The sequence below is a fragment of the Lagenorhynchus albirostris genome, chromosome 3 (assembly GCF_949774975.1).
Source record: "Lagenorhynchus albirostris chromosome 3, mLagAlb1.1, whole genome shotgun sequence".
Lineage (NCBI taxonomy): Eukaryota > Metazoa > Chordata > Mammalia > Artiodactyla > Delphinidae > Lagenorhynchus > Lagenorhynchus albirostris.
Window position 1 is genome coordinate 126,235,955 of NC_083097.1, and position 142,093 is coordinate 126,378,047.

Here is a 142,093-nt window from a genome sequence, read left to right on the forward strand (position 1 = left end):
AACAACCAAATGCAATTTGTAAATTTTGACAAGATTTTGGTTGGGAAAAAAGCTGTAAGAGATTTTTATTTGGTTTTGTTTTTTGGTTTTTTTTAAAATACTATTTATTTATTTATTTATTTATTTTGGGCTGCATCGGATCTCCCTTGCTGTGCGTGGGCTTTCTCTAGTTGTAGCGAGAGGGGGCTACTCTTTTTTGCGGTGCGCAGACTTACTGCGGTGGTTTCTCTTGTTGCAGAGCACGAGCTCTAGGCGTGCGGGCTTCAATAGTTGTGGCGTGCAGGGCTCAATAGTTGTGGCTCACGGGCTCTAGAGCGCAGGCTCAGTAGTTGTGGCACATGGGCTTAGCTGCTCCGCGGCATGTGAGATCTTCCCGGACCGAGGCTCAAACCCGTGTCCCCTGCATTGGCAGGCAGATTCTTAACCACTGCGCCACCAGGGAAGTCCCTGTTTTTTGGGGGGTTTTGGCCGTGCCGCAGAGCATGTGGGATCTTAGTTCCCCGACCAACGATCGAACCCGCACCCCCTGCACTGGAAGCGCAGAGTCTTAACCATGGGACCGCTGGGGAAGTCCCTGTAAGAAATATTTTTAAGAAGCTGGGGCAATTTGAACATGGACTGAATGTTAGCTGATACTTGGGAATTATTACTGCTTTTCTTAGATGCAATAATGGAACATTAGTCTGCTAGAAAAATATACTTTTAGAGGCCGAAGGCTGAATGAAGTTCTTGGAGGTGACATGACATGAGGTTTGCAAGTTATTTTCAAAATAGGAAAAAAAGAAAGATAATAGATAAAATTAACAATAGGTGAATCTAGGTGGTGGGTATATGTATGAACATTTTCTCTGTATGTTTGAAGTTCTGAATAATAACTGTTTAGAAAAAACGTAAAGGCAATTGTGTACAAATCCAATTTCCTCCTATATAAGAACTGTGCTAGCTGCTAAGACGACACTATATTCCCATCACATTATTGACACATTATTACATTGACAGTGGGCTCTTTCACAGCATGAGCACAAAATGTGTGTTGTAAGCCTCCTTGAAATTTCTCAGAAACTATCAAAAGTTTTGTTTTGATAAGAAAAAAATTCCAGCTCCACCACTACAGGATGTGATTTTGAGCAAATTACTTAACTCCACCATGCCTCAGTTTCCTCACCTGTAAAATGGGCATACTAACAGAACCTAAACCATTAGATTGTTAGGAGTATTGAATGAATTAGTATACATATGCCTGATGTAGAGACTAAGTGTGCAATAAATGTTAGGTAGTTCAGTGATAAATTTTTTTCTGCAAATCTGCTGCATCTGAATCCGGGACCCTGCCTGTACCCAGAGATTTGGAGCTGCTCAACAGAGCCAGAGGGGGCCTCCCCCTCCCACTCTGGATCATCCTGGGAGTCTCCTCCTGTGGTGTCCCCATTAAGCTAGTCTAGGTTGAGATGCCTGTTCTCCCTTGGTCTGGGCACTCCAAGACCCAGAGGTGTGAGTTCCTGCCAGATCACCAGGGTGAGCCAGGAGGTGGAATCCCCCAGGACCTCTGCCATCCTGTTTTCCTCCTTAGTCCCAAAGTCCCTGAGAGGAAAGAGCCACCCCAGGTGGTAGGCAGTGCATGTCCAGCCCTATCTACCACCCCACGATGGCCTGGCCATCCTTTCTGTACGGGGACCCTAGCACACCTTGGCCATGAACAAGGGGTTGGAAAAGGTCCTCTTTGTGGGAAAGGAGCAGGCCTGGGCTACAGTCCTGTACCTGTTATGCCTGGACTGGGCAAGCCACTTACTTCACTTCTTTCACTCACTCATGCATTCAACAATTATTTATTGCACATCTACTTTGTGCCAGGTCCTTGGGCTACATAAATGAACAAAGCAGACAAGTATCCCTGCCCTTATGGAGTTTACATTCTAGTGGGAAACAAACAAGTAAGTTTATTTATTAAAGAGTGATGGCAGGAACTTCCTTGGTGGCGCAGTGGTTAAGACTCCATGCTCCCAGCGCAGGGGGCCCGTGTTCGATCCCTGGTCAAGGAACTAGATCCCACATGCATGCCACAACTAAGAGTTCGCATGCCACAACTAAGGAGCTGGTGAGCCACAACTAAGGAGCCCACGAGCCGCAACTAAGGAGCCCTCCGGCCGCTACTAAGACCTGGCACAACCAAATTAATTAATTAATTAATTAATTTTAAAAAGAGTGATGGCAGACACTAATATATATAAAATGGATAACTAATGAGAACCTGCTGTATAGCACACACTTCGCTGTATAGTAGGGGCTAGCACAGCATTGTGAAACAACTGTACCCCAATAAAAACAAAAAAAAGAGTGGTGCCAGAGATCGGGAAAAGGAAAGGTATCACTGCAGCAGCAGGATAGGGGCAGGTTGTAGTACTTTATAGGGTGTTGGGCTGGGCCTCACTGACAAGGCGAGATTTGGGCACAGGCTTGAGGTGTTTAATCCAGCCCGTGTCTGGCTGAAGGACTCCCTGGACAGAAGGAACAGCCAGAACAAAGATCCCAGAGTGGGGATGCACCCGGCATGGCTGAGGAACAGCAAGGAGGCCAGTGTGGCTAGAGCGGCGCCACTAACGTGGAACATGACAGGACATGAGGTCAGCAAGTTCCGGGGTCAGATCCTGTGGCCATTGTCACAACCTTGGCTTTTACTCTGAGTAAAATCAAGAGCCATGGGAAGGCTTTGAGCAAAGGAGTGTCATTATCTGACTTGCAGTTTAAAAGGGTGGTTCAGGCTGTGTTGAAAATCAGTACAATAGGGGCAGATAATCCCCACTGCCTCATGGCACTGCTGTGAAGGTCCAAGGAGAACTGGGGTGCGGAAACATTTTATACTGGGTATAGTACAGTGTTTCTGGGAGAAAGAAACTAGCTGCTTCACTCCTTCCCATCCTACTGAAGGGACAATTGAGTGAGGAGAGGATTTAATTTGCCCTAGGTCAGATGTTCTACAACCAATTTAGGATCTGGGAATCCCCTACTCTTCTCCCAGCTGCCGTGTGGCAGGTAGGTTAATAGCATGACCTTTGGACATGATCTCAGCTAGCACAGCTGAGTAGGACTGACCGAGCCTTCCCCTAGAATTCATTCATCCAACAAATATGTATCAAGCACCAGTTCTGTGCCTGTCACTAGGACACAGGGGCATTTGGAGACACCTGGCGATGGCTGAGCCCCAGTCTCACTCAGAGACCAGGCTACCAGTGGCTGAGGTTGGGCTTAGCGATCGGGGTCAATCTGTGGCTGGGGTCAGGTCACAACTGAGGCTGGAGGCAGGGAGACCAGTCAGGAGGCTGTGGTGAAAAGTCAAGCTGGAGAGGCAGGCCTGTTGGAGGCTATAGCTAGGAGCACTGGAAGAAAGGTGACGAAGAATAAAAGTGTCAGGAGGAGGTCCACAGGACTCAGGCAAAACTGGATATGGATAGAGGGGTGAGACCAAGATGCTTGGTGAGCTTTTCTGCTTGGGTGATGGAGATGATGTCATTCACAGAAACAAGAAGTCCTTGGCACATTTGAGGAACAGAAAGAAGTACAGTGCGTCTGAGCCTAGTGAGCGAGGAGAAGGGTGGTTTCAGATGATGTTGAGGGGACAGGCTGGGCTGCAGCTTAGGTATTATTCCAAGCACAATGGGAAGCTGGCAAAGGGTGTCAAGCAGGGAGGGGCTGGGGCTGGTTTATGTTTTTAGATGATGTGCAGCATATAGATTTACCAAGGGCAGGAGTGGAAGCCTGGAGATTAGTTAGGAGTAAAGTAGTTTAGGTGAGAGATGGTGGTGGAGACAAGGAAAAGTGGATGGGTTCGATAGCTGTTTTGAAAGTAGAAATGTCAGGACTTGCTGTGGGAGTGAGTTCAAAGACGGTGGCCGGGGCTTCCCTGGTGGCGCAGTGGTTGAGAGTCCGCCTGCCGATGCAGGGGACCACGGGTTCGTGCCCCAGTCTGGGAAGATCCCACGTGCCGCCAAGCGGCTGGGCCCGTGAGCCATGGCCGCTGAGCCTGTGCGTCCGGAGCCTGTGCTCCGCAACGGGAGCGGCCACAACAGTGAGAAGCCCGCATACCGCAAAAAAAAAAAAAAAAAAAAAAAAGACGGTGGCCGGGTTTAGAGCTATACGATGGATGGTGGCATTTGCTGGGGTGGAGAAGATGGGAAACACATTCTGGAATCGGTAGACCCTAGAGTTTGGTTCTGGCTGTATTCTATGTGACACCCACGTGTTGACCTCAGGTAGATGACTGAAACTTGAAGAAGAGTGAGCATACACCTTTGTAAATGACCAAATTACGGGCAGCATTTTCAACCATGGGATCAGGGCTGAGCTCTGGGGACCCTCAATGTGTAGAGATCGGATGAGGAGCAGCTCTGAGCAGTGCAGAGGAGTGGTCAGGGATCAGAAGGAAAACGGGGAGAGGGTGTGATCACAGATCCCAATAAAGGAGTGAAGGAGTGTCAGCTGTGCCAAATATCACTGAGGGAAATGCCCACTGGTCTGGGCCACATGGAGGTCATGGGAGATCTTGACAAAAGCAGTTCTGAGAATTGGGTTGGGAGGCGATTGGGAGGGAAGAAGTGAAGCCAGCATGGGAGGGAGAGCAGAGAGGTGAGGGTAGCCCCTGGAAGAGAACACAGGTCACGGTGTTTGAACATATTTGTCCAGATGGAAACGCCTCAGAAGGGAGGGCGGGAGGGAGGGAGGGACTGATGATGCTGAGGAGGAGGGGTTCTGCTGAGCTCCTGCGCAGTGAGTCCCTGGTACTTCCACAGAGCCGCCCCTGTGTGGCTGACCAGCCTCCTCCCCAGGCAAGAGCAGTCCTGGAGTGCCTCTCTGTGAAGGCACCAGACCAACTCCCTGATGCCTCTCTTTTCCTGCTCTCCGGCTCTCAGACCTGCCTCCTCAGCCTGGCAGCTAATTTCCCAATTGCTGCCACCAACAGCCCATCCACTGGGTTTGGGGAAAAAGTGAAGCTTTCTGAATTACACCAAGGCCTTGGCTCCTGACTTTCCTGACTTGGCGGATATCTGTCTCATCATTTTATTGTCACAATAGCCCTGTGAGCCTCAGGGAGATTAAATGAGATGTACAAACTAGCCAAGTGCCAGCAAGTGGCAAACCCAGGATTTGGACCCAGGTCTGAGCTGTCCGCAGAGCCCATTCTCTTAAGTACCTTGCCTCCCATAGAGCCCTTAACTCACTTTCACCAGTCTTAGTGAAGGCCATGCCGCCTACAGCCCCTATTCCCAAGGGGTTGGATTCAAAAGGCAGATAGGATTCCTTCCCAATCCTTGTGGGCAGTGTCTACCTTCCTTACTCTCTAGAGAAGCTTAATTATCAGTTCACTAGTTCTGTCCTTCTCGGGAATGGTCCTTTTGGAGCATTTCCCAACATCTCTGGCGCTCTGCTTACATGCCTCCAGAGCACAGAGCTCAGTACCTCCACAAGCAGCTCATTCTAGGCAGGATAGTGTGGCAATCCAGAGTGTGGACTCCAGTTGGTTGAATCGCAACTCTGCTTCCTACTAGCATCCTGTGCCTCAGTTTCCTCATCTGTAAAATCGTAGTAATAGTACCTACTTCCTAGTATGATAATGAGGATGAAATAAGATGCTACATTTAAGTTGCTTGGTAAGTGCTTAATAAATTTTAGCTACTGACACTGTCATTATTGCTATTTTTCCTGAGGTAGAGCTACAACTTGCTCTCTATGACTTCTACACTTTGGGCCTAGCCCTGTCCCTTGGAATTCTGCCCTCTTCCGTACTCCCTGTAGGCTATTCCTATTGTCCTGCATTTCTCAATTTTCATTTTCTCCTGACACCAATTTTTTTGTGTGTGCAAGCTCAGTTACTCATCATGCTAACATGATTTTCCTAAGATCATGATTTCTTCTTGACAGAGTCACTGGCTGTTTGCTAGGCAAGCTCAACGCTGTCAAACATTGAGGGGGGTGGGAGAATGGTAGCTTCAAGGTCTCTCTCCTCCTGCCCTCACAGGCCTTCTTGTTGGCTCCTGGGCTTCTGCATTCCCTGACTTTGTAATCCCAATCAGTGGGCCTAACTGACTGCATATCCTAAACGTCTATCAGGGCAGGATTATGTCAAGGTGAAGGGTACACACTCTAGAGCCAGACAGAGCCAAGTTCAAATCCAGAATCTTCTGCTTACCTGCTGTGTGATCTTGGCCAAGAAGCCTCCCTGAACCTGTTTCGTTACCTGCAAAATGAATTTTTAAATTTTTAAATTTTTAATTTTTTTTGGCCACACCGCATGTCACCTGAGATTTTTTTTTTTTTAATTTTATTTATTTTTGGCAGCACTGGGTCTTCATTGCTGCGCATGGGCTTTCTCTAGTGGCGGCGAGCCGGGGTTACTCTTTGTTGTGGTGTGCGGGCTTTGCATTGTGGTGGCTTCTCTTGTTGCGGAGCACAGGCTCTAGGCGCACAGGCTTCAGTAGTTGTGACACGCGGGCTCAGTAGTTGTGGCTCACAGGCTCTAGGGCGCAGACTCAGTAGTTGTGGCGCATGGGCTTAGTTGCTTCACGGCATGTGGGATATTCCCGGACCAGGGATAGAACCCGTGTCCCCTGCAGTGGACGCATTTTTTTGTGTGTGTGCTGCCAGATTCTTTTATTAGCCAAGTAGGACAAAGAACAGGTCACAATGTCACAGGAAGTCAGACAGACAGAGGGATACACGAGACAGAGTGTCATGCTGTACTACACAGGGGGCGGAGCAGGGGAGGGGCATTTGAGTCTTGTTTTTTCAACTAACAGAATAAATAAATACAGTACACAGTGGTTTTGCCACAGGCTGGCATAACCTCTAAGCACAAAAGGTCACAAAACAGCTGGTTTGGAAAGAAGTCTGTACAGCCCGCTGCTACAGAGTCGGGGTGGGGGCCCAGGCCCCTGGATCGTGCTCTGGGGAAGTGAGGAAGCAGGGAAATGGAGACCTCGAACAGGAGGGAGAAGAAAGGAATAAGGCCTTCCTGGAAGGAACAGTCAGAGCCTCTGGCTCTCAGCCTTGAAGTGACCGGGCTGACCTGGGAGAGACTTCAGCCTCAGTCTCAGGTGCAGTGGGCCCGTCCCAAGCTCATAGGAGATGCAGGGTACCGCTTACAAGTGCTCCCCTCTTGCTCTCTGGCTGCTTTCAGTCACTGAGGCTGGTCCCCTAAGCTACATTGAGATCTCCCCGGGGAAGGGGACCACATACACTTTCCTTACCTTCTCTGGGCTGGTGGAATTGGGTCAATTGAATGAGCAAGTATTGTCAAAGCTCTGAGGGAAGCTGGGCTGAGCCGGAGGTGGGCCTGGTTCTGACGTAACAGAACATGACTCCGGGGTGGAATTCCTCCTTGGGAAGTCAGGGGAGGCTTCCTGGAGGAGGTGGTAATGTCTAGAGCTATTGGATTCCAAGGTCCAGTGATAGTTATTTGCCTCCAGAGACGCAAAAAGCTTTAGTCCTCATGCCTGGGCTAGTTGAGATTGCTTTCATTTCAGAAATAGAACTTCCTGGAGCTGATCCCAGAGGATAAACCAGAAATCCCTATTGTCTCCTAGAGTCTCTGCTACCTTCCCGTCTCCCTGCCCAAGTCTCTCCTCTGATCTCCTGTGGCTGTTGGATTCACCTTCCAAATCCCAGATACCTAATCCTGGCTCAACTGATCCCCCTGTTCAGAAACCCTCACCTGCCTGCCTTGGTCCCTGCCGCATCAAAGTGAGATCTTGGATTCAGGACCCTCAGCCCCACCTCTCATGAAGCCAGCCACCAATTCCCCATCATCCACAAAGTCTCACTCCACTGCTTTGTTCAAACAGCTTTCCTGGCCCAAGCTACCATCGCCCTCACTTTTCTCCCATCCAAAGCCTTCTCCATCTGCCCCAGCCCAGACGAACTCCCCAAGGGTCATGGGGTTAGCTGCTGGAGCACCAGGGAAGTCCCTATCTGCAAAATTTGACTGATAATAATCTTGCCTGATTTATAGGGTATTATGGGGACTGATTAAGATAATGTATATAAAACAGTACAGTGCCTATCTCAATAAACATTTGCGATTAATATCCTAGGGCTGTGCTGTCTAACAGGGCAGCCACTAGCCACATGTGGCAGTTGAAGCCTTGAAACATGGCTAGTCTGAATTGAGATGTGCTGTTAAGTGTAAAACACACACCGGGTTTCAAAGATTTAGTAGAGAAAGAAAATGTAAAATATCTTGGTAATAATTTTCTATATCGATTATACATTGAAGTGAAAATATTTTGGATATATTGGGTTAGATAAAATGTATTATTACAATTAATGTCACTTTCTATAGTTTATTAATATAGCTACTAGAGAATTTGAAATTACATGTGGCTCGGTTTTGTGGTTTGCATATTTGTTTTGGACAGTGATAGTACAGTGGAGTGTTATGTCGGGGGGTTTGTTGGTGGTGGGTTTTTTGGGTTTGGGGTTTTTTTTTCAGTGTAGGAGAAGAGAAACAGTATATTTGGTTTGGGGGCATTTGATTTTCAGTAGCTGCACCTGTCTCTTATAGGTGGTATTTGAGCTGCAAGTTTTCTTTATGTATTATAGAGATCCAGTCTTCTGTCTGTGAAGATGGGGAAATTAAAGCCCATAAGAAATGGGATATGCCTAGGGCCACAGAAGTTAATGGTGGCAGAACCCAGACACCTCCCCCCATCCCAGCAGGTGGCTTCCTATCTGTACGATGCTGCCACCTGGTGGCCATCCATATATGACGGCTGCAAACTCAACAGCCACTGGGTTCCCTTCAGGAGGGGCACTCTGCTGCCATCTACTCCCCAATCCTCTGCAAGGACAGGGAGGGTCCTCCTCTTCCTGCTCCTCAACCAGACTGTACTGAGCCCCAGCCTGACAAAGGTATGACAGCACAGTGACTGAGGAAGGCACGCTCCCCGGTTACAGACAAGCGCAGGTTTGAATCTCTACTCTGATCCTTTCTAGCTATGTGCCCCTGGACAACTCACTTACTCTGACCCTCAGTTTCCCCATATGTAAAATGTGGATAACAGTACTTGCCTTAAAGCTACTGAATGAGATAATATCTGCAATTTGAGTCAACAAATATTTAGAGAACACAACTTAACGCACTGTTCCTGGTGCTGGGATACAGTAGTGACCTAAACAGACAAGTCCAGTGGTTCTCAAAGTGTGGTCTCCAGACCACTGACATCAGCACTACCTGGGGACTTGTTAGAAATAGAAATTCTCAGGCCTCCATCCCAGATCTACTGAATCTGATGCACGCTCAAGGTTGAGAACCACTGGACTCAAGAGGCACAGACTCCGGACTATCAGTTGGGGTTAAGTGTTATGAATGTGGCAGGTAAACAGCTTAAGAATGATGGCTAGAGGTGGGGCAGCGGGCAGAAACATTAACTGATCTGTGATGATCAAGGAAGGGCTGTTTGATAAGGTGACAAGTTCCAGCAAAGATCTGAAAGCAATTATCTAGAGGAAAGGGAATGTTCCCTTTTAGATGTTTCCTTTATTTATAAAATAAGTCCATGTAATATACAGCATGGTGACTATAGTTAGGAACTGTAATCTCTATTCTGATCAACTATACATCCAGCTAAAAATTGAGACTGCTATTCATAATGAAAAAAGCAGCACTTTAGGGAACTGTCTCTGCCACACTAAGTGATTCTGATGTAACTAGCCTTTGGGGGTCTGGCTTACACGTGTATGCCTCCAATGATTAGGAGATCCACTCTTCATGAAGCAGTTTTATTTCCTCTTAGCAGCTCTCTTGTAGAAAACTCTTCTTTATCTGATGCTTAAATCTCTCTACAACTCCTACCCACCCACTGGCCAAGTTCTACCACTTAAGAACTACAAGCAACAAGACTGCTTGCTCCCTCTTCCCCAAGACAGAACTTGAAGTCCCTTATACATCTTCTCTTTGGCCCACTTAAGGTCAGCAATGCTCCCCTGAGACCACGTTTGGGGAAAGGTTTTCCAGATCCTTCATTAAGAGACTGAGAATGGCCTTGATAGTATTCTCCTGGGCAAAAGGGAGCCATGACACCATCACCCAGGTCAATGAAGCGAACCGGAAGAAGAAACAACTGGCAAGACCTCAAATATAGATGGTTTTCTCCAGAGGACTTGCTTTTCTACAAAGAGCCCAGACACTCCCACCTGGGACCACATTAGCTCTGAAATCTGAGGATTTCTGGCTTAAATTGAAGGTCAAGTTCAGTTCCCTCACCTTGGGGCTATGGGTGGGGCTGAGGGCAGAGCCTAAACTTAATCTCTGGGCACTAACTCCAGTATGTGCCCAGAGGGCTACCCCAACTTTCTTTGCCTATAGCTCTCTGCTCCCTAACGCATTTCATCTTAATGTCCTTTTCTTTCTCATTTCTTTAACTCCCCTGAGAATAGAGCCCAAGAATGCATGTTTGTTTTAATGTATCCAGGATCTAGAGAAGTCCTTCAACCATCTAATTGACTACAGAAGGTGAAGCCCATTCTTTCAATGATTCAGCAAACAAATCTTTATAGAGCCCCTACTTTTGCAGACTGGGCTGGCAGACACTGAACAAGACATACTCTCTGCCCTCTCAGAGCTCACAGATTAGTGGGGAAATAGGCTATTAGAACAGAGGGAGACTAGTGGTACCACGAGGAGAGTAAGGGTGTTGGGGGAACTGAGTGGAGAAGCATCTTGAGGGGCATCCAGGAAGATAACTTTGCGAGTGATGAAAAGCTGATTCCAACAGGTGAACAGAAGGTAGTGAGGCCAAGCTGGGGAGAGGAGATACTGAAGGAGCCAGGCTGGGAGGGGGAAGCATGAGCAAAAGACTGAAGGCATGGAGAATTGGAAAACTGAAAGGAACTAGGTTTGGCTTGGGCAGAGAGGGTGAAGGGTATGGCAGGGTTAGATAAAACACTGGAGATTCGTGGAGACTGGCTTCTAGACTGAAGAGTGGGGCAGGGATAAAATAGCAGGATAGTGACAGAATCCAATTAATTTTAGATCACACAGCTGCAGTGTGGCCTAGGGATAGGCAGGGGCTTGGGGGAAAACAGGGAGACTTGGAGAGACTGTTGCAGGAGCTCAGGTAAGAGAAAGGATCGAGAAGTAGGGACCATCTCCATGGCCCTGGTTGAGGCTGCACTTACAGCCAGCAGCTGGGCTTCCATGGTCTGCAGTCTCGGTGGGGGGCAACATCTCGAGTCCTGCCCTGTCCACCTCAGTGGCCAGGAGGCTGCTTACGTTCCAACCTGGGCTGCACCAATTAGCTCTCCTTGTAACTTGCAAACAAAACCTAGAAATGAACTGCTTTCAAAGACCTGGCTGACTGCATCCCTTGTTACCAGGAAACAGCAGGACAGGTTGCAAAGTCCCATTACAGGGAATAAAAAGAACGCTCCAGCAAGCGCCAGCATTTTCCCACCAGGATTCCAGCCAGCTGTCATTCATGCTGCTTGGCAGAAGAACTGAACAGGCATAAGAATAGCAGCAGCTTCTTCAGCGCCAGGCACTGTGCTAAACGCTTCAATCTTATTTTTGTGATGCCCTATGAGGCTGCCCTTATCACAGGAATTTTCACTAAAGGGCTGAGGGGTTAAATAATTTGCCTGAGGTTAGAGCCTAAATCTGGGGAACTGGGATTTTCATCCTGGAATGCATACCTGAGGGTCTGTGCACCACGTGCTGCCTTAGAAACCAGAATGACAGTAGAGAAGTACCTTCATTTTTTCCCCTAATGTTTATTTTGGAATCCTTTAAGATTTACCAAAAAGTTGCAAAGGTATGGTGTTTCTGTATAACACTCATTTGGTTTCCTCATGTTAACATCTTACATTATAACAATACATTTGTCACAACTAATGAGCATAGGTACATTACTACTAATTGGACTCCAGATTAGATATTAGCTTTTATACTAATGCCTCTTCTGGTCCAGGATCCAATGCATTATATCACATCTCCTTCAGCTCCTTTGGTCTTTTTTTTTTTAAATAAATTTATTTACTTATTTTTGGCTGCATTGGGTCTTCGTTGCTGCGTGCGGCCTGTCTAATTGCGAAGAGCGGGGGCTACTCTTCGTTGTGGTGCACGGGCTTCTCATTGCAGTGGCTTCCCTTGTCGTGGAGCACGGGCTCTAGGTGCGCGGGCTTCAGTAGTTGTGGCTCGTGGGCTCTAGAGCGCAGGCTCAGTAGTTGTGGTGCACAGGCTTAGCTGCTCCTTGGAATGTGGGATCTTCCGGGACCAGGGCTCGAACCCGTGTCTCCTGCATTGGCAGGTGGATTCTTAACCACTGTGCCACCAGGGAAGTCCCTCCTCTGGTCTTAAGTCCTTGTTTTTCGTAACTTTTGACCATTTAAATGTTGATAACGCAGTAGAACGTCCTCTAACTGGACTATGGGTTTTCAGAGAGAATTCAGAGGTGAAGTGCTCATCTTGTCAAATCAGAGTACTATCAACATGATATATCAGAAGTGTTAAGCAACCTTAATAGTTTGGTTAAGGTCTCTCCAGAACAAAGTTAACATTTTCCCTCTTCCATGTTCGTGAGTCACTAAGTCTAGCCCACAGTAAGTCCCACTTACTGGAAGGGGGAGCATCTACTTTTATTTAGAATCCTTTTTAAGATTTATGGCTTAATTTATTCAAATCACCTGCAGCAGCATGGACTCATTTTATACTTTGGGTTGTAATCACTCATTTTTAAGATGAAGAAACAAAGAGACTCAAAAAAGATGGCTTGTCCATCACACAGGGTAAGTTGGTAGGAGCCATGGCAAGACCCACCTCTCCAAGGTTCTTCCAAGTTGGAAGAGAACTGTGAAGAGATCTGTGTATCAAGGTAATGGAACGTTAATCAGCAATAAAAAGGAATGAAGTCCTGAAACATGCTGTGATGAACCCTGAAAACATTATGCCATTGTCTTGCCTTGGGGCAGCAGTCACTATCACACAGCGCTATGCTAAGCCTCTGCAGAACACTCAGTACCATCTGGTGCCACTGGGTCCTTGGAGCTGGATGCATGCTTCCGGAAAGCAGAAACTTTCTTTTTCATCACCGACGAAAATAGGGCTTGGTGTGTATTTGTGGGTGACCAAATCTTTATGTACTTTATGTACTGATGTGGAACAACCTCCAAGATCTGCCAAGTGAGAAAAAGCAAGATGCAAGAGTGCGATCCCTTTTTTGCACAGAAGGTGTGGGGGGCGAGTACACACCCACACGTGTTTATATATGGCTGTCTGGAAGGCTCTTCTGCTCAGGCTACATACACTTAGCTCAACAGTTTCCACTCCACTCCCGCTCTTTAAGAACTGGTCCGCTTTTGGAATCAACACCTTCACTTTCAAAACAAGGTCTCCAAGGCCTTGGTCGGCTTTAGATGACTGAGGTAACTTAACACCACAACAAGCAGTGTAGAAAAGACCCAACCGCAGCCACCATTATCTCACCTTTCCTTAGGCTCCTCCTCCCAGGAAACCAGTTCCCAGAACACAGGCTCACCCTGTCCCATGGTAGGGGCTGAATCAGTACCTCTTGTGCTCCTCTTTGACAGGCTAGATACATTCTCTGAAGCAATGTATCTATTAAATGGCTGCTGGTTTATCAACGCACCCATGACCTCAAGACAGTCCCACACCCTGGTTAAATACAGAAGGAAGGAATCAAAATATCCCCAAGGGTGGCCCCTACACAAAGGAGAAAAGACTAGAGTCGAAAAGAACTTACATCAAGGCAATTTATTAACAGAAAACAATAATTTGAGGAGTCCTGTTCACAGACGGCGACCACGGCGACCCCCCTTCCTGCGGGTGCTGTCGGAGGGGATGGGGGTGACATCCTCTGTGGGGAGGAAGAGAAAACATCATTGCCTGGAGCTGGATGGGAAGGGGTCCAGGCCTCCCTAGGCCAATTCGTCTAACGGATCAGCAGTGGATCCTGCTGCTTCACAAGTTAAGTCCTCAGTATTTAACAGATAGATGTGGAGCTGCCCCATCTGCTGCTTCCTCAAAATTTCTGATGTGGTTTGAACTCAACTTACCAGAAGGGGAAACTGAGGCTCAGAGTGGGTCACTTGCACAGGATGTCAGAGGCAGGTGATAAATCCAGGTTTCTGACACCTAGCGCACTGACTCTAGTGGAAAAATCCTCATAAACTGAAGAATATCTCCTTTTTAATAGCTAGGAGGCTGAAAATGTTCTGAAAAAATCTTGAGAGGGCTAGACCATTCGACTGAGGGATCAGTACACGTTGCCACAGAAACAATAGGGAAGGGCTAACATCTCCCTCCTAAGAGCTATAAGTGGCCAGATCAGACGTGAGGGGATAAATACTACACAAGTGTAGAGAACTGCTGTGATTCTCAACCATGGGAGCTACTGCCCCCTCCATACACTCTTGTCACAATGCCTGGCCTGCCCTACTGATATTGAGTAGTCAATGATCACACAGGAGACACCCCCCCCAAATACCAACAGCAACCCCCATGAGAACACTGGAAAGGACAATTCATCTCCTGTCAGTTCCACCAGTCACCATCAGGCACAGAAGTTCAGAAATGAGACGGCGCTGTCCCAATGCAGGACATTCACATCAAGGCAATAAGGGTGTTCAGGGAGAGAGTTTATGTCACATGGTGCCTCTTGCACTCCCTATTAACAAACCTAACTGCCAAAAGTTACCAGACTAGGCCCTGTATCCACTGAGCAGACCACATGCTTTCCGGGGTCAGTGCTTCAAAGCAAATCCAAGCATAAGCCAAAGAGGGGCACTCACCAATCCGCCCAATCTTCATTCCTGAGCGGGCGAGGGCTCTAAGGGCTGACTGGGCCCCTGGTCCAGGAGTCTTGGTCCTAGGATATGAATATCTAAATTAAGAAAAGCTTTTGGCCAAGTCATGAGAAGATCCCACAACCCTCTAGTTCAGGGCTCTACAAACTTTCTTTCTGCAAAGGGCCAGACCGTAAATACTTCAGGCTTAGTATGCCACTTACTTTTTGTCACACACTCCCCCCAGCACCATGGGTCACAGTTTGTATCCTGCTCTGCCTGCACCCTGTTTAAAGAAGTGCCCCTTTTGGTCACATGCTGTGATTCTAAGTGTTTCTGGTGATCTGTCCTTTTCCATCCTCCCAAGACCACAACACTATCAACGGTCCACTGGACCACTTTAACAACTTCCTATCTGGTCTGTTCCCAACACAGCAGTCATCTTAAAAGACAAATAACAGAGCTTCCCGGGTGGCGCAGTGGTTGAGAGTCCACCTGCCGATGCAGGGGACACAGGTTCGTGCCCCGGTCCGGGAAGATCCCACATGCCGCGGAGCGGCTGGGCCCGTAAGCCATGGCCGCTGAGCCTGTGCGTCCGGAGCCTGTGCTCCGCAACGGGAGAGGCCACAACAGTGAGAGGCCCGCGTACCACCAAAAAAAAAAAAAAAAAAAAAAAGACAAATAACAACAATAAAATAAATATCATACAACCCAACCTCAACAGGTCATTACTGTTAACAAGTTTTCATGCCCCCCCACCCCCAGCCCAAGTCCAAATCTTAACCAGGTTCTTCAAGACCCAGCAGGACCTCACCCGCTCCTATCTTATCACACCTCATGCCACTTTTCCACAGATGTGCCAAGCTCATTTCCACCCCAAGACCTTTTCCTTCCAGTTGTTCCTGGCTGGAATACTCTCCCCTGTCCTTCCTTCACTGGACTGACTTCTAACCACAACATTAGATCTTAGTTTAAACTTTATTACCAACCTATCCTTGACACATTTTTGCTTCCCAGCACTTGCTGCAAAAAGAAACCACATGCTCCCCTTCTCTATACTGCTTAAAGCCTGTCTCTCCACCAGCCTAAGAGCCACATAAGAGGATGGAGACCATATCTATTTTCCCCCATCACTCTCTTCTAGTACTTAGAACACAGTACCTCGTATGCTGAGTGCTCAATTAACACAGTAAGTTAGCGCAGGGGAGGGTGCAGGAACCAGTTACAGGCATATCTCATTTTACTGCACTTCACAGATAATGCCTTTTTTAAAAAAACAAATTGAAGGCTTATGGCAACCCCTCATTGTCAGATAGTTAGAAATTTTTTTTAGTTGCAAATTATTTTTAACTTACGGTTATGTACACTGGTTTTTTTTTTTTTTTAAAGACATGATGCTACTGCACGCTCAGTAGGCTACATACAGTACAGTGTAAACGTAACTTTTATACATGCTGGGATAACAAAAAATTCACATGACTTGCTTTACTGATATATTTGCTTTAACACAGTGGTCTGGAACCAAACCCACAGCATCTTTGAGGTATGCCTGTATTAATTATGTACACACCTAGGATGTCTTGCCCAAGCCCAGTGACCTCACTGCCCAGTCCCAGCCTTACCTATTTCCTCCTGTGGCCCGGAGTTTGATGTGGAGGGCAGTGATGCCCAGCTCCTTGCACCTCTGGGCTACATCCTGGGCAGCCAACATGGCAGCATATGGAGATGACTCATCTCGGTCAGCCTTCACCTTCATCCCACCAGTTACACGGCAGATGGTTTCCCTGGGGACAAATGCACAGGGTCCTTTCTTTCCTACCCAACAAGGATTCAGAGTGCATACCACATCCTAATGAATAAAAAGCACTACTACTCAGGTAGGGCAGAGAATGAAGGTCAATTGAACATGCATCCTGATCTAACAAGACTGCCATGGGCTCTGCCTTGATGGGGTTCAGATCCTAGATAACTAAGCTCTGTATCGACGATTTACATGTACTTTTACATTTAATCCTCCTATTACTCCATGAGTAATTCCTCCTCATGTTACATACGAGGTCCCCATGCTGTAAGCCCATAAGAGCACAAAATGTCTCCTTCTCTCTCAGAACTCCAGTACCTAGGAGATCACACCATCTGTGGATTCATCAACCAAGCACATATCCTTATTTGAACATTTTACAACATTTATTTCAAGAGATTCCCTTAAACTGCCACCCAGTTCCAGGGTCGTTTCTAACCCCAACCCTGTTAATTGGGTCCTGGGTCTCTCCACCTAGGTACTCACTTGCCAGAAAGATCGGTGACATGGACGAAAGTGTCATTGAAGGATGCAAAAATGTGGCACACACCAAATACATTTTCTCCTTCGGCCACCTGAGGACCAAGGCTGATGACCTGTTCTTCCTTCTTTTCTTTCCCCTTGCGAGGTGCCATTTCTTAAGGAAAGAAAAAAGAATCCCAGTGTTAACGACAGAAAACCCCAAGGTTTACTTCTCTGGGAATAACTGCTCCCCCGAGAAAGGTGCGCGGGACACGCGGGCACTTGCGCTCCCGCCCCACGCCGCGAACACGCCAGCGCTCAGGATTTCCAGGTGTCGCTTGCTGGAGGCTAACCCTGCCCTGCACCTCCCAGCCCACCGTGGCAAGACTTGAACGTCCCTCGTCTCGGCCTTCAGCGGCAATAGGCGCACGGTAGATGCTCAACAAACACTGATGTTAAGAGAAATTAAGCCTTCTCCTAATTTCTGGCTTTGAGAAACCTGCCCTGAGCGCCCAGAAATTAAAACGTGCCCGACTTAGCAGTCACTGAGATTTAGGAAACACCTAACGAAGGGCCATTTTTTCTGCATTCCCCTCTGGAATCCTCACTACATCCCCACGGAATTCCTACGACTACTCTTACTTTCCAGATCGAAAATAAACTAGAAATCAGGGGGCCGGCCTCCGACCGCTCACGAAAAAGCTGGTGGGGTAAAGGTGGGAGGTCACAAAGGACTAAATTTTCCGCTCCTTTCCCAATCAACCATGCTGTGCTGCCTTTTCAGCGCAGGTGTGGTCGTGGCGCAGGGCCTATGCCTTCGAGGCTAGACCTGAACTCACCCCTGCTTTACCGGCTTTTCCCTGAAGCAAGACCGCCGCCTCTCGAGACGGGGCGCGAACCAGAGTCTGGGTCGGCCCGCCGAGCTCCTCTCGCCCAGCACTTGGTTTGTCTTCCACGGAAAGACCCCAGCCCCGCGCCCCCGGCCCCGGCGGGTCCCCGTGCCGCAGGATGCCACCCGATTTTCCTCGCCCAGGGTTCCTACCTACTCGTCTTATCCAGAATCAGCCACCAGAAAGAAAGAGAAGGAGGGGGCGGGGCGACGGGTCACGCACGTGTCCCCGGAAGTGTACGTCTGCGGTCAGGCTCCCGGAAGACGCCGATTTTAGCGTTTCCAAGGAGATTAAAACGCCCTCGAGAATACAGCTTACTTAAAGGAGCGCCTAAAGAGGTAAGAGGCTGGGTGTCTTGGCGAGCGGGTCTGCTTCTAAGACTGCACGAGGCAGCCGCACACGGTGGGTGTGGAAGGCCTGTGTCCTAAGATGGCGGCGACCGCGGCTAGACAGACTTCCCTGACCCTGAGCCTGGTCAGCCTGGGGGCGGCAGCGCCCCTCGTGGTGTGGAGGTGAACAACAACAACAAAACCACGGTGATCGTAGACTTTCAACTTCTGTGTACTTGGCAAAATAAGAATAAATTATTCAATACTTAGCATTGTATACCAGCCTGGGATAAGCGATTCATATGCATTGCCTCATTTAATCCTCACCACATTATCAAATAGATACTGTTTTGACTTCCCTTTTAAAGAAAGCGATTTTATTTTATTTTTTAAAGTTTTATTGGAGTATAGTTGATTTACAATGTTGTGTTAGTTTCAGGTGTACAGCAAAGTCATTCAGTTATACATATACATATACTCATTCTTTTTCAGATTCTTTTCTCATATAGGTTATCACAGAACACTGAGCTCCCTGTGCTATACAGTAGACCTGTGTTGCTTATCCATCTTATATATAGTAGTGTGTGTATGTTAATCCCAAACTCCTGATTTATCCCTACACCACCACGTTTCCCCTTTGGTAACCATAAGTTTGTTTTCGATGTCTGTAAGTCTGTTTCTGTTTTGTAAATAAGTTCATTTGTATCATTTAAAAAAAATAGTTTCCACATATGAGTGATAGCATATGATATTTGTCTTTCTCTGTATGACTTACTTCACTTAGGATGATAATCTCTAGGTCATCCACGTTGATGCAAATGGAATTATTTCGTTCTTTTTTTATGGCTGAGTAACACTCCATTGTATGCACGTACCACTTCTTCTTTATCCATTCCTCTGTCGAAGGTGGCTTCCATGTCTTGGTTATTGTAAATAGTGCTGCTATGAACATAGGGGTTCAGGTATCTTTTCAAATTATGGTTTTCTCCAGATATATATGCCCAGGAGTGGGATTGCTGGATCATATGGTAGTTCTGTTTCTAGTTTTCTTTTTTTTTAAATAAATTTATTTATTTTATTTATTTTTGGCTGTGTTGGGTCTTCGTTGCAGTACGCAGGCTTCTCATTGTGGTGGCTTCTCTCATTGTGGAGCATGGGCTCTAGGCTCACGGGCTTCAGTAGTTGTGGCCTGTGGGCTCAGTAGTTGTGGCACACGGGCCTAGTTGCTCCGCAGCATGTGGGATCTTCCCTGACCAGGGCTCGAACCCGTGTCCCCTGCATTGGCAGGCAGATTCTTAACCACTGCACCACCAGGGAAGTCCGAGGCACTTCCTTTTTTTTTTTTTTTTGCACTTCCTTTTTAAAAGAAAATAACCTTACAATATTTTCCCCTGATAATATTAAAAAAAAAATCCATGCTCATTATAAACAATCCACACAATACAGAAAAGTGTATAGCAAAAAAGTAAAAATCATCTCTAAATTTTTTCTTCTAGAGATACCACTATTATTAAATTGGAGCATCATTCCAGAAATAACTTTCTATACTTATATCTATACCTATATTTTTAGTATATAATATACAATCTCATGTAAATGAATTGTATTCTATATGCCATTTGGTAACTTTTTTTCTCACTCAACATTGTGGACATCCTCCCGTAAAAACTAATAGAGATCTACAATACTTTTTTTACAGATATTTAAATTTTCATTTATTATTTTGAATATTACATGTATTCACACAAATTAAAAATTGCAGTTATCAAAAAGTATGTTTTAAAAAACCCTACTCCAAAAAAACAAGAAAAACCCCAAAAACCCTACTCCTGTCATTTCTGTCCCCAGCAACTCAATCCTCTTCTTTGCAAGCAACCAGGAATACCTGTATTGCGTTACTTTTTATTACTATATGATATTCCTCTCTATAGCTATACCATTGTTTATTTAGTCAGTTCTCTATTGTAGGACATTTATTTCCAGAATTTTCAAATATAAACAAAAGTGTCAGCAACACACTTGTGATAGTCCTTCCTTGGGTAAACTACCAGCAGTCAAAAGGAACATATATTTTAAGTTTTGATATTTGTTGCTAAACTGCCCTCCAGAAAGTTGATATCAATTTTCACTTCTGCTAAACTGAGAAACTAAATCTGTCTCCTTGCTGTATTGTATTTATTCCTTAATTAATAAGGTCAGACACCTCTTTGTGGATTGCTTTGCGCATTTGCGTCTCTCTTGTGAATTGTCTCTTTATATTCTTTGAAAGAAAAACCTTTTTTGTTCTCGAACACTGAGTTCCCCAGTAAAGGAGGTTTGTTGGCTGAGTCTGGAGCAGTGTGGAGTAAGTTCCTGCTTTGGATGAGAGGAGTCTTCTTTGACAGCCCTTTCTCTCATGTCCCATGTTTAATCTACCAGGAAATCCTGTTGGATCTACTTGCAAAATATAACCAAATTTTGAGCACTTCCTTCTCTCCCAACTAATGCCACCTTGGTCTCAGGTACCAGTTATCTTTCACCTCTTAACTGTGACCCCTGCTTCTACTTTAGTCCCTCATGCCTGAGGGACTATCCTCCACAGAGCATCCGTACTAATCCTATTAAAACATGAGTCAGATTCTGTCAGTCCTCTGCTCAAACCCTCCAAATGGCTTCAGTCAAAGCAAAAGCCAAAATCCTCACAATGACCTAAAGGCCTATATAATCTGCCCCCACCACCCGTTTTCTCTCATCATTACATCCCCTTGTCACCCACCTGTCTCCCCTCACTAACTCTACTCCAGTCATACCAGCCTCCTTGCTCTTCCTAGAATATGTCAGTGGTATTTCCACCTTTGGGCCTTTGCACATGCTGTTCCCTCTTCCAGTAATAATCTTCCCTTAGATTATCGCTAATAATGGAAAGGCTTGCTCCCTTTCCTCCTTCATGCCTCTGCTCAAATCTCTCCTCAACAAGGCTACCCTGCCCTCTCTATTTAATTCTGCACCTGCCCCACCCCTTTCCTCACACCCCTATACCCTTTACCTTGCTTGACTTCTTCTTTCATAGTACTGGTCATCTTCTAACATAATAGGACATTTACTTAGGTACTATGCCTGCCTTTCCTGCCAGAATGTAAACTCCAAGTTGGTCGGGATCTTTATCTGTTCTGGTCATCGATGTATCCCAAGTATCTAGAACAGTGCCAGGTACCTACTAGGTGATCAGTAAGTATTTACTAAATGAATGAATCACCTATGAGCGGTGGTGGTAGATATGTTTCCTGTGCTCACAGTACTGATAGCGCGTGGGGTTGGGTGGGATGGGAAAAACAGACAAGGCAACTGCGAAGTAAGAGCCCGCAGAAAGTGGTTCCTGCAATTCCTCCAGCCTGATCTCCCATCCCTCCTCCCTCACATACAACGCCTCAGCTGTTTTTTTGTTTGTTTATTTGTTTGTTTGTTTGTTTTTGCAGTACTCGGGCCTCTCCCGTTGCGGAGCACAGGACGCGCAGGCTCAGCGGCCGTGGCTCACGGGCCCAGCCGCTCCGCGGCATGTGGGATCCTCCCGGACCGGGACACGAACCCGCGTCCCCTGCATCGGCAGGCGGACTCTCAACCACTGCACCACCAGGGAAGCCCCCCCAGCTGTTTTTAATTCCTTCAGCTCTCCAAGTGCCTTCCCACCCCAGGACCTTTGTGTATACATGTTCCCCACCCAGACCATTGGTTTTGCCTTTGTTTAGGTAATTCCTACCCAGTTTTCAAGTCCTAGCTTTGTGCCATTATTATTGTATCTCAGAGCTTGGCACTGAGTAAGTGCCCAATGAAGACATAAGTTTCAACATACATTTAAAAAAAAAATTAACTCCAGAGTCACCATGAGCTGGGGTGGGGAGGCCAAGGGTGGAGTAAATTTGGGGAGGGTGGGGTGGAGATTAGGTGTTCAGTCTTAGGCCTGAGTTTGAGATGTCTATTGTATATCTAAGGTTTTGGGGGTAGGTGAGTTTGGAATTGAGGAGAGGGTCTCGGCTGGAGGTGTAAATTTGGGAGTCTTCAGCATCTAGATGGTATGAGACTGCTTGTGACCACCCAGGGGCTGAGTGCAGATAGAGAAGAGGTACAAGGATGGACCTTTAAAGCGTGGGGACAAGAAGGAGATAGCCAAGGAGAAAGCAGTGGGGAGCAGTGAGATGGGAGGAAAACCCAGAGAGGGGGTGTCCAGGAAGCCAGGTGAAGAAAGGGAATCAAGGAGAAGGGAGCAGGCAGCTGTGTCCGCCTGCTGAGAGGTAAAATAAGATGAGGGCTGAGAATGACCACTTATGTAGCAGCTTGGAGGCCACTGGGGACCTTGGCAAGAGGTCAAGGTGTGTGTGGCAGGGGTCGGGGGAGGGCAGTGCAAAAGCTTGAATGGAGCCGATTCAAGAGAGGAAGGGAGGTGTAGACAGCACTTGAGTTTTGCTGCGAAGGTGTGCAAAAGGGCAGAAGAATGAGGAAGCAGGATCAAGAGGCTCTTTTCTGTTTTCTGTTTTAAGATTGCATCAGTAACAGATATTTGTATACCAATGGGAATGGTCTAGTAGAGACTGAAAAAAGTTGATGATGGTGCCGTGTCCTTGAGCAGGAAGAGGTGACCCACTCTAGTGCACAGATGGAGGTAGCAGCTTTAGATAGGAGCGTGGATAGCACATCTGTGCAAACGGGGAGTAGGGAGATGCTGGAGGGTAAGCACACTTGGGAGTGGGAGCTTGAGAACGTTCTCGTCAGGGAAGTAGGAGGCGAACAGCTGTGAGGCTGGGGGTGGGTGGATATTGAAGATTGAAGGTGGAGAGAAGGTTTGAAACCTCACCAAGAGCTAGGGGACTAGGGGGTGATTCCAGGGCAGCATTAAGGGTCCACTGGACGTTTTCTCCAGCCATGTTCTGCTGCATGGACGCAGGCATGGAGTAGGCAGAGGGCTGGATTTAACCAGGGTTGTGGTTTTTGCCAAGAGAAGACAACTTGAGAGAAGAACAGGGGATTGGAGGCTGAATGTACAGGAATGATTTTCGCCACTGAGCAGGCACTGAAGCTGGGGTAATTGGGGTAGTGAGAGCATCAAGGGGGTGAGGGGGAGCAGAAAGGTGGTGGGAACAATGGATTCGAGGTCCCATTGGGGTAAGGGATGGCTGAAGTCCAGGTACCAGCTGATACTTTGAGCTGGCGATCAGGGACAGGGGGCGTGAGATTGAGATAATGGATTGGGGAGGAGTTTCAGACCATGGCAGTGAGTGGCTGACATGGGCCGGGGGAGGGGGGGACAAGATCAATAGGAACAGGTCAATGTACCAGAGGCCAAGGTGATGGCAGCAGCATCTCTGTGAATATTGGAATGACCAAGAGCTACAACAGGAACAAGCTGATTGAGAGTGACACTGAGGCCAGGGGCAAGCCCTCAAAGACGGGAGGCTGTGCCCCAGAGGCTGGTAGACATCTGCTCCCAGGGGAAGGTGTGGGTGCTGCAGGGTGGAGACGAGATTCAAAACGGGCATCCTTTAGGGAGGTGGGAACACAGACAGCCTGAAAGGGACAGTGAGGGGCAAGGAGGACAACATGCCTGTGGTTTCTCCCTCCACTCTCCCCATTTTTTCTCCTGTCCATGGGCTATGGAAGAGAAAGGAGAAGCCACTGGGAGGTCTGCAGGGGAACGCAGCATCCTCAGGGGAGAGCGGGTTTCCTACGGCAAGACGGAAGCGTTCAGAGAAAAGACTGGGAGAGAGGAGGTTCCACTGCAGGTGTTCTGGAATTCCTGAGGGCATCCGAAGGCCTTAAGGCGGGCGTTGAGGAGGAGTCCGACGGGGAACTGGGGAGGGGCTGCCCAGAGCCCCTAGGGACCGGAGTGCAGGAGACAAGGGAGGCCCTAGGTGTGGCGTGGAGGAGAGATGCAGTGTGAGATCAGTGACCTGACACCGAAGTTGCTCCGTGAATAGTGGTAGCAACAATAGCCCTCACATTGAACCCTTACGACAGACCAGAGCCCGTACTGAGTTGCATATATCCTCTCATTGAATCCTCTCGATAACCCTGTAAGACAGAAATTTTTATCCCCCTCATTTTACAGCTAAGGAAACAAGCAGCCAACAGCCATCAGCAGTGGTGCCAGGATCGGAGCCCAGACAATCTGACTCCAGAGCCCCAGTACTTTTAATCTCGGATCCAGGCATTTTTTACGTATTTGTTGAGTGGATGAAGGGAGAACAGAGAATTGGCTTTGAGAAATCCAGACCTTTTCCTGCACCCTCAAGGACAGCCTGGAAGGCCCCATACTTCCCATTCTTAGCAACAACTCATATTTTAATTTGCCCATGGGCTTCATCCCTTGGAAGGAAGTTCTGCATGAGCGCGCAAGGGGAGAGTGGGGAGAAGAAGCTGTGGCCCAGAGAGGGTGAGTTAGCTCACCAGAGAAACACAGCCAGAGGTCAGAGACTAACGGCAGCTTAGTGGGTTTCTGGGGCTTGAAGATGGGGCCCAGCCTGAAGCAGCACCCTGAATCCTTCCTGAAACCCCTCAGTTTCCATCTTCCACAGGCTGTGACCCGCCTGCTTCAGATTTTTTTTTTTTTTTTTTTTTTTTTGCCACGCTGCAGAGCTTGTGGAATTTTAGTTCCCCAATCAGGGATTGAACCCAGGCCTTCTGCAGTGACAGCCCAGAGTCCTAACCACTGGCCCACCAGGGGATTCCCCTGCTTCGGATTTTTACAGAACTCACCCGCAGTCTGAGCTTATGGGCCCCAGACTCTCTCAGCACTTAGCATGCAGAGGGGAGCGTGACAGGGTCTGCTATCAATGTCTTTGTCTAAGGAGGAATGGGGGCAAGAAACACAGTGTGTGGATCTAGTTTAGCAACATGGGGTGAGGAGGCCCATGGGGCAACCGAGGGCAGATTTAGCTTGGTCAGGGGCCTCTAGGCAGGTGCCATTCAAGTAGAGGTGCAGAGTGGTAGTAGGGGTCAGCCAGGACAGGGAGAAGAGGGTGGGGAGAACTCCCAGGCTGAGGTAAGAGGAAAACTTGGATTATTCAGGATCTTTTGTGGGAAGGTTCTGTATGGCTGGAGGGGAAGGAATGGTGGGAGGTGAGCTCGAAGACTGCGGAGGTGGGCCTTCAGCGGTTCAGGGTTAGGACTTTATGCAGCTGGGGAGAGGCCGAGGGCCCTGCTGGGCAGCGCCTCTGTTCCTAGGCCTGCTTCTGCCTGGTGAGGACGGTCAGGGCAGGGTCCCAGGGAGCTGCCCCACCCACCCTGAGGAGTGGAAGGGAGGGCTGGAATGCCGGCTCTCGCCTAGGTGCCCGCTAGATGGCGCCCGATCACCACGCTCCTGGGGGAAGGACAGGCCTTGGCTGGGGCTGGTATACTGGGGAGAGGAGGGCTGGGGAGTTAGCTTTGTAGTTTCTGAGCCCCAAGGTTGGTTAAGGAATGTAAGTGTAAGTGAGTGAGTGTGTGTGTGTAAATCTTCGCTTCTTTCAGGACGTCCACCTGGGACGTGGTTGTGATGTGGCCTTGGTGTACATTCTCCCTTAGTGCCTCATCACACCCCCAGGAGCTCAGATTATTATACTCATTTTCCAGAGTGGGAAGCTGGGGCAGAAGAAGGTTGGGGATGAGCCCAAGGTCGCTCGGCTGGTGCAGAGTGGAGTAAGTGGACAGAGATCGCCACCAGACCTCCTAGGACGGATCTGGGCCCCTGTGCTCTTTGCCACGTGGCAGGACCTGTTCTGAGTCACCCCAAATGGAAGAACAGGACCCAATGGGCTGGTGGTACCAGGTTACGGATCCTGGACATTTATCCATTTAGCATATTTGTTGAGCACCTACTATGTGCCAGGCACTGTGCTAGGCATTGGTGAGTGATAAGGCAATGAGTAGCGTAGACGTGAAGGTACAGTCTAGTGGGGGAAACAGCCAGACATCATACCAGTAAGCCAGCTGACAACATTACAGATTATGGTAAGTGCTGTGGAAACAGGCAGACCCGAGAAGGTTACAGGGTGGGCTCACACTTAGAGGGGCAGGGACAGGACTTTGAGAAGGTGCAGACATGAGGCCGGCAGAAGAAACAGCATTCGGGCAGAGGCGAAAGCCAGTGCAAAAGCAGCCAAGGTGGAAAAGAGCTGACGGACCGCATGGAGGTGGGGGGCTGGCGAGGAATCATCCAGGAGGCCGGGAGCCTGGCGAATGAGGAGCGTGTGTTATAACCTACATACCGTGAGAAGGGAGAGGAGCTTTAAGCAGGGCGCGGCAGGCATGTTGTGATTTGTGTATTTCAAAGTCCACTGACTTCGTTTAGAGATTCAGGTGAAGATGATCACGCAGGTGAGAGACGTTGATGGCTCGGAGCACGATGGCAGCTGTGAAGGTGAAGGACGATATCTAGATCTGAGAGCGACTTTGGAAGTAGAATTGGTAGGATTTTCAGATGGATTGGATGCAGGGGTGAGGATGATTCCAGGTACCAAGCTTGAGCAATGGGTGGACGGGGGGTCCATTTCCCAAGGTGGGAGAGCCTGGGGAGGTCGTGACGTGGGTGGAGGGAGGGAACCAAGCTCAGGCCCTGTTATTTTTGAAGCCACCAATGTGACATCCTAGTAGAAAGATGGGGCAGGCAGTTGGGGCTCGTTGGAAAGGTCGAAAGCTGCTGATGTAACTTCAGGAGCCTCTAGATTGTATTTAATACCAAGGGATTGGATGAGCTCACTGAGCCCAAAGTCCAGGCAGCTCAGTAACGGGAGGTAGTGAGGGTCCCATTGCTGCAGGTGTGCAGGGGAGCCGGGCTGATGTCTCTCATGACTGCTAGAGAGCAGGGGGGGGCCTCTCTGAGGGAGGTGCAATGAAATGGCCTCTGAAGATACGAGAGACCAGGACTCCGGGTGGCCCTGAGGCCACGTGGAGGAGCTGGACATGCCGACTCTGCCTCTTTGCCTGGTGAGATCTTCCTTCCCAGTAGCACTTCCCCCACTGCCATCTGGCAGGGCCCAGAGACACAGACCCTGGGGTGGGACTGGGGGGAGGGCAGCCTCTGGGATGGGGCTGTAATTTCATCTGGGAGCTCCTGAGTTTCAGTGCCACCTGGTGTGAGGTTCCTCTTTCTAGCACCTCCCCCATGACTGTCTCTGCTGACATCCCCACCCTGCACTCCCCAGCTGCAGCTACTGAGCCTTCCTCAAGGCCCAGGTAGCATTCCCACCTGGACCGACATTGAGTCAGGTGACAGAGCATCCCAGGGGAGGGGGTGTGGGGTGGTAATTGGAAGGGGCTGCCAAGTTTAATTAGTGGTTGTGAAGCCCTGAAACCTGCATCTGAGAGGCGCCCCCAGACTTTCATCTTCAAAACTTCCCCACCAGCCTGGATGAAGGGACGAGGGAGGGGCCAGGTATTAATAGTAATTATTAGTTTCACTAATAAAGAGGAGAAACGGGATTATCACCAAGCCCAACGCGTTCTCCCCTCTTTGTCTACCTCTTCTCTCCTTCCTCTGGCTCCATTTCCTTTCTCTTTCCACTTTTCCTCCTTCTTCCCCTCTCCTCCCTCCCTCTATCTTCTTTTCTTTTTCTCCAGGCCTTGCCTCTTCTGTCTGTCCTCATTTCAAGGCCTCAGGATCCGCCTGCCCGTCTGGATCTCATCAGCTTTCTGTGTTGGGATGTCTGGAGCACCAGGACATTCAGGGAGAACCCCTGTGCTTATCTGGGGTGCACAGGGAGGGTGTGGGGCAATGTTGCGGGGAGAGGGGGGTGGAAGGATATCTATTCATTCATTCACTGTTTTACAAATAGTTATTGAACATCTACTGTGTGCCAAGCACTGGCTTGGGCCTCTGGGATTCAGTGCCGACCAGGACAGACACGACCCTGCGGTGGGGAGCTGACATTCTACCGGGGAAGATGGATAATAGACTGTAAACTGACAAGTACACTTGAGGTCACAGATTGATGCCCACTCGGAAGGGATAAACAGCAGATATGATGAAGAGCTAAGTGGGTGGCCACTTGAGGCTGGAGGACCAGGGGGGCATCCCTGAGGAGGTCGTGTTTGGGCTGAGAGCTGAATAATGAGAAGGACCTCATGAGAGAATGATTGAGAAAAGTGTTCAGGGCAGGGAGGACAGCCTTTGCAAAAGCCCTGAGGTGGAGAAAATCATGGACCTTGTGAGGATGTGAAAGGAGGATGAGGTGGCAGGAAGGGAGGCCCAGAGGAAGAGGCCAAGGTGAGCTGAGGTATGCAGGCCCCCTGTGCACTCACCCAGGCCTCATGCATCATTGAATGCTCTGTTGTTCCTGTCTTTGAATTCTTAAGTTTTGAGCAAGGGGTTCTGCATTTCCATTTTGTACTGGGCCCCATCAATTATGTAGCTGTCCCTACTTGGGGAGGTCAGCAAACGAAGTGAATGTCTAAAACAAAACAGGAATGTCTGTAGAAATATGAAGGTATGAAGACTGGTGCGCTAGCATTTGGTAAATGAATGAAGGAAGGAAGGAATTTGTGTGCACACATGTGCAACCTCATCTGTGAGGGTGTCACAGGGTCACGTAGGCCTAGACCAGGTATGCTGCTCACACACAGACATGGCCCCAACATGTCCCAGAGTCCTGCAGTACCTGCTACATTTCCCAGGGCCCGTTGCCAGAGGGGCTCCCAGGGGCTATGTGCACCAGGCCCAAAGCAGCACCCTAAACAGGGGATGGTGAGGCCAGGCTTGCTCCAGGCCCTGTTTTGGGAAATAAGGTGACTACTCTACCCCAGGTGGAGGTGGCCCTGTCTTACCTGTAAGACCTGAGACTTTGAAGCCAGACAGATTTGAGTTCAGATCTCCTTCACACCCTGATTAGTGGATGCAAATAACTGGACTTTGGGCATGTGATTTGCTTCTCTGATCCTCAAGTTTCCTCATCTGTAAAATGGGGATCACTACTTAGAATTTCTGAGAGGATTAAAAGCGGTAATGAGAGGAAAGTTCTTGGCAGAGTCAGAGCTTGGTAAATATTTGCAATAATAATAATAGTTATTATAATCATACACTCTCTGGAGACTTGGGTAAACATTTGCTCCTGCCCCTAAATGTCTGCATAATCATGAACAAGTCCCTTAAATCCTCCTGGGCCACAGCTTCCTCTTCTGTTAAATTGGGGTGATAATAAACCCACTCATCTCTAACCAGGGTGGTCAGGGTGATCCCACACATTCACTGTGGAGCTGCTTTGAGAACTGATGTGCCCGTGTGAGTTGTTGGCACATTCCCGACCCCCACCTCCCCCATCTTGGGGCAGGTTTTCTCCAAATATGCCCCCTCCACGGAGAGAAAATAGGCTCCGCCTCCCCCATTCTTGGCAGCACATAGAACCCTGTCCCTGGATTCCCAGCCCTGAGTTCTTGTCCTCACACTGGAAAGTCTGCCTGGGAGTGAACCTCAGGGTCAAGGTCTGAAGTTGGGCAAGGAAGAGGAAGGTCCACAGCTGGGGCAGGGGAGGGGGAGGATAAGCTAAAGGAAAACAAAGGAGCTGGAGCCCAAGTACCAGGTGGCCTTACTTCCTGCCTCCCTCTGGGCAGGAAGTAGCCAGAAAGCTGTGAGATTTAATCTCTGACAAAGGACCGGGGTGACAGTCTTGGAGTGGGTAGAGCTCCCACTTCATCTCCCACATACACCCCGAAAGGCTGATTTGCGGGAGCCTCCAAAACCCATGGGAAGCCCTGAACAGCACCAGCACTAGCCCGGGAAGGGGAGCGCCCTCCGTGACGGGAGTCCTGGCCAGAGGAGCCTGGAAGGGAGAGCTAAAGGGGTCCTCGGCCATCCGCAAGTGAAAACCATGGGGTCTGGGGGCAGGAAGGCTGGCTCCACGTCTAGGCGCTACGGCAAACCAGCAATGTGACCACGGGGTTACTTAGCCTCTCTGTGCCTCAGTTTCCTCATCTGAAACATGGGGATAATAGTCACACCTTCTCAGAGTGTTGCTGGGAGAACTAGGTGCTCTTAAGGCTCTTAACGAAGCGTGACACATAGTGAATGCTTCAGAAAGGTTAGTTATTATTAAGGGCTTTAAAAAATGAGGCTACCCTGTGAGCTGTGACAGAATCTGTCAGATCTCCGGAGAGACTAGTTCAAAGCCTTCCCCTATATTTTGCTATATTCTTGGCTGGCAAAAATCATTCATTCATTTGCTTATTCAAAAAATATTTATGGAGCATTTTTATGACAGCGAAGTATGGCAGATGGGGGCCCCCAAAACTGATCAGTTCTTGGAAGGGCATTTGAGCAAGAACTAACTATGGGCTTAGTTGATGTACACTCAGACGCCCACTGCCCTGGAGATGCGTATCAGCCAGTTCCCCCGGAGAGAGCCCAGCTGAAGTCACAGACACGAGATCACAGAGCTACTACGGAGCAGTGCTGGGACTCAACCCAGGTCCACCTCACTCCAAAGCTGATGCCTTTCCAAATCAGGATTCCAGGGCTACCTTCCTGCGGCACGCCCCTACCCCCCACCTCCGCGCCTCCACGTTGGCAGAACCAGATCCCTAGAGGCCAAAGGTCGGACTGTTTTCTGCGGCCCTTTGTAGCAGGATTTTTGTCATTTCCTCTCTGGTTCTCCTGACCACGAAGAACAACCTTGGGGCTTTCCTCCGAGGGGAAACCCAGCCTGGAAGCAGCCCAGTCTGGAAAATATGGCTACGGGTAACTGCTGATCTTTGTCTCCTCAGCTGCAGAGCGTCTGGGTGCCTGGGAGTGGAGCAGGATGGGGGGGCGGGGGTGGGGTGGGTGTACTCCCTGAATGGGTGCTGAGCCAATGATTCCCCAGGGGCCTAGACCCAGCCTCCCTCTGGCTCTATAGTCCGAGACAGGTCATAGCCCCACTCTGGGCCTCAGTTTCCCCACCTGTGAAATGTGGGACAGTAACAAAACTCCAGCACCAGGCCCTCTGCATGGCCTTCGCGCTGGGAGTCGATGGGCTGACGGCACACCCTCCCTCCCACCTTTCCTCTTGGGCTCTCATGAGGATAAATGGGACTGTGGCTGTGAAAGGACTTTGAAATAGAGGACAGAACTGGATACCACCAGATGCAGAAGCCGATTGATGTCAACCGAGACCCTCCCCACCCAGCTCCAGCTTCTGCCTCACCCAGACTCCTGCCTGTGCCCCAGTGCCCATACTCGGGACCCTTTGTAGGGCCTATGGGCCTGCTGCAGCGGGAGCCTGGGAAGAGCCTGGTTGGAAGCAGGACACTCCGGGCCTTGCACAAGCATCCCGAAGCCAAGAAGTCACCCGCCTGGATACAACCCCTGTGGGGCCTTCCAGCAGCCTCGCTAACACCCTGCCATTCCAGGTTTGCATCTTGACTTTCCCCACAGGCAGAGATGGAACCGGAGTTTGAGAGTAGGAAGAGGAGGCCCATGGCTAAGCAGGAGGCATCCTTCTGGCAGATCACAACACTCGACTTATGCCTGGGGGGGAAATCCCTTCTGCTTTCGGGCCTCACTTTCCCCATCTGCATTGTTGAGGCTATATCACAGGACAACTCTGAACCTTCTGAGGTGCAATGGGTGGGTCTCTGGGCCCTAGGCTCGAGCAGATGGAGACCAGATCCATCCTCAGGGGCTTCCATCTGGGATTTGAACCACACTCCCCAGCTCCATCTGCTCCAGCAGCCCCCCCAGATGCTCTCCAGAGTGGACAGAAACCAAGGCTGGGGGGCCGGGTCACGCCCCCTCCCCAGGAGGACTCAAAGGCAGGAGTCCCACTGCCAGGCTTGTGTGCACGGATGGAGAAATGACGAGCCGGAGGGATGGTGGGAGAGGCAGCTCCGCGTGGAGAGACCAGTGCCCTGGTCACACGGGCACGCCCACCCCTCTAACACCAGCTGGGCCAGATGGTGGAGGCAGCTGAGGGGAGGGTTCCTTGCTCCCCTCTCCCCCGACCCAGGGGCTTTGAAGGGGCCTAGATTTCTTTCCACACAAAAGCCATGTGGGGAGAAGCCTTCTCCATACGCAGACTTGGGGCAACATTTTAATCTGGTGGAATCGCAGTTGTAGCATTATAGAACGTGAGTACGCTGCAGAATTCTAGAATCTCAGAGGCACAGCATCCCAGAATTTCAGACAAGTGAGTCATAGATTTTAGGTTTCCAAACTGTGCCATCCAACACTGTAGCCACTAACCACATGTGGTTATTGAGCCTTTGATATGTGACTACTCTGAATGGGATGGGCCGTACATGTAAAATACAGTGGACAGTGGATTTTGAAGACTTGGTATAAAAGAAAGAATTTTAAACATCTCATTAATAATTTCTTTATATTAATTACACAGTGGACAGTGTAAAATACAAAGTGGATTTTGAAGACCTGGTATAAAAGAAAGAATTTTAAACATCTCATTAATAATTTCTTTATATTAATTACATGTCAAAATGATAATATTTTAAATATATTGGGTTAAATACAATGTATTACTAAAATGAATCTCACCTTTTTTTTTTTTTTTTGCTTTTAAAACAAGGCTACTGGAAAATTTTTAATTTCATGTATTTCATTTCAGAATTTTAAATAGAATTTTAGAACCAGATTTCCAGATCTTTATATTGCTAGCTGACTTTGAGTCTTAGACACTAACTCTCAGAGCCTAAAAGAATCTGAGAAGAATCCTGATCCTCCTCCCACCCAGTGCAGGGATGCTCTAGCCCACCATGACCAGCACTGACCAGCCTCTGCCTACCCCTTCCCCCCACCTTCCCAGTGGAGAACTCACTGCCGCCATGGCTGCTGGGCTTTTGGAATGGTTAGAGTTTCTGGGTGTCGGGTGGGATCTGCTTCCTGCAGCTTCTTCCACCCTCATGGTTGGTTCCCAGAGCATCTTCCAGGGCCTCCCAGAACAGGTCTGCATCCTTCTCCCCATGAAAGGTGTGGAGTCTGAGTCCTGCCCCTCCCTCCTCTCCCCCCAGGCCACTGTTCTACAGGCTGCAGGGTCTACCTCGACACCTGTTCCTACAGGTGAGTTTCAGGGAGCCTCTGCTCCAGATGGCCCTCTCTGCTTCCCCATTCCTCAGCAGAACTGTTCCTGGGACGGACCCCAGTGACAGAGTGAGGATCCTTCCAGTCTCTCCCAGTTTGTAGAGTATTCTGTTTGTCTGTCTGGGTAACTGGCCTGCACTGCGTGGTCTCTGAGCCCCACCCTGTTCCCAGCTCTAGGAAGATGTGTGATGGGTGACTCCAGGTGCTAGGATGTGGGGTGACACAGGAATCAGCAGGTTGATTTAGGGTGCTTCAAATCTGCCTGTAGAATGCTGTTTTCAATTTTAAGAGATTGTGGGGAGGAAGAAGGAAGAGGCTTTCTTACTGACAGAGTCAGGAATTCCAAGGCAGTACTAAGTGGCAATGACTCACTCAGAGCACCTCAGCAATTCAGAGGAGGAAGATCAGAGGTCAGTCAGGGAAGGCGTCCTAGAGGAAGTGGGACTGGAGCTGGGACTTGAAGGAAAGGAGAGGGTAGTTAGAGTTGTGAAGAGGTGGAGAGGAGGGCATTTTGGGCAGAAGGAGTGCTGGGCACACGTGGCCGGTACCCAGGCCTTGAGGGTCCCAGGCTGCCTGGAGTAGAGGGGTAAGAGGGCGGGCGGTAGGGCTGTGAGGGTGGGCTCAGCTGGCTGAGGGCAGCCTGGGAGTTGGCCTCTGGAGAGGGGTGTGTATGTACAATAGAGGGGGAACCCCAGTGAGCTATAGGGGAGTGCTGGATAAAACAACAGTAACAACTATAGCTATGCCAGGCATGGTACTAAGTGGCTTCCTAATATTTCCTTTAATCTTCTCAATAACCCTACGATGTAAGTACTATTATCCCCATTCTACAAATAAACAATTGAAGCCACGTTAAGTGACAGTAAGTGAAGGCTGACCTTGGATTTCCACACAGAATAGTCTGGCTCCAGAGCTCTTAAGCACTGGAAGGAGGGCAGGTTGGGGGAAAGGGAGGTGGGTGGGGTGAGTGGTGTGTGCAGTGGATGGGTGAATGCGTGTGACCATGTTGTGTGTGAATGGGGGGCGGTATCCCTGCCATTTCCCTCCTGCCCCCTCCCACAACCCCAGCTCCATCTCAGGACAGACCCAGCCCAGACAGGTCTGTGTGAAGAGGAGGCCTTGGAATGATAAGAATTTCCATGCCTGTTGGAGCAGATAGCCCCAGACAAGAGTCTGGCCACCATGCCAGTTCCAGAGCCAACTTCCCACTGGGGTCAACACTGCCCTTCCCCCCATATGCTGGCACATCTCCAAGGGCCCAGGAATGATGTCTAGACTTGACCCTGGGAGTCCTTGCCTTACTGGTGCCCCCTTCTTCTCAGCTTCTGATGCACACACAGCTGGGCAATGGGGAAGGGTCGTCGTAGCTCGGCTGCCTCACCGGTGATGGGGGCAGACCCCTGTTCCTCTCTGGGCCTCAGTGTCTCCATATCTGTAAAAAGGCAGTTTGGATTAGTTCAGGAATCATAAACAAAGATGACAAGGTAGCCCAGGAGGAGAATGCAAACGAATGAGGGAGGCTGGGTATGTGTAAGGAGTGCAGGGACCCAGGAGAACTGGACAGCAACCTCCAGACCAGGTGGCCTGGCCCAGCCTCCCTGCTTCACTTGCCAGAGGTGCTGGGACCCTGAGCCACACTTTCTTTAACTAGAAAGTGGGGGTTGTGGTGCCCACCCCCTACCCCATGGGAGTGGTGAGAATTAACTGGAATAATTGATGGGAATCTTGAGGAGAAATGTCCCCCCTGCCTTTGATGAATGTAATCTTTTGATCTGAGTCATGTTAAAAGGATTTAGCTCCAAGCTCATACAGCTCAATATCAAAAAAACAAACAATCCAATTTAAAAATGGGCAGAAGACCTAAATAGGCATTTCTCCAAAGATGACATACAGATGGTCGACAGGCACATGAAAAGATGCTCATCATCACTAATTATTAGAGAAATGCAAATCAAAGCCACAGTGAGGGATCACCTCACACCAGTCAGAATGGCCATCATCAAAAAGTCTACAAATAATAAATGCTGCAGAGGGTGTGGAGAAAAGGGAACACTCCTACACTGTTGGTGGGAATGTAAATTGGTGAAGCCACTATGGAAAACAGTATAGAGGTTCCTTAAAAAACTAAAAAAAAAGTTACCATATAATCCAGCAATCTCACTCCTGGGTATATATCTGGAAAAAATGAAAACTCTAAATTAAAAAAGATACATGCACACCAATGTTCATAGCAGCACTATTTACAATAGCCAAGACATGGAAGCAACCTAAGTGTCCATCAACAGATGACTGGATAAAGAAGATGTGGTATATATGCACAATGGAATATTACTCAGCCATAAAAAAGAATGAAATAATGCCATTTGCAGCAACATGTATGGACCTAGAGATTATCATACTAAGAGAAGTAAGTCAGAAAGAGAAAGACAAATGTCATATGATATCACTTATATGTGGAATCTAAAAAAATAATACAAATGAATCTGTATACAAAACAGAAATAGACTCACAGACATAGAAAACAAATTTATGGTTACCAAAGGAGAAGGTGGGGGAAGGATAAATTAGGAGTATAGGATTAACACATACACGCTACTATACATAAAATATATAAGCAACAAGAATTTACTGTATAGCTCAGGGAACCATATTCAATATTATTCTTATAATAACCTACAATGGAATATAATCTGAAAAATAATATATAACGGAATCACTTTGCTATACACCTGAAACTAACACAATATTGTAAATCAACTTTACTTCAATTTTTTAAAAAAGAAGTTAGCTCCTGGTGGTCAAGTGAAGAGAATTGAAGAATGAGGAGGCCAGATAGTGGAGGAGTGGATGAGAAATGACCTGGGGGTGAGGGCAAGGCCAGTGCTGAACCCCTCTGGAGAGGTTTGGGAAGGAACAGTTCCGCCGCCGCCCTTAGCTTCTGCCCTCACATGAAGAGGGTTCTGCTCCCAGATTAGCAGGCTGGAACTGAGCCCCGGACCCTGCCTTGCCCTCAGAGGACTTTGAGCCTATTGTGGTAGCGTCATTTAGAGACCACACACGCTTGTATTTTTCTTTCGCCAGGTTGTAATTAGTGCATCACAATCAACACAGTAAAAAGGGAAATTAACCGATTTACATTTGTTTGCAGAAGCTATTATCTTCTCTGTGTGAGGATTCCGAAGATCTTTCACCCTTCATCTCCGTTCTCTTGGTCAAGCTGAACCTTCCAGGGACTTGGAAGAAGGCGGCGGTAGTCTGAAATGGTGTTTAGCTGCAGCTCGGCTCTCTGATCAGCTGAGGGGATCTCCCACGGTTTGGCCAAACCTCCATTTTCTCACCTTTGGGGGTGGAAAAGGCTCATCATCATCAAATGGGGGTGAAAAAGCCTCCACTGTGAAAAATCCTCAGGACTGCTGTGGAGTCCCCGGGAATTGGTTTACAGAATTGGGAAATGCTTTAGAAAACACAGGAAGAGTGCTGCACGTGCAAGGGATTGTGCTAGCTGAGTCCTTGGCCCAGGCAGCTCCTGGGAGTGAGGAATGGGCTGGGGAAGGCGGGACACACATCCTTGGGTGGGTTCTGCCTGAAACAGGAAACCTGGCCCCAGAGACGGGACTGCTTTGGAAACCAGCTGCAAGTGCTCTTCAGACAGCAGCAGCGTAGATGAAAGTGGGGGTGCAACAGGGAAGGGTGGGCGAACCCTGTGGAAGCGGGGGACTAGGGCACAGAACCCAGGTGGTCCTGCACAGTTTGGAGGCTCCCTGCCCCCGGGCACTGGGAGGTGCGGTAATAGTGCTAAGAACTTAACCTTCGAGTTAGGTGGGGCTGGATTCGAAACCTCCTCTGCCACGCCTGTCTGGGTGACCTTGGGAAAGTTGCTTCACCTCTCTGAGCTACAACTCTCTGGGCTGCTCAATAACAAATGGTGGAAAGCAGGTAGCATGCACCAGAGTAAGCAATTAATTGCTGTTAATTACTCCCATCCCCCACCTCAGACAGTCTTTGGTTGCTTTTCAGAACAGTTTATATCCATTGTCCATCTGAAGCATGGATAACCTGCCCATTTCACAGATTTTTCTCCTTCATTTGCTTAACAGATATCAAGGTCTGCCAGGAAGCAAATAGTCCCTGTCCTTGAAGAACTGCATGTGTGTGTGTGTGTGTGTGTGTGTGTGTGTGAGAGAGAGAGAGAGAGAGAGAGAGGAGAGAGGAGAGAGGAAACTGTTACACCATGTGGTCAATGCTGTAATTACGGTGACCATGTTCTCCAAACCACAAATCAGGTCACATGGTCTGACAGAGGCTATTTTCTGCCTCCACTGAAGTCCAAACCGTGAAATCACATGTAGTTACACATTCATTGAATCACCTTTTACTTTTTTAAGAAGCAAATGACATGAAATTTGGGTTCTCTGTGACAAATCCCACCATAGTCCCAGAAAATCACTAGAGCCGTGACGAAGTCCCATAGAGAGCCCTGGCAGGAACCGGAAGACTTCCCAGAGGAGGTGCTGCTTAAGTGGGGCCTTGAAGGCTGAATAGGAGGTCTCCAGGCAGGGAAAGAGGGGGTAATCTTAATGCCCTTGGGACAGGACCTACCCTTCCTGCTCTGTTATAGACAACCCTGCTAGGACCTGGCGGTAGGGGCTAAAGTAGGCAACAGTGTCTGTTTTCATTTACTTTTCACTTTCCTGTCCCAAAGACCTCCTGGGAAGCAGAATTGTTTCAGGCCAGTATAACAACATGGTTACATTGCGTCATATCTTCTGGTGCATTTACATGTTTGTCTCTGCAGTAGACCATACATTCCTTGAGGACAGGGGCCACATCTGTCATGTTCATCTCTGTGTCCCTCTACTTTTCCTCCCCCACCAGGATGGTGTGAGGAAGACTATAGGAGAGGTACTAATCAATGTCAAATGACTAAATGAATGAAGTACCATGGATGGGCATGTTGTAGGGAGGCAGTGTTCTTCGTTTTGTGATGAATCTGTTGACTTTCATTTTATCTGTTTAGTTAGCAAATATGTGCTGGTTGCCTGCCCTGTGACTATAGCTCTGTGTGGGGTTCCAGAGCTCAGCTGTGTCTGAGACAAATGTGGTCCTGCTCACACACAGCTTACACCCTAGAGAGAGGCAGCCGACAAGTAACTACAAGGATGATGAAGAGGGATTGTGACATGTAGACCAGGAAGTGGTCTGGGTTAGGGACAGAGGAAAAGCCCCAGGAGGAAATGAAATTTAACCTGATACCCCAAAAATAAAAATTAACCATTTAGCTAACATTTTAATAGTGCTTATCATGTGACAGACACCACTCTGAGGGCTTTACATGTTTAACTCATTTAATTCTCACGATTGTCCTAGGAAGTACAGACTGTTATCCCATTTTAGAGATGAACATAGAAAGTTTGAAAAACTGGCCCACTGGGACTTCCCTGGTGGCAAAGAATCCGCCTGCTAATGCAGGGGACATGGGTTCAAGCCCTGGTCCAGGAAGATCCCACATGCCGCGGGGCAACTAAGCCCGTGCGCCACAACTATTGAGCCTGCGTTCTAGAGCCTGCAAGCCACGACTACTGAGCCCCCATGCCACAACTAATGAAGCCTGCACACCTAGAGCCTGTGCTCTGCAACAAGGGAAGCCACCGCAGTGAGAGGCCCACACACCGCAACAAAGAGTAGTCCCCACTCACCACAACTAGAGAAAGCCTGCCTGCAGCAACGAAGACCCAACGAGCCAAAAAAAAAAGATAAATAAATTTATTTTTAAAAAAATAAAAACTGGCCCACGGTCACACAGCTTGTAAGTGGCAGAGCCAGCATTCAAACCCAGGTAGTCCACACTCTGAACGAGGAATTAGTCAGGTAAAGGGGAAGGCCAGGCATACCACTTAGGACAAGAGGTAAGGCTGGACAACAAGGTGGGGAATTTATCCTGAGACCAATGGGAAGGCATTGGTGGCTTTAAGTAAGAAATGGGCATGATTAGGTTGCATTAGAAGAGGCAAAGTTGGGGGGGAGGGAGAGCAGTGAAGGGGCTGTTAACACGGGCTGAGGCAGAGACAAGATGTTGGATTGGACTAGGGTGGTAGTGATGAAGAGGAAGGGATGGGGTTGGGTTAGAGCAGAAAACTGGAGGCGGAACCAGTGGCCCTGGCTCATGGATGGGATGTGGGGACAGGGGCTGGTGACAGATTTCTGGACTGGACACGTGAACTGGACACATAGGAGGAGGGAGAGAAGTGGGTTTGGGTGGATGCAGGTTTGGAAGTTCAGCCTTTGGTTTACAGAGTTGGATAAAGGGGACCTTGGGGCAGCCAAGGAGCATGTCAAGTGGCCAGTGGGGAGGACACTGGACTGAGGAGGGGGTGTGGGCAGGGGAAGTTACCAGCACAAAGAAGGGCCCCAAAGCTCTGGGAGGTGTGGGTGGGTCCTGAGGGGGTGGAGGAGCAGGGCACCTCGACAATCTTCCTCAGAACTTCCCAGGGTATGGTTAGAAATGCGAGTCCTCAGCTTCACCTAGACCCATGGAGGCCAATGCCCAGGGTGGAGCCTGGGCCTTGCCTTTTTGCAGGCTTTCTGGGTAACAGTGAGCTGGAGGGCCTTGGACCCAACTTGGTGAACGGTAACTGAAGATTTGAAAAGAGTAGGAAGAGCTGTCGGTGATGGGGAGTCACCCCAGCTCACAGCTGTCCCCCCTCCCCCCTGCCAATGCTCGGGACCTGCAACTCCATTGGTGAGATACTGGCTTTCACTCAGCTTGGGCAGGAGAATAGCTCCGTGACCTGACTGGCCTCCATCCCTCTCTACCCTCCCATAGCATCGCTCTTATTACCTCCCTCACCTACTTATAGCCTTCTCACTCCACCTGGCCCTCAGGATAATGTCCTTTCCTTTGGGCCCCTCAGAGAAGGTCACCCATAAACTGCTCCTAACCCACCTCTCCAGTTTTCTTGCTCATTCTTTCCTTCCTGCTTCCTCTACCCTTCCCCCCACCCCCCTCCATGCAACACTCAGCTTTTCCTGAACGCTTTCCATGTGGCCTGTAACAGGTTGTTCCTTGTACCAGGAATGTCCGTATCCCCGCCCTGATCCCCTCCGGTCCCTCCAGATCCTGCTCAGAGGCTGCCTCCCCCCAAAGTTCCCTTGTTCTGCTCCCCTCTTATTGTAGGCCATAGCACTTGCCCTGGGTCTCCCCAGCAGGCCCTCAGCTCAGCCAGCCTCCAGACACAGGGAAGGACATGCAGATCACCTCCAAACACACCCCGACACTTCTTGAGAGTGCAGACGCATGTCTCTTTCAACCCTGTTACCAAGAACACAGTGCCTGGCACAGGGAAGATGCTACAGGACCTCATGTGGATGAAAATAAGATTCTAGGGGCTTGTTTAACCTGCCCAAGACCCAGACAGTATTCAAGAACTTTAGATCATTGACCACAGGAACGTAGATTATAAAAGAGAATTTGCTAGTGGATGTTGCTTTCCCTGGCTAAATTGGTGGCATGGCTGGAGTGTGCACTAGGAAGTCACAAGCCTATCTTTGAACATCAGTTTGGGCCTGTGATCACCACCCTTAGGCTTAGTCCTACTGACTACACTCCATGCAAAGCTGTCACATGGGCATGACTGGGAGTCCAGAGCCTGGTCCCATTCCCCAGCATCAACCTTGCTCAGGCCTCAGCGTCTTTCCTCCTCCGAGACATGAATGGGCTGGCTGAAACCCCTTCCCCCCCTCCCCCCAGCACAGGAGGTTACCCTTTAGGGGAATTGGGATGATTCTGTCCTATTTTCGTATGTCAAGCTTGGCTTTTCTACCTCTCTTGGCTCTGCTTTGGTTGCTCATATTTTTTTTTAAGCTTTGCTCCTACAATTAGGTAATCTCGAGCCTCTGAAGGTCCTTCGGAAACCACCGATCCATTGTTTTCCAAATTTGCTAGTCTCACCCCAGGCCCACAGAGTCGGGATCTCTAGGGTGGCCTGGTGATCTACATCATTAGCAAGCTCCTTATGGCTCACTAATCAACCAATCAACTAATGACCCAGTCCCTCATTACAGGCAGGCTCATGGATGGTAAAAAGCCCCACCTGGAACAGTCAGATCTGAGTGCAGGCTGGGGCTCTCAGCCACTTCAGAGACTCCCAGAAATCATTTTGTGTTTCTGGGCCTCGCTGTTCTCATCTGTGTAATGACGATGACCAGTGTAATCTTGCCTAATTTGCAGGGTCCTTGAGATGGTTGCACTGGGGGTGGGAAACTGAGGCGCAGTGGGAGAAGAGATTTGCACAATGTCATCAACCTCTTCATTTGCCTGTTATGTGCCAGGCCCTGGGAATTCAGCTGGGAACAACTTGTTGGGGGAGATGACATTCTAGTAAACAATGCAACCAGTAAGTGAACCAGATAATCACGAAAAAGTAAATAAAGGGGTTTTCGAGAGTAAGGGCAAAGGGGTAGGTGGGGCTGGGAAGGACTGCCCAGAAGGGGTCACTCCAGCAGAGACCTGGCTGTTGGGGAGCCGTCTGAGGAGGCCCTGGAGGGTTGTCATCGGCCCAGTGTTGGTAGAGCCAGGAGGCCCCCTCGGGCCAGCCAGGGCGCTCCCAGGACCCTCGGAGGCACGGCGGGCGCGGGTCTTTGTCTCTCTCGGTCTCTCTGCAGCCTCTCCGACCCCCAGTGCTGTTCCCTCTTTGACCCCCGAATAACTTGTTGGCTTCCCCCGGGCTTTGTTTCCCCAGCGTCAGCGCCTCCCGGACTCCCGGCAGCCGCCTCGGGCCCTCGTGGGTCCCGCATCTGACACCCCCTCCGGCCCCCACCCCCTACCCGCTCTGAGACTGGGGTCAAAGGCAGCCTGCGTCACGTGGTCGCCGAGCAGCACCGAATCGGCCGGGAGAGCCGAGGGAGAATCCGGGTGGAAGCCGAGAAATCCAGCTCCGATAGCAGCGCCCGGTCCCGCCCCGGCCCCCGCCCCGGGGTGCGCGCCGCACGCCAGCCGGCCGCTCGGGCCTGTGGAGCAGATCTCCGGCCGGCACCCACGCTCCATCACGGGATCGAACCCCGCTCCCTCCGCCGACATTCGGGGAGGTAGGCGCCGGGGACGGAGTGGGTAAGGGGAGACAGGCTGGGGGCCCCTTGGCGCGCGGGTTCGCCCCTCTGTGCTCCGCGGGCCCGCGGTGAGCGAGGCGGCGCGCCCCAACTTGCAGTCTAAAGGGAGACCCCCACCTCCCACCGCGGGATGAGGGGGGAGGGTGCGCGCTGCCTCAGCGCAGTGCCGGGGACCGGGACTGGGGGCTGGGCACCGAGAGGGAGGGGGAGGGGGAGGGGGAGGAGAGCGGGCGGGAGGCGGGGCGGGCGGCGGCAACGCCGGCTGCGGCGTGGAGCGTGGGTGGGAGCTGCGGGAGGCGGACGTGAAGGGGTTAAGCCCGGCCCGGGCCACTGCCTGGCAGCGCACACACAGCCCAGGGGACCCAGGCGTCCGGCAGCTCGCCGGGAGTGCCCCCTGCCCCGGGTGGCGCCCCAGCCGTGGCAGGTAAGAGGCTGAGAGGGCCGGGGCGGGCCAGTCCCCTGTCCCCGAGCCTGCGGGGCCCGAGCCGAGCTGGGCGTGCAGGCCGCGCGGGGCCCAAGCGGCCGCCGGCGCAAGTTTGGTGCGGGCGGGCGCCGGGCGGGCTCGTAGAGTCTGCCGGGCCCCGCGCAACCGGGTGGGAGGACAAAGGGGTGGGGGAGCGGGCGGGGGCCGGGGGCAGGCCGGGGTGCCGGTGAGGGCAGCGCGGCAGCTGTAGGTCACGGATAATGTCACTCACGAGGAATGCCCCCTCCCCCTCCTCTACTCCCGAACAGGGGAAACTTTTGTCTGGCGAGGGACGGGGTTAGAGGCTAGGTCCCCGCTTCGGAAAGGGTAAGGCAGCCGGACCGGTTTTCTGTGGGCTGTGATCGGCCTGGTCTCTAACTCCCCTTCTCCCTCAGGTTCTCGGGAGCAACTATACCCCTGCTTTGAACGTTGCCCTTTAACACCCTGGGACGGGGTAGGAGGGGGCGTACGTGGACGCGTGGGCTCTGGGACAGACTGGGAAATTGGCTCTTTCCCAGATTTAAGCACGCGGGTCAGCTAGGAGCCGTGCCAGGCCCAGGGGATACAGAATCCCACCATCACACCCGGGTGCTGTAAAACCGCCCCCACCCCCATCCCCACCCCCACCCCCTGCCCCAGAGCGTTTGGAATGGCCTGCGGCATTACTGTCCCTGGTTTGAGGTTCAGACTGACCTGGATGTCTGTCACTTCCCAGCTCTGTAGCCTTGGGCTGGTTCCTTACCTTCCCCTAGCCTCAGTTTCCTCACCTGTAAAATGGGCAAAGTATAGAATCAGCCAGAATAAGGATGAAATGAGAACCTGTGGTACCTTAGTAAACGGTGGCATGTTTACATTCAACAAGTATTTGTTGCATGTGTACTGTATGTCAGGCCGTGGGCCAATTGCTTTAGATACATTATCTCATTTAATTCTCCCATGTTACTATTAGCAGCATTTTACAGCGGGGCAGAGGCACAGAATCCTAAAGGTCGCACAGCTGTGATGTGGTGGAACTTGGATTTGACTCCCCTCCCCCAGCCTGAGTCTCAACTACAAGGCTTTATAAGATCCTGCTGTGACCGAGCTCATTTTCCATTGAAATCATGAGGACACAGGCCGCTCTTCCCTTTACCCTTACCCTCAGGTGATGCTCCTTCTGTCTGGTACTGGTGTGGGCTGAGGTCTTGTGCCCTGGCTCTTGTTATTGTGGGCAGCTGGAGCCCAGGCCTGGAGCTCCGTTAAGGGTCCAAGTTCTGTTGCTGGCTGGGTCCGTGGTAGGAACGCTTTCATAGTATGGGTGGTGCAGGGAGGAGTGCTCCCTGGCTCTGGCTGGGGACAGCTGGTGGCTTTGTCAACAGGCCTCTCCCCAGCACCCAGGGGACCGAAGAGCCTTTCTACTCCATCCAGACCAGGTCACTTTCAGATCAGCAGGGGGCAGAGGTAGGGCCAGGAGTGGAGCCCGTGGGGTGATGGGATTTATATTGCAGGTGTCCTCTTGTTTGACTCATCAGCAGGGTCCTCACTGCGAAAGTAATGCCCCAGCCCCAAGGGTCCTTGAGAGCAGTAATGAAGGGTGGACTCTGAGCACATGTCTCAATTGCAGAATCCTTATGGAAAATGCATGCGTGTGTGGGTTTCTGAGCCTAGGGCATGCATTTTCCATGTAAATAGCCCAGGAGTGAATGTGGGGTGGCCCAGACTTTCACTCACCTTAGTGCCCTGTGCTGGCCTAGCCTTTTGGTGGGGGTACCATCCCATGACTGTGGGTCAGGCTCTGAGCGGGGGCCTTGAGTAATTTCTAAAAAAATGGAAAACAAATTGCTAGTTAGTGAATGATATCTTAAAACAATGGAGTGGGAGCAGATAGCGAAAAAAAGTCCTGGGGAGAGGAAAGTTTGTGCATTACTCTTCTAACTTCTCCGAGGGCTTCTGGAATTTGCAGTGTCCGTAGGCTTTTCCTGGGCCCTGAGGATAGGGGATCCTCCTGGGCTGACGGTTCACTGCCAGCTGGTAGGAACAAGAGTGGAAATTCCACTACTTAGCTAGACTTTAAGGGGGCCCAGAAGTGTGGGGGATTGAGTGGAGGGGCTGAAAAGATTCCTGAGGGATGGGGATGACCCTAGGCGTGTGGTCAGACTCTCCTTGAGATCAGAGCAAGAGAATCAACAGGTGAAGGGAGGAGGAGCCAGCAAGAATGAAAAGATGGGTAGTGAGTCTCCTATCACAAGGGGTATACAAAGAACAGTTTTACAATCACAAGTTGAGAATGTGGTTAAGAATATGAAATCATAGGCTGGGGGTTGACCTAGGGGCCAACTGAGAGACCTGCACGTGAGACACTTAGAAATGGACTCTGGTCTTAGCAGCCCAGAGCTTTCTCTGCCCTGGGCTTTGGGCCTGCTTGACCCATCTTCTGCACTTTGGTGTCAAAGCCAGGCCTGCGAGTCCCTAGAGACTGGGCAGACTTCTGCTGGCTTGGAATTTGGTTTTGGGTATGGCTTGAAATATCTGGACTGTTTGGAGGACTTGGACATTCTTTACTTGGAACGTTAGGGTAATTTGTTAAATATGTATGGAAAATGTCTGTGGACGGGGGTGACTGGGAAATGAAATGAGGTGAGATGCTCCTGCTTTCTGGCTGGAGAGGCCGCTAATCTGACAGGTGAGGGAAGGCAAGGATCAAGTGATGGCGAAGAGGCAGGATGTGATCAGTGATAGACGGGCTTTGGAAGGTCAGTGGAGGGGAAAAGCTCTTCTGGTAGTTTATGTCGACAGGGCTTCCTGGGGGAGGAAGTGTTTGTGAGGGTGCAGGCAGTGGGAAAGGGGGCTGTGGGAGGCAAGATGGGGTCGTGGGGAGCTTGCAGTGTCCTCCTCGGGGGTTTGGATTTCAGTCTGTGGCTGGTGGAGAGGACAGAGGGTTGTAAGCAGCTCGTTGAGTCGATGCCTGTTACTGTGTCTTGTGCCAGGCTCCTTACAGACGCTCCATTGAGATCTCACAATACCCCGCAAAGTAGCTGCTGCTGGCCACCCCCAGCCCCACCCCATTTTCAGATGAGGAAGTGGAGGCTCCGAGGGGTCGAGTCACTTACAAAACTGTAAGTGAACAGGCTTGAACAGTTTCTGCCCTGTCGTGCTGCTCCTCTCAGGGGTCATTTGGCCAAAGGTGGTGCCAAGACTGGCAGGGTTGAGACCAGCTCAGAGATGATGCTAATTGTGGTCTTGCAGAAAGTTGACCAAAGGTCTGACTCAGGCCATGGGACTGAGAGGGAAGGAGAGGGAGGCTGCAGGACTTTGTAGGTATCTTGGGGATAGGGTCATCACAGGTGGTCTAGGGTTTGGGGAAGGACCCTTAAGTGGCAGTGTCACTGCTTTCAATTCCCTGCAGGGCTGTCTACTGGCAGAGGGCATAGTCTTGTCCTGTGTGGCTCTCAAGGGCAGAGACAGCACCAAGGGTGACAATGAAGCTAACGGGAATTAAGTGCCTGGGGAGGCAGCAAGGTCCCCATTGCTGACAGTATATGCAAAGAGGCCAGAGAGTTAGGGTGCCGGAGGCATGTACCGGAGGGTCATGCCTGGGTGACCTCTCTCAGTTCCCTTTTCGCCCGAGAATCTCAGGGTGGTGCTCGGCCCACTTCTACTCCGTTTTTCTCATAGCTTTTCATAGCTGCCCCTTCTAGAAGTTCCCCTGCGGCGCTCTGCCTGGGAGAGCCCTTGCCCCATGGAAAACACTCAGCCCAGCTGACCTTTGAGGGGCCCCTCAGAATTTCTGGATCAGCCACCAAAGTCTGGGTTGCCAGGGACTGTGGTTTCACAGAGGACTGGAACCTTCTGCTTTCGTTTCTCAGTCTGTGAAATGGGTTCAGTCTCTCGTTCCTCAAATGTGAGGAAACAAGGCTGAATCACGGGTCAGGCTGAATCAGTAGGGGCTGGAGGAAAGGGCTGATGGATTTGAAAGTGAGGAGTGGGAGGGGTGGGGTGCGTGGGCTGGGGGGCAGGGCTGTCCCCCTCCTTCCCCTCATTAGAGGGTAAAGCCGGGCCTCCCGGCCTGAGGGGTCACAAGCCAAGGTGCTTTCTCCTGCGTGTGGGGCTGGCACAAAGCTCTGTCCATCAGCTTCAGCTTGGAGGTTGGGAACTTCGAGGAAGGGCTGGATGTGGATGTCTTGGACTGTGTGGCCTCAGGGCTAAAGCCAGTCTGTCACCCAAGGAGTTACAGAGGGGCCTGAAGCTCTTATCTTGATGGAGGGTTTGTGTCAAGTTGCCTCCTGGCCCTTTTTATTCCTACCTGTTTTATTTGTTGATACAGATTGGATTAGTCTAATTTTAAAATGTGCATTGCAAATGAGCATTTATTTATTTGAGGCCAAGGCGTGGGAGGTGGCCTGCTCTGTGACCACAGTGACTCACCTCCCAGTGCCCCTCACCCACTGCCACTTTTCCCTCCCTGTGTGCGCCTACCCCCTCCTGCCTCCACATTTCTGCTCACAGTGAGGGTGCTGCCCCCCAGTCACTTCCCCTCACCCACCCCAAAATCCCCCCCAGCCCAGCTCCAGTGTGACCTCTTCCTAATTCCGCAGAGCTCACGCTGCCTGCTCCCTGCTTTCCATGTGCACAGTCTGTTATCTGGGCCTCTTCAGGGCCCTTCACACACCTGGTCTTGAATTCCGGTTCTCATCTCCTCCAGGCTCTGTGCTCTGGAGGCAGTGGCTGTGGGCAGCCCATTCCTGCCCCACTGGGTGTGGGCAGCATTGCAGAGCGGAGTCAGAAGTCCTGGCTTCACATCCCAGCTCTGCCACCATTAACTGTGGGATCCTGATCAAAGTACCTAAATCTCTCTGGGCATCGTTTTCCTCAGCTGCAGAGTGAGGATAGTAACAGTCCTGTTTTGCTGGGGAGATTGAGCAGATCAGTGCCTGACCCACTGTAAGAACCCAGTAAGTGGGAGCTTTTCAAAGCTAACAATGGTTGTCATAATTACTGTTTATACCTAGGAGATGATCTATCCTTTTAGAGATAGAGGGAAGAATCTCTGGAGTCTGAGTTTCTAAACTTTCTGTCTAATGACTTGAGGCTTGTATGGATGAGGAAACTGAGGCCTGGAGAGAAAGGGCAATTTGCCTAGGGTGTGGGACCTGCCCGTCTTATCCTGGAAGCCTGGCAGGATTTCCTCTCTCGGTTACACCTGTTTTTCCTCTTCTCTTCTTTCATCAAGGTTAAGGTGCTCAAGTTCTGTAGTGCCAGCCTCCTCCCTGGTGGCCACGTTGAGTGGTGTCTAAAACTTGGGCCAGTTAAGTTGGCCTGGCTGGCAGGCCTTGTGACTGCCCTCGAGACCAGGGACCCATACCCTAGACTGTGGACACTGTGGAGGCTGCAGCCTCCAGAGACCTCCTGCTCAGCCTCCCTGGGCCCCAGGAAGGGGGAGAGGACGGTGGCAGGGAGAGGTGCCCTGGGCTAGATCTCACTCAAGGTGGGTGACTAGGACACAGATAGAGAAGAGGCTGGGAACTAGGCTCTGGGGCTGGATGATCTGGGTTCAAATCTCTGATGGGCCACTTCGTACTTATGGGACCTTGGGCAAGCTGTTTTTAGTTTCTTCATCTGTACAAGGGGGATAATAATTGTCCCCATCTCACAGCATTTAGAAAGAAAATGCAGGGAAGGTGCTTAACTACAAGCCCAGTCCATGTTAGTTATGGTTATTGTTGTAGTTGATGATGTAGTTAATGACTAAGAAGCTTATTTTAATCCTCCCAACAGCAGTAGGGAGACGGGCAGTGTTACCACCCCCTTTTAGCAGATACGGTGACTAAGTCCCGGCAAGGCGGACGGCTCGGCCTGGAGAGGTTCAGACTCGGGGGACTGCCATCGGGGTCTGGTGATTTCGAGGGTCTGCTCTGGTCGGATGAAACTGACTTGTGTGAGGCACTGGGAACGAGGAAACAGAGCTGGCCAGGATGGAAGGGATTGTGTCTGGAGGTGTGGGGCAGAATCCTGGTGCTCACGCGGTTGAGCAGTGGTGGGGAGCCGAGGTCTGGTCCGCGAGGCGTAGCTTGGATTCTCCTCACCTGTGGGCTGACCGAGGACCGGCCTGTCCGGGCAGGTCCGGGCTGTCGGTCGCTGGAGGTTTGCTGTGGTTATTGCTCAGCCACTGCTGGTTTATGCTGCGTGCCCAGGCAGAGGCCAGGTGAGTAGAAATGAGTGTCATTGCAGGGCCTTCACTCAGGCTGCACCCTCTGCCCAGGTCCCCGCCCTCCTCTCCTCACACCTGGCAGCTCCTGCTTGTGCGTTTACAGGACTGTTAGCATCACCTGTTCACAGAAGCACTCCCTGATTCACCTGCAGATTAAGTCAGTGGTTCTCAAGGTTGGTCTCTGGATTAGTAACGTCGGCATTACCTGGGAACTTATTAGAAACGCAGATTATCTAGCCCCACCCCAGACCTACTAAATCAGAAACTGGGCGGGGTGGCGGGGGTGAGGAGGAGGACCCAACAAGCTGTTGAAGTTCTTCAGGTGATTCCAGTGCATGCTAAACATCCACAAACACTTGGTTAGGTAATAAAAAAAAAAAAAATTGATGCTTCTTTCTTTGGGCTCTTAACGTATTCAGACACCAGCAAAGGTCGGGGACCCAAAGGAAAGCCCAGTTTCTCTCTACCTTGTCTTCAAAGAGCCACCATCTTATAACAGCTTCTCCTGCCCAGGAAACGATCTTGTGCCACAGTGATGGGGTTCCGTTGAACAGAACCCCAACATGGTTACAGGAGACAGTGCTGGGGCCACTTAAAGAAGGTGGGATTGGGGGACTCGAAGGTGGGAGGCTTTGTGGGTGGCAAGGATGGGTGCCGGGAACAAGCTGGCTGTGTTCTAGGGTTGGGGCCAGGGCTGGGGTCAGAGAGTGGGTCCTGCCTCAGAGAAGGGTGTGTGCTGGGGCCGGGGGTATGTGCATGCATGTGTGATTACAGTGTCCAGATGTGGTCCAAGAGGGCCAAGGGGCCTTAGCTGTCACCAGCCCAGTGGTTTTAAGCATCTCAGTAATTTAATAATGGTGATCATATAATTGCTGCTCAATTTGTGGAGAGCTTGTCCGTGCTGGATAAGCACTTCCATGTAATCTTATCTGGAGTAATCCCCAAAGTAATCTTACGAGGTCAACATCATTATTGGCCCCATTTTATAGATGAAAATACTGAGGGCACACAGGCATAAGGAGGTAGAATCTAGGAATCCTTTAGGGGTGCTTGGAAACATGATCCCATTGGAAGAAGGGCGGTGGAGGGTTGTCTTGGAGTGTTTGGGTAGCAGGCTTTATAAAGCTGCAGAAATATATATTCTATCAAATGAGTAAATTGGGCCTTACCGTGGGGGGGTGATGGGATTGTGTTGGGATGGTTAGGGCTCAGGCCTCCAAGTTGGGGCCTCCACTGCAGACACTGTCATTCTCCTCTTATGGATGGACCATTTGAGGCACAAAGAGGCACAGTGCTGACTTCAGGGTCCCACAGCTAGGGCAAGAGATAGAATCGGAGAGAAAAAACCAGGGTCTTCTCTGGTTCTCACAGGAGAGGTGGGGTGTCAAGATCAGTGCCCAGTGTCCACCCTGCACTTCTCTTCTGCCTCAGTGTCTCCAGGGTACGGTCCAGGAGCCCAAGGGCTTTCCTGACACAGTGCAGGAGCCCCTTCATCTCTCAGCGGGGAACAGAGGCCAGAGAGGAGCAGGGACTCGCACAGGGCCACATACCGTGTCACGATTGGGACCAGACAGAGAGCTGTCTCTGTTCTGACCAGGGAAGGGTTTGTTTCCTGAAAACTGTCCCTGTCCCCCACCCCTCCTTTGGCAGGCTGGGTAGCTGTAGCCCTCAGAGTGGCCCAGACCAGTGCTGGGGGTAGAGATGGGTGTGTCCGGGGGAGAGAGCTGCCGAGGAGGGTGGGGCAGCATCCAGGAGAAAGAACACCAAGAAGCCCAGACCCCAGACGGAAACCAAATGTATTTTCTAGGTCCTGAGAGGATATCTGGAACAATGGAAGTAGAATGGGGGAAGTCAGACTATAAAAAGGGCTTCTCGATATCCTTACAAAAAAAGAAAGTAGAGTCTTTAGGTTTGACTTTTGTTTCTCTGAAGGATGTTTATGTAACTTCCTGAAAGCAGGATCCCAGGGCTCTGTGAAGTTTCTCAGATGCTGTTGTTTATAGACTCAGGGCTGTGGAGCTGGGAAAGACTTGATAGGGTAGTCTTCCCACTTTACAGTTGGTGAAACTGAGGCTCTGAGAGGTGCGGTGAGGAGGCTGCTGCCTGAGGCTGCACAGTGAGGCACAGAAGACTTGGGATGGGAGCCTGGGTATTGCGGTGCCTTTTAAGGGGCGGTTGTCTCGACTTACTGTTCCCGTGGCCTTGGCTGGCCTGGAGGCTCGCGGGGACCGTGGAGGGTCCCCTCTTGGAAACACTCAGAGCTGCTAGAGTCAGGACAAGGCCAGGTCCAGTCTGCGGTGAGGTGTGCCCATTGGATGGTGACCTGCATGGTGGGGAAGCATGGTGGTATGCTTGGTGATGCCACCCCCGTCCAGATGCTGGGGCCCAGCTGTGCACTGTCTGCCCAGCAGCTGGGAGCTGAGAGTCACACCCAGTGGGTGCAGAGGCGGGGACTATTGTATATCGTGATTCATTCTGTCCTCCTAGCCCTGAAGGGATGACTAGGCCCTGAGCCCTGATAAGTGCCCACGCCTGTGGACTAAAGTGGCCAACCGTTTGGGCTCCAAGTTCAGACATGAGGAGACCAGAGAACCTGGGGGAGTGCTCTTCCTCTGCTACCTCCTATCTCTGGAGTATTCCACGATCTGGACCCATCTGTTCTCACTAGTGCAGGGGTATGTAAGCCCCTAAAATCTTCTGCAACATTTTGTGGGCATTTCCGTGGATTCTTTTTCTGCAGAGAAAATCTGTAGGTCTCATCAGGTTGTCGGAGGGCTGGGTGTCACCCAAAGTGCTGATGGGAGGGCAGGGGGCCGAATGCATGCTCTACAGCCTTGAGAGAAGGCTGCTGGAGAGGCAGTATGGTTCTAGTCGAAAGTGGCGTGGTGGCAGTGTAGTGTCTTGGTTCAGAGTATGGTCTTGGAGGCCACTGTTGGCTTCTCTAAACTGGCTCTTCCTCTAAGCCAGCTCCTGTGTGACCTTGGATAAGTTACTGTGTCTGTGCATCAATTTCCCCATCTGTAAAATGGGAAAAATAAGAATAGTTATCTCACAGTGTTATAGGCTTTCAAATAAGATAACGTGTTTAAAGAATTTATCCTGGTGCCTGGTACAAAGTAACCACTTGGTTAAAGTTTGCTATTATTATCAGTTTCAGCTTTGCTGCTAATTTGCTGTGTGATCCTGTTAAGTGCCTTATCTTGGGGTCTTAGTCTCCACCTGCAGCTCTGTTGGGCTTTTCAGGAGCTGCAGGGCGAGGTTGGAGAATAGGGGAGGGAGGAGGAACCTTCCTCATCCCCCGGCTCCCCAGCCCAGGCCCTCACTGGTGCCTTGAACATAGCTTTGTCCTAAGGCAAGATTATGTAACCAGTGGGGCCTGGCCAGGCAGGACATGATTCTCAACCTCGTTTTGTCCTCCATTGTCTCTTCCTCTCCCTTCCCCCCACAGGGCTATTGCATTAGCTGACCTGTTCCCCAAGCTCCAGGGATGAAATTGAACCCGTGCTATTCTGCCACCAATTGATTTAGTCTGGAGGTTTGCTGGGCAAGCGGCCCCTCCCCTGGCTACCTGGGGACAGACAGAGCTGATGCCTCTGTGCCTGCTTTGGGGGTGGAGACCGGACCCCCTTTTTAGGGGGATAGGCAGGCTATAAGCTGGGGGGTGGCACCCTTGACCCATGGCCCCTATGGCTTGAACGGGTACACTCCCCCACCATGACTCCCTCCCCACGAGTGACCTACGCATCCTTGCAGCCCAGCGCCAAGCCTCCTCTCCCAGAAAGCCTTCCCTGGTACCCTGGCTGCAGGGAAGTCTCATCTCCTGAGCTTTGCATTCTATTCTCTTTAAGAAAACAAAGGCCACAGACTGGCAGGCCACATCCGCCCCACGGGCAGCTTTTACTTGACCCATGCCCAATCTTGAGCTAGTTGCTAACGGGAGATTTTACGTAAGAATCCCAACTTCTGGCTTCAAAAATGAGAAGATCATACAACTTTGAGTGTAGTGCTCCAGTGGCCACTACTGGAGATGAAGCACGTAAGCTCCTCTTTGCCCCACTCCCCCGCCCGCACACTTATACAGTCTTTCTAGCCCCCAGGTGTCTGAATTTTGACCCCATCCTGTAGGCACGGCCAGCTTTCTCTCCTGCGCCGTGGTGTGGTCCCCCGTCTGTCTGCTCTGTGGGCTCTTTGGTGGTGGTGGTGGGGGTCTGACTCATCTCTGTGTCCCTCGAAGCCTTGTGCTCAGGCTCAGGACTGTGTACACAGCAGGAGCACAATAAGTGCTTCCTTTATGAATGAAGGCGGGGCATTGCTACTCCTCACCAGCTGTGAAGATTCCATTTAATGGAAGCCTCTGGATCAGCCTGTCCCATGGCCAGAGAGTCCTCCTCCCAGATAAGCTGTGGCTGCTTAGCCACTGACCCAGGCAGCTTCTTAAGCTGCGGATAAACAGTCACTCAGAGGGTTGTCCCCGCGGTGCGGTATAAGCAAGGAGAGGGACGTTTCTCCTGAAGCTGTCCCCACGTTTCACTCTCCCAGGGGGCTTGGAGGAGCTTGCGGGGAGAGGGAGGCTGGGATCAGCAGCCTTCAGGTGGCATCGAGTGCAGACCTCGGCATCCTGGGGAGACAGCGGGATGGGGGGAAGGATCAGTTCAGGTGTTTCGTGGACTAGGCTTCCCCTCCTTCAGGCCTTTCTCTGCTGTATTCTGCTCCTAGAGTGTGCGCTTGAGCCACCAGCTTCTTTGTCCAGCTATCTGTCTGTCCAAGGCGTATTTCACTCTTTTAATTGAAATCCGACCCTTCCCTAGAGGCCGGCTAAGCTATCTCCTCCTTGAAGAGGTCTTAGCTGAGAGGTCACAATTGTGCTGGGGACAAGAAAACCCTGGGAAGCTTGTAGAAAGAAAAAAAGCATGCAGGTTTCTGGCCCCCATCTTTGATTCCTTCAGGGTGCAGTGTCCCCCTCCCTAGAAGATTCAGACGCAAGGGTCTGTGGACACGCTTTGAGGACCCTGCCTTAGCTCAGGGAGGCCAGGGCTGGTAGGGAGGACCCCTGAATGGCAGCTGTGTGACATCGCCTACCCCTTTCCCTCTGCGGGCTTCTCTCTTACCCTGGGTGCACTCATACGCTGGGCTCCTCCTGTTGGTTGTGGCTGAAAGCGTCTGGTGAGCCATCCTTGGACGGGATGACGGGGGATCCGGGCAGGTGCCAGTGTCTGGGCAGGGCCCACAGAGATTTCACATTGTTCAGCTAACAGCTCAGAAGAGGAATGCCCTGATGTCAGGGCAGGAGGCAGGCTGGAAGCCCCGGTCTGAGTGGGCAGGGTCTGTGCCCAACGAGGTTGGAGGACTGGCCCGGGCTGCCCAGTGACCTGGCCACAGGCTGAGGGGCACCTTGATATGTGATCCTGTGGCAGGCAGGCTGAGGCTTCAAGCACAAGCCTTTACAAGCCATTTACAGAAGGGTAAACTAAGGTACATGGAGGGAGGGACTCCCCCCGTGTCACACGTGAGTGTGTGGAAAGCCGGGCTTGGACCCCAGATCTTCTGACTCCCGGGCAAGAACCCACTCCTCTGTCCTCACCTCACTCTGCAGGGTTGCTGCCAGATCTCCCAGCTGGGACAGTCTGCTTGTCTGTGACAGCCTTGAGGCTTGGGCCTGGAAAAGTGAAGCCACCATCGTCACAGCCACCCTGGAGGCATGAAACCGGTTGGGTGTGCAAATTACCTCTCAAACATCCTCCATCCCATTTTTTTTTTTTTTTTCCTTAAACTGTCTCTGATGGGCCGGCTGCCTCTGTGCCCGTTTCCGCCTGGCACTGGGCTTCACGCTCTTTATTCTGAGAACAAAGCTTCCTTCTGACAGTCCTCCTGCCGACAACGGGAAAAGGGCAGGCATGGCACTGGGCCTCCTTCCTCCGCCTCCTCTAGCTGGGAGCATGGGGCAGCCTTTGTCAGATGCTGGACCCCAGCAGCACTGGTGGGCTGGGAGGGAGCCCAGCTGCAGCCCAGTCCATGTTCCCGCTGGGGCTGGAGCCGCCCTGTGGGCCCAGCTGTCAGACCCAAAAGTGGCCAAAGTGGTGGGCAAAGGTATCGGACAGGGACCGGCGTAAGTCCTCTTCTGGTCCAAGCAGTTACTTGTCCCAGGACTGTTCTTGTGACAGCCATCAAGATTCCAGCTGGCACAGGTGGAGTTTCATTTCCGCCTCCAGGCAACCCTGGTCTCCTAGGGGACTGCAGAAACTAAAAGGTGCTCAGATGAGGGCAGCCATAGTCCCTCATCCAACACATTTTTATTGAGCATCTACTTTGTTCCAGGCACTTTTCTGGGCACTGGGACACAGCAGTGAACAAAACAGCCCAGTCCCTGTTTTGGACTTGGGGGTGACACTCTGGCAGTGGGAGAGAGTCAACAAACCAAAGAATACTAGCTACCTGTCAACTGGCAAGAAGTACCTGCCACAAAAATAAAGCTGGGTTGGGGGTGGACAGTGTGACTTAAGGGAGTGGCTCTGCTGTGTTGGGGGTCATGGAAAGTCTCTGGTAAGGGGACAGGAGACTCCAGGAGGGGAGCTAGGGAGCCACGGGGTATGTGGGGAAGAGCATTCCAGGCAGAGGGAACAGCAACGCAAGGCTTTGAGGCAAGAGGGTGCAGGGTGTGCTCGAGGAGCAGCAGCAAGGAGGCTGGTGTGGCAGGGGCGGAAGAATAAGAGCCGTCCTGGGAGGAGATGTGGCCAGAGGGAGTCGGCGGAGGGGATTGCCTAGGGCCTCCTGCCCTTCGAGAGGACTTCGCCGTTTGGTCTGAGTAAAGGGTAAAGTAAAGAAAAGCTGCTGAGCGGCTGGGGCTGAGGGCTGCCTTGTTTTGACACATGTTTGAGAGGGATCCTGTGGGCTGCTGCGTGGAGAGAAGCCTGGAGGCTGGAAGCGGGCTGCCCGCCAGCCAGTGGGTGCCACAGGTGAGGGAGGACGGCTCAGCGTGGAGAGTGGGAGGCAGCCCGGGGTCAGATTCTGAATTGGTATCACTGGATGTGCCGATGGATTAGGTGTGGGCTGTGAGAGGAAGAAGGTGTCAATGGCAAGGTTTCTGGCCTGAGGGACTGGAAGGCTGCAGGACAGCAGGTTTGGGGAGAGAAATGGAGATTTCAGGTCAGATGTTTTAGGTTGGAGCATACCTGGTGGGAGGGGAGACACATGGGTAGAGGTTGGTCCTGGGCCTGCACGTTCCTGTCGTTGAAGGGGTGTGAGGGGTGCCCTGTAGGACCTCCCGAACTCTGAGAATCTGTCTGTAAGAATAAGTATTTCCTGGGCCTCTCGTGTTCTTTTTCTTTCTTTGTAAACCTCCCCCTGCTTTTCCCTTCCTCCTGGACAGAGGAAAAAGGCCGATTCTGAGGACTCACTGTCTTGGCGGTGGCCCTGGCCTTTCCGCCTGCCGTGCTTCTTGGGTGGGGGGCTAGGGGGAGCCCTGGAAGGGGAGGCCAGAGGCCTCAGGCCTTGCCCTGGCTCGGCTGCCAACAGAGAGAGGTTCCTCTCTGTGCCTTGGCTTCCTCTCCTGCACCCTGACGTGCTAAGCTGGCCCCCCGGGTTCTGAGGGTGGCAGGGAGCCCTTGAGGAGGCTGCATGCACAGAGGTGAAGAACCTGGCTTGAAGTCCAGTGTGGGTGCGAATCCTTGCTTGGCCGCCTGGCTGTGAGACTCTGGGCCAGTGACATAACCTCTCCGAGCCTCAGTTTTCTCATCTGTGAAAATGGGCCAACCATAGTACGTGCATCCCAGAGTTGCTGTGAGGGTTAAATGAGAAAATGCACACGAAGCACTTAGCCAAGGCCCTGGTATACACCACACCCAGCTATCAGGGGCTGTTAGTGACTGTGCAGTCGGTCAGGTTAAGGGGTTTTGCCTGGTAGGTGGTGGGGGCCATGGAAGGCTATCGAGTAGAAACCTGGTACTCATGTGGTCTGAGGAGGCTGCTGTGAGTTTGGAGACTTGGGCTGAGCCCCTTCCACCTGCCGGAGTGAGAACTTAGGGCCGGCCCTGATGGACTCTCCTGCCCTTCCTTTAATTGTGGGTCTTCACTGACTTGGCATGGGCAACCTCTGTCTTTTTTTTTTTTTTTTTTTTTTTGCGGTACGCGGGCCTCTCACTGTTGTGGCCTCTCCCGTTGCGGAGCACAGGCTCCGGACGCGCAGGCTTAGCGGCCATGGCTCACAGGCCCAGCCGCTCCGCGGCATGTGGGATCTTCCCGGACCGGGGCAAGAACCCGTGTCCGCTGCATCGGCAGGCGGACTCTCAACCACTGCGCCACCAGGGAAGCCCTGGCAACCTCTGTCTTGAACAGGTCCCTTGGGGATGGGGGTGGTCATTTTCCCGAAGATCTCCTACAGAACCCTTTGTCTCTGCGTCCCAATGGCTGACCTTAGGGAATGTGAGTGTGGGGCTCTGAGGGTGGGTGATGTTGAATGTACTCGAGTTGTCTGGACAGGATCAGCGGGGGCAGGGCAGGCCTGGAGTGACATTCCACTGGGCACTTGGATGTGACCTCGGTTGCTGGTCTGGGTCCCGGCTGGGTGGTGCTTGCTCCACTGGGACCATGGAGAGGTTGACAATGGGCGGAATGTGGCCCCCTTAGGACCCACACTTCAGTGGTGCCCAGGCATGCTGGCCGAGCCCTGTGCTTTTGCAAGCCTGTTACCCAGCAGTTGAATCGTGTCAGGACGGCCAAGGACATTTCAGATTCCCCCAGGGCTGGCAGCCAGGCTGTCACCAGGCATTGCTTGTTTTCCCAGGGTCCAAGGGCTTTTCGGGATGGAGAGGGCTCTGGAGATATTCCAGGAACTTTTCTTAACAGCTGGGTAAATTGAGATCCAGAGAGAGCAAGGCACTTGACCAAGGTCTCACAAGGCCGCCTCCCTCCTATCTGTCACCTCCCTCTGTTCCCGTGTCCCTCGCTCAGGCTCCTGGCCTCCTGCCCGGACGTTTGAAACAACCTCCATCTTCTGGGCTCTCTAAGAGCTTTGTTTGTCTTCCTATTATCCTAATCTTGCCATAACCTGCCAGGCACACATGCTGTTCGAGTGTGTCTGCCCTCCTTTCCCCTCTGGTCCCAGACAAAGCACGGAGGCTCTGAGCGCAGGCCCCAGAGCCAGACTGACCTCAGTTTGAATCCCAGCTCTGCCCCTTCCCAACACGGCGAACTGGGGCAAGATACTCCACATTTCTGAGCCTCAGTGGCTCTGTCTACGAAATGAAAACAGTAGCAGTACGTAGTTTATGAGGTTGTCTTCATGACTAAATGAGATAATACGTGAAGTGCTGGGTATAATACCTGCCCAGAATGAGCTCTCAAAAATGGTCATTGTTGGGAGTTCCCTGGTGGTCTAGTGGTTAGGATTTGACACTTTCACTGCCGTGGCCTGTGTTCAATCCCTGGTCAGGGAACTGAGATCACGCAGCCAAAAAAAAAAAAAAAAGGTCATTGTTACAAAGACCCATCAGTGCTGGTTGAACTGAAAAGTCAAGGGAGGGCATGGTAGAGTAGACAAAGCTCTGGACCTGGAGGAAGAAGATGTGGGCTCCAGGTTCATTGCCAAACGTTGCCTCACTGTGTACTTTTGGGAAGTCACTCTTCCTCCAGGAACCCCACTTTCCTCATTTGAGAAAGAGGGAAGAAATCCCTGCCATGATCTTAGAAGCTTGTCATGTGATGCCAGAGCAGCATCTGTGAAAAAGCTTTGCATCTGTGCAGTGATTTAAAAATGGCACAGTGGTGGCTGTGGTGTGCCGATGGTGACGAGGACGTTGTAGCCACAGCAGTGGACAACTGGCTGGGATGGAGGCTGGTCAGTCTGCAAATGCTCAGCACCCACACAGGCTTCCCGTTCCTGCCTGCCTGCTCCCGCCTCCAGCAGCCCGCCTTTAGCATTAGCCTCAGCATCGCACACTCGAAGATGTAGGAGGTGCAAAGACCCGATGGCATCTTCTGAGCCACAGTGAGTTTTGGGTTATCTGTGGCAGATCCCATGGAATGTAGGATTACAGCCAGGCACTGGTTCAAATCTCAGCTCCGCACTTCCCAACTGGAAGCTCGAGCCAGCTGCTTAACTTCCCTGAGCCTGTTTCCACATTTGTAAAATGAGGCCTTGATGAAGCAGAGGCCAAGCGTTTAGCAAAGGGCATAGCACACGGTTATAGGGAGAGGTTGTATCGTGGTGGAGCATGGTGCCTGATGGGCTTACAGGTGGCGGGAGTGGGGGCCATTGTGCCCATTTCTGGGGATGAGCAGTGGAGGTCACTTACACTCCAGAATTGCCCAGCTTCGAGTTAGAAGGGCCCCTGGAGTCGCCTGGCACCATTCCACTTTACTGGTGAACAGAGCAAGGCCTGACAGGAGCGGGTGCTTGGTGGGGTCACTGGCAGGTTAGTGCAAGGCTGGGCCTAGGGCGAGGCGAGGGAGGCCCTTAGAGGCAGACTGTGAGGGGCACTCAGGGGCCGCGGTGCGACTCTGACCAGTGTCATGCAGGTGCATGGCAGCGCCTGGGAGTGGGCGCCTCCTTCGTGTTTGTGCCTGCTGTCTGGATGCCTCACCCTAGCCCAGTCTAGGGCTAGAGTGCCAGTCTCCCGACCCAGGAACTGGTCCCCGAACCTTGGGGGTCTGGGGACACCTGTCAGCTACCTTGTAGAGGCTCACCAAGGTCCCCTGGCCCCTTTAAAAAGGACCTTCGATAAATAGGTCACCTGCCCGGTGCTTTTTACTCTGTCTCTGCTCTCTAGCGGTCTGTGATGCAGAGAAAGCGAGGTCCTCCCGCCCCCTCTCCCCACCTGCTGCCCCTTCCCCTGCCAGCTGCGCCTCCATGTAAGCATTTGAGCCCCTCACCCTGGAGGGGAGGCATGTTAGCGGCGGGCTTCTGTCACGGGACAAGCCCCAGTGAGTCTGGAGGGACGAGGCTGCTTTCATGCGGGCCCTGATGAAGCTTCCCTGGCCTTAGCAGGCCTGGGTTGTGCCCACCAGGCCTCCAGGAGATTAGGGGGCTTCTGTGGCTCCAAGTGCCTCAAGGCTTTCCCTTCGTCTTTGTTGCCCCCAGTGCACCTGGCTTCCCTCCACTCTGGCCACAGGGCCTGGAGCCTTTTCAGTTTCCCCAAGGCTTCTGGGAAGCCTGGTCTTGGGGTGTCCATCTGGGCCAGTCTCCCCATCACCACCTCCGGGCCTGCAGGCTGGGCCTCAGGTGGCCTGTGAAGAGGTGGCCACAGCTGCTAATCCCTGCAGGAGTTCCTGGGATCACCCTGCGCGGGCAGGAGCCTAGGCCACCCTTGTGGTTTGATGTGAGGGGCCTTGGACAGTCAGCAGTTTCCATCCCCAGGCCCTACATGTACAGACATGCCATTATTTTCCCCACTGCTGCTCTTGGGACCTGAAATTCTGCTACTTAGCAAGTTTCCTGGTGCTCTCCTTGGTGTCCTCTAAAAAGGCAAATACCAGGGCTTCCCTGGTGATGCAGTGGTTAAGAATCCACCTGCCAATGCAAGGGACATGGGTTCGAGCCCTGGTCCAGGAAGATCCCACATGCGGCAGAGCAACTAAGCCCGTGTTCCACAACTACTGAGCCTGCGCTCTAGAGGCCGTGAGCCACAACTGCTGAGCCCGTGAGCCACAACTACTGAAGCCCACGCGCCTAGAGCCCGTGCTCCGCAACAAGAGAAGCCACCGCGGTGAGAAGCCCACACACCACAACTGTGTGATCATGGCCGAGTTGCTTCTCCTCTCTGGGCTTTGTAAGGCCCTCTTCAGCCCTAGCACCTCGGCACTCTGGCAGTTACCCTTCTTTCTTTGTGGGGGTTAGGGGACGGGGCAGGGAGGGCAATGGAAGGGCCTGGCCACTGAGCGGGGTTGGGTCAGGGACCAAAAGCCAACATCACAGGCGCTTTGACCACCTGCTGGCCTGATAGGAGATATCAGTCCTTCTTCCTCTTCTCAGGACAGGCAGGGAAACAGGCCTGGGGTGGGGGAAGGGCCCTGCTTGGATCACATAGGCAGTCAGGCAGGGCTGCAGCCAGAGCCCGGTTACCCTTGCTGACAGTGAGGGCTCAGCTGCTCCTGGCTGCCACCTTTCTTGAGAGGAAGCCTAGGGCCCATTGGCATCAGGGTCAGGGACATGCTTTCTCCTCTTCCATGGAAGGCACCTCTGGCAGGGCAGGGGTGAGCGAGCGGGATCCCTGCCTGCTGAGGGGTCCCCCGGGCATGGGGCAGAGTCAGACAAGACATCCTCTTCCTGAGGTTCGGGAGGTAGGGGTCGGTGGCCTCTGGCAAGGGACATACATGGTGGTGAGGAGGCCTGGAGGCTTCTGGGAACGTGGTTGGTGGCTCAGGGTGCCCTAGGGCCACCCGCTCCCTCCCAGAGAGGGAATTGGGTGGACAGTCATGCTATTTGTCCTGGCTCTGGGATTAGTTGTGACTGTGTTACGTGAGGAGCGTGGAGCCATTAAGAGGATGCGGTGACGCGAAGCGGAGTGGAGCTGAGCGGCTACTGCCTGGAGCTCGGGTGGGTCCTGTCATTTTCTCCCCGGCCTCCCTGTACCCTCTGACCACAGCCCCGTGTCCCCTTCCTCCCGTCCAGTCCTCCCAGGTCTGTCTGATGTGTGTGTACCCACAGTGTGTACGTGTTCATACCAATGCAGGAGGGGGCCAGGGGGTGCAGGGGTTAGGGCGAGCTGGCCCCTAAGCCTGGCACCGGGTCCTGTCTGCATTCAGGACCAGAAGTGGGTTCCTCAAGTGTCCCAGCCCCCAGTACTGCACAAGGGAGATGGGCCAGGGCTGACCTGGCAGATTCCTGATGGAAAAGGAGACCATGGCTGAGGGGTGGGAAGGAAGGACTTAGCTTCTCTTTGAGCTTCTCCTGACAGCTCAGCAAGTTCACAAATCCACCTGAAGCCAGCAGGTCTGCGAGTTAAAGATTTACTGCAAGGCCATGGGGGGAGCTGGAATGACGAGGTCCCCGGGGCTCAGATGTTACATTCATGGCTTCAGTCCTATCTTGACGGTGAGGCTATGGCTTGTTTAAGTCAGAGGGGCTGCTGCAGAGTTTCCATTTGGCTTTTTCCACTTGGCTTTTGGAGAGGGGTGCGGTCACAACCTCCCTGAATTTGTATGGAGTATGGCATCTGTCTGGGGAGAGTTCACTAACAGCCTTCATGATACTCTCAAAGGGTTCTTGTTTTTAATTTAATTTAATTTAATTTTTATTTCTTTGGTTTTTTTGCGTTGGGTCTTCTTTGCTGCGCATGGGCTTTAGTTGTGGCAAGTGGGGGCTACTCTTCGTTGTGGTGTGCGGGTTTCTCATCGCGGTGGCTTCTCTCGTTGCGGAGCACGGACTCTTGGTGCGTGGACTTCAGTAGTTGTGGCTCGTGGGCTCTAGAGCGCAGGCTCAGTAGTTGTGGCGCACAGGCTTACTTGCTCCGCGGCATGTGAGATCTTCCCGGACCAGGGCTTGAATTCACGTCCCCTGCGTTGGCAGGCGGATTCTTAACCACTGCGCTAGTTAGGGAAGTCCTCTCAAAGGGTTCTGTAACCCCAGGAGGTCACAAACTTCTGATCTAATCTCTACTCCTTGCTGTCCAGGTAAGGAAACAGGCTCAGAGAAGGGAAGGGTATTGCCCAGAGGGAGCCAATGGAAGCACTGGAATGCTGATGTGGACTCCAGGCCCACGCGGAGTTTGCTTCCACATCCTAGAGATGGAGGGCTCCCCCACCCCCCATACACCTGTTTCTCAGAATCTGTCAGGGATCATGTGGCAACCTGGAGTGGGCAAGTGGGAGGGCAGGGGCCGGGGCTGACCAGCATTTCCCGGCTCCTCTGCAGGGGTGGCAGACGGGGGAATGAATAATGGTAAACTTGTTTGTACTTCTTTGAGAGAAGATGACAAATAACTGAGGTCGTGATTGGGAAGTGCTTGTACCTGGCGTTCAGCAGACCTGTGAGGCTGTCCAGTCACCGTTGTCCTTTGAGTTGTGGCCCCTTTAGCTGAGATCTCCTGCGTCTGAGCCTCACCACCTCTCTCTCCCGTTCCTCAGCATGAGGCCTCTGCCTGGGGCATAGAGGCAGCCTCCCTTTCTCATGTGGGGTCTCTGCCTATCTGGGGATGACACAGGCCCCCGGGGCGGGGGAAGGTGAAGACCCTCTGGCTGAGGTCCTGCCTCTGGGGATCTGTGGTGCCCCTGTCTGCCCGTGAAGGAAGGCTTTCCCATTGCCAGAGGAGCCGATCAGCCTGCGCTGAGGCAGCTGGGGCTGGTTACCTGCAGGAAGCCTGTCTCTGGGTACGTTCTGGGCCACCGACCTGGTTCAAGGATGGTGTGGAATGCTGGGCAGCTGCCCGGAGGTTACAAGCAGGGACTCCGAGGTGGGCCGGCTTGGGGTTGTCCTGGTTCTCCCCCTGCCCAGCTGTGTGACCTTGAGTCAGTTGCTTCGTACCCTCTCTGAGCCTAGGTTTCCTGCCTGTGAGAGCGCGTATGTCGGCGACACCAGCTCTCAGCGTGAGGATTGGGTGTGATAAATCAGGGAAAGCTGGTGTGGGGCTGGCAGGTTACCAGGACCTCAGTCAGTGCTGGCTGCTGTCAGCGAGGGAGGTTATGATATTTGCAAAGAAATATCTTTATGTTTTTTTCAAGTGCCTGTGATCTGAGCCTAAGAAAAATAGCTAGGAATGGATTTGACTCTGCGTAGATGGATTTGGGGGTTGGGTGGAGAGAGTCCTATTTTGGGGAGTTCCGTGGGCTAACGAAGAGCTTGCCTTGTGAGGGTCCTGCCCACCTTGGTCTGCCCTAGAGCGTCAGTGGCACCAGAGGGCAGCTGGTCCTGACCTGTCTTGTTCCCCACTCTGCAAACCCCCTTGCCCCCAGCTGTCTTGTTTGTTTGCTCAGTAAACTCTTTTCTTCAGAGCTGGTGCAAAGATAAACTCTCAACTCAGGGCTTGTTGGAAGAAACACAAATTCTCAACAAGTGGCGGGTATAAGTTCTTGAGGTTTTTGTTGGGCATCCCCCTCCGGGGGAACCCAGAACAAACGCCAGGTTGAGAACTGGGGAGTGAACCGGCGCTTTATGCTTTGTTTGCCTGTCAACCGATGCGTGATTTGTGGGTCTGCTTCCAAGAAGGATCGTTAGAGGCTGCTTTTGATGTTAAAACACACGTAAAATGCATGAAAATGAAAACGGAAAGTGGTATTCAAAGGGAGTGGAGCATGGGGTGTATGGGCGCTGGCTTATGTCAGCTGTCCTAGGTGAACACGGAGGGCGTGTGTTGCTGAAGGATGATGAGCTGGCGCCTCTGTGCTGAGATTCCCAGTTACCCGCTTGTTAGCTCTGTGGCTGGGCAAGTCATGGGCCCCCTCTGGGCCTCGGTTTCCTCATCTGTAAAATGAAGGGAACGTAGGTCATGGTACTCTTGTAAGGATTAATAGTAGCATGTAGTGCAGGCATATCATGTCTAATAAATGGAAGTTCATGTTTTAATGCATTTAGCTTGGCGATTCCTCATCGCACATTCAAAAAGGGAAAGGTCGTCGGCAAGGGCACTTTGCTCTTAAGTACCTGCTGGGGGTGGGAGACCGCTTCCGCCTTGGAAGGCTTTAGGTGAAGTTGGGGACCAGTGTTCTAGTTGTAATTGCAGCCGACATCTGGCAGCATAAATCCACTGCATGGTGGGGTGTGGAGCCGGAGAGCTCATCTAGGACTTCTGAAATCCACAGCTGGCAGAGTCCAGCTCGCGGCTGAGGCTGGCCTTGGAGGAGGACGTGCAGGGTTTCAGTGGGTAAGAAAATGGGCCAAGGCAGGTGGGGGTGGGGCAGGCCTGGCAACGCCACCCGGAGGGGGGGTCCTTTTCTCTCTCTGGACCTCAGTGTCCCCATGTGTTCGCTGCAAGATGGACTGTATACTCTGTCACCCTGAGACCCTTGAGCCAGACTCCTGCCAGTCCCTTGGTGGCAACCGTGGACTCCGGGGTGACTGATGGGCGGCACCTTAGCCCACAGCCAGGCGGTACTGCGGGGCTATGGGGGAGGGTGTGTGCAGCAGATTACAGCAGAGGAAGGGATTTGCTTCTGGTCTCCGCCTCCCAAGGGTGTAATTGCGCTGGAGAAACTCCTGCACAGCTGGGAAGCAAATGTGGAGGATTTTCTTTGCTGTACGGGGTGGGTGGGGCAGGCTAGGGCGGGGTAGCTGGTGGAGCAGCATGGCTGTGGGGTATGGCGGGGTAATGGGTGGTGGCGTGACTGTGCTGGGGGTGTGACAGGATGGGAGGGGCCCAGTCAGCTCTGGGGAGTGGCCCTGGGATTGCATGTGGGGCTACCAGTGCCCGGCTGGCAGCCACTCCTCCTCCCCGAGGCCAGGTGCCCATTCAGATAATTTTGAGCCTGCTTGTGGGGCTCTCCCTGAACTCCTCTCAGCTCCCCACCCCATACTCATGCCTGTGACCCAGATGCCCGTGATGACACCATTTGAACATCTCGGCACGATGTGAGTTTGCCTGTCCATTCGTGTGCCTGTGAGAGGGGAGGGAGTAGGGGGCATGGTCAGGAGTGACCCAGGCAGGGTGAGCATGGGCTGGGTGAGCATGCGGGGCTCTGGGGACCTGCTCCATTCACCCGGCAGCAGCGTCACACCAGATAAAACCTTGGCGCCCAAAGGCCTGCATCTTCAGTGCCCAGTGCCAGGCTTGGTACCTGGCGGTGCTCAGGTACAGAATGAGGGAGCAGGGAATGGATCCTCTGCTTGTTCCCAACTTCCAGTGTGCTCCCAAGCCTGACGTCTCTTCCTCTTTCTGGATCCACTATCAATTTGATATGTGGCCTTGGGTCAGTTCCTTCCTGAGCCTCAGTTTCCAACTCCATTAAATGGATAATCATTTTGTTAGCCTGTATCACTATGTTCCAGGCACTGAGCAGCTTTACACATATCATCTCTCTTACTCTTGGCAACAGCCTTGCAAGATAGATTAGTATAAACCCTATTTTATACTTGGGGAAATGGAGACTCAGAGAGGTCGAGAGATTTGTGCAAAGGTCACAGGCTGGTAAATAATGGAGGCAAGGTTCAAGACCACGTAAGCTGGCTCCAGTCTGAGCCTTTAACAGAGATGCTAGCAGCCATTGCATCACTGCCCCTCAGACGGTTGGGGTGAAACAGCATGATGCATTCGGCCCGTCACAAGAGGCCTGCTGCACATGGCAGGCAGCAAGTACATGGGAGTTGGGTTGTTAAGTGCATTTTACCATAAAAGGCACAGGGAGCTCTTGGTCTCATTCCTGGAGCCCACCTGTCTATCCATGGCAGAGCTGGACCTCCTCCCCAGTCCTGCTCTCTAGACAGCTTGGTCTCCGAGAAGTCCCTTGTACCTCTGCCTCCTTTTCCTTTGGGTCCTAGAGAGGATTGTGGGGGCACCAGAGCATTTTGGAGTGACGGGTGGGGTTGTGAATGACTTTCAACTCCAGAGCAGTGGCCACATTTACCGTGGTATTTCCCGAAAGTGCAGTGTTGCCATGGCATCTCCATGACAACCAGAGCATCTCATTCATTATCCCCAGCACCTTGGCAGGGAAAGCTAGGCCTAGGGCTGGGAGAGCACAGTGGAAGCCTGGCCGAGGGCTGGAGGCCTTGGTAGCTGAGGCCCCCTCATGCTCTCCCCTGTCCCTGCCAAGATTCCCCTATGGGCTCTGGATCCATCACCATTTCTTGGGGTCTGGGTTCAAATTTCAGCTCTGTCACTGACTAGCTATATGGTTTTGGGCAAGTGACTTAGCATCTCTGAGCCTTATTTTCTGCCACTGTAAGTGTGAATAATGACAGTACTAGTTGTAAGGATTAATTGAGAGAAAGTATGTAAAAGTGCTTAGCACAGTGCCTGGCTCAGGGTAAATGCAGTTAAAAATAACAATGATGATAATTATAATGGTATTATTGCTATTATTTTTATTATAGAAACACCTGGGCTTCATGGAGGACTGAAAGTCACTTCACCTTGGGCCTCAGTCTCCTTATCTGTAAACTGGGAATAATAACAGCTGCTCATCATTTATATCCTGAGTATTCAGTAAGGACCATTGCTGGGAAAAGTGATGGGAGCTTCCACAATGAATCAGACTTGTCCCTGCCCTTTGGGGCACCCAGGCATGTGGGGAAGCCCTCTGTGTGCCAGGTACCAGGCAGGGCCTGCCCATGCACAGGTCAGTATATCCTGGTTCTGCCCCGTGATCTGCAGGTTCCAGGGCACAGAGCCGTGTGTAGAAATGCCCCCAAGTCTGCTCTGCATGGACCACACACTCAGATGTGCTCGGGCTGGGCAGGAAGCCACATGAGAGAGGGAGGTTGGTTATGGGACTGTGTTAACCCATCTGAGGCGGGCGCTTTATAGTGTCAGCTGATGGTGGCCAGTGGGCGTGTGTCACCAAAATGTGCTTTTTATATTTCTTTTTTTAATTTTATGTATTTATTTTATTTTTATTTTTTTGGCCATGCTGTGCTGCATGCGGGAGCTCTGTTCCCTGAACGGGGATCGAACCCGTGCCCCTGCAGTGGAAGCTCGGAGTCTTAACCACTGGACTGCCAGGGAAGTCCCTAAAATGTACTCTTTTTAAAGAAGTCAGAAGTTCTGACTTTTATATGAAATCTCCTGATTTTAAGATGTTGATAGCTAATCTCCAAGAAAAATGCTGTCAAGGAACAAGAATGCTGCATCCTGTTTTAGCTTGAGGGTCCTGGTTTTCAGCTTCCATGCTATAGCTTAGGGATGGGGTGGGAGCCTAAGGAATGGGACATGGGGGCGGGAAATGGGGTGATGGGTGGAGATGACTTCAGAGAGGTGATGACATTGGAACTAGGGTCTTGAAGGATGAGTAAGTGTCCCAAGGGGTAGGGGGAGGCGTTCCAAGCAATGGGAACTTCATTAGCAAAGGCTTAGATGCATGACCAAGATTGGTGACTGGTTGGGCGAGGCTGGAGTTGAGGAAAACGGCTGGTGATGTCGGCAAGGCCCAGGCAGGCCCAGGGCGGTAGGGAGGTGTTGAGGCCTCAGCCCCCCAGCTGTCCTTGAGGCCTGGGTGGCTGCAGAGGGGTTAGAAACCCCCAGTTTGCCATCCCTTGAGCTACAGGGGTACAGGAATTCAGGCGGGCACGGAGGGCCTTGAATGGCTGGTGCCCGGCCTTTGAGGGGTCACAGTGGGGCCAGTGCTGGAGGCCCCCGTTGCCAGCTCACTGGTGGTCAGCACTTTGCCAGGGTATTCGGCCTTCTCTGGGGACGGGGGCTAGTTGGCCCACTCTCTTTCTCCCTTTACCCTCTCTCGGGCCTGGGCTTTGCATGGCCTTCTCCCTAGCCTGCTGGCCTCTCTCTGGCCTCTGCTCGTCCATCCAGCTCCCGAGCAAGACACGGCTTCTCAGAATGGGGATTTGGGATTCCAAGGGCTGTTAGAGACTTGAGAGAGAGAGAGCACGGAACTTGATGGTGCTTTGTGCGCTCAGGTGTTACCCACATCGTGAGTATGTTAAATAGGCAACAGGAGTGCATGAAAACAGCGGCTGGCCCTTGCTCAGCACTGTGTGCCAGGCACGGCACCTCCTAGGTATCCACTCATTTAATTTTCACAACTTTGGGAAGTATGTCAAGTTTTCCCATTTTACAGATTAGGAAGCTGGGGGCACTGAGAAGTTAAATAACTTGCCCAAGATTACAAAATTACTGGGTGGTAGGGCTTGGGTTTGAACGCAGCTGCCTGGCTCTAGTCTGCCCACGTAATCCTTAGGCTCTACTAACTAGGGCTTTAGGTCCATGGATGGGGTAGGGGACACGGGGTTTGGACTCTGAAATTGTTAAAACATTTTCTAGCATGTGTGCATATTTTTTATGGAGAAGTGTTGTCAGATTCACACAGGGGTCTGTGCCCCCGAGACGCCTGAGACTGCTGGTTGTGTCATCATTAGCACACATGTGGAAAGGCTGTTAATGCAATAGACCAAAGGCCGGAGACCCGCAGTGCCCAGGCCTGCAGGGGATGTGGGGCTAGTTGGCCCGAGTAGGCAGGTGCCCCCAGGCAGCAGGCAGGGCACCTTCGAGGCAGCTCTGCCTCCCCACCCACTGTGTTCCTGCCCTGGCCCCGGGCCAAGGGGTGGGGCTCGCTGTGGCTGCAGGGCAGAGGGCTGCCCTTATCAATGGGAAGTGGGACATGGGTGCCCTTTGGGAATAATTGCAGGGCCAGTCACCTCAGCTCTTGTGGCTCCACCCAGGAAGCCTGCCCCTTCTGGTCCTGCTCTCAGGTGGAATTGCAGGGACTCCCTGGAAAGCTCTGCCTACTGCCTTAGCTCCAAGCTGTGTATGTGTCCCTCACTGTTCCTACCCCTGGTCAACCCTTTCTTGGTCTTCTGGCCAGTTCAGCTACCACTTCCTCCAAGAAGCCTTCTGTTGTCCTCCCCCTTCCTCCTGCAGGGGGATTAAGTGCCCCTCAGTTCTCTCAAATACCCTCCCTTCCCCTGTCACACTCCCCGCATTGTAGGTGCTTGCTTTCTTGGCTGCCCCAGCTTCCCTGTGACGCTGGCACATAGTAGAGACTGAACTGTAGAAAATCAGAGGTGGAAGAGCCCCCAGACGCCATCTGGCCCAGGCCCCTCTCTAACAGGCAAGAAGCCCAGAAAGGGGCAGGGTGTGCCTGGGGTCACACAGCACGTTATGGCAGAACTGGGAGCAGACCCGATGTCCAAGACATGTCCTCATTTCACACCCCTGCCTCTTGCTTCTGAGCACATCTTTTAAAAACATTTGTTTTCCTATATTCACAAAAATAATAAATGATTATTGTAGAAAATTTAGGAAACAAAGGCAAATAAAAACCAGAGATAATTGTTACCATTTTTGTTTTGTTTTTTGGATTCGTACCAGTTTCTGGCTTATGCATAAAATTTTTCACAAAAATATGACCATGCATACGGTCTTATAAATGTTTTCCACTTTAACAATATATATGGTAATTATATTTCTTTCTTTCTTTTTTTTTTTTTTTTTTAAATTTTTGGCTGCATTGGGTCTTCGTTGCTCCGTGCAGGCTTCCTCTGGTTGCGGTGAGTGGGGGCTACTCTTCTTTGCGGTGCGCGGGCTTCTCATTGCAGTGACTTCTCGTTGCGGAGCGTGGGCTCTAGGCGCGCAGGCTTCAGTAGTTGTGGCGCATGGGCTCGGTAGCTGTGGCTCACGGGCTTAGTTGCTTTGCGCGGCATGTGGGATCTTCCTGGACCAGGGCTCGAACCCATGTCCCCTGCATTGGCAGGCAGCTTCTTAACCACTGCGCCACCAGGGAAGTCCTGGTAATTATATTTCTATGTCAGTAAATGTCCTCCTTCAACATATTGTAAATGGCTGCCTGGGATTTCATCACATGCTTGCATTATAATTGCTAAAGACAATCCCCTATGGTTGGGCATTTGCTATTATAACCATCCGTTGCTGTTATAAACAGCACTGGGAGTCGTATTCTTGTGGGGAAATCTTGACACACTTCTGCAATTACTCCCTGTAGGATAAATTCCTAGAAGTACAATTGTAGGGTCTCTAGTATACTGTATCCACGCTAAGCATATCATATAGTCTTGGGCTGGGAGGGATTTTGAAGATCTTCCCTGCAACCCCGATTCTGGGTCTGAGGCTCACATTCCCTCCCTGGCAGCAGCCCAGTCCCTCACACCTTCTGTCCTTGTCCCCGTCTCCCATCTCCAGGGGAGCTCTTCTGCCAGCTTTCAGCAGCTGCCTCCACTCATGTTAAAGGGAGACTGGAGGACCGTGGTATGGGGGGGCGCTGTTTGGGTGAGGATGTTGGGCAACTTGGGATCCTCAGGTTGGGGGGCTCAGTCGCCTGCTGTCCTTGTGCCACTGTGGGCACGTACCCTGAGGATGAGAGATGCCTGTTGCGTTAAGGGGCAGATAGCGACAGCTGCGATTTCTTGAGTGTTGCTTATGCCGGGCTCCTCTGACAGGTTCACTCACTTGTCCCTTGGCCCCACCCCGATGCTGCAGGGGTGGTGCTTTCCAGATGAGACCACTGGTGTTTGAGAGGGGCTCCTAGCATAGCCAAGCTGCTGATGCCTCACAGCCCTGAGTTTTTTTTTTTTTTTTAACATCTTTATTGGAGTATAATTGCTTTACAATGGTATGTTAGTTTCAGCTTCACAACAAAATGAATCAGTTATATATATACATATGTTCCCATATCTCTTCCCGCTTGCGTCTCCCTCCCTCCCACCCTCCCTATCCCACCCCTCCAGGCGGTCACAAAGCACCAAGCTGATCTCCCTGTGCTATGCGGCTGCTTCCCACTAGCTATCTACCTTACGTTTGGTAGTGTATATATGTCCATGCCTCTCTCTCGCTTTGTCACCGTTTACCCTTCCCCCTCCCCATAGCCTCAAGTCCATTCTCTAGTAAGTCTGTGTCTTTATTCCTGTTTCACCCCTAGGTTTTTCATGACATTTTTTTTTTCTTCAATTCCATATATATGTGTTAGCATACGGTATTTGTCTTTTTCTTTCTGACTTACTTCACTCTGTATGACAGACTCTAGGTCTATCCACCTCATTACAAATAGCTCAATTTCGTTTCTTTTTATGGCTGAGTAATATTCCATTGTATATATGTGCCACATCTTCTTTATCCATTCATCCGATGATGGACACGTAGGTTGTTTCCATCTCTGGGCTATTGTAGATAGAGCTGCAATGAACATTTTGGTACATGACTCTTTTTGAATTATGGTTTTCTCAGGGTATATGCCCAGTAGTGGGATTGCTGGGTCATATGGTAGTTCTATTTGTAGTTTTTTAAGGAACCTCCATACTGTTCTCCACAGTGGCTGTATCAATTTACATTCCCACCAACAGTGCAAGAGTGTTCCCTTTTCTCCACACCCTCCCCAGTATTTATTGTTTCTAGATTTTTTGATGATGGCCATTCTGACTGGTGTGAGATGATATCTCATTGTAGTTTTATTTGCATTTCTCTAATGATTAGTGATGTTGAGCATTCTTTCATGTGTTTGTTGGCACTCTGTATATCTTCTTTGGAGAAATGTCTATTTAGGTCTTCTGCCCATTTTTGGATTGGGTTGTTTGTTTTTTTGTTATTAAGCTGCATGAGCTGCTTATAAACTTTGGAGATTAATCCTTTGTCAGTTGCTTCATTTGCAAATATTTTCTCCCATTCTGAGGACAGCCCTGAGTTTGAATCCTAGCCTGAGCCTTAGTCTTTTCGTCTGTCAGATGGGGCTGCTGGGTGCATTCAGAGAAATGGGTGGGGAAGCATGTGGGGAAGTGAGGGGAAGATGGTGAGAACGCGGTGTTGGGTCGTGATTTAGAATTCCACCTCTAGCTCCTAGGCCTTGCAAATGTTTATTGTCTCACTTTGTCCTTCCTGCTTCTGGAGTTTTCTTGGTTTAGTCTTGGACTGATCATTATGGTAAATAGCAACTATCATTGTAGACATCATATGCTAGGTACTGCCCAGTGTGATTTATACACATTAGTGGATGTAATCTCCCAGCCTCTTGTGAGGCAGGTACTGTTGTCAACAAACGGGGAGGCTGAGGCTCAGAGAGATTGACAAGCTTGCCCCAAATCATGAACTCAGGTTGGGTAGCGGTCATTGAATCTGGGCCCACCGCGAGGTCAGGACCTGTGAGGGTCCACAGTCAGCGGACCCCTGGAGCCCACACTCTGACTTTCCGCCTTCTGACTCTCCTCCTCTCTCCACAGCCTTAGCCCCGGGGGCCCCACCGAGCGAGCGGCATGCGGCACCCCCAGGCATGCCCAGCATCCTTCAGCCCACTGCCCAGCCCCCCCAGGAGGCCCTAACGCCCTGGGGCACTTCTGCTGTGCACAGGACCACGTGGGGGTTTGCCATGGTGACATAAAGGGGCGCGGAGGAAGGAAGGAGCGCAACCAGCCGCGGACTGCACCCCTGGCTGGGAGGAAGGGCTGGGGCCCGGATCCTCCACTGCCACTGCCACTGCCCACTTCGGGCCTTGCTCGCTGAGTCTCTGTGAACTTGTTGGTCGGTGGACAACTTGGGAGTCTTCTCCTGCGTGGGGCCTTGGGGCAGCCGGGGCGGCCGGGCCCCCGGTGGCCGAGGTCTCGGGGGCCAGGATGCCCGCCCTGGCGCGCCTCCGCAGGCTGTGTCGGCACATGTCCCCGCAGGCTGTACTTTTCCTGCTGTTCGCCTTCTGCCTGTTCAGCGTTTTTGTCTCGGCCTACTACCTATATGGCTGGAAGCGGGGCCTGGAGCCCTCGGTGGACGCCCCCGAGCCTGACTGTGGGGACCCGCCACCCGTGGCCCCCAGCCGCCTGCTGCCACTCAAGCCCATACAGGCGGCTGCCCCTTCCCGCACGGACCCGTTGGTGCTGGTGTTCGTGGAGAGCCTCTACTCCCAGCTGGGCCAGGAGGTGGTGGCCATCCTGGAGTCTAGCCGCTTCAAGTACCGCACAGAGATTGCACCGGGCAAGGGTGACATGCCCACACTCACCGACAAGGGCCGCGGCCGCTTCGCCCTCATCATCTATGAGAACATCCTCAAGTACGTCAACCTGGATGCCTGGAACAGGGAGCTGCTGGACAAGTATTGCGTGGCCTACGGCGTGGGCATCATCGGCTTCTTCAAGGTATGTGGGGAGCGGGTCCCCGAGCTGTGGAGAGCTCCAGCTGAGTTTGATTCTTATCCCCACACTTGCTAACTGGGTGTCTGACTCTCCTCACCTGAAAAATGGGTGTAATGGTAACGCCTCCTCCTAGGTTGTCATGAAAGGTAAGTGGGTGAGTGTAGGTAAGGCACTTGGAGCGCCTGGTGCCTGGCGTCTAGTAGGTACTTTTTAAGTATTAGCTTTCATTGGGAGCACACGACAGGGGCATTGCCTTCCATGCATGGGGCCGGGCACACAGCAGGCTCGTGCCTAAGGGAGGCCCCAGGGATGGGTGCAAGGGAGGAGAGCATATGCCCTGCTGGGTCCCTCAAAACCTTTCATGTCGGTCCTCCCAATGGATGAGGTGTGTCCCTGTTTTGCAGATGGGCAAACCAAGGCTCAGGAGGATTAAGTTAGGTCACAGGAGGCCATGTAGCCAGTAAGTGGGAGAGCCAGGGTCTGAACCCAGACTTAGACAGTTGGGGGCTCTGGGTCCCGCACCCTTTCCTCTTGGCTGTGGAGGGGTGTGGAGTTTATGTACCTCTTGAACCAGAGCCATTTTGCGTTGGAGGAAAGAAATCCCAGTGGACCGGTGAGCTGCTCTGGGCTCCGCGGGGTACCCAGAGCAACTGCTAGGCCCACAGCCCTTGCTGAAGGTGTCGTGGAGGAGCTGTCCTTGGGGAGGAGGTTGTGAACAGCTGGATGGGGGATCCAGAGGCTCTGGTCAGAGAACTCTGACGCGCAAGCTGGGTGGTTGGGACTGTAGTTGGGTGCTCGGGGGTGTTTGTTCCATCATTCAGCAAATACTGAGTGCTTGCCATGTTCCAGGTCCTTTGCTAGGCACTGGGGACACAGTGGTTATCGAAGTGTGCAAAGTCCCGGCTGTGGTGCTGCGGACATTTCAGTGCAGTGGGTGACTAGACAGTGAACAGATAAACATACCATGTGACAGGTGGTGATAAGTACAAAAAAAAAAAGAAAGCGGGGAAGGGCACTGGGTGATGGATATGGGCAGTTGGTGCTGGTTTTGATAGAATGCATTACCAGTGATGTCATCTTTGATAAAGTGACCAGAAGGGAGTGAGAGGAGCCCGCGGCTCTCTGTGCAAAGGGCCTTCCAGGCAGAGGGGACAGTAAACACACGGGTCCCAAGGCCGGCTCTTGCTTGGTGTGAGTGGGGAGAGGAGCAGGAGATGGGTCAGAAGTGGGCCGTGTCCACCGATGGCTGCTCATTCGTCCCCAGGCGTTGGCGGCACAGCCTCGCCCTGGACCCGTGCTCCGTGCTGGGAGGAGCCTGGTCTCGCTGAGGGTTTCTCACGGCTGTGTTCTTTCATGCACTAATGGATCCGGTTGCTCTGCCACTAAAACAGGTTTTGTGGGCCAAGAAATTGAAGGCCCTTAGAAGTCCTGCAGTAGAGCAACCTGGTGAGGTTTGTTCCCCGGCTGGCTTAATGACAAACCCTTTATTTCATGGCTCACTGTCTGGGAAACGCTGGCCCGGGTTATGGCTGGGTAGTGGCATAGCGTCAGACAGCTTCATTGTCTGTTTCCCTTTGCTCCTGGACTCTGTTCCCTTTCCTGCCATGAACTTCATTAGGCTTGATTCAGAGCCCCAGGCCTGAAACACATCACAATGGCCGACACTTGCCGAGTGCTCACCCAGTGCCACGCACGTCCTACGTGCTTTATGTGAATTAACACGTTTGACCCTCATAAACCATCCTCCAAGCCAGGTGGATGTCATCTGATTTAAGAGAGAAGGAAACTGAGGCAAGGAGGGGTGAAGCAATGTGGCCACACTCACACCTCTAATAAGCACAGACCTAGGATTTGAACCCAGGTGGTCTGGCTCCAGAGGCTTTATTCCTGCACGGTGGGATGAGTCCAGGAACTTCAAATACCATTTATTCTATTTAGTAGAATTTGCATCAGAGGCCACAACTGGTGCACAGAGCTCCCACGGTCTGTGGGGACCAAGCAGTGGGCTGTGGTCATTGGGCACAGTCGGTACAACATAGCTTGGATCCTATCAGGCCCCAGTTCCTTGCTCTACAGAAGGTGAACACGAGGCCCAAGGAGGGGCAGGGAGGTGCTCAGAGTCTCCCTGTGGGGTCAGTGGCAATTCCAGGTCTCCGTGCTCTTCCTACCCTGCTGTGTAAGACGAGACCCCTCCTTGGTTTTGATCAGGGGCCTGTGACTTTCTGCTCTAACGGGAGCCATCTGGTGGTCAAGCTGCATCCTTCTGCTCTTCTGCAAGGCCTGCTTCAATGCTGTGCATCGGGCTTGGGACTCCAGGGATCTGGAGTCACTCACTTTCCAATGCCCGCTGGCACTGGATTCCCAGGTCAGTGGGAGAGCAGGGGCTGAAAAGTCCAGACTCTGGTTCAACTCGTTCTGTCACTTCTAGGCAGAGTGACCTTGGGCAGGATATTCAACCCATCTGTGAAGTGGGGGCCAATCCCAGCACCACCTCACTGTGCCATGTTGAAGACGGGACAGTGGATGGGAAGCATTAGCCCAGTGCCTGGTACCCAGAGCCACCCAATAAATGGCAGCTGGCATGCCTTGTCGTCTCACCTCAGCACACACAGCTGGTGGTAGCTCTTTATCCGTCTTGTGGCTTGGCCAGCATGTGCCCCTCAGGACCCTGAGGGTGGGAGCGGCTCTTCATCAGTAGCCCCACTTCCCGGCTCAGCCTTGCAGCTCCAGGTGCCCCGGGGTTGAGCACATCCCGGTGGAGGCCTGACAAGGGCCACTGATGCTTGATCGCACACGTGCTACATGCCAGACCCTGAGCTCATGGCTTTGCAGACCTTATCGTATGTAATTCTCACAGCTACCCTGTGAAGTGGGCACTTTATCTTCAGGTGAGGACTCAAGGCTCAGAAAGTTGCGTGGCTCTCTAGACCGACACAGCTCATCAGTCAGAGCCAGGACTCGCCCACCACGCTCAGCCCTTGTGAGCCAACCACGGGTGAGCGCGTCGGAGCAAACTGACCGACGGATGTGGGACGTGAGGCCCTGAGAGGTAGCACCTTGGGGACCCCGAGGTTCCCAAGGTCATGCAGCCAGATACTACCTAAGTCTGTACTAGGTCTCCCATTCCCTGATCAGGGCTCTTCCTTCCTCTGCCTGATGACCCCACTGGAAGATTTGGTGTCTCCTGCGTGGGTCCCCAGCGCCGAACAATAGGAGGGATTCCCCTCCCGTGGGGCGAGGCCCGCAGTGGGGGTCAGTCTCTGCGATGCTTAGGCTTACTCTCCATTCCCTTCCCCAGATGGTTGCTTTCACTGCGGACTGGGGTGGACAGTCGGCAACTTGGCTTTCTCCCTTCCTTCATGCCTCCCAGCTGGGCAGCTGGCTGAGCTGCCAGTGCCTGGCAGTCAGCTCAGAGTCGGGGCTTTGAAATGGGATCCCTCAGTGCCTGTGATCCAGTGTGGCCTCCCAGGCCACAGCAGGTGATGGACAGGGCCTGAAATGTCACTGGCCCCCCCTGCCTTTGTCCCCAGTGCTGGCTTAGTGGTCTTGGGGAGCTGGGGGCTGAGGGAGGGGCCTCTCAGTTTGGGGCTGTCAACACCAGACAGAGGCTGGCTCAGGACAGGGTGGGAGTTGGCAGGTACTCCTGGTGTGTGGAGAGTCAAATGCAGGCCCTTTATCTCAGTTTACGAGGCAAGGGCCCTGCAGAGCCTTCGTGGGAATTAGAAAAAAGCACTTCTGCATGAAGGTTATTACTAAAAGGCACCCTGGGCAGATGTCGCTCTACTTGAGGCCCAGGGCTCAGCCCTCAGCTGAGTGTCCTTGTTCAGTGCTCACGTGGTGAGCTCTCCAGGGTGGCCCTGTGTACCACTGTGCCTGCCTCTCCAACCTCATTTGCTGCCCTTTGTCCACTCTTGATTCATCCCACCCCACTCATTCTTCACACAGTGGCCAGATGGACCTTTTTAACATGCAAATTGGAACCTGTCATCCCTCTGTTCAAAACCTTTTGATGGAGTCTTTGATGGCTTCCCACTGCCACTTCAAGCCTCTAGGGTCCTGCAGGTCTGGTCCCAGCTGACCTTTCTGCCTCATCTCCTCTCCTCCCTCTTGATCATTCTGCTGGCCTCTTGATATTCCTTGACTGTGCTGAGCTCTCTCCAACCTCAGGGCCTTTGCACTTGCTGTTCTTTGAACTTGGCTCCCACCTCTCCCCTAGTTGATGCTTACTCAGTCCCTTTCTCCAGGAAGCCTCTCTTGAGCCAGCTGACTATGCCCAGTTATCTACTCTTCTAGGACTATGAACCTCCTCTGTGTAGCATGTGTCACATTGAAGTTTACGTATATTTCTGCTATATTGACTACTCTCTCTCTTCTCTGCTCGCCTTTACAGTTCACGAGGGCAGGAGCCATGTCTGTTTTTCTCACTGTATCCCTGTTACTTAACACAGTGCCTGGCATAGTGAACAATTGTGGGATAAACAAATGAAACCCGTAATGAAAAGCTGTCATGTGCCAGGTATTTGGGATCTGTCTGTTCTTCTTTCCTTTTAAAAATCCAGTTACTCATCCGATATGCGTTTGCTCCCACTGGGTGTCAAGCCTGTGCTGGCACCAGGGATCCAAGGTGGAAGTGACATAGTACTTGCCCTTGAGAGGGTGCAGACTGGTGGGGAGACTCTGAACAGATAATGCCGCAGCCAAGGTGAGAAGTGCTACAGCTGAGGCTTTAATGCCCCAGGGAGGCCAATGAAGAGAAGAGGGTAGATGCATGTTTCCATCCTTCCTTCCTTCCTTCCTTCCTTCCTTCCTTCCTTCCTTCCTTCCTTCCTTCCTTCCTTCCTTCCTTCCTTCCCTCCCTCCCTCCCTCCCTCCCTCCCTCCTTCCCTTCTTCCTTCCTTCCTTCCTTCCTTTTTTGCTGCGTTGGGTCTTCGTTGCTGCATGTGGGCTTGGGTGGGGGCTAATCTGCGTTGCGATGCGCGGGCTTCTCATTGCTGTGGCTTCTCTTTTTGCAGAGCATAGGCTCTAGGTGCTCGAGCTTCAGTAGTTGTGGCATGCGGGCTCTAGAGCGCAGGCTCGGTAGTTGTGGCGCACGGGCTTAGTTGCTCCGTGGCATGTGGGATCTTCCCGGACCAGGGCTCAAACCTGTGTCCCCTGCATTGGCAGGTGGGTTCTTAACCACTGTGCCACCAGGGAAGTCCTGATGCATGGGGTTTTGAAGGATGAGCAGTTTGTCAGGCCAAGAAGACCAAAAGGAGTTGGCACAGGGACAAGGACAAATTGTACTGTATCCAGAGGCAGGTGGCTGGGAGGGTGAGGGATAAGGAGCAGGGGCTGTGAGTCTAGGGAGGAGGAAAAGGGGGTGCTGTGGGTACTGCCTGCAGGTTCCCAGGGAGCTGACAGCAGCGGGCCCTGGGAGGAGAGGGAGGCACAGGGAGCTGGGCTCCTCTGGGACATAGCCTTGGGAGTGTTGGGGGCACATGGGGGTTGGGAGCACAGTGGGCAGAGTGTCTGCTCCTGCACTCCCAGAAGATACCTCGTCTTTGATCTCTTCTCTGTTGGCATCCGCCCAGGATTTCTCCTGAAGAAAGGATCGTGACAAAAGCCAGCTTGGAAACCCCAGGCAGGGGAGCCCGGTGGTCAGGTGTGTGGGCTCAGGGGTCAGCCATCTGGCTGTGAGGTGTGGCTCGTCCTGACCACGGTGCAACTCAGGGCAGCACCGCCCTCAGAGCCTGGGTATCCTCGTCTGTGAAGCGGGGATGACAGAGGAACCCTCCTCCTGAGGCTGATGTGAGGACTGAACGAGCAATGGGCGATGCCGCTGGCCCTGTTCTAAGCGCTTTGCGGGAGTCAACGCTCAGCCTCCTCCATCACCCCTTGAGGCAGTTACCATTCTTGGCCATGTTTTACAGCAGAGGAAACTGAGGCGCGGGGAGGTTACCTGACTTGCCCAAGGCCACGCAGTCTGGTGGCAGAATCCATGCTCTCCACTGCTAGACTTTCCTGTGTGTGATTTTGGACAAGTTACTTAGCCTTTCTGGGCCTAGTCTCCTTGTCTGTATAATGGGAATGGCAGTGATCCCTCCATCGTGGGGTCACTGTGAGGATTACGGCACCCCTTCATGTAAAGTGCACGAGCTTGGTTCCTGGCTTTGGTGAGCACGGCATGTGTGTTAGCTGGTATATTACGATGACAGGCAGAGCGGGGTTTGCACCGCTAGGTCAGCACAGGATCAGGAATGTGACGAGCCCTCTGTGAATGTTAGTGAGTACTGTTGACATGACTGTTATGAGTCCACAACTGATACTCCGTGGTCCCTTGGGGCTGTGGTTCTGACGGCTCTCTTTCCCCCGCCCCCCGCCCTGCCCCACCCCACCCGGCTGCAGGCCAATGAGAACAGCCTGCTGAGCGCGCAGCTCAAAGGTTTCCCCCTGTTCCTGCACTCCAACCTGGGCCTGAAGGACTGCAGCATCAACCCCAAGTCCCCGCTGCTGTACGTGACGCGGCCCAGCGAGGTGGAGAAGGGCGTGCTGCCCGGCGAGGACTGGACCGTATTCCAGTCGAACCACTCCACCTACGAACCTGTGCTCCTGGCCAAGACGCGGTCGTCCGAGTCCATCCCGCACCTGGGCGCGGATGCCGGCCTTCACGCCGCGCTGCATGCCACTGTGGTCCAGGACCTGGGCCTCCACGACGGAATCCAGCGCGTGCTGTTCGGCAACAACCTCAACTTCTGGCTGCACAAGCTCATCTTCGTCGACGCCGTGGCCTTCCTCACAGGCAAGCGCCTCTCGCTGCCTCTGGACCGCTACATCCTGGTGGACATTGACGACATCTTTGTGGGCAAGGAGGGCACGCGCATGAAGGTGGAGGACGTGAAGGTATGGCTGGGGGCGCCAGACCGTGTAGGGTGGGCCTCGCCACCTTCAGACCTTACTGTCCCCATCGTGACTTTGCCGTCTGCACCTCCTCTGTGCTGTCAGTCTCCCTCCCTTGGCCACTTGGTTTTATTGTCTTATTAGGAGCAAGTGCCATTTAAAATTATTTGAAGTATTGAATATACAGGAATTTTGCATCTGGTTATATGGAGCTCAAGAATGTAACTATGGAGAGATGGTAGCTGTGCAGAGAGTACCTACCTCTTAATCCAGACATGATTTTTAACTCTCAAAAATGTTTGTGTCAGTACCAAAGCTCCTACAAAACTCATGAAACAAGAATTAGAGTGTGAATCATACACAAGGCATACTTTACCTGCGGTCTGTATAGATAGTGAAAGGCGTGTGTTTAATTCAAAAAATGTTGACCAAACTAAACTAACTGTATGTAAAAGCATTTTGCAAACCATGAAATTTTACACATGTAGCACTATAAAAGAGAAGCCTGCAAATTAAGACCATTTTCATCTACTCACTACTTTACTCAGAGTTGGATGCAAAAGGAACAACATCACTAGTGTAAATGGGGAAATCAGTATTAGTTGCCATAAATAGAGGGCAACCATAACAATAGATCCAATGAAAGCGAAACAGAGGATTAAATTCTAGCGAAGTACTGCTGCCTACCGATGACCTGTCCTCTCTTATACGAGATTAGTGAGGGTTAGAAACGTATTAGCACCAAACCAAGACTTCTTTTTGACGATAGGAGGAGGATGGAAAAGGAGACTTAATTAAGAGGAATGCTTTCCTCCGTGTGGGTGCTGTGTTGGGATTGGCCGTGGGTCCTGGAAGGAAGGCCCTGGGCTGGGGCAGGGGGCGGGGTCCATCATTCTCCTGCCTTGGTCTAGAGTGAACTCTCTGCTCCTCCGTACAACTCCGGGGGAGAGCAGAGTAGATGCTGCTGAGGGGCAGGCACTGTCTGGGGAGTCAAGACCTGGGTTCCAGTCCCAATCTGCCCCTAACTGACTGGGTGACTTGGGCAAGTCCCTTCCACCGTCTGAGCTTCAGCGGTGAAATGACAAGATGGGGTGGATGGGAAGGACCTGGCTGGCTGGGGTGAGGGGGCATGTGCAGATGCCAGGCTCTGAGCCCTTCCGGATCTACCTCTGGGACAGAGCAGTGTTGCTTTGATCTGCTTTACCCATTGGGTTTGCTCCTGAGATTTCGCTTCCTCAGGGGCTCCCCTACTGAAAGAAAGTTTTGAGACGACTCCTGTTGAGCCTTCCAGCTCTGAGGCGTCATGCAATGCCCCGACCCACCTCTAGCAAAGTAGATTACTCTGTTTTCTCCTTAGGACGTTCTTCAGGTGGCCCAACCTTGCTCTCTCCTGCTGTAACCTAGGTCTTTGCTTCCTGTCCAGGATGAGTCCTTGAGACTGGTCCAGGGTCGACCCCATGAGGAAATCAGGCTGCCAGGCTCACTGTGTCTCCTGTGAACCCTGGGCTTGCCCTTCTTGGTTCTTATTTTCCCCATTATTGGAATGAGAGGAATGCTAGCAGTTTGGAGCCTTTTCTGTAGAAGAATACCAAAAGAGATGCCCTCTTCAGTGTACTCAGCTCAGTGCAGACTGTAGAGCTCTATGCCAGCCAGGTCCCATTTGCTTTAAACATCCTTTTGAGTCAGAAAGGGCAGGTTTTTTTTTTTTCTTTAATCCCAAGGACTGGCTACAACTGAGCTTTCCTTGCAGAGACATGAATGTTGCCTCATTAACTTGTACAGTACGGGCTGTACAGTGCAACTTAAATGATACCAACAGCAGTGCTTATTCAAGGCTTGGCAAGTGCCAGGCTCTGTGCTCAGCCCTTTCTGTGCATTGCATCATCTGATCCTCACAGCAGCTCTGTGAGGTGGGTATTGTTTTAAAGCCCATTTTACAGACACTAAGACTCAGAGAGGTGAAGTAACTGGCCCAAGGCCACACAGCTAGAGCATGGGCGTCCACCAGGTAGTGCATGGCCTTGGTAAGGTGCCGGTGGTGGCCCCAAGGAGGGCCAGGACTTTTTGTTTGCAAAGTGTTCTGATAGCGGGCTCTTCTTACAGGTTTCCTAGCAGGCTTGTGCATCATACTTGGTAGGGATTTTTTTGAGTCCTGACTCCAGAGGACAACTGTATGTTTGTTTCACAAGTGGCAGCATCCCTTCATTGACTTGCAAAGCAGTGGGTGAGCTGTGCATGGAAACACTGCATTGCTGGGCACACAGTACGTCTCTGGAAAAGTCGTGGTCCTTTGACATCAGCCTTGCAGTCACCAACGAGGTGAAATCCCCCACATTTGACAGATGAAGACATGAGGCTCACAGTGGCAGTGACCACAGACATGATAATGGCACTGTTTTTCATCACTTACCAAAATGCCAGGCTGTTTTACATGCAGTATCTCATTTAATCCTCCCAAGAGCCCCATAAGGGAGCTATTATTATCCCTATTTCACACCTGGGGAAACTGGGGCCTGGAGAATTTGCATAGCTTTCTCAAGGGCATGGCAGAACCAGGCTAGAGTCTATGTCTTGTCTTGCCAGAGGCCTGGTGGAGGTGGCAGCACAGGGCTGGCTTCGTGGGTATGGGACCTGTATAGTCACACAGGGCCCCATGCTTGGAAGGGGCCCATATTCAAGATAATGCTCTGCTATTTCCTTCTTGACATTTTCAACAATCTTTGAGCAAGGGTCCCTATTTTCATTTTTCTATGGGCCCTGCCAACTTTATAGTTGGTCCTGCAGGAGCTGAACCCTTCTGGGAGTAGCGGGGTACTTCTGGCTTCCCCTCACCCCTTTCTCCCCACTCTGCCTATCCTAGGCCCTATTTGATACGCAGAACGAACTACGGACACACATCCCAAACTTCACTTTCAACCTGGGCTACTCAGGGAAATTCTTCCACACAGGTAAGTGGGCCTGGCTCTGCCCCCACTAGCAACTTCCAGGGGCCCTCAACATCCAGACCCTCGGAGTGCTATGCCGTGGGGTCAGCAGGTGGGCGGATGGGCCCACTTAGGGCCACATTTGACCTCTGTGGCCTCTCCCAGAGCCAGACAGCCCACAGAGCAGTCGCAGCCCCAGGCAGAGGGCATTTGGAGACAGCGGTAACACACGACGGCCCCCACTCATCTGTCCCTGGGCCTCAGGCTCTGCTGTTCAGGGGGGTGGGCATCTTCTCCCTCTTGTCTCCCTCTCACCACAACCTTTTAATATTCTTTGTACTACTTAAGCCTTAGAAAGGAATTGGTTGAATTTTAAGAATTTTACAGAAATATGTAGCAGAGAAAATGAAAATGCCCTATAACTGTACCCACCCCAGAGATGAGCACTGTCACGAGTTTTTCTTTTTTTTTAATTTTATTGGAGTATAGTTAATTTACAATGTTGTGTTAGTTTCAGGTGTACAGCAGAGTCATTCAGTTATACATATATTTATTCTTCTTTAGATTCTTTCCTCACATAGGTTATCACAGATTTTTTTTTGTTTTTTGGCTGTGCTGCCTGGCTTGTGGGATCTTAGTTCCCTGACCAGGGATTGAACCCAGGCCCTCAGCAGTGAAAGTGTGGAGTTCCAAACACTGCACCACCAGGGAATTCCCTCATCACAGACTATTGAGTATAGTTCCCTGTGCTATTCAGTAGGTCCTTGTTGGTTATCTATTTTATACATGGTAGTGTATGTTAATCCCAAGCTCCTGATTTATCCTTCCCCACCATGTTTCTCCTTAGGTAACCATAAGTTAGGTAACCATTTTTGATATCTGTAAGTCTGTTTCTGTTTTGTAAATAAGTTCATTTGTATCATTTTTTTAAAAATTAGCTTCCACATATGAGTGATATGATATTTGCCTTTCTCTGTATGGCTTAGTTAGTATGATAATCTCTAGGTCCATCCATGTTGCTGCAAATGGCATTATTTCATTCTTTTTTATGGCTGTGTAATATTCCATTGTATATATGTACCACATCTTTTTAATCCATTTGTCTGTTGATGGACATTTAGGTGGCTTCCGTGTCTTGGCTGTTGTAAATAGTGCTGCAGCGAACATTGGGGTGCGTGTATCTTTTCAAATTATGGTTTTCTCTGGATATATGCCCAGGACTGGGATTGCTGGATCATATGGTAGTTCTATTTTTAGTTTTTTAAGGAACCTACATACTGATTTCCATAGTGGTTGTACTAATTTACATTCCCACCAACAGTACAGGAGGGTTCCCTTTTCTCTGCACCCTCTCCAGCATTTATTATTTGTAGACTTTTTTTTGGTTGCACTGCGTGGCATGTGGGACCTTAGTTCCCTGATCAGAGATTGAATCCACATCCCCTGCATTGGAAGCACGGAGTCTTAACCACTGGACCCCCAGGGAAGTCCCTGTTTGTAGACTTTTTGATGATAGCCATATTGACCAGTGTGAGGTGATACCTCATTGTAGTTTTGATTTGCATTTCTCCACTAATTAGTGATGTTGAGCATCTTTTCAAGTGCTTTTTGGCTTTCTGTATATCTTCTTTGGAAAAATGTCTATTTAAATCTTCTGCCCTTTTTTTTTTTTTTTCCGGTACACGGGCCTCTCACTGTTGTGGCCTCTCCCGTAGCGGAGCACAGGCTCTGGACGCGCAGGCTCAGGGGCCATGGCTTATGGGCCCAGCCGCTCCGCGGCATGTGGTATCTTCCCGGACCGGGACATGAACCCGCGTCCCCTGCATCGGCAGGCAGACTCTTAACCACTGTGCCACCAGGGAAGCCCTCTGTCCATTTTTGATTGAGTGGTTTGTTTTTTTGACATAGAGCTGCCTGAGCTGTTTTGTATATTTTGGAGATTAACCCTTGTCAATCACTTCCTTTGCAAATATTTTCTCCCATTCTGTGGGTTTTCTTTTCATTTTGTTTATGGTTTCTTTTGCTGTGCAGAGCTTTTAAGTTTAATTAGGTCACATTTGTTTATTTTTGTTTTTATTTTCATTACTCTAGGAGGTGGATCAGAAAAGATATTGCTGTGATTTATGTCAAAGAGTGTTCTGCCTTTGTTTTCCTCTAAGAGTTCTATAGTGTCTGGCCTTACATTATTTGATCCATTTTGAGTTTATTTTTGTGTATGGTGTTAAGGAATGTTCTAATTTCGTTCTTTAACATGTAGCTGTCCAGTTTTCCCAGCACCACTTATTGAAGAGACTGTCTTTTCTCCATTGTATATTCTTGTCTCTTTTGTTATAGGTTAATTGACCATAGGTGCATGAGTTTACTTCTGGGCTTTCTGTCCTGTTCCATTGATCTATATTTCTGTTTTTGCACCAGTAGCATACTGTTTTGATTACTGTAGCTTTGTAGTATAGCCTGAAGTCAGGGAGCTTGATGCCTCCAGCTCCGTTTTTCTTTCTGAGGATTGCTTTGGCTATTTAGGGTCTTCTGTTTTTCCATACAAATTTTAAAATATTTTTGTTGTAGTTCTGTGAAAAATGCCATTGGTAGTTTGATAGGGATTGCATTGAATCTGTAGATTGCCTTGGGTAGTATAGTCCTTTTGACAATATTGATTCTTCCAATCCAAGAACATGGTATATCTTTCCATCTGTTTGTGTCATTTTCAGTTTCTTTCATCAGCATCTTATAGTTTTCAGAGTACAGGTCTTTTGCCTCGTTAGGTACTTTTATTCCTAGGTATTTTATTCTTTTTGATGCAATGGTAAATGGGATTGTTTCCTTAATATCTCTTTCTTTTTGGCCGTGCCATGCGGCATGTGGGATCTTAGTTCCCCGACCAGTGATCGAACCTGTGCCCCCTGCATTGGAAGCATGGAGTCTTAACCACTGCACTGCCAGGGAAGTCCCATTAATTTCTCTTTCTCATCTTTTGTTGTTAGTGTGTAGTAATGTAAGAGATTTCTCTGTATTCATTTTGTATCCTGCAACTTTACCAAATTCATTGATGAGCTCTAGTAGTTTTCTTGTATCATCTTTAGGATATTCTATGTATAGTATAATGTCATCTTCAAACAGTGACAGGTTTACTTCTTCATTTCCAATTTGGATTCCTTTTATTTCTTTTTCTTCTCTGATTGCCATAGCTAGGACTTCAAAAGCATGTTGAATAACAGTGGTGATGGTGGACATCCTTGCCTTGTTCCTGATCTTACAGGGAATGCTTTCAGCTTTCCACCATTGAGAATGATGTTAGCTGTGGGTTTGTCATATATGGCCTTTATTATGTTGGGGTAAGTTCCCTCTATGCCTACTTTCTTGAGAGTTTTTATCATAAATAGGTGTTGAATTTTGTCAAAAGCTTTTTCTGCATCTATTGAGATGATCGTATGATTTTTATTCTTCAGTTTATTAATGTGGTGTATCACATTGATTGATTTGCAGATACTGAAGAATCCTTGCATCCTTGGGATAAATCCCCTTGATCATGGTGTGTGATCCTTTTAATCTGTTGCCAGATTCGATTTGCTAGTATTCTGTTGAGTATTTTTGCATCTATGTTCATCAGTGATATTGGCCTTTAATTTTCTTTTTTTGTGGTATCTTTGCCAGGTGTTGGTATCAGGGTGATGGTGACCTCATAGAATGAGCTTGGGAGTATTCCTTCCTGTGTAATTTTTTGGAAGAGTTTCAGAAGGATAGGTGTTAACTCTTCTCTAAATGTTTGATAGAATTCACCTGTGAAGCCATCTGGTCATGGACTTTGGTTGGGAGTTTTTTAATCACTGTTTCAATTTCAGTACTTGTGATTGGTATGTTCATATTTTCTATTTCTTCCTGGTTCAGTCTTGGAAAGTTGTAGCTTTTTAAGAATTTTTCCATTTCTTCTAGGTTGTCCATTTTATTGGCCCATAGTTACCTGTAGCATTGTCTATGATCCTTTGTATTTCTGTCGTGTCCACTGTAACTTCTCCTTTTTCATTTCTAATTTTATTGATTTGAATTCTCCCTTTTTTTCCTGATGAGTATGGCAAAAGGTTTATCAATTTTGTTTATCTTTTTAAAGAACCAGCTTTTAGTTTCATTGATCTTTTCTATTGTTTTCTTTGTCTCTATTTCATTTATTTCTGCTCTGATCTTTATGGTTTCTTTTCTTCTACTAATTTTGGGTTTTCTTTGTTCTTCTTTCTCTAGTTGCTCTAGGTGTAAGGTTAGGTTGTTTATTAGCCTATTAATCTCTGAATAACCTTTATTCAGAGATTCTTCTTGTTTCCCGAGGTAAGATTGTATTGCTGAAAACGTCCCTCTTAGAACAGCTTTTGCTGCATCCCATAGGTTTTGGACTGTTGTATTTTCATTGTCACTTGTCTCTAGGTATTTTTTGATTTCCTCTTTGACTTCTTCAGAGATCCGTTGGTTGTTTAGTAACATATTGTTTAGCCTCCATGTGTTTGTGTTTTTTAAAGTTTTTTTTCCTGTTATGAATTTCTACTCTCATAGTGTTGTGGTCAGAAAAGATGCTTGATGTGATTTCAATTTTCTTAAATTTACCAAGGCTTGATTTGTGGCCCAACATGTGATCTATCCTGGAGAATGTTCCATGTGCACTTGAGAAGAAAGTGTATTCTGCTGCTTTCAGATGGAATGTCCTATAAATATCAGTTAAGTTCATCTGGTCTAAGGCTTGTGTTTCCTTGTAGATTTTCTGTCTGGATCATCTGTCCATTGGTGTGGGTTGTAAAGTCCCCTACTATTATTGTGTTACTGTTCATTTCCCCTTTTATGGCTGTTAGCATTTGCCTTATGTATTGAGGTGCTCCTTTGTTGGGTGCATATATATTTACAATTGTTGTATCTTCTTCTTGGATTGATCCCTTGATCATTATGTAGTGTCCTTCCTTGTCTCTTGTAAGAGTCTTTATTTTTTTTATTTTTATTTTTTTTTATTTTTTATTTTTGCAGTAGGCGGGGCCTCTCACTGTTGTGGCCTCTCCCGTTGCGGAGCACAGGCTCCAGACGCGCAGGCTCAGCGGCCATGGCTCACGGGCCCAGCCGCTCCGCGGGCATGCGGGATCTTCCCGGACCGGGGCACGAACCCGTGTCCCTTGCATCGGCAGGCGGACTCTCAACCACTGCGCCACCAGGGAAGCCCAAGAGTCTTTATTTTAAAGTCTATTTTGTTTGATATGAGTATTGCTACTCCAGCTTTCTTTTGATTTTCATTTGCATGGAATATCTTTCTGTCCCCTCACTTTCAGTCTGTCTGTGTCCCTGTGTCTGAAGTGGGTCTCTTGTAGACAACATATATATGGGTCTTGTTTTTGTATCCATTCAGCGAGCCCATGTCTTTTGGTTGAAGCATTTAATCCATTTAATTTAAGGTAATTATTGAAATGTATGTTCCTATTGCCATTTTGTTAATTGTTTTGGACTTGTTTTGGGAGGTCTTTTTTCTTCCCTTCCTCTTTTGTCCTCTTCTCTTGTGATTTGATGTCTATCTTTAGTGTTGTGTTTGGATTGCTTTTTCTTTTTTTGTGTGTGTGTCTGTTGTAGACTTTTGGTTTGCAGTTCCCATGAGGTTTTGATATAGCAGACTATATATGTACAAGATTGTTTTAAGTTGCTGGTCTCTTAATTTCCAGTGCATTTCCAATATCCTGCATTGGTACTCTCCTCTTCTCATGATTGCTGGTTTTGATATATTTGTGTGTGGATGATTTCCTACCTTTACATTATGTTGCCTTTACTGGTGAGCTTTCCTATTTGTAATTCTCCTGATTCTAGTTGTGGCCTTTTCTTTTCTGCCTAGAGAAGTTCCTTTAGGATTTGTTCTAAGGCTGGTTTGGTGGTGCTGAATTCACTTTGCTTTTACTTGTCTGTAAAGCTTTGATTTCTCCATCAAATCTGAACGAGAGCCTTGCTGGGTATTCTTGGTTGTAGGTTTTTCCCTTTTATCACTTTAAATATATCGTGCCACTCCCTTTTGGCCTGCAGAGTTTCTGCTGAAAAATCAGCTGATGACCTTTTGGGGATTCCCTTGTATGTTATTTGTTGCTTTTAATAATTTTTCTTTGTTTTTAATTTTTGTCAGTTTGATTAATATGTGTCTCGGCATGCTCCTCCTTGGGTTTATCTTGTATTGGACTCTGCATTTCCTGGACTTGAGTGACTGTTTCCTTCTCCTGTTAGGGAAGTTTTCTGCTATAATATCTTCATATATTTCCTCAGGCCCTTTCTCTCTCTCTTCTCCTTCTGGGACCCCTATAATGCAAATGTTGGTGCATTTAATGTTGTTCCAGAAGTCTCTGAGACTGTCCTCATTTCTTTTCATTCTTCTTTCCTTATTCTTTTCTGTGGCAGTGATTTCCACCATTCTGTCTTCCAGCTCACTGATTCATTCTTCTGCTTCAGTTATTCTGCTGTTGATTCCTTCTAGTGTATTTTTCATTCCAGTTATTGTATTCTTCATCTCTGCTTGTTCTTTAAATCTCTAGCTCTTTGTTAAACATCTTGTTTATCTTCACAATCTGTGCTTCTATTCTTTTTCCGAGATCTTGGATCATCTTTACTATCATTACTCTAAATTCTTCTTCAGGTAGGTTGCCTGTCTCCATTTCATTTAATTGTTCTTGTGGGTTTTTATCTTGTTCCTTCATCTGGAATGAGTTTATTTTTTATTTTTGAGCCTTAAGGGTTGAGGTTGAAGGCTCAGGGTTGCCTGGTTCATACTTGCCCTCCTCTTGGGGGCTTTCCCAAGGTCCTCACAAGCTGCCCCTTGGGACTGGGCAGAAGGGAACAGCCTCTGAGTAGTCATCTGTAGTGAGCATTCCCTCGAGTTGCCTTTTGCGTGGGCCACAGTGAGGACAGCCTCTCTTGAGTTCTAGGCAAACCCTATTAGTCTGCAGTTCTGGGAGGAAAGTCTGCAGCATAGCTCCAAAGCCAAATAAGAGCAACACTTGGTTGTCTGTGTGTATTTTTATATTCTTAACCCTTAGCATATCAAATGTAGTTGTAGTGATATACACAAGACAGGGTTAAACATCTTGTACATATACAAAGAGCATCTACAAGTCAATAAGTAAAAGACAAATGACCCAGTAGAAAAATAGGAATAGGATCACAGCAGGCAAGTCAGAGCTAGAAGAAACCATTAGAATCATTGCCTCTGAACTGCATATTGCATAGACAGGCCCCAAGGGCCAGAGATGGGGAGTACTTAGCCAAAGTCACCCACTGAGTCAAGGCCATACTCAAATCCAGGGCCCTGGACTGGGGCTCTATCTGCCCCACACTGTAGCTCACGGAACCGCTCTAAGCAGCTCTCAGGTGGGCTGTGGCCGTGCACACCCGTCACCGGGCCTCATGGCAGGTGGGCCGGGCTGAGCTGCCTGTGCTCGGGCTGTAGGTACTGATGCTGAGGACGCGGGGGACGACCTGCTGCTGTCGTACGTGAAGGAGTTTTGGTGGTTCCCCCACATGTGGAGCCACATGCAGCCCCACCTTTTCCACAACCAGTCCGTACTGGCTGAGCAGATGGCCCTGAACAAGAAGTTCGCTGTCGTGAGTAAGATTCCCTACAGGGCAGAGCCGGGAGGGCTCGGGGCGGGGTTGGGGGTCAGAACTACTGGCCTTGTGCTGCTTCTGCAGTTCGTCTGACAGCTGTTTATTAACATCTTTATAGCTGCTGTCTCGTTGAAGCCTCACAGGGATCCCAAGAGGCTGGTATCTCAATAGCCTCATTTTAAACAAGAAACTGGAGCTCTGGGAGGCCATACCAGCTAATAAGAGGTCCGTGCAGGACTTAAACCCAGGCCTGTTTGCTTCCTGAGCCCAAGCTCTCATCTTCAGGCTAGAGTGGGTACCCCAGAAGGCTGGAGGAGATGCCCAGCAAGGAGGGGATGAAGCCTGCTTGCTGGCTCAGCCTGAGCCACCAGCCAGTCAGAGGCCAAGAGAGGCAGGAACAGCACCCGTCCTTGTTCCTCACTCCTGGTGCTGGAGGAAGTGAATGCTGGGCCGAACTGGAGTCCCGGCTCGGCTGGTGCCTCTTTCCGAGACTCTGGGCCCTGAGCCTCAGCTTCCCCATCTGCACCTCAAGGGCTCAGACCCGCTGCTCTGCCGTTCTAGCCTCTGATTTTTCTCTGCAAAGGGGAGATAAAGCCCAGAGGGGAAGAAATCCTCTGCTCACCCTGCCCTGGCCCTCCTCTCCCCAGGAGCACGGCATTCCCACAGACATGGGGTACGCAGTGGCGCCCCACCACTCGGGCGTGTACCCTGTGCACGTGCAGCTGTACGAGGCCTGGAAGCAGGTGTGGAACATCCGCGTGACCAGCACGGAGGAGTACCCCCACCTGAAGCCAGCCCGCTACCGCCGCGGCTTCATCCACAACGGCATCATGGTGAGTGTGGCCCAGAGCCTGGGAGGCGGGTATGCACATGCTATCCTGGGAAGCATGAGTCTGGGGAGCTGGTTAGGGGTTTCAGGCCACTTTGTACTGTCCCCTCTGTCACCTGAGGCCCTCTATCCCAGGGAAGGAGGACTACCAGTCTGCCTCTTTCGTGAGCTACTCCTATGCTTTTGTGACAGGGGATCAGGAGATGAGCATTCTTTAATGGGCCTCTAGTGAGGCCCTGGGAAAGGCCTCTGTCTCATCCGTTTGTTGGCTTATGTAAAATGTGTGTCTGTCGCTTTTCTACACACTGGGAATACTGAAGTGCACAAAATCAAAAGTCCTCACCTTTGTAGACCTGACATTCTAGTGGCAGGAGACAGTGCATTCATAACTGTGTAAAGTATGCAATGGTCAGATGGCATAAATGCTGTGGAGAAAAATCAAGCAGGGAATGGAGACAGGGAGTACTGAGGAGAGGAGAAGCTTAAACAGGATGGTTAGGGAGAGCCTTCCTGGGAATGAGCCATGCTGCTACATGAGGAAGAGCATGCGTGGCAGAGAAAACAAGTGCAAAGGCCCTGAGGCAGGCTTGTGCTGCGTGGTTTTGAGGACCAACTAAGAGACAAGTATGGCTGGAAGGGAGCAAGTTGGGAGGAGGTGGTAGAAGATGAGGTCAGAGGGGTGATTGATGGACCAGATCATGCAGGGCAACATAAGGCCACTGGATGGACTTTAGCTTTTAGTCTGTGATGGGAGGGTTTTGAATGGAGTGCTCTTATGATCTAACTCATATTTTAAGAGGATTTCCATCATTCTGGCTGCTATGAGTTGCAAAGCCTGTAGGGGGCCAAGTGGGGAGCAGGGAGACCAGTTAGGAGGCCGCTGCAGTCTTCCCGTTGAGGCATAGTGGCTTGGACCAGGGTGCAATGCTGGGTCGTGATCACATTCTGGACATACTTAGAAGTTACAGCCAACAGGAATTGCTGATGACTTGGATATAGAGTATGGGAGAGAGAGGTAAGGCAAGGATGACTCCAGGTTTTTGGCCTCAGCCACTGGAGTGGCTAGACGGTTCTCATCAGTCCAGATGGGCAGTCATGGGAAGGCCAGATTCATGCCTGCATCCATCTATCCTCTGACCTCCCAGGCGTTCCTACTGACTCTGGGGATGAGGCGGTGACGAGACGGGTGAGTTCTCTGCCCTCCTGGATCGCATACTAAACAGCTAAACCAATGTACAACCGAGAGTGCTACGAGGCAGGTTGTAAAGCCAGGAGAGAAGTCACCGAGTGTGCTTGGGAGAGCTGCTCTAGAGAGGGGCAGGGACCCTCGCTGGGCACACAGTCCAAGTTTCCAGAAACATTCTCACTTGACTGTCCCTGTTAGTTTGGAGTCTGCTCATTTTGTACAGAGAAATATGAAAAGTGTTTACATATGTAAAATGGCAAGGGCCCCTGGGCTTACGTGGGGAGTGTCACAGGCTGCAGGTCTTTGGTGGAGAAGACCCCCAGGGGTTGGGGTGTGTGTGGTCACACAAGAGGCTGCCTTTCTGAGGTCCCCTTTCTGGTGACCCTGCTCGTCACCATCCGTGCCTGGAGAAGCCATAGCTCCTCTCTCCCGCCCCATCCTCAGGTCCTCCCGCGGCAGACCTGCGGCCTCTTCACACACACGATCTTCTACAACGAGTACCCAGGCGGCTCCAGCGAGCTGGACAAGATCATCAACGGGGGCGAGCTCTTCCTCACAGTGCTCCTCAACCCTGTGAGTGCGCCACAGCCCTTGGCTGGCGGTGAGGAGGGGCTGCCGGACAGTCGGACAGTCGGCTGCAGCCGAGGCAGGCCTTCCCAGGCCTGGGGGGAGGGGCAGGAGCAAGTGTGCAGCCAGGAGTTGGGAAACCTGCACTCTAGCCCTGGCTGTGTCCCCGCTCCTCTGCATGACCTTGGTGGAGAATCTGAGCAGTCTTTTGGTCCCTTTTATAATCTTGCACTTCCATACAATAGTGTTGGCACTTTTTTTAAATACATTTATTTATTTGTTTATTTATTTTTGGCTGCATTGGGTCTTTGTTGTTGCGCACGGGTTTTCTCTGATTGCAGTGAGCGGGGGCTACTCTTCGTTGCGGAGCATGGGCTCTAGGCACACGGGCTTCAGTAGTTGCAGCATGCAGGCTCAGTAGTTGTGGCTCACGGGCTCTAGAGCGCAGGCTCGGTAGTTGTGGCACACGGGCTTAGTTGCTCCGCGGCATGTGGGATCTTCCCGGACCAGGGATTGAACCCGTGTCCCCTGCATCGGCAGGCGGACTCTCAACCACTGCGCCACCAGGGAAGCCCCCCCTTTTTTTTTTAACTTGTTATTTTGTTTTTTTTTTAATTTTTGAATTTAATGAATTGATTTTTTTTATACAGCAGGTACTTATTAGTCTGCACCACCAGGGAAGTCCATTAGTGTTGGCATTTTTGTCTGTTCTTTTTCCAATCTTTGTGTTTGTGTATAAATATATAAATATTGTATAAATATACGTAGTAAACTGAATCTGTTAAGCTATATATCAAACTACATATCTACATAGATGGATAGTTTAAAATGCACTATATATATAGTTCAGCTGAAAGTTCAGCTGAACTTTCTGGGTCTCTCTTTCCTTATCTGTGAAATGGAAATAATCATCCATGCTTTAATAATATTAGAGAGATATCAAGTGGTGGTGTTATCAGCTTTATGGGGTAACCGTGTACCCCTTATCTTCCATGTACCCCCTCACCCTCCTGCCAAAAAAGTAGAAAAGAGCACCCATATGACTGCACAGGAGGTCAGCTTCCCCCTTCAGGTGTCAGACCAGATTCACCTGGCTGTACCTAGCCCAAGCTCACACGGTGAGTTTATTGACGGCCCCGGTGAACCTTGGACTGGTCATTGAGCGCGGCCCTACAAGCTCAAGCAAGACCAGAGGGTCAGAAGTGGGGGTGAAGGTAGTGAAAGGGGCTCAGAGGCTGACTGGCCCCGCCTCGCATCTTCCCTCCCTGGAGCAGATTAGCATCTTCATGACGCACCTGTCCAACTACGGGAACGACCGCCTGGGCCTGTACACCTTCAAGCACCTGGTGCGTTTCCTGCACTCTTGGACCAACCTCCGGCTGCAGACACTGCCCCCGGTGCAGCTGGCCCAGAAGTACTTCCAGATCTTCTCTGAGGAGAAGGACCCGCTCTGGCAGGTGGGTGGGATGGGTGGCCTGGGTGCCTCATTGCAGGGATGGAAGGCCTACCACCCACGGGCATGCACCCCAGGTATGGTCTCAGGGACTCAGTCCTCAGGCCCTCATGCTCTCTCAAGTGTAAACTCAGGGGCACACTTGCTCACCAGCGTGGGCATGCTTGCTTGTTCTTGTGCACACTAGACCTTCCATGCAGACCTGTGTGCATGCATACTCACCTCTGAAAAACAGCACCACAGAACTGTAGGTGAACACAGTGTACACAAGTGTGGAAAGCAGCTGCCCTGCCTGGCATGTACCTTCTCACTCCAGCAGGCTCTGAGCATGGGAAAGGGGACTGATCAGAGGGCTTGGGGGACAGTTCTTGGGGAAGTTGCCCCAGGGCGCTGTAAAAAACTGGAAGCAGAAGCTGGAATTGATGGTCTCAGGGGTCCACAAACCATGGCTTGTGAGCCAGTCTGGCCTGCAGTCTGTTTTTGTAAATAAAGTTTTATTGGAACATGGCCACACTCATTCTTGTACGTACCATCTGTGGCTGCTTTCAAGCTACAACAGCAGAGCTGAGTAGTTGCAACAGACCGGATAGTACCCAAGCCTAAAATACAATATTTACTAAACATTTCAAAAGATTTACTAAACTTTATAGAGAAAGTTTGCTGACCTCTTGCTGAACTTTTAAATTCAACAATAGGAGCTCGTGAGCCAAGTGTTGTGCTGTGCATTTTACTAGGCTATGTCTGGGAGCGTGAGACTGACTAGAAATGGTCGCTGCCTGCCAGCCGTTCAGTGTCCCGAGATGGGGATGTGACAAGGGCACATGCAGTTACACTTGTCATTCAGGGCTGTAAGAGCCACATATCCATGTGCAGTGGGAGTCCAGTGTCCATTCTTGGGCACCCCTGACATCTCTTCCCCTGTTGTTTTAGGATCCCTGTGAAGACAAACGCCATAAAGACATCTGGTCCAAGGAGAAGACGTGTGACCGCTTCCCAAAGCTCCTCATCATTGGCCCCCAGAAAACAGGCAGGTCTCTCCATTCTTGACCAGCCTCCCCCAGTGCCTGCTCTCTCAGCCACAGGATTCTGGGGGCCACCATGCCCTAGTCCCACTCCCCAGTAATCTGCCCCCTCTTTCCCAGGAAGTGAGAGTGAAGCTGGGGTGAACATGAATTGCCCATCAGTGTGGAGGTGGGAAGAGGATAGAGGATGGGCATTGGATTCTCCTATCTGTCCTGAACCACAGCCTCAGGGAGCTCTCCCTGTGTCCTGCTGGGAGTCTCAGAGTAAAATCAGAGAAGCCCAGATCGGCTACTCTGCATGTTGGAGCAGTGCCAGGCAAAACTGGTTCAGAGCAAAGAAGACTGTGATCAATTAGTCACGTCTGCCAGAGGTACAGGAGGGAGCAGAGAAGAGATGGTTGCTAAGTATTTACCATGTGCACTATATGGCATGGACGGGTACTCCCATGTTACAGACAAAACACTCAAGGCTCAGAGAAGTTAAGTGATTTCCCTAACACATTTAGTTAGGAAATGGCAGATCCAGGTCTGGAACCCTGGTCTCTGTGACCCCAAAACTTATACTCTTGATCACCAAACTCTGTAGTCTCCACCTCTTCTGGAACCTCTCATTATAGCATATTAACTGTAGACTCACATGTAGGAAAGGAATGAACTCTCTAAAGGAGGGGGTCGGTCCTGTACTGTCAATTAGGGGAGGGAGTATGAGTGAAGGAAGGGTACCCAAAGAGGAGGCATCTGAGCCAGATTTCTTAGCCCTTCAAGAATTTCATATCAGCACACTGGAGAGTCTGGAACTCCCTTGTCCTTGAGTTCCTCCCAAGTGCCAGAGAGCACAGAGGCCCAGAGCCAGAGGGACCAGCAGAAACCGTCTAATTCCTGGATTATGAGGAGACAGTAATCCAGTGGACATGACTGCTGGAGTACAGTGGTGAGAGGATTCTGAGGCCAAGTCTTTGTTTAGTGATGAAGAATGCTGTGATGGTTTAGTGATGTCTGCAGTGGATGCAGGCGTTGGCGCGCCCACGTTCAAGCCATGTATTTGTCCATCCTGAGTTTAGTATGATTCCTTCATGGTAGAGATGAGGAAACTAAACCCAGAGAAGGGAAGGGACTTTTCCAGTATCTCCCAGTGAGTAATGGAGAGCCAGGACCAGAACCCAGAATTTCAGACTCCATCTTTGTGTTGGCGTGCTGGGCCCAGGTCTCACCTACCTTCCCCCCCCGCAGGCACCACGGCCCTCTACCTGTTCCTGGGCATGCACCCCGACCTCAGCAGCAACTACCCCAGCTCTGAGACCTTTGAGGAGATCCAGTTTTTTAATGGCCACAACTATCACAAAGGCATCGACTGGTGAGTGGGCCTTTCTGTCAACAGTGGGATGGGATGGTCACCATGGAGTTTGCCCAGGAGGAGGCCTGCTGTGACCACAGCAGGAAGCAGCTGGCGCTCGCTTACACACAGCTAGTTCCTGTAAACAGGGACAAAACACGGTGACCCTTGAGTCATGATGCTGGGGCCTGGCCACAGATGGGATAGTTGATGAGGAAGCCCTTTGCCCCTTTACATTATTGCCTGGGCTCTGAGAATACTAGAAATCAAAGTCCAGCCCCTCCCTCGCCTGCACAGAAACACCCTGAGTCCCAGAGGAGAAGAGGAACATGCCCGAGGTCCCGAGAGCTGGGGCTGAAATCCAAGGGTTCTGACCCGAAGGCTGGCCCTTCCCACTGTGGATGGCTGACTGTGGAGCAGGAGGTGTTCTTGTGAGCCCTCCCGAGGTGGCTTTCTAGCCTTCAGGGAGTCTCCTGGGGAGGTGGTTGAAATTGCAGATTCTCACCAGAACCTGTCACCAGCGGTTGTAACACATGTATTACTCTTGTTTATTATTTTTATGTCAGTGATTTACCTGAGTAGAGAGATCATGGGCATTCTTCTGTTTGTGTTGTGGTATTTTTCTGTGTGTATTTCCATCAGTCTCTTTCTAGCTGTCTTTCAATTAACCAATCATCTGTCTGTCAATCTACCTATTTCTCGCTCCAATATTGCCACAATCTCTTATCTAAAACCCACTGTAGCCAGATGCATTATTGAAAGTCATCTCTTTCCGGATTTAGAGAGACACAGTATATTTAACAGCACCTTCACCAAGGTCTGGGGCAGTGCCCATTAGCAAATACATTAATATATCTGTAGCAAAGTATGTCAATATTTATGCCAAGTAAGATTCATAAGTCCGGTTTTGCTGCCAAATGTCTTTGCTACAAACTTAGGAAAAAAGCTTCTTTCTCAGAGCTTTCTCCATTTAGATATAACAAACGATGGATCGTGGACGTAAAAATGCTATTTTGTAGAGAAAATTCAGAAATGTGAGAGAGCTAGCAGTTTCTCGGCTCCATTCTCAAGATTTTGATTTTGTTTGTAGGGGTGCAGAAATCTCACAAGCCCCCAGGTGATTCTGATTTCTGATAAAGGGGTCCCTGGGACCACCTAAGAGAAACCCTATCTCACAGGATAGAGTAGGGATCCTACGTCCTTAACTGGGGTAGGCTTTGTGGGGTTTGGTTCCCTCAAACCTCTGAAGTTGTACCTCTATTTTGCCTCAGTAGGTGCTCCTGGGAGGGTCTGGAGTGTTCACTTAGTTTTCTGAGGGCCCCTCAACCTACAGGTGATCTCAAAGGACTGGTGTGGACAGTCACTCTGGGTGTGATGTGGGAGGTTCATCTGGGAAGCTATCAGGTTCACCCGTATGAGGCCGGGGAGGGGGTATGGGTGGCAGGAGGTGAACCCCGTCCCCGCCTTGTCTCCTGGTCCACAGTAGCAGCTTAGAAAGCACCATCAGAGGTCAGTCTGGAGGCAGCAGAGGGCGTCCCTCCCCTCAGTGTTGGCGTCCCCGGCTCAGAGGCATCCCCGCTTGCCCCCTAGCGGCAGTGAGAGTTAGGGCCCTGCCAGTTTCACTCTGGGACCATCCCATTTAGGATGGAAAGATGCAGCCCTCTTCCCATACCCTGCCACCCATACCACACCCACAAGTCTTCACATCCTCCTGACCCCAGAGTCTCCCCGAAAAAGGAATGAATTCATAAAAGGGAGACTGCCAAGTGACCACTCCGTCTAGGACCCCTGCCAGAAGTGAGTCCTTGTTTGACTGAGAGCCATGTGCCTGCTTGCTTTCTCAAGTTCCACCCCCGGCCACCGCGGCCCTCCCAGCTGCATCCCTCAGGCCCCTTCATCCTGGGTCTTGCCTGCGAGCCCTGCTCTCTGGGCTTCCTGCAGGTACATGGAGTTCTTCCCTATCCCCTCCAACACCACCTCTGACTTCTACTTTGAGAAAAGCGCCAACTACTTTGATTCGGAAGTGGCTCCCCGGCGGGCGGCTGCCCTGTTACCCAAGGCCAAGGTCTTGACCATCCTCATCAACCCAGCAGACCGAGCCTATTCCTGGTACCAGGTGAGCCGGGGTGGGGCCCTGGGTGGGGGTACGGGCTCTGTCTACCGCTCAGCCACCAATAAATACCAGCAAATATTTATTTATTTAAATTTTATTTATTTATTTTTGGCTGTGTTGGGTCTTCATTGCGGTGCATGGGCTTCTCACTGCAGTGGCTTCTCTTGTTGCGGAGCACGGGCTCTAGGCGCTTGGGCTTCAGTAGTTGTGGCTCACGGGCTCTAGAGCACAGGCTCAGTAGTTGTGTCGCATGGGCCTAGTTGCTCTGCAGCATGTGGGATCTTCCCGGACCAGGGCTCGAACCCGTGTCCCCTGCATTGGCAGGCGGATTCTTAACCCCTGGGCCACCAGGGAAGCCCCTCAGCAAATATTTATTCTGCGCCTCCTTTGTGCCAGCCCTCAGTAGGCTCCTGGAATGCCGTGGTGGGTAAGAATGGTCCCGCCTCCACTGCACTTCTAGCCCGGAGGAGAAGCCAGGCAGAAATCCATGTTGAATACCAGCCGAGTTACCTGCTCACCCTCCCAGCTTCGTCTGGGGACCTGCCTCTGACTCTGACACCAACAAGAGGTGGAGGCTGATTCCATCTTGATGAAGCCTAGATTCGGTGAACAGTGATCTGGGCTCATACTAACTGTGGCCTCCTTGCTGGGCACGGGGTGGAAGGGGGGGTGGGAAATCAGAGAAGGAGAAGACACAGGACCTGCCATTCTTAGTGGAGAATGCAAATGCTCGATCAGGTAAGGAAGTTACGTGGAATGCGGTTTGTGCTAGAGAGTGTGACTCCTAGTTCCTACTTGACTATGTAAGAACTAGAATTTTCTTTAATTTCAATGACCTGACTTAATTTTTTTCTGAACATCATTCCACTGGGCTTACAGGAAAGCTTAGGCTCTGGTCGTTTGGGGGTTTTCCTCCCCTGCCTGCCAGTCTTCCTAGGATTATGCCACAGTGCCAGGGTGTGGGGCTTCCTCGTCTAGAGCCGATCAAGGAAGGCCCCTCTAGGTCTGGCCACCCTCTGAGCCTCCTCTCTGGGGCCTCATTGTGGCCACAGGCTGGTAGGAGGCAGGTGCAGACCCTCTTTACTCCCTGTTCCCACAGACCTTTCTCTCTCTTCTCACTCCCCAAGCCTGGGGACCCTCCTCGTCTGGTGGGCAATCTCTCTCCTCCACTTGCTTCTCTAGGACTTTCTGTCTATACCTCAGTATTCTCCTTCCCTCTGGGCTTTGTCTTTGGGGGAATAAAGGCCATTTCTCTTTTCTGCTCTGCCAAGTGTTCCCCACCTCCTGGCAATGAGCAGAGATTGGCTGTCTGCTCTTATCGGGGGAAGGAAAGAGGAAGGAGAAGGCTGTAGAGGGAAAGCGGCCCTGGCTGAAGTCCGTCCCCATTCTGTTCTAATGCTCCTGCTCTACCTCTTCACCTCATTGGAGCGTCACGGCAGTTTTCTAGAGGGCAGAGGGCTTTGTGCATGTCCCCTCGCACAGATGAGAAGACCAAGGTTCAGCAAGCCAGGTGACTAGCTCAAGTTCATGTGCTGCCATTTTGAACCCAGCTCCTCGAGGTCTAAGACCCTGTTCTTTCTTCTGTCCATGGTCGAGGCGGGATAAGGAGAAGGGGGACTAATTCCTACCAGGAGGATCCAGGAAGGTGCTGGAGGGAGAGGTAGGACAGTGGCCTGCCTCAGAGGGGAGGTCAGGAGGGGGAGCTGTTATGCACCATTATTGCACCTCCCCCACCCAAGCTCTGTGATCCTCAGTGGAGGTGTAGGGGCTCTTGAGGGTTACCCCTGGTGGACAGGTTCCTGATCTCTGGACTTGGGAATTATGCAGATGCCGACTGCCCGTGGCATTATTTTAGGTGGTTCAAACCTGGTGTTTTCCCCTTTCCAATTCTTTCCCAATCCTTCTGTCTTAGACTGCTTGGGTTGCCATAGCAAAATATTATAGGTTGGGTGGATTAAACAACAGAATTTTTTTCTCACGGTTCTGGAGCCTAGAAGTCTAAGTCCAAGATCAAGGTGACAGTCGGTTTGGTTCCTGGTGAGAGCTCTCTTCCTGGCTTTTAGACAGCCACCTTCTGTGTCCTCACATGGCAGAGCAAGCAAGCAAACTTTGGTGCCTCTTCTTACAAGGGCACCAATCCCATCACAGGGGCCCCACCCTCATGACTGTATCAGGGCCTGTAGCAGACATTTGTATCTGCCTGGTGTTTGAGAACATTGCTTTATTTTTATTGTATTTATGAATGATTACCTTTATATATGACAACTGATTCTAATTTTCTATTTATGGAGACTTATTTTGAAATACATTTACGTGAATAAGAAAGATGATTCAATGCAAAGAAACTTACGTTGACTTGTCACGTACAGGTGGTTTATGCATATGGCAGAAATCACAGAGGTGGTGTGAAGCAACCAGCATTTGGAAGCTCTGATCTAGTCCAACTCCCATCTCTCAAAGATGGGGAAACTAGGGCTCCCAGGGGCTATGACTTCCCTGAAGTCACAGGGTAATGACAGGTAGAACCAGAACTTGAACCCAGGGCTCCTGGTTCCAGCTCAGGGTCTTCTGGCTGCCTCCTGGTTTCTGTCCCACAAAAGCCTCTTCCTTTGGTCCCTCCACGTGACATGCTGACCCTCTCTCTCCCCTTGTCTGCAGCACCAGCGAGCCCATGATGACCCAGTAGCCCTGAAGTACACCTTCCATGAGGTGATCACAGCTGCGCCCGATGCATCCTTGAAACTGCGCGCCCTCCAGAACCGCTGCCTGGTCCCCGGCTGGTATGCCACCCACATTGAGCGCTGGCTCAGCGCCTTTCACGCCAACCAGGTAGCTGCCTGTCCCTGACCCTCGGGAGGGCAATCACAGCCCTGGCTCTGGGCGGTTAGCAGAGAGCCTCAAAATCTCTTTCATGAGTTACAGGGCCAGACATGGTGTCATTGGAGAGTTAGGTCTTTGGGGCCTTCAAAGGTTTCAGTCTTGTTTATCCCAAGCCCTTGTCCCATCACAACAGGCTCTTTATCCCTAAGGGGACCCAAAAAGCTCTGGGATAGGCCCCTGGGAGTGAGGGAGACAGGCGTGTGTGACGGAGGGAGAGCCTGGTTGCAGAGGTAGATGGGGCCAGATTGCTGAGGCATTTTAGGGAAACCCTTGGAGGATTTAGGCAGGAGAGTGACATGTGGTCCAAAAACTTGGAGAGAGGCAGAGAGGGGGTGTCATAGGGATATGAGGGGCAGGCAGGGTTTTGCCAATAGCCTAAACCCTAGGAGAGGATGGCATCGGTCAGAGGAAGCTGGCAGAAAGCAGGGAGTTAGTTAGACTGCCCAGGACTGAGGCATGGGGGCACCTCCTGTCCACAGGTGGAGGAAGAAGCAGTCTACAGAGTGTGGGGTCCCCAATTTATAACCATGGCTGCTGACCCAGAAGACTGGGGGCCTGTTTGCCACTGGAGTGAAAACAGGTTCAGATCACACTCTCCTTTTGCTTTTTTTCCAGATTCTGGTCTTGGATGGCAAACTGCTGCGAACGGAACCTGCCAAAGTGATGGACACAGTGCAAAAGTTCCTTGGGGTGACGAACACCATTGACTACCACAAAACCTTGGCGTGAGTGTTACCCTGGCCTTTCAATGGGGGGATGTCCTGAGCAGGCACCTGGGCCCAAAAGCCAAAGGCTTGAATGATTAGGAGAAAAACACAGATGAGTCAGCAAATGTGAGGAAGTATGCATGTCCCTGATGGCAGTCTAGCAGGAAAGTTAACATGACTTGAGCCATATTAATAAAGATATTGACTCAGGAAAAAGGGAGGTGATGACTCTGTTCTGCCCTGGTCAGTCCTACACCTGGGGTGTTCTTTTCACTCTGGGCTGAACATTTTCAGTGTTTTACCTAAGTAAGTTAGACCAGCAATGAGCAATTCCAGTTCTCACAAGGGTTTCTTATCATTAGATTATGACTTCAATATAATTTAAGGAAAAAGATACTATAAATATTGTCATTGACTAATCATTCCCATCACTCAAAACCCAGTGCAAGTGCACTGAGAACGCTGTCCCAAGATGGGTAAGTGCCAGCCTGTGTTGAGGGGGCACAGGGCTGGGGAGAGGCTGTCTCCTAGGGTATATCACAGACAGGTGACACACTCATCTGAATGAGAGAGTCTCAAGAGAAGGAGAAACAGTCACCTTCCCCAGCTACCTTCTTAGGAAAGCCCTTCAGCAAGAATATTCCCTTCTCCTTACTTTGGAAGTTGAAAACGGTAGTCAGTCCTTCCCTTTGAGGGTAGAAAGGAGCAGCAGCTGCGGGTATGGCTGTGGCAGTAGAGATGCCTGGGTTAGGATCCCAGACATCTTCTTTAACTGCGGACCTTGGACATGTGTCTTAGTTCCTTCAAGCCTCACTTTCCTTCTCCGTAAGTTGGGGATAAAGGTAATAATTCCTACCTCCGGAGGGTCACTGTCTTGAATGAAAGCTTGTGGGTGGGGCTCTTGGCTCAGTGCCCGGGATGTACTAATCTCAGTAAATGCTAGCTACTCTCATCATCATCACCACCACCATTACCATCACATGTGCCTACCCTGGGACCCATTCAAAAATCCCTATCTCCCTCTCCTGCCAAATGTGAACTGTGTTTTCCTTCTGTCCTCATGCCCAAGAACCTCCTAATGGTTCCTTATCTGGGACTGAATTCTGATGCCATTATGCCTCTCCTCCCCATGACAGCATCAGATCTCCTCTCCCCAAAATACCTTTGAAGGTCCAGCATGACTTCAATTCTGAAGGCAGTCTTGCTCTATCATTTCTGAAATTCATTAGAAAAAAACCACAACTTTCCAGTGATGCACATGCTTAAAGGCAACTGTAGATACAGCATTTCTTGATAAAGATTGAATTTATTAAAAAGCAAAAGAACCTCCACTAAACTTTTTTCCCCCTACTGGGTTCTCACCCCTGAGCTGGAGAGTGCTAAGAGGATCCCCAGAATAAGGAAGGATGGGAAGTGTTCATGTTAGGGACTTGCTGCAGCAACTGAGCCTGCCCAGTCAGGAGAAGAGAGATCTCGGAGCGTGCGGCCTGCCTTCTGCTGGGAAGACGGGGCAGGTGTGTTTAGTGGAGCCCAGAGCCAGAGCTTGGGCAAACAGATGCAAGTATCAGTCCCACAGACCAGAGTTTGCCTATGGGAGTGGATCCTGTGATTTTCTAGGAGGCTCTGCCATTCCTGAGGTCTGTGAACATTGCCTGAAGTGGGAAGGGGCTGGGCTCGGCCGGGCCAGCTCCCACCCACAGGCTTTCCCCACCTTCACAGGTTTGATCCAAAGAAAGGATTTTGGTGCCAGCTGCTCGAAGGAGGAAAAACCAAGTGTCTAGGCAAAAGCAAGGGCCGGAAATACCCAGAGATGGACTTGGATGTAAGTAGCAGACCTGCTGCCTGCGGCAGGGGAATAAATGTTGGGGGTCCCTGTACTGGAGGGAGTCTTCTCTTTACCTGACACCCAGCACTCAGTGGCCTCGGCATTTCTTGGGTGGTGTTCTTAACAGGAGGAAATGTGGGCTAGGGGATATAGTGGATCAGAATTGATTTAGTCAAATGAGTATTTCTTCTACAAGGGCTTTGAGATGCTATGGGGCTTTGAGAATGAATCACACCTGCCCTTTGCCTTCAAGGAGCTCCTAGTCTAGGAGGGAAATGAGTCACATGTGCCAATAAGTAGAATACAAGGGAGGAAGTGTTTTGTGTAGTTAGGTATGAACAAGTGCTGTGAGACTTCAGAACAAGGACATGCCACTTGAAGTTGGATGGGTAAGAAGGCTTCTCAGACGAGGTGGGGGCTGGGGGGGTGTCTCTCGAGTTGGGCCTGGAAGGATGGGGTGGTATTTGGACCTATGGCATGGAAGGATAAGGCATTCTTGTAGGAGAGGATGGCATGTATAAGGATATAGGGGAAAGGGCACACACTGTGACTCTGGTTACATTTCCCTTTTTTTTCCATTACCCCTTGATAATTTTTTAAAAACTGAAGTATAGTTGATTTATAATATTGTGGTAGTTTCTGGTTCCCTGTGGTATACAGTAAATTCTTGTTGCTTATCTGTTTTATATATAGCAGTATACCTGTTAATCCCATACTCCTAATTTGTCCCTCCCCCTTCCCTTTCCCCTTTGGTAACCATAAGTTTGTTTTCTGGGTCTGTTTTGTAAATAGATTTATTCTTTAGATTCCACATATAAGTGATATCATACGGTATTTGTCTTTCTCTGTCTGACTTACTTAGTATGATATTCTCTAGGTCCATCCGCATTGCTGCAAATGGCAATATTTCATTCTTTTTAATGGCTGAGTATTTTATTGTGTGTGTGTGTGTGTGTATATATATATATATATATATATATATATATACACACATACCACATCTTCTTTATCCGTTCATCTGTTGATGGACACTTAGGTTGCTTCCACATCTTGACTATTGTAAATAGTGCTGCTATTAAATTGGGGTGCATGTATCTTTTCAAATTAGAGTTTTTGTCTTTTCTGGATATATGCCCAGGAGGAGGATTGTTGGATCATAGTGTATAGATCTAGTTTTAGTTTTTTAAGGAACTTCCATACTGTTCTCCATAGTGGCTGCACCAATTTACATTCCCACCAACAGTGTAGGAAGGTTCCCTTTTCTCCACACCCTCTCCAGCATTTGTCATTTGTAGATATTTTAATGATGGCCATTTTGACTGGTGTGAGGGGCTGTCTCATTGTAGTTTTGATTTGCATTTCTCTAATAATTAGCAATGTTGAGCATCTTTTCATGTGCCTCTGGCCATCTGTATGTCTTCTTTGGAGAAACGTCTATTTATGGCTTCTGCCCAGTTTTTGATTGGGTTGTTTTGATATTGAGCCGCATGGGCTGTTTATATATTTTGGAGATTAATCCCTTGTTGGTTGCTTCATTTGCAAATATTTTCTCCCATTCTGAGGGTTGTCTTTTTGTTTTGTTCATGGTTTCATTTGCTGTGCAAAAGCTTTTAATTAGTTCCCATTTGTTTATTTTTGGTTTTATTTTCATTACTCTAGGAGGTGGGTCAAAAAAGATCTTGCCGCGATTTATGTCAGAGAGAGAGTGTTCTGCCTATGTTTTCCTCTAAGAGTTTTATAGTATCCGGCCTTACATCTAGGTATTTCATTCTTTTTGATGCGATGGTAAATGGGATTGTTTCCTTAATTTCTCTTTCTGATCTTTCATTGTTTGTTAGTGTATAGGAATGCAAGAGATTTCTGTGTATTAATTTTGTATCCTGCAACTTTATCGAATTCATTGATGAGGTCTAGTAGTTTTCTGGTAGCATCTTTAGCATTTTCTGTGTATAGTATCATGTCATCTGCAAACAGTGACAGTTGTACTTCTTCTTTTCCAATTTGGATTCCTTTTATTTCTTCTTTTTCTCTAATTGCGTGGCTAGGACTTCTAAAAACTATGTTGAATAAAAATGGTGAGAGTGGACATCACTGTCTTGTTCCTGATCTTAGAGGAAATGCTTTCAGCTTTTCACCATTGAGAATGATGTTAGCTGTAGGTTTTTCATATATGGACTTTATTATGTTAAGGTAGGTTCCTTCTATGCCCACTTTCTGGAGAGTTTTTAATCATAAATGGGTGTTGCATTTTGTCAAAAGCTTTTTCTGCATCTATTGAGATGATCATATGGTTTTTATTCTTCATGTTGTTAATATGGTGTATCACATTGATTGATTTGCAGATATTGAAAAATCCTTGCATCCCTGGGATAAAGCCCACTTGATCGTGCTCCTTTAAATGTATTGTTGGATTCAGTTTGCTAGTATTTTGTTGAGGATAAAGATCAGAGCAGAAATAAATGAAATAGAGATGAAAACAATAGCAAAGATCAGTAAAACTAAAAGCTGGTTCTTTGAGAAGATACACAAAATTGATAAACCTTTAGCTAGACTCACCAAGAAATAAAGGAGGGCTTCCCTGGTGGCGCAGTGGTTAAGAATCCACCTGCCAATGCAGGGGACATGGGTTCAAGCCCTGGTCCGGGAAGATCCCACATGCTGTGGACCAACGAAGCCCGTGCTCCGCAACTACTGAAGCCCAGGCACCTAGAGCTAGTGCTCCGCAACAAGAGAAGCCACCGCAGTGAGAAGCCTGCGCACCACAATGAAGAGTAGCCCTGGCTCGCCGCAACTAGAGAAAGCCCACGCGCACAGCAGCGAAGACCCGACACAGCCAAAAATAAAAAATAAAAGTTTTTTTAAAAAAGAGAGGACTCAAATCAATAAAATTAGAAATGAAAAAGGAGACGTAACAACTGGCACCACAGAAATACAAAGGATCCTAAGAGACTACGACAAGCACCTATATGCCAATAAAATGGACAACCTAGAAAAAATGGACAAACTCTTAGCAAGGTACAATCTTCCAAGACTGAACCAGAAAGAAATAGAAAATATGATCAGACCAATCACAAGTAATGAAATTGAAACTGTGATTAAAAAATCTTCCAACAAACAAAAGTCCAGGACCAGATGGCTTCACAGGTGAATTCTATCAAACATTTAGAGAAGAGTTAACACCTATCCTTCTGAAACTCTTCCAAAAAATTACACAGGAAGCAACACTCCCAAACTCATTCTACGAGGCCACCATTACTCTGATACCAAAACCAGACAAAGATACCACAAAATAAGGAAATTACAGGCCAGTATCACTAGTGAACATAGATGCAAAAATCCTCAACAAAATACTATGTTTCCCTTTTCTTGTTTGCCCCTGGTTTTAATTCTCTCTCTTCTCCCTAGCAGTCACAAGAATTTTGATCTTGTGTGCTGTATTTTGGTGCTCCTACTATATGAGTTTTCTCTTGAAGGTTGTGATTTTGAAGAAGATTGTGACTAAATAATGGGAGTGTGGGATGATGCCAACAGAATGGTGGTTTTTAAAGAAGAGGGGGGTCACTCTTGAGTCAGCACATGACCAAGATCTGAGCTTTCCTTCCTGTTACAGTCCCGCGCCTTCCTGAAGGACTATTACCGGGACCACAACATCGAGCTTTCCAAGCTGCTGTACAAGATGGGCCAGACACTGCCCACCTGGCTACGGGAGGAGCTCCAGAACACCAGGTAGCCACGGCCACCACAGCCAGACTGAATGTGACGGCAGGGACGTCCCGCCACACGCTGAGCCAGACTGACCTGCAGAGTGGGGAGCTGGGCCCGGGCTGGCCAAGTACTTACAAGCAATACTCTGCTGCAGCCCAGGTAGGGCCAGGAGAAGAGCCCAGGCAGGTCCACACGCGCCTCAGAGCGTCCAGTGCTGGGTTGGTGGCCTCTAGGACCTCCTTCGCCAACCAGGGTCCATTCTGCTCATAGTTTTTCATGGGGAGGCCACTTCCTGTTGGTGGAAGACCACAAGCTGGTAGGAGGCAGTCCACAGGACTCTGTTTTCCGTCCCTGTGTTCCACCCACCCTACCCTCTCCATCCCATCACTCCCTGCTCCAGTAGGGTGTCCACTCAGTAGTATTTTCCCTGTCCTCCAGACAACGAGGAGAAGAGCCCAGCTGGGGCTTTTGCCAAACCAGGGAGAGAGATTGGACGTTTCCGTGATGGTTCAAGCCAGGCTCTTGAGAGGGGTCAGCTGGGAACCCAGAGGTGGTCCCTAGGCTGGGTGTGAGCGTGTCCAGCTCCAGAGAACGCTGGACCTCCACACCCATTCTGCTTCATACCTTCCCATCTCACCTTCCCTCTTTAGAGAAAGAATCGCTGGTTCCTACAGTACCCACCCAGTCCTAAAGGCCTCCTTCAGGGCCCTGGGGCACTGCCATGCATTTGGACCCAGAGACCCAGGCCTCAACCCTACCCCGGTTCTTCCCCCTGGGATATGACATGTGTGGTGTTTCCTGTGGTAAAGGACTGAGGTGGTCGTGGAGTCGGCCGTATACATGTCCCAGTGTACATATGATGTCCCTAGGCCCCCCCGGCCTTGGCCCCTGGCAGATGCTGGGCAGACTTGCTGAGACTGCCATCCCTGCTCTGCGCCAGCTGCCTGTGGCCAAGGGTTTCTAGAGCGCCCCTTAACCTCCCAAATACTAAGAAGCTAAAGTATTTTAATATTTGTTTTTCTTGGTGCCAGAGTTTATACCCTGGGTGCTGGGGTCGCACTGTGTTACATATATATATATAACGTGTATATATATATATATATATTATATTTTTTTTGGTTGGGTTTGTTTTTAATTCAGTCGTACAAAATGGTGGCAGGCCCCAGTCCCAAAGGGCGTCGTATCTCAGTGCTAGAGAATGGGATGGAAGGGGGGGGGGGCGTGTTCATGTGCAGAGGCCTCAAGGACACAGCATGGAAGTGCCCTGGGAGAGGGCAAGTGCCATGGCCGCCCCGGGGCTGCCCCAGGTGAACAGGTGGCGGGATGCATAAGGAAGACCTACTCTTTCCAGGAGATCTGGCTTCATGAAGCGCGGTGACCCTGGGGCACTTTTGGCCAAAGGAAACAGCCAGGCTGGGGTAGGAGACCCCGGGGCTTAAAGGCTGGCCTGTTCCCCTTCCCCTCACATGGTGCTAGGTTGGGAGCTGCCCTGGGAGCCACAGAACTGTCTCCAGGCCCCCTGCCGACAAGGGGGGGGGGTCTCTGGGCTATTTTCTGGTTGGGGCCTGCTCCTACCCACCCCTCCCGCCCCCATCTTTTAACAATGTGAAGTGACTAAGGCTGGGGTGCCTTTCCCCAGCTCCTCCCACTGCCAGTTCAGCTTTGAACTGACACCTGGGAAATCCTTTCTGGAGAGCCTTGTCTTGTTCAGAAGACTCTACCATGTTGGGGCTGAAGGGTCCTTCAATGGGTGTGGACACAGGTCCAGAAATGGGAGGTGGCCTCTGGGGCTGATGTCACAGAACCGATTGGGAGCAGGGCCAAGAACTGAACTCGAGGCTCCCGCTGCCGAGCCCAGGGCTCTTCTTCCAGTGCCACACTGCCTCTGAGCCCGTCCTTGGGACCCTACTCTGTGCCAGGTTGCTGTCCCTCCTTTAGTCACGCCCTTGGTCATTCCAGGATATGGGGACAAACCACTCCTTCCCAGCCAGGGTGCCTTTGAGCCTTCTCAGTTCCAGATCTGCATTTGCATCCCTGCATTTGCATCCCTGCCGTGCTCTCCCCACCTCAAAAGGTTCTTTCCCAGCCTGGGAGCCTGGATCTTAGTTCCCAGGGTCTCCACTGGGATGGAGAAGTGGAATGTCCTACGGGGCCAGCTGCATCTGACTCTACTGCCTCCTGAGTGAAGCGTTTCCATCATGCTTCTCATTGGGGCCTTAGAACCTGGGAACCCTGGTTGCTGCTAACCCTGCAGGGGATGAGAAGCAGAGTGTCTGAGGACAGGGTGGCATGTCTGCGTGTACGCTTGTGAAGACTTACCTGCACCAGGAACTAGACTCCCAGAGCGGGCAGCGGCTTCCATAGTGCAAAACCTGGGCCCCACTTCCCGTCTGTCAGCGCGGGGCTCTGCTGCATGACCCGTGAGGAGGTCACAGCTCCCACCATCTGAGATCTTCCCTCTGGGCCTGGACACCTGGGCAGGCTGCCCAGAGCCTGTCCTCGTGGGGCGGGCAGGTCCGCTCCCCTCGTCCTCTGGCCTGAGGAAGAAACAGGCAGGTTTGAGGCCCTGTGGTAGCAGAGGAAATGCTGGAGACTTTTGTCCAGGCCCTTCTGGGAGGCTGGGGACTTGACCTGTCACATGTTCTCAGTCTGTCTTGTCACTGCTACTTTTTCCCTTCCCACTAACGAATCTCTCTCGAGAACCCACTTCCAGGACCGGTAGGTACTGGGGAGGGGAGAGAAGTCCCTCTAGGTTCTCTCAGCTGCTGAGCACACAGATCCCCCCCCCACCACCACCACGGGAGGAGAAAACCAGAGGTCAGGGGGTGCAGTATCCTCAGCATCTTCCATGTTTACTAAGTCACTGGCCAAAAACAGGAAAAAAACCTCTACCATCCCTTCTGCCATCTCCTCCACACACCTGTGCCTCAAGCTCGGCGCAGGTGGGATGTGCAGCTGCCTCCGTCACTCGGGGCTCTAGAGCTGCCCACAGTGCGGGCATCTTGCACCTGGAGAAGGAGTCTGAGGTTTAAAGACTGGTCTCTTTCGAGCCCCTACGTAGGAGCAGCCGGTGCCTCTGGGGCCCAGCTGAGGGAGCAGTGGTCTGTTCCCAGTAGAAGAATACTACTAGGTTGACTCGCAGAGATTGCTGGTCCCAACATCGAGCCGTCCCCACAGGTTTGTTAGGAGAAAGAGCAAGTAAGTAAGTAAGTGTTGTACCAAATATTTTATCATGAGCTCCGACTGCCCACCATTCAGACTTAAAATTAGTGTTTTGCCACATTTTAATCTTTCCTTCCGTACAAGCATATTTTCTCTGAACTAGTTTAAAAGTTGCAAATAGGAGATTCCACCCCAAATGCTTCAGCCTGCATCTCCTAAGAGCTAGGACATTCTCCTACAATTGGCCCAGTATCACACCAGTAATTTCCCAGCAACATCTGCTAATCAACCCATATTCACAGTTCTCCCAAATAACTTACACCTCGTTTTGGAATCGGGAACTAGTTAAGGTACACATGTTGCATCGAACTGTGTTTTCTAAAATCTCTTTCAAGTCAGTAAACTTTCCCTTCTGCTCTCTCCGGTTGTTTGAGTGACATTATTTCGGAGGCTAGCAGGCTGCTGTCCTATAGAAGTCCCACATGCTGGATTTGTCTGTTTCTTCACGGTGTCACAGAACAAGTTCCTCTAACCCCTGTATTGGCAAGGGTGATTTAGGCTATGGGGATTGGTACCTTTTGTGCTGACTTGAAAACTTCAGTCCATCCTAAGATGCCCCTCTGCTGTCACCTGTACCAAGTGCCAAGTCAGCAGAGGGGCCTGCCAGAGCTGGAGAGGGCGAGGGAGGAGGCATCACAGCCGCGCCTGGGAGGGTCTAGAGAGAAGAGGCTGGACCACGCAGTGTGGGCCTGTCGGGAATGAGACATCCCGGACTCAGAAGATCCTGTGCTGCCCCCTTTGCTCCTGGTGATGGAGCACAGGGCACCAAAGAGCATCTCTCTTTCTCTCTGTTTTGTGGTCTCTGGGTTTTCATTTCCTGGAGGCCCATGGTCTGTGTGCACTGGAGCAGAGCCAGCCCCTGGGATGCACCAACGAAGGGCTCCGCGGGGGGCGCTGCCCCACCCAAACTGCAGTTGCAGAGAAGAGCACTGGGCTGGAGGCAGGAGATGTGAAATTTTGTCCCAGTTGAGTACACTGAGTAGCTGAGTGACAGTTTTCCTCCCAGGGACTCAATTTCCCCATCTAGAATGAGCAGATGGGCCTACAGCATGGATTTTCAGACATCAAAGAAGGAAGCAGGTCTGCTGTAGTTGAAGTGAGGATGGAGGTCCCAGGCCCCCCGCACCGCTGCCCACGAGGCACTGCTGGGTCCCCAGGCTGCTCGCCCAGGGCTGCCTGCCCCCAGAGGCTTTCCCTCGCCAGCTCAGACAGCCAGAGACATTTTTTAGTTCCCACAAGGGAGAGGCATGGGCTTTGTGTGGGGTCAATGTCAAGGGCCTATGGGGGGACTCTGGCTGTGTTTTATCCTAATAAGTTCACCCCTCCCTCTCTCCTTCCTCTCTGTGGCCCTTGAGGAGAATGAGGGCCGAGAGGGTTTTCTATGACTGTGCTAGCTTTTATTATCAGCAAGAGGGCTCCTTTTGTAATTTGTGCATGAAATTCATGTCATTTCCTGGGGAGAGGAGAGGGGTGACTGGAGAGGGTGCGGGGCACATTAGGGGAGCAGGCAGAGGTTTCCTTCCCTCGTGGGAGTGCGGAGAGGAGTAGAGAGGGGGGCGCTACCCCGCTCACCTGGTCAGGGCTCTCAAACCAGCCGTTTTGGGTTGTGTTAAAAGTGGGAACCTTCCCTCCATTAATGTACAATCTTGAACTAACTGCTAATAAAGTGGGGTTCTGTTTGTACACATTGGTCCTGTCTGTCCGTCTGTCTGACGTTTTTGCAAGGCCCGCAGGGGAGGGTGGAAAGGATGTTCACATGCACGGCCAGTCTGGCCACCCCCGTACACACAAGGTGACTGTGAAAGATCAATTCAATGGATTGTAAACTGAAGCTTTTCTAGATAGCAGAGGCCTGTCCCAGGACAGCCAGTGGGGTGTCTCAGGTGACAAAGAGCCCTCAGCCACGCTAGATGGTTGAGAAGTGCTGGGGCTGGAGCACTGCACTGAGAAGAGCCTCGGTCTAGAATTAGTTCTGCTATCAGTGTGTGAGGTGACCGGGCCAAGTCACTCTTATGCTTTGATCCTCGGTTTCCCTCATCTCTTAGGGGTGTGGAAGGAGTTGGACTCAGTGGCTACTCTGGCGAACTTGCTTAAAATGCAGATTCTCCGGCTGTGCCCCTAGAGATTCCTCTCTGGCAGATGTGGGGTGCGGCCCGAGCACCTGCATTTTAACAACCTCTCCAGCACTCTGGGAAACCCTGGCTCAGATAGAGGGCTTCTACGGGTTCTAATTAATTCAGAGTCCCACTGCCCGAGGAATGAAAACTTTGGGTAAAAACCAATGACTTCCTAGCCCTCCCAGCCTGGTTGAGTTTGAGATTTGCGGGGGAGGGGCAGAGGCAGGGAGCAGAGAGGCAGGAGCCTCTGTGGAACTTTACGAAATGCACGTTCCCAGGCTCCCCCAGTCCCGTCCACTCAGTCAGAACCTCTGGCAGGGAGACCCAGAAATGTGGCTTTTAAACAAACTCCCTGCCGCACAGGAAAGTGTGGGAACACTGAATCAAGCCACAAAGGATGAGCCAGAGACGCTCCACAGAATTGTGGACAGCTGCCCTGGGGCATGCTGGGACACAGCTGGGAGCACATCAAAACACCAACCCCAGTGGTACAAGGGCAGCACTTGCAGACACCTGTTTGGGGTTTGTCAGCTGGGAGCTTGGTATGGGTCGTGGGGCAACAAGAACATGGGTGGAGGCTGCATTAATGGGAGCAGTGGATCTGCATGATACAGGTGGGCTTCGGTGCTGGGTAGGTGGTCAGGCTACATCAGAGATTTTTGAATTTTAAAACAGCCTTTTGTTTTTTAAAGAGAAACTTAATTGAAAACCAGGCAGAGGCAGGAAGGGTGTTTCTGGTTGGATTTGGGGTGAGTATCTGGACTGTCATCAGTTCAACTGCTCTCTGTCACCATACTATCTTGGAACCCTAGGAATCCTTGAAACATATTGTGAAAGCCCAGCCCAGGTGCTCTCAGAGGTCCCAAGAGTCCTGCAATTCTAATAAGTTGAGTGAACAAAGACACATCGAACCCTCCTCACCCCCTAAGTGAGGAGACCACTCAGGGGACATGGTGCCCCAGGAGCAGTGCTGGATCCTGGAAGTGGGCATTTCCCTCAGAGAAGCCCTGGATCAGGTGCACAGGGCAGTGTGTTCCATAATAGCAAAGCCCAAGAAACAACTTAGATGTCCATCTAGAGGGGATCAGCTAAATAGCCACTCGTGTGGCCACATGCTGAAACATGACGATGGAGGAGAGAATAATCAGCTCAGTCTCCAGGTCCCACCAGGAAATATCTTTGAGACTGACCTAAGTGTGACCATTTGTGGAAAGAGAGTGCTCCATAACTAAGTACACATACATACTCTGCTGGCTCGTACTGCTTATGCTATTCTGCATTATTTTTCCTGGCAATGTAGCTAGCTAGCTCTCTCTCACGCCAAACTGGTAACTGGTTAGTTCTGGAAGAGGGGGCAGGGAAAGGGGAGAAGATTTCAAAGGGGACTTTAGCTTTGGCTGAAATACTTTACTAAACACAATGAAAATGCATGTATCAGTTGTGGAATGAAAAAGTCTTAAAAGTAATTAGAAATGGGTGAAGCAGAAAGGGGGTCCAGGCAGCTGGACTGTTGTGGGATGCTACCGTGAAAGCAGCCCTGCTGTTCCCCCAGCCCACAGGCACCCAAAGTGCGGGGCCTGAGGAGGCCCTGGCTGTTGGGGGGAAGTTCTTGCCTTGCTGCAGGTACCCTGAGCACTTGTCAAGCCCCTGAGCTGAGGATTCCGACTCGCTGTGTGACTATAGGTGACTCTCAGCTCCCACATGCTCACAAATGGGGGAGTTAGAGTGAACACCAGTGTTGGGACAAACCGACATTGCTTGCCTGAGAAGGACACAGCCTAACGCCTGTGAAATTCCTGACAAACACATCAACATGAATCTACCCAAGGAGAAACACTGGCTCATCCACGTTGAGGGACATTATGCAAAATAACTGGCCTGAACTCTTAAAATTGTCAGGGTCATGGAAGTTAAAGAGAGGCGGAGAAATGGTTCAAGATTAAAGGATACTGAAGAGACCTGGCAATCAAATGTCACTTATGATCCTGGAGGGGTCCTAGACCAGGAAAGAGTTACCTATAAAGAGCACCATATTGACAACCGGCAAAATGTGAATATGGACTGTGTACATTGGGTAATAGTACTTTATCAATGTTAAGTTACGTGATTTTGACTACTGTTCTGTTAGAGTATGTCATTGCTCTTAAGTCGTACATGCTGAAATACTGATGGGTAAAAGGGAAAAATAAAGCTGAATTTTAACTGATGTTCTTTTTCCAATGGGTCAGACTTATCTGGTGCAGTTCACAACATGTCCACCAGGGGTCACTGTCATCCCAGTCTCTGACGGGCTAGAGTCGGCCTGAGCCTCCCCGGGAAAGACTGGGCTGGTAGTTAATGGTGTTGAGGTGATGATATCATAAAGAATTCAATGACATGAATAATAAAAACTATTTCTCACTGTTGGGAAGGCCTTCTGCTTGTCAAGTGCTGTCTCTCTTCATCCTTGCCACAACTCTGAGGTAGGGATTGTCATCATTCCCATTATGTAGATGAGGAGTCTGAGATTCAGAGAGGTTAAGTGATTCTGCCAGGGTCACAGAGCTGCGAGTCCTTGGTCTGTGAGACTCCACCGCCTTAAGCCCCCTGGGTAGTCCTGCCTCCTGTCATGAGGCAAAGTGGGGAGAACTCACTGAGCCTGACCCTGTCCCTCTCCAGGCTGGACATTTAAAAGTATGTATGTATGTATGTATGTGTGTGTGTGTGTGTGTGTGTGTATGTGTATATATATATCCACAAAGATAAAGCAAACACTGCCTACAGTGAGATCTAAGTCTCCCTCTAAACAGCTCACCCCACCCCCGACCCTCACCTCTAACCCACCCCCCCTGACTCTCACCTCTTCAGGGGAAACCACTACCACCAGTTTCTGTGGATCTTTCCAGAAGTTTTTTTTTACAAATATGAGTAGCTAAGTACACATACATCCTCTGCTGGCTCGTACTCCTCATGCTATTCTGCGCTTCACTTCTTCACTGGTACTGGGGACTGGGTAGAGGGGTATTTGCTGCTTTGTGTAGTAACAGATGGAGGTTCTCCTCCGCTAGAGGCACCTGGGGAGGCTCCACTCTGTCAAACCTTTAGGGAGGGAGGGAGGGATAGGCTGGAGCTTAAATTCTCTAGCCTTTGCCCCATTCTAGGGTGTTGTCCCTCGGGAAGGGAGGAGGCTGCATAGCATAGTTGTCGAAATATGCACAGATAGGCAGACCTGATGTCAAATAGGTTCATATTGGTTATCTGATCTTGAGCAAGTACCTCATGTCTCTGAGGCTGCCTTCTCATTGGTGAAATGGGAATAGTAATGGGTGGCAGGTGCCAGGGCTATTGTGAAGAGTAAGGGGTGCCTTACTTTTCCAGTGCTTGGAAAGCCCTCACCTGAACCTGCTTCATGCTGAGCGCTCAGTAAAGCCTGATCCAGTTCTTGTCATCAGACTCATGCAGCTCCCATGACTCAGCCTGGGGGTGGCACTGCCACCTTTGTCCTGAGGCTGATGAAGATGGGGCTGAAGGGCCAAGAGGCACACCCAAAGTGGAAACTCATCGCATATGATTGTTCTTTCTGGGACCCTTGAAATCAAATTGGTTAGGTGATCTAGGACACTGAGAATGACCCCTCAAAATATACAACTACCAACTTCACAGAAATACAAAGGATCATCAAAGACCACTATGAACTGCATGTCAACAAATAGGATAACTTAGATGAAATGGGCAAATTCCTAGAAATACAAACAAAAGTGACTAACAAAAGTGACTCAAGAAGAAATAGAAAATCTGAATAGACCTACAACAAGTCAGGAGATTGAATCACTAATCAAAAAACTCCCAGCAAAGAAAAGCCTAGGATCAAATGGCCTTGCTGATTAATTTAACCATGTATTTAAAGGGGAATTAACAACAATCCTTCTCAAACTCTTTCCAAAAAAACTGAAGTGGTGGGAACACTTCCTAACTCATTCTGTAAGTCTAGCATTACCCTGATACTGAACTAGACACAGACTCTACAAGAAAATAAAACTACAACATCCCTTATCAAAACATATGCAAAAAATTCTTAACAAAATAATAATAAACAAAACTCAGCAGCTAACTAGAAGGATTATATGCCAGTATCAAGTGGGATTTATCTCAGGAATGCAAAGGTGGTTCAATATAAAAATCAAGGTAATATACCACATTAATAGAATGAAGGTGGAAAAACCACATGATCATCTCAATTGATGCAGAAAAAAAAAAAAACATTTGGAAAAATCCAACACCCTTTCATGATAAAAACACTCAAACTAGGAATGGAATGGAACTTTCTCAACAAAGGCCATATATGAGAAACACAGCTTGCATCATTCTCGATGGTTATAAAACAGAAAACTTTTCCCCTTGGATCGGGCAAAGACAAGACTGACTGCTTTTTTCCCCCTTCTATTTAAGATCAGGAATTTCTATTCAGTGTACTGGAATTTCTAGCCAGAGCAAGTAGGCAAGAAAAAGAAATAAAAGACACCTAAACTGGAAAGGAAGTAAAACGATCTTTACTTGGAAATGACGTGATCTTATATCTATAACACCCTAAGGAATCTACACACAAACACCCTTAGAACTAATCAATTCAGTAAAGTTGCAGGTGACAAAAGCAACACACAGAAATCAATTTTACTTCTGTACACTATCAATAACCCAAAGGAAATTAAAAAGAATTCAGTTTATAATACTATCAAAAAATAAAATACGTCAAGTAGGAAATCATCCACACACAAATATGATATCAAAACCAGCAACCATGAGAAGAGGAGAGTACAAATGTGAGAAATGGGAATTGCATTTGAAATTAAGAGACCAGCAACTTAAAACAACCTTGTATATATATATATAGACTGCTATATCAAAACCTCATGGGAACTGCAAACTAAAAAACTACAATAGATACACACACACAAAAGAAAAAGCAATCCAAACACAACACTAAAGATACTCATCAAGCCAAAAGAGAGGAGAACAAGAGGAAGGGAAGAAAAAAGACCTAAAAAAATAAATCCAAAACAAGAAAATGGCAATAGGAACATACATATAGATAATTACCTTAAATGTAAATGGATTAAATGTTCCAACCAAAAGACATAGACTGGCTGAATGGGTACAAAAACAAGACCTGTATATATGCTGTCTACAAGAGACCCACTTCAGGCCTAGGGACACATACATACTAAAAGTGAGGGAATGGAAAAAGATATTACATTCAAATGGAAATCAAAAGAAAGCTGAAGTAGCAATGCGTAGACAAAATAGACTTTAAAATAAAAATTCTTAAAAGACACAAGGAAGGACACAACATAATGATCAAGGGTTCAGTCCAAGAAGAAGATATAACAATTGTAAATATATATGCAACCACCATAGGAGAATCTCAGTATATAAGGCAAATGCTAACAGCCATAAAAGGGGAAATCAACAGTAACACAATAATATTGGGGGACTTTAACACCCCACTAACACCAATGGACAGATCATCCAGACAGAAAATCAATAAGGAAACACAAGCTTTAAATAACAGACCAGATGGACTTAATTGATATTTATAGGGCATTCCATCCAAAAGCAGCAGAATACACTTTCTTCTCAAGTGCACATGGAAGATTCTCCAGGGTAGATCACGTCATGGGCCACAAATCAAGCCTCAGTCAGTTTAATAAAAATTGAAATCATATCAGGCATCTTTTCTGACCACAAAGCTATGAGATTAGAAATCAACTACAGGGGGAAAAAATGTAAAAAACACAAACACGTGGAGGCTAAACAATATGCTTCTAAACAACCAATGGATCACTGAAGAAATCAAAGAGGAAGTCAAAAAATACCTAGAGACAAATGACAATGAAAACATGATGATCCAAAACCTATGGGATGCAGCAAAAGCAGTTCTAAGAGGGAAGTTTATAGCAATACAATTTTACCTTAGGAAACAAGAAAAATCTCAAATAAACAACCTAACCTTACACCTAAAGCAACCAGAGAAAGAACAAATAAAACCCAAAGTTAGTAGAAAGAAAGAAATTGTAAAGATCAGAGCAGAAATAAATGAAAGAGAGATGAAGAAAACAATAGAAAAGATCAATGAAACTAAAACCTGGTTCTTTGAAAAGATAATAAAAATTGATAACCCTTTAGCCAGACTATCAGGAAAAAAAGGAAGAGGGCTCAAATCAATAAAATTAGAAATGAAAAAGGAGAAGTTACAATGGACACCGCAGAAATACACAGATCATAAGACATTACTACAGGATGGTTCAAGGTGGCGGAGTAGAAGGATGTGTGCTCACTCCCTCTTGCGAGAGCACCAGAATCACAACTAACTGCTGAACAGTCATTGACAGGAAGATGCTGGAACTCACCAAAAAAGATACCCCACATCCAAAGACAAAGGAGAAGCCCCAGTGAGATGGTAGGAGGGGCGCAATCACAATAAAATCAAATCCCATAAATGCTGGGTGGGTGACTCACAAACTGGAGAACACTTATACCACACAAGTCCACCCACTGGAGTGAAGGTTCTGAGGCCCACGTCAGGCTTCCCGACCTAGGGGTCTGGCAATGGGAGGAGGAATTCCTAAAGAATCAGACTTTGAAGGCTAGCAGGATTTGATTGCAGGACTTTGGCAGGACTGGGGGAAACAGAGACTCCACTCTTGGAGGGCACACACAAAGTAGTGCACACATCAGGACCCAGGGGAAGGAGCAGTGACCCCATAGGAGACTGAACCAGACCTACCTGCTAGTGTTGGAGGGTCTCCTGCAGAGGTGGGGGTGGCTCACCATGAGGACAAGGATGCTGGCAGCAGAAATTCTGGGAAGTACTCCTTGGCGTGAGCCCTCCCAGAGTCCACCATTAGCCCCACCAAAGAGCTGCGTAGGTTCCAGTGCTGGGTCGCCTCAGGCCAAACAACCAACAGGGAGGGAACCCAGCCCCACCCATCAGTAGACAAGCAGATTAAAGTTTTACACAGCTCTGCCCATGACAGCAACAACCAGCTCTACCTACCACCAGCCCCTCCCATCAAGAAACTTGCATAAGCCTCTTAGATAGCCTCATCCACCAGAGGGCAGACAACAGAAGCAAGAACTACAATCCTGCAGCCTGTGGAACAAAAACCACATTCACAGAAAGACAGACAAGATGAAAAGGCAGAGGGCTATGTACCAGATGAAGGAACAAGATAAAACCCCAGAAAAACAACTAAATGAAGTGGAGATAGGCAACCTTCCAGAAAAAGAATTCAGAATAATGATAGTGAAGATGATCCAGGACCTCGGAAAAAGAGTGGAGGCAAAGATCGAGAAGATGCAAGAAATGTTTAATAAAGACCTAGAAGAATTAAAGAACAAACAAACAGAGATGAAAACTACAATAGGGCTTCCCTGGTGGCACAGTGGTTGAGGGTCCGCCTGCCGATGCAGGGGACACGGGTTCGTGCCCCGGTCCGGGAGGATCCCACGTGCTGCGGAGTGGCTGGGCCTGTGGGCTGTGGCTGCTGAGCCTGCTCGTCCAGAGCCTGTGCTCCGTAACGGGAGAGGCCACAGCAGTGAGAGGCCCGCGTACTGCAAAAAAAAAAAAAAAAAAAAAAAAAAAAACTACAATAACTGAAAGGAAAAATACACTAGAAGGAATGAATAGCAGAATAACTGAGGCAGAAGAACAGATAAGTGACCTGGAAGACAGAAAAGTGGAATTCACTGTCACAGAACATAATAAAGAATGAAAAGAAATGAAGACAGCCTAAGAGACCTCTGGGACAACATTAAACGCAACAACATTCGCATTACAGGGGTCCCAGAAGGAGAAGAGAGAGAGAAAGAACCCAAGAAAATATTTGAAGAGATTATAGTCGAAAACTTCCCCAACATGGGAAAGGAAATAGCCACCCAAGTCCAGGAAGCACAGAGAGTCCCATATAGGATAAACCCAAGGAGAAACATGCTGAGACACATAGTAATCAAATGGACAAAAATTAAAGACAAAGAAAAATTATTGAAAGCAACAAGGGAAAAACGAGAAATAACATAAAAGGGAACTCCCATAAGGTTAATAGCTGATTTCTCAGCACAGACTCTACAAGCCAGAAGGGAGTGGCATGATATATTTAACGTGATGAAAGGGAAGACCGTACAACCAAGATTACTCTACCCAGCAAAGATCTCATTCAGATTTGAAGGAGAAATCAAAAGCTTTACAGACAAGCAAAAGCTAAGAGAATTCAGCACCACCAAACCAGCTCTACAACAAATGCTAAAGGAACTTCTCTAAGTGGGAAACACAAGAGAAGAAAAGGACCTACAAAAACAAACCCATAACAATTAAGAAAATGGTAATAGGAACATATTTATCGATAATTACCTTAAACGTGAATGGATTAAATGCTCCAACCAAAAGACACAGGCTTGCTGAATGGATACAAAACAAGACCCATCTATATGCTGTCTACAAGAGACCCACTTCAGACCTAGGGACACATACAGACTGAAAGTGAGGGGATGGAAAAAGATATTCCATGCAAATGGAAATCAGAAGAAACCTGGAGTAGCAATACTCATATCAGATAAAATAGACTTTAAAATAAAGAATGTTACAAGAGAAAGAAACAACATAATGATCAAGGGATCAATCCAAGAAGAAGATATAACAATTGTAAATATATATGCACCCAACATAGGAGCACCTCAATACATAAGGCAACTGCTAACAGCTATAAAAGAGGAAATCAACAGTAACACAATAAAAGTACAGGACTTTAACTCCTCACTTACACCAATGGACAGATCATCCAAACAGAAAATTAATAACGAAACACAAGCTTTAAATGACACAACAGACCAGATAGATTTAATTGCTATTTATAGGACATTCCATCCAAAAATTGAAGATTACACTTTCTTCTCAAGTGCGCATGGAACATTCTCCAGGATAGATCACATCTTGGGTCACAAATCAAGCCTCAGTAAATTTAAGAAAATTGAAATCATATCAAGCCTATTTTCTGACCACAACACTATAAGATTAGAAATCAATTACAGGGAAAAAAACGTAAAAAACACAAACACATGGAGGCTAAACAATACATTACTAAATAACCAAGAGATCAGTGAAGAAATCAAAAAATACCTAGAGACAAATTACAATGAAAACATGACGATCCAAAACCTATGGGATGCAGCAAAAGCAGTTCTAAGAGGGAAGTTTATAGCAATACAAGCCTACCTCAAGAAACAAGAAAAATCTCAAATAAACAATTTAAACTTACACCTAAAGCAACTAGAGAAAAGAAGAGCAAACAAAACCCAAAGTAAGTAGAAGGAAAGAAATCATAAAGACCAGAGCGGAAATAAATGAAATAGAAACAAAGAAAACAACAGCAAAGACCAATAAAACTAAAAGCTGGTTCTTTGACAAGATAAACAATATTGATAACCATTAGCCACACTCATCAAGAAAAAGAGGGAGAGGACTCAAATCAATAAAACTAGAAATGAAAAAGGAGAAGTTACAACAGACACCACAGGAAAAAAAAAACATCCTAAGAGACTACTACAAGCAACTCTATGCCAATAAAATGGACAACCTGGAAGAAATGGACAAATTCTTAGCAAGCTATAACCTTCCAAGACTGAAGCAGGAAAAAATAGAAAATATGAACAGACCAATCACAAGTAATGAAATTGAAACTGTGATTAAAAATCTTCCAACAAACAAAAGTCCAGGGCCAGATGGCTTCACAGATGAATTCTATGAAATATTTAGAGAAGAGCTAATACCCATCCTTCTCAAACTCTTCCAAAAAATTGCAGAGGAAGGAACACTCTCAAACTCATTCTATGACGCCACCATCACCCTGATACCAAAACCAGACAAAGATACTACAAAAAAAGAAAATTACAGACCAGTATCACTGATGAATATAGATATAAAAATCCTCAACAAAATACTAGCAAACAGAATCTGACAACAGATTTAAAGGATCATACACTATGATCAAGTGGGATTTATCCCAGGGATGCAAGGATTCTTCAATATATGCAAATCAATCAATGTGATACACCATATTAACAAATTGAAGAAGAAAAACCATATGATCATCTCAACAGATGCAGAAAAATCTGTTGACAAAATTCAACTCCCATTTATGATAAAAACTCTCCAGAAAGTGAGCGAAGAGGGAACCTACCTCAACGTAATAAAGGCCATGTACGACAAACCCACAGCAAACATCATTCTCAATGGTAAAAAACTGAAAGCATTTCCTCTAAGATCAGGAACAAGACCAGGATGTCCACTCTAGTCACTATTATTCAACATAGTTTTGGAAGTCCTAGCCACGGCAAAAGGAATACAAATTGAAAAAGAAGAAATAAAACTGTCACTGTTTGCAGATGACATGATACTATACATAGAGAATCCTAAAGATGCCACCAGAAAACTACTAGAGCCAATTAATCAATTTGGTAAAGTTGCAGGACACAAAATTAATGCACAGAAATCTCTTGCATTCCTATACACTAATGATGAAAAATCTGAAAGAGAAATTAAAGAAACACTCCCATTTACCATTGCAACAAAAAGAATAAAATACCCAGGAATAAACCTACCTAGGGAGACAAAAGACCTGTATGCAGAAAACTATAAGACACTGATGAAAGAAATTAAAGATGATACACACAGATGGAGTGATATACCATGTTCTTGGACTGGAAGGATCAACATTGTGAAAGTGAATATACAACTCAAAGCAATCTACAGATTCAATGCAATCCCTATCAAATTACCAATGGCATTTTTTACAGAACTAGAACAAAAAATCTTAAAATTTGTATGAAGTCACAAAAGACCCCGAATAGCCAAAGCAGAATTGAGGCGAAAAAACGGAGCTGGAGGAATCAGACTCCCTGACTTCAGACTGTACTACAAAGCTACAGTAATCAAGACAGTATGGTACTGGCACAAAAACAGAAATATAGATCAATGGAACAGGATTGAAAGCCCAGAGATAAACCCACGCACCTATGGTCAACTAATCTATGACAAAGGAGGCAAGGATATACAATGGAGAAAAGACAGTCTCTTCAATAAGTGGTGCTGGGAAGACTGGACAGCTACATGTAAAAGAATGAAATTAGAACACTCCCTAACACCACACACAAAAATAAACTCAAAATGGATTAGAGACCTAAATGTAAGACTGGACACCATAAAACTCAGAGGAAAACATAAGAAGAACACTCTTTGACATAAATCACAGCAAGTTCTTTTTTGATCCACCTCCTAGAGTAATGGGAATAAAAACAAAAATAAACAAACGGGACCTAATGAAATGTACAAGCTTTTGCAAAGCAAAGGAAACTACAAACAAGATGAAAAGACAACCCTCAGAATGGGAGAAAATATTTGCAAACGAATCAACAAAGGATTCATCTCCAAAATAAATAAACAGGTCATGCAGCTCAATATTAAAAAAACAAACAACCCAATCAAAAAATGGGCAGAAGACCTAAAGAGACATTTCTCCAAAGAAGACATACAGATGGCTAAGAAGCACATGAAAAGCTGCTCAACATCACTAATTATTAGAGAAATGCAAATCAAAAGCACAATGAGGTATCACCTCACAACAGTTAGAATGGGCATCATCAGAAAATCTACAAACAACAAATGCTGGAGAGGGTGTGGAGAAAAGGCAACCCTCTTGCACTGTTGGTGGGAATGTAAATTGATACAGCCACTAAGGAGAACAGTATGGAGGTTCCTTAAAGAATTAAAAATAGAATTAACATATGACCCAGCAATCCCACTACTGGGCACATACCCAGAGAAAACCATAATTCAAAAAGACACATGCATCCCAATGTTCATTGCAGCACTATTTACAATAGCTAGGTCATGGAAGCAACCTAAATGCCCATTGACAGATGAATGGATAAAGAAGGTATGGTATATATATACAATGGGCTATTACTCAGCCATAAAAAGGAAGGAAATTGGGTCATTTGTAAGGATGTGGATGGATCTAGAGACTGTCATACAGAGTGAAGTAAGTCAGAAAGAGAAAAACAAATATCGTATATTAACGCATATATGTGGAACCTAGAAAAATGGTACAGATGAACTGGTTTGCAGGGCAGAAATAGAGACACAGATGTAGAGAACAAATGTATGAACACCAAGGGGGGAAAGTGGTGGGGGTGTGTGTGTGCTGGTGGTGTGATAAATGGGGACATTGGGATTGACACATATACACTAATATGTATAAAATGGATAACTAATAAGAACTTGTTTAAAAAAAATAAATTTTTTTAAAAAAGACATTACTACAAACAACTATACACCAATAAAATGGACAACCTAGAAGAAATGGAGAAATTCTTAGCAAGATACAACCTTCCAAGACTGAACCAGGAAGAAATAGAAAATATGATCAGACCAATCACAAGTACTGAAATTGAAACTGCGGTTTAAAAACTTCCAACAAACAGAAGTCCAGGACCAGATGGTTTCACAGGTAAATTCTATCAAACATTTATAGCAGAGTTACTACCTATACTTCTGAAACTCTTCCAAAAAATTAGAGGAAAAACCACTCCGAAGCTCATTCTACAAGGCCACCATTAACCTGATACGAAAACCAGACAAAGATACCACAAAACAGAAAATTACAGGCCAATATCACTGATGAACACAGCCACAAAAATCCTCAACAAAATACTAGCAAACCAAATCCAACAGTACATTAAAATGATCATACACCATGGTCAAGTGGGAATTATCCCAGGGATGCAAGGATTCTTCAATATACGCAAATCAATCAGTGTGATACACCACATCAACAAATTGAATAAAAACCAAACGATCATCTCAACAGATGCAGAAAAAGCTCTTGACAAAATGCAACACCCATTTATGATAAAAACTCTCCAGAAAGTGGGCATAGAGGGAACGTACCTCAACATGATAAAGGCCATATATGACAAATCCACAGCTAACATCATTCTCAATGGTGAAAAGCTGAAAGTATTTTCTCTAAGATCAGGAACAAGAAAAGGACATCCACTCTTGCCACTTTCATTCAGCATAGTTTTGGAAGTCCTAGCCTCAGCAGTCAGAGAAAAGAAAGAAATAAAAGGAATCCAGGGCTTCCCTCATGGTGCAGTGGTTGAGAGTCCACCTGCTGATGCAGGGGACGTGGGTTCGTGCCCCAGTCCGGGAAGATCCCACATGCCGCGGAGCGGCTGGGCCCGTGAGCCATGGCTGCTGAGCCTGCGCATCTGGAGCCTGTGCCCCGCAACGGGAGAGGCCACAACAGTGAGAGGCCCGCGTACCGCAAAAAAAAAAAAAAAAAAAAAAAAAGGAATCCAAACTGGAAAAGAAGTAAAATTGTCAAGGTTTGCAGATGACATGATACTACACATAAAAAAATCATAAAGATGCTACCAGAAAACTACTAGAGCTCAATGAATTCGGTAAAGTTGCATGATACAAAATTAATACACAGAAATCTCTTACATTCCTATACACTAACAATGAAGGATCAGAAGGAGGAATTAAGGAAACCATCCCATTTACCATCACATCAAAAAGAATACCTAGGAATAAACCCACCTAAGAAGGCAAAAGACCTGTACTGAGAAAACTATAAGTTCCTGATGAAAGTAATCAAAGATGACACAAACAGATGGAAGGATATACCATGATTTTGGACTGTAAGAATCTATATTGTCAAAATGACTCTACTACCCAAAGCAAAATACAGGTACAATGCAATGCCTATCAAATTATCAACAGCATTTTTCACAGAATCAGAACAAAAATTTTTACAATTTGTATGGAAACAAAAAAGACCCCGAACAGCTAAAGCAAACTTGAGAAAGAAAAACAAAGCTGGAGGAATCAGGCTCCCTGACTTCAGACTATAGTACAAAGCTACAGTCATCAAAACAGTATGCTACTGGTACAAAAACAGATATAGAGATCAATGGAACAGGATAGAATGTCCAGAGATAAACGTACACACCAATGGTCAACTAACCTATGAAAAAGGAGGCAAGAATATACAATGGAGAAATGACAGTCTCTTCAATAAGTGGTGCTGGGAAACTGGACAGCTACATGTAAAGAATGAAATTAGAACACTATCTAACACCATACACAAAAATAAACTCAAAACAGATTGAAGACCTAAATGTAAGGCCAGATACTATAAAACTCTTAGAGGAAAACAAAGGCAGAACACTCTCTGACATAAATTGCAGAAATATCTGCTTTGATGCACCTGCTAGGGTAATGAAAATCAAAACAGAAATAAACAAATGGGACCTAATTAAAAGCTTTTGCACAGCAAAGGAAACCATAAACAAAATGAAAAGACAACCCACAGAATGGGAGAAAATATTTGCAAATGAAGTGACCAACAAGGGATTAATCTCCAAAATATACAAACAGCTCATGCAGCTCAACATCAAAAAAAAAACCCAAACAAACAACCCAGTCATAATGAGCAGAAGATCTAAACATTTCTCCAAAGAACATACAGATGGCCAAAAAGTACATGAAAATATGCTCAACATTGCTAATTATTAGAGAAATGCAACTCCAAACTACAATGAGATATAACCTCACACGATTCAGAATGGCCATCATCAAAAAAATCTATAAAGGATAAATGCTGGAGAGAGTGTGGAGAAAAGGGAACCGTCCTACACTGTTGGTGGGAATGTAAATTGGTACACCCATCATGGAGAACAGTATGGATGTTCCTTAAAAAACTAAATATAGAACTACCATATGATCCAGCAATCTCACTCCGGGGCATACATCTGGAGAAAATCATAATTTGAAAAGATACATGCACCCAATGTTCACTGTAGCACTATTTACAATAGCCAAGACATGGAAACAACCTAAATGTCCATCAACAAATGAACAGGTGAAGAAGAAGTGGTACTTATATACAATGGAATATTTTCATCCATAAAAGTGAAGGAAATAATGCCATTTGCAGCAACATGGATGGACCTCGAGATTCTCATACTAAGTGAAGTCAGACAGAGAAAGACAAATGTCATATGATATCACTTATATGCAGAATCTAAAAAAATGGCACAAATGAACTTATTTACAAAAAAGAAATACAGTCACAGATGTAGAAAACAAACTTATGGTTACCAAAAGGGAAGGGGGGAGGGGTCAATTAGGAGATTGGGATCAACATATAAACACTATTATATACATAATACATAACTAATAAGGACCTTCTGTGTAGCACAGGGAACTCTACTCAATATTTTTTAATAACCTATATGGGGAAAGAATCTAAAAATGCGTGAATATATGTATAACTGAATCACTCTGCTATACACCTGAAACACAACATTGTAAATCAACTATACTCCAATAAAAATTAAAAAATAAAATTAAAATATTACAGAATTTAATCAAGGAGGTGAAAGACTTGTATCCTGAAAACTACAACACACTGCTTAATTTAAAGAGGACCTAAATAAATGGAAACAACCCATGTTTAAAGATTAGAACGCTTAATATTGTTCAAATAATACTACGACCCAGATCAATATACAAATTCAATTCAATCTCTATTAAATCGCAGAGTTGTTTTCTTTAGAAATGGGAAAAACAATGCTAATATTCATATAGAGTTCCAAGGGAGGCCGAAGAGCCAAAATAATCTTGCAGAATTGTGGTACTGCATTAGCATAGACGTACAGACCATGGAATACACTTGAAACCCCAGAAACAAACCCTCACATCGATTTTCACTTGATTTTTGATAGGAGTGCAAAGACTGCTCACTGGGCAAAGAACAGACTCAACAAATGGTACTGAAAAACCTGGATCTCACATGCAGAACCTTGAGGTTGGACCCTACCTCATACCATATACAAAACTTAACTCAAGATCAACCAAAGGCCTAAATTTTAAAGCTAAGCTAGAGAACTATTGAAGAAAACATAGGTGCACATCTCCATGACCTTAGATTTGGCCATGGTTTCTTAAATATGACACCAGAGGCACAGAAAACAATGAAAAATAGATACATTGGTCTTCATAAAAATTAAAAACTTCTGTGCATCACAGGACATTATCAACCGAGCAAAAAGACATCCTACAGAACGACAGAAAATGTGTGCAAACGATAGGTCTGCTAAGGGTTTAATATCCAGTATATGTAAAGAATGCCAACAACTCAATTCAAAAATTGGCCAAAAACCTGAACAGACATTTCTCCAAAGAAGACAAACACATGGCCAACAGCACTTGAAATGATGCTCAACATTGCTGTTATTAGAGAAATGCCAATCAAACCTACACTGAGATATCACCTCACACCAGTCAGAATGGCCATCATCAAAAAATCTACAAACAATAAATGCTGGAGGGGGTGTGGAAAAAAGGGAACCGTCCTACACTGTTGGTGGGAATGTAAATTGGTATACCCATTATGGAGAACAGTATGGAAGTTCCCTAAAAAACTAAATATAGAACTACAATATGATCCAGCAATCCTACTCCTGGGTGTACATCTGGAGAAAACTATAATTCAAAAAGATACATGCACCCCAGTGTTCACTGCAGCACTACTGACAATAGCCAAGACATGGAAGCAACCTAAATGTCCATTGAAAGACAAATGGGTAAAGAAGTGGTACATATATACAATGGAATATTACTCAGCCATAAAAATGAACAAAATAATGCCATTTGCAGCAAAATGGATGGACCTAGAGATTCTCATACTAAGTGAGACAAATGTCACATGTTATCGCTTATATGCAGAATCTTAAAAAAATGGTACAAATGAACTTATTTACAACACAGAAATAGAGTCACAGTTGTAGAAAACAAACTTATTGTTACCGAAGGGGGTGGGGGGGATCAGTTAGGAGACTGGAATCAACATACACACACTACTATATATATATATATATATATATATATAAAATAATAATAACTAATAAGGACCTACTGTGTGGCACAGGGAACTCTACTCAATATTTTTGAATAACCTATATGGGGAAAGAATCTAAAAATGAGTGAATATATGTATATGTATAACTGAATCACTCTGCTGTACACCTAAAACTAACACAACATTGTAAATCAACTATACTCCAATAAAAATTTTTTAAAATATATTACATAATTTAATCAAGGAGGTGAAAGATTTGTACGCTGAAAGCTACAACACATTGCTTAATTTACAGAGGACCTAAGTAAATGGAAAATAACCCATGTTTAAAGATTAGAATGCTTAATATTGTTCAAATAATAATAACTACCCAGAACAATATACAGATTCAATTCAATCCCTATTAAATCTCAGAGTGTTTTTTTTAATGGGATAAACGATGCTAATATTCATATGGAGTTCCAAGGGAGGCCAAAGGGCCAAAATAATCCTGCAAAAATGTGGTACTGCATTAGTGTAGACATCAAGGAAATTTATTATTAGTCATAAGGGAATTTAAATCAACACCACTTCACACCTGCTAGAATCACTATAATTTTTTTTAAATGAAAAGTTTTGCTGAGGATGTTGACAAATGTGAACCCTCAGACGTTGCTGGTGTGTCTCTAAAATGGTACAGCTGCTATGGCAAACAGTTCCTCAAAGAGTTAAACATTATTCACAATAGCCTAAGATGGGAACAAGCTAAGCATCAATAGATGAACAGATAAACAAAATGTGGTACATACATACGGTGAAACGTTTCTGTCAAAATGTGGTATATACATACGGTGAAACGTTTCTGTCAAAAAAAAGGAATGACATTCTGGTACATGTGAACAGTGTGAATTAACCTTGAGAGCATTATACTAAGTGAAATATGGCAGTGTTGGGCTGTACCCTACCAGCCAGCAAGGCTTGTATTTGCCCAGCCTCGAGACAGGAGAAAGAGCCTTGAGACGGTGACAGAGATAAAGATTTTGTGGACAGGGGAATCTTCCACCTCCAAAACTAAGGGTCCTAGATGGATAGCCCACCAAGTACGGCAGACGGCAGGCAGGCCACGGTAGCAATTTGCTACTGGGGGGCGGAGGCCACCATTTACAGGGAGAATTGACATTAGGTTGGCTCACTAGTTACCAGGGAAACCAGCAGCCTGGGCACCTCCCTCACAGCCCCTCAGGTTAATGACCGTCAGGAGAGCAGGTGTTTCCCTTTAACAAACTAGCAGGTGGAGCGTCTCTGGCCTGGGGATGAGAACAATCACCAGCTGGGGCAGCGGGCAAGCACGTTCACGTGAGTAGGTGCAGGAGAAGCGGGCACTGGTCGAGCAGGGGGATGTACAGAGAGCAAGAGAACAGCCATCTTGAGTGGCCTGACCCTACATTCCACCCGTGTATGTCCTGCACGACCCTTACTGTCTCAGTCCGCCCGTCTTCCACTCTATCCATGAGGTCAGGTGTGCAGAGGTGCACTGCAACCAAATACCACAAATGCAATACAGACACCAGCAGCTAGAGAGTGTCTAGAGTCTAAGAGGTGGGCAAACTTTGGAGCCAGGTGCATATCGGATCAATTTTTCATGGAATTCGAGGAGGCTGACAACAGCATCTCACTGTAGACCCAGCAAACAGAGTATTTTCGCAGTGAGGCCACCGTTGCCCCCCAGTTGGCCAACAGATTCCCTCCCCTCAGACTATGGACTGTAAGTGAGCAGGACCCAGTGGGGCCTTCCTGGGACAGAGTCTCCTCTGCCTATCTCTTTGTAGAAAAACTTGAGCCTCCTAGGCCTTCCCCAAGTTCCACAGCATAAATTTACTCAGAGAAGTAAGAAAATGCAGAAACAAAAGGAAAACAGTCAAGCAAGCAAAATAATAATTTAGCTATTAAACAAAGTCAAGGACCTTTAGCCCCTCCTCAAGGGCTATAGATAATACTCTGAGCCAAGTCCTTTGAGCTGTTTTGCAGATACTGAAATCCCACCCAGGTGGAAAAGTTAACTGTATGCTGACCACAAGCATGTAGACCCCAGACCCAGTGGAACCAGAAGGTGGATGGTGTTGACTCCCAATCACCTCTCCACCAACCAATCAGAAGAAGGTGCATACCCAGTAACCCCCTCCCTCACCCTGTCTTTAATAAAGCCCTGGGGGAATTCGGGCCTTTTAAGCATAGCTGCTGGACTCCTTGCTCGGTGCCCTGCAATCAACACTGCACTTTCCTTCATCGCAACCTGGTGTTGGTAGATTGGCTTTGCTGCAATGTGGGCAAGGGGACCCAAGTTTGGTTCGGTAACAGGACGAAATGTAAGCTGTTTAACAGGCACAACACAGGGACGGACGATCATGACCATTAAGCAAAATACAAGAAGTAAGAGGATTCTGAGATAATAGCAGCCCTGCCTGTGGTTTTTGTCCTGGCCTGCCTTACCATACCCTCCGTCCACCCTCAGTACCCACAGCCAGTGTGGAATACCGGGGAGGTAGTTTAACAACAGACCACAGGGTTAATATAATGGTGCCTTTCTCCGGTGAGGGGCCCAGGTTAATTACCTTAGTAGTCTTAGGCGGGGCCAGGTAGAACACAGGTGAAATCTGTAAATCCCTTTCTAATCCTATTCCCCACGAGGCGGCAAACCCAAACCACCAGACACTTACCTGCCAGTTCCAGGGCCATTTTGTAACGTGTTCCTCTGGGGGCAGATGCTGTGGCAAAGGGCAGAAGCTAGTTGTTGTCCTGATGAATAGTTGGCAACGGTCCTTTGGTGGTCAACAGCTGAACTCTGATTGTGTTGATTGGTTGCCTCTGGGTTAACACGGCATGAGCACTGGGAGGATTGCTCCTGCGATGTGTCCATGTGTTGACAGAGGGGGTTTCCCGTCTCTAGAGTCGTTTCAGTCCATTCATAGCCCGGCAGCAGTGGGCTTGTAAGGCAGGTGGAAGTGCCAGTGTGTCATTTTTATCGGCTCATTCCTGAACTTCACGGCTGGTAGAGTGGGTTCCTTGGTCGCTGTCAATGTCCGTGGAGGTCCTGTATGTCACGCACAGCTGTTCTAGATCCAAAATAGTGGCTTTTTGCATTGTTTGACTTTCATCACGTCTTTCACCTGTTGTAACACATTGTAGACCGTGTATAGATAGTGTTCCATCACACTATACCACTGCTCTGCCCCCTCCCATAGCTGGGACCAAGGGTACTCATATTATTTTGCCACTGCTGCAGGCTGCACCCAAATCCTTCCAGGTAACTGGCCATGTCCAATTCACAAGCTTGTCCCTGAGTTAATATCCCTAAAGCCTGTGTCTGTAATTGTTTAGGGATGGTAGCTCGGGGGTATGCTTGTTTTACCCAACCAGTTAACATCCAAGATAACCCAGGTTCTTACATTTTGTCTGTATTCACCAGCCAACCTCACGTAGTCAGATGAGCCACGAGCACGGGGCTGCTACTTTTAAACTGGGAAGGTTTAACAGGATAGCATCAACATAACGGAAGAGAAAGACGTTTCTCATGGTAGTCAGCTGCCACAGGGCTCCACATGCAAGTGGACGGCCACCCCGGGGATCACTCTCACAACCTTCCGTTCCCCGTCCTTATTTCCGGACATCTCAAGGCTCCCAGGAGTTTCCTTGGCTGGCTCGCCAATTGTTGGGCTGCACCCCAGCAAGTGTTGTAGTTGCTCAGCCTCGAGACGGAAGAAAGGGCCTGGAAACAGTGACAGAGACATCAGTGGTTTATCGGACGGGGGAATCTTACACATCCAAAACAAAGGGGCCTGGAGCAACACCCCCACTGCGAACGACAGCCGGCAGGCAGGACGTTACAAGCTATCTGCACTGCTATGGGGAGATGGAGGCTGCCATTTATAGGGGAAGTGACGTCACGTTGGCTCATCAGTTACCAAGGAAACCAGCGGCTGGGGCACCTCCCTCACAATCCTCAGGTTAATGACCATCACGAGGGCAGACGTTTTCCTTTAATAAACTAGCAGGTGGAGCCACTCTGCCTTGAGGATTAGAACAATCACTGGCTAAAGCAGGGGGAAGCACGTTCGAGTGAGTAGGTGCAGGAGAAGCAGAGACTGGTCAAGCAGGGGATGTACACAAAGCAAGAGAACAGCCATCTTGAGTGGCCTGACCATACAGGCAGACAGGCAAAAGGACAAATATTGTATGACTCCTCCTATATGAAATATCTAGAATGGGAAAATTCATAGGGACAGAAAGTAAATTAGAGGTTACCAGAGGTTGAGGGGAGAGGGAATGGGGAGTTGTCGCTTAATGGATCCAGGGTTCCTGCTTGGGGTGATGGAAAATGTTAGAAATAGAGAGTGATGGTTATACAACACTGGGAATGTAATTAATGCTTAAAAGTGGTTAAAATGGGAAATCTTATGATATATATATTTTTAGCACAATAAAGATACACATACATCATTAAAGGCAGCTCTGGTTTTTAAAAATTGAGATAAAATTCACATGCCATAAAATAATCCTTTAAAGTGTACAACCAGTGGGTTTTAGTATTCACAAAGATGTGCAGCCATCGCCACTATCGAATTCCAGAACATTTAATCACCTCAAAAAGAAAGCTCATATCCATTAGCAGCCATTCCCCATTCTTCCTTCTTCCCAGCCTCTGGCAAACACTCAGTTACTTTGTTTCTATGGGTCGCTTATTCTGAACATTTCACATAAATGGAATCCTACAATTTATGGCCTTTTGTGTCTGGTTTCTTTCACTAAAACATAATGTTTTCGAAGTTCATCCACGTCGTAGAATGAATCAGTACTTCAAACTGCTTTCCACAGTGGCCAAGCCAGTTTGCATTCCTGCCAGCGATGTACAAGTGTTCCAGTTTTTCCATATCCTTGCCCAAACTTATTTTCCATTTTTAAAAACTGTATCTATCCTAGTGGGTGCAAAGTGGTTTTTGATTTGCATTTCCCTGGTAACTAATGGTGTTGAGCATCTTTTCACGTGTTCATTGGCCATTTGTATGCCTTTGGAGAAAGGTCTATTCAAGAACTTTTCCCGTTTTTCTAATTCATTCTTTTTTTAATGTAAATTTATTTATTTTTTTAATATTTATTTTTGGCTGCATGGGGTCTTTGTTGCTGCGTGCAGACTTTCTCTAGCTGTGGTGAGCGGGGGCTACTCTTTGTTTTGGTGCACGGGCTTCTCATCGCGGTGGCTTCTCTTGTTGTGGAGCACGGGCTCTAGGCATGCGGGCTTCAGTAGTTGTGGCGCACGGGCTTAGCTGCTCCGCAGCATGTGGGATCTTCCCAGACCAGGGCTCGAGCCCGTGTCTCCTGCATTGGCAGGCAGATTCTTAACCACTGCGCCACAAGGGAAGTCCCCCTTTGCCCATTTTTGAATTGGGTTGTCTTTTTTTTTTCTTGAATTGTAAGAGTTCTTTATATATTCTGGATACTGGACCCTTAACAGATAGCTCATTTAGGTCTTTGATCCATTTTGAGTTGATTTTTGTATAGCGTGTAGGGTTGGGGTCCAGTTTCATTCTTTTGCATGTGGATAGCCAGGAAGAGAGGAGGATGTGAGAACTGTGAGTGACTCCCCACCCCACGTTCTATCCACAGACACTGGGAACTCTGGGCCAAGGTTCCCAAACACCCACCTGTGCCAGACACAGACACTTCTGGCCTCAGAATCAACTGGGCAATTTCCAAAATTCAAATACCTGGCGCTGCTGCTCCAGATTCTAATTCAGGAACTCTGCAAAGGGCCCAGGAATCTGTGTTTTACCAAGTTCCCCAAGGTTTCCGTTGTGCAGCCAGGTTTGGGAGCTGCTGGGGCTGGCAAGTCTTGATCATTTTAATCCAGTGTGCTTTCTTCCTGCCCTCCACTATACCAGGCTGTGTGTTTCTGGGGTGGAATATAGACATGGATCCCTGTCCCAGATGACCCCTCCAAAAAGACCCATAAATCTCTCTTTCAAGTCTCTTTCTTCCCTTTCTGCTCTCCTTTCCTCTGCCTGTCAAATTTATAACCCTTAAATCTCTCTTCCTACAGGAAGTCTTCCTGGCTTGCCTCTACATACTCTCTGATCACAGATATTCACAGTCACTTTAAAAATATAGAAATATAATATTAAAGAGTATGATATGGTAATATAATATATAATATAATGTATGAGTTATACTGGAGATAATTTATTATACCATGTTTATAGTATCACATGGTATATATTTTTATTACAGATAATTACAGGCATTTAGTCCCAGTGCCTAGATTTATGAGTCAAGCATGATGTGGTAGGGCCGAGAAGGCCCGTCTAGTCTCTTGGTTCTTCTCTCTCCCATTTTACAGAAGGGGATATTGAGGCCAAGGGGAATAGATAATAGAATTCAAATGACTTTGAGGATGCTTGGCCCCTACACCCCCAGCTCACTTAGATGTAAGCACACCCGCTCACCCACGATTGACGCACCTAGTTCTCTAACTGCCCAGCTCATAGCAGCTTGTGGTCTAAGGAGGTGAGGCCAAGGCAAGTCCTCAATGGTCAGCCCAGCCCCCATCCAGCTCCCAGTGTGCACAAGGGCCAGGGCCATCTACACAGCTGCAGTCACTTACCCAGATGTTTATAGTTCTGGTGTTTATAGTTCCGCCTTCGGGTCTGCTTTGCATCCCCACTCTAATTAGAACAGTACTCCTGGAGGCGGCATGGGGTGCTGGGGGACCACTGGATGGGAAACCATCGGCTGGACCTGAGCCCTGGCTTCTGCCTAGCCTCGGTTTTGTTTTGTTTTTAATAAATTTATTTATTTTTGGCCGCGCGGGGTCCTTGTTGCTGCTCGCAGGCTTTCTCCAGTTGCAGCGAGTGGAGACCGCTCTTCGTGGTGGTGCGCGGGCTTCTCATTGCGGTGGCCTCCCCCGTTGCAGAGCACGAGCTCCAGGCACGCGGGCTTCAGTAATTGTGGCTCGTGGTTCTAGAGCGCAGGCTCAGCAGTTGTGGTGCACTGGCCCAGTTGCTCCGCGGCATATGGAATCTTCCTGGCCCGGGGCTCGAACCCGTGTCCCCTGCGGTGGCAGGCAGACTCCCAACCACTGCGCCACCAGGGAAGCCCCCTAGCCTCGGTTTAACAAGGATTTCAGACCTCTTTCAAGGACGCAGGAAGGACAGCAAGATGGCACCAATTAAAAGTGGGTGAGAAAACAGGCGCACAGAGAAGGAGGGGAAAGTAGAGGCAAGAAAAAGGCTAAAAATGCAGGCTGCCGCGACTTAGACACTTAATGCAGGCAAAGCCTTGGGCCATATCCTTCCTTTAAAGAAAATACATTTTTTTAAATCACAAAAGTTATAGATGTCCATTGTGGAAAACTGAGAACATACAGACAAATTAGAATGAAAATGTCTGTACCCCATGACTCCAGGATAACCACTGTTCATATTTTAGGACTTCTCCTTTCTGTCTGATGTATAAAATCGTTTTTGTAGAAATGAGAATATACCAACATTCTATTTTGCAAAAACTCTTTTTAATCGTGATAAATTGTCAACATCTTTACATGTTACTAAATATTTTTCTACTACATCAACTTATGTCTATTATTATTGTGATACAAGATTATTGTGAAAGAATTGCAGTCATCAGTGAAGTGCACAAAATCCAAAGCCTAAGTGTCTCTCTTGCCCCGGTCCCTGGGCTAACACTTCTAACTCTTTGGTGGGACTCCTTCACACGCTCTCCTATGCACACTGTAGAGCTGTGTTGTAGTTTATTTAAATGATCCCCTCACCCTGAACACTGGGGTTAGGTGCCTGGCTGTGGCTTGAAGCCCACGGGCAGCCAGTGTGATCAGGGAAACCACCTGGTACCAAAAACAGATCAGTTTCTCCCAGAAAATCTCATCAGCGCATCATAATGAGCAATGTCCTCAACAACACGCTGGCAGGAAACACAGGCATGAGTCCCACTAGTCTGCTTCCTTAGGAAGTCATGTTTGTTTTTATTTTTCAAATTAATACAAGTAATACACATTCGTTACAGAAAAAAAGTTAAATACAATAAGCAAACCTAAGAAAATTAAAATCACTCAGAACACACTTTGCTGTCTATAATCATAAAAGCAGTGTCATCCCCATCTTACAGGTGATGCTACTCGGCTCTGAGGTTTGGTGCCGTGTACATCGTCTCCTGGCTACAGGGTGGCAGACTCTGCCTTTGGACCAGGCCTTGTAGTTTCTGAGCCTATACTTTTACACTGCACCTCCTGCTTCTTTTCCTTCTACATGTCTGCATGGGGGTTTTCCTCTTTTGCTTTTTTTCTCTGTCTCCTGGTATCATTAAACATTCTTGGGATTCAGTTTTGTGACTGTCCCATTCTTATTTAATTGTTGAACATGATGGATTTTTAGTATCATAAACAAAGCCACTTCAATATTTTTGCGGCCTAACTCTTAAGCACATCCATAGTTATTTCCACAGGGCTGCTTTCTCCAATGGCCCTCACTGACCCTTCACACCAAAGGGCATGGGGGTCAGGGTGAAGGAGGACAACGAGTGAGATGTGAGCACCAGCTGTTGTCTGCTTCAGCTCACTTTGAGGGAGACAGCGTAGTCTATGGAACAGACAAAAGGGACGGCTCATCCTAAAACCATCCTCCAGAAGTGGTTTCTCAGCAGAGCTGAGAGAACCGCTGACAGAACCACTGAAAGGCTTAGAGCTAGAAGGGACCCGTTCAGCAAATGACGCCCTGGACTCCCTAGATGGTTGAGTTAGAAGAGGCCCAGAGAAGACCAATCTAAAGAGGCAGTGCCCCATCTTCAACAGAGGGGAGAGGAAGCTTCTCATTCCTCCACAGAGATAGATTCGGAATTTGGGGCCAGGCCCATAGAATGGCCCACGAGGCCCCAGGGCTCTGCTCCTGGCCCTCGGAAAAGGGGGGAAGGCATGCTCTGGAGCCCAGTGGGGCAGATGGGGTATCCTGGTGCACCGGGTGCTTGACTGAGTCTTGAAGGCCTGGTTAGCCTGGGTGGAAAAGGAAAGGTTCCAGGCAGGTGGAAGCAGGAGCAAAGCCTGAAGGTGAGGGACAGAGGGCCAAGGGCTACCGAGAAGCTGAACGCCTTAGCCTGGGGAGTGGAGGTTGGGGCAGGGGTGAGGGAGGAAGGGCGATGAAGCCGGAGACTTTTGCCAGGTCCTTGGGGCCTCGTCCAAGGGGCAAGGAGTCTGCGCTTTATCCAGATGGTGGCAGGACTGCCACCGTGGTTTGGTACAGAGAGACGTGACAAGGTTTGCGCCTCCCCTCGACACTTCCTCCTCCCTCCCCTCTGTTCTCAGATGCCCAGCAGCCTCTCCTCTGTGCCAGGCTGTGCTGGGTGCTGGAAGGAGGACACGGGTCCTCCGGGCCTCTCGACTGGGCCTTGGGAAGCTCTGTGGGTGGGAAAGGAACCTGAGCCGGGAGCACTGCCCTCCAAAAGCCCCAGGCACTGGAGACCCTCAGGGAAGGAGCTCTCAGCTCGCTCAGGCAGGCTGCCCTGTGCCGGCCACCCATGCCGCAGGTGGTGTGGAAGCTCCAGCCCGGGCTCTGGAGCTCGTTGTGCGCTCGGCCTCTCCCCAGCTGTGTGGCTGCAGCCTGGTTGCTTCCCCTTTCTGAATCCGTTTGGTTCCGTGTAATGCAAACATTAATCGAAGGAGGAGGAGAATTAAGTAAGATGCTGCATGCAATGCACAGAGCGCAGCGCCCAGCAAGGGCTCAATGGACATTCGTTACTCCCGTCGTGTCTGCCCTGAGCCTCTCCCGCTGCAATGGAGGTGGGAGGCCAGCCAGCCCCTCCTGGCCCGCCTCCTCATGGAGCTGAGGTCTGCTTCTCAAGCTCCCTGGGTGAGGCCTTTTGAAGTGTGGAGGGAGCTGATGGAACTACAGAGGGGACCGTAGCCTTCCCCGCGTCACAAAGGAAGTCACAACGGAGACCAGCCCCCTTGCTCCAAGCTGGGGTCCTTACTCTTCCTCATTAAATTGAGTTTGCGAGCCCCTGACAGGCTGGACTCTGGGTACAAAGTGCACACTACGTGCCAGGCCCTTTCTCCGTGCCAAGCCCCGTCTCCCTGGATCCTCACAGCCCCGGGAAGGGGCTCTGTTATCCCCCTTTACATGGAGGTTGGTGCCACAGCCCAGAAAACTTCTGTGTGTCGCCCAGACGGAGCCTGTGGGTGGCAGGCCCAGGACCCCGCCCTCCTCTGTCTGACCACAGGCCCTGGCTCTTACCTGGGGTGCTGCCCTGTCGCCCCCAGCACAGCCCCCACTGAGGTCCCCCCGCCCCTGCACTCCTCCCTCTCCAAGGCTGCCCACCTGGCCCAGCCTGTGCGCAGGTGAAGCCTGCCTCGCTCTCACAAGGCACCATTCATCCCGGCAGGCTGCTAATTGAAACCATGTGTGGTGAGGCCGGCCAAGGTGGCGGCAGCTCCGGAAGCCGGGCCTGGCCGGGGGCCTGGGGGCCCTGGGGAAGGAGGTCCAGCTGACCCACAGGCCTGGCGGGCTGGCGGGAGCTCCAGTGCAAGACTGACCTCCCCGCTGCTATGCACACAGCAAGGGGTCCCTGGGCTGCGGCCCTGACTCCTGTGCCCAGGCTGGGAATGTGGGAAGTAGAGAGGCCCCTCCGGGTGAGGGTGGGGAACTGGGCCTGGAGCACCTCAAGGTCCTTCCCAGGGCTGTCCTTGGCAGGGTTTGGCAACTGAGGACTGTGTGCTCGCGTGTGCCTGTGCGTGTGCCCGTGTGTGTGTGCACCCGTGTGCTGACCTCCATGGAGGGTGCTCTGAGCCCTTGGACTCATGGTCACTTCAGGGCTTCCATAGGGCTCTCTCATGGAATCTGGAGGCTCACAGGCCTGGGCTGGAGTTCCACCTCTGCTGCTTCCTGGCTGTGTGACCCGAAGCACGCTGCCCAGCCTCTCTGAGCTCCTCTCCTCATTCACCAAGTGAGGCCTGGGGCCTGGTCAAAACGCCCGAGCAAGGACACTCTGGGGTGGGGTTTTGGGCCCTAGCCCCCAGCCCCAGGGCCTCTGAAGTCATTTTAG

General features: G+C 49.3%; 2 protein-coding genes and 1 long non-coding RNA gene across 15 annotated transcripts; 1 reads left to right on the top strand and 2 right to left on the bottom strand.

Moving 5' to 3' along the window:
- Positions 1 to 13,737: 13,737 nt before the first annotated feature.
- Positions 13,738 to 18,233, bottom strand: RPS14 (ribosomal protein S14). Of its 3 annotated transcripts, none has more exons than XM_060144035.1 (5): positions 18,093 to 18,233; positions 17,075 to 17,225; positions 16,410 to 16,571; positions 14,794 to 14,870; positions 13,738 to 13,859 (listed from the first exon to the last, which is right to left on the bottom strand). In XM_060144035.1, exons 2-5 carry the CDS (start codon positions 17,221 to 17,223, stop codon positions 13,792 to 13,794), a joined length of 456 nt encoding a protein of 151 aa, XP_060000018.1. In that variant the 5' UTR covers positions 17,224 to 17,225; positions 18,093 to 18,233; the 3' UTR covers positions 13,738 to 13,791. The 3 variants fall into 3 exon arrangements, with proteins under 3 accessions (XP_060000018.1, XP_060000019.1, XP_060000021.1); XM_060144036.1 differs by having other exon boundaries at positions 18,097 to 18,220; XM_060144038.1 differs by lacking the exon at positions 18,093 to 18,233 and adding an exon at positions 17,890 to 18,032.
- Positions 18,234 to 32,703: 14,470 nt separating this feature from the next.
- Positions 32,704 to 44,113, bottom strand: LOC132517224 (uncharacterized). 2 transcript variants are annotated; one of them, XR_009539640.1, is made up of 5 exons: positions 43,986 to 44,113; positions 43,541 to 43,614; positions 36,416 to 36,617; positions 35,420 to 35,454; positions 32,704 to 34,711 (listed from the first exon to the last, which is right to left on the bottom strand). It is a non-coding gene; the product is annotated as an uncharacterized LOC132517224 (long non-coding RNA). The 2 variants fall into 2 exon arrangements; XR_009539641.1 differs by lacking the exon at positions 43,541 to 43,614.
- Positions 42,155 to 116,457, top strand: NDST1 (N-deacetylase and N-sulfotransferase 1). 10 transcript variants are annotated; one of them, XM_060144022.1, is made up of 17 exons: positions 42,171 to 42,363; positions 65,460 to 65,529; positions 72,793 to 73,695; positions 80,077 to 80,571; positions 83,429 to 83,516; positions 90,937 to 91,091; positions 91,742 to 91,927; positions 93,554 to 93,682; positions 94,951 to 95,133; positions 96,060 to 96,156; positions 97,382 to 97,505; positions 99,426 to 99,600; positions 102,256 to 102,426; positions 103,093 to 103,202; positions 104,904 to 105,006; positions 108,620 to 108,735; positions 115,953 to 116,457. In XM_060144022.1, exons 3-17 carry the CDS (start codon positions 73,183 to 73,185, stop codon positions 116,149 to 116,151), a joined length of 2,844 nt encoding a protein of 947 aa, XP_060000005.1. In that variant the 5' UTR covers positions 42,171 to 42,363; positions 65,460 to 65,529; positions 72,793 to 73,182; the 3' UTR covers positions 116,152 to 116,457. The 10 variants fall into 10 exon arrangements, 8 of the variants coding, with proteins under 8 accessions (XP_060000009.1, XP_060000008.1, XP_060000005.1 ...); XM_060144021.1 differs by lacking the exon at positions 65,460 to 65,529 and having other exon boundaries at positions 42,171 to 42,385; XM_060144019.1 differs by lacking the exon at positions 65,460 to 65,529.
- The last annotated feature ends 25,636 nt before the right edge of the window (positions 116,458 to 142,093 follow it).

Coding starts and splice junctions, on each gene's coding strand:
- RPS14 (XM_060144035.1), bottom strand. CDS start 17,223: ATGGCACCTCGCAAGGGGAAAGAAAAGAAGGAAGAACAGGTCATCAGC. Junction 16,572..17,074: donor GTCACCGATCTTTCTGGCAA/GTGAGTACCTAG, acceptor ATTTGTCCCCAG/GGAAACCATCTGCCGTGTAA. Junction 13,860..14,793: donor AATGAAGATTGGGCGGATTG/GTGAGTGCCCCT, acceptor TCCTCCCCACAG/AGGATGTCACCCCCATCCCC.
- NDST1 (XM_060144021.1), top strand. CDS start 73,183: ATGCCCGCCCTGGCGCGCCTCCGCAGGCTGTGTCGGCACATGTCCCCG. Junction 95,134..96,059: donor AGAAGGACCCGCTCTGGCAG/GTGGGTGGGATG, acceptor CTGTTGTTTTAG/GATCCCTGTGAAGACAAACG. Junction 102,427..103,092: donor GCGCCTTTCACGCCAACCAG/GTAGCTGCCTGT, acceptor CTTTTTTTCCAG/ATTCTGGTCTTGGATGGCAA.